At 55.4% G+C, this 129,712-nt stretch overlaps 5 protein-coding genes across 9 annotated transcripts in view; 4 read left to right on the forward strand and 1 right to left on the reverse strand.

Annotated features, from left to right (window-relative positions):
* The first annotated feature begins 1,038 nt into the window (after positions 1-1,038).
* On the forward strand, positions 1,039-17,381 carry ANXA4 (annexin A4). Of its 2 annotated transcripts, XM_044417444.1 has the most exons (14): positions 4,601-4,687; positions 5,182-5,221; positions 6,823-6,871; positions 8,446-8,524; positions 9,090-9,184; positions 10,066-10,179; positions 11,029-11,119; positions 11,884-11,963; positions 12,359-12,415; positions 12,910-13,003; positions 14,030-14,125; positions 14,732-14,790; positions 15,695-15,817; positions 16,068-17,381. In XM_044417444.1, exons 3-14 carry the CDS (start codon positions 6,869-6,871, stop codon positions 16,125-16,127), a joined length of 951 nt encoding a protein of 316 aa, XP_044273379.1. In that variant the 5' UTR covers positions 4,601-4,687; positions 5,182-5,221; positions 6,823-6,868; the 3' UTR covers positions 16,128-17,381. The 2 variants fall into 2 exon arrangements, with proteins under 2 accessions (XP_044273378.1, XP_044273379.1); XM_044417443.1 differs by lacking the exons at positions 4,601-4,687; positions 5,182-5,221 and adding an exon at positions 1,039-2,143.
* Positions 17,382-18,405: 1,024 nt separating this feature from the next.
* On the reverse strand, positions 18,406-27,334 carry TSR1 (TSR1 ribosome maturation factor). Its single transcript, XM_044417455.1, has 15 exons — positions 27,198-27,334; positions 25,403-25,506; positions 25,095-25,311; positions 24,880-25,014; positions 24,093-24,514; positions 23,811-23,970; positions 23,070-23,221; positions 22,206-22,402; positions 21,788-21,950; positions 20,578-20,691; positions 20,183-20,315; positions 19,647-19,763; positions 18,996-19,136; positions 18,760-18,834; positions 18,406-18,674 (listed from the first exon to the last, which is right to left on the reverse strand). The coding sequence occupies exons 1-15, from the start codon at positions 27,301-27,303 to the stop codon at positions 18,499-18,501; spliced, it is 2,412 nt and encodes an 803-aa protein (XP_044273390.1). The 5' UTR covers positions 27,304-27,334; the 3' UTR covers positions 18,406-18,498.
* Positions 27,335-27,757: 423 nt separating this feature from the next.
* Positions 27,758-43,451, forward strand: GMCL1 (germ cell-less 1, spermatogenesis associated). Of its 3 annotated transcripts, none has more exons than XM_044417409.1 (14): positions 27,758-27,880; positions 28,886-29,009; positions 32,740-32,836; positions 33,956-34,053; positions 34,425-34,537; positions 35,315-35,380; positions 35,509-35,593; positions 35,816-35,906; positions 36,289-36,429; positions 38,773-38,842; positions 39,561-39,636; positions 39,950-40,095; positions 40,604-40,691; positions 41,935-43,451. In XM_044417409.1, the coding sequence occupies exons 3-14, from the start codon at positions 32,758-32,760 to the stop codon at positions 42,049-42,051; spliced, it is 1,170 nt and encodes a 389-aa protein (XP_044273344.1). In that variant the 5' UTR covers positions 27,758-27,880; positions 28,886-29,009; positions 32,740-32,757; the 3' UTR covers positions 42,052-43,451. The 3 variants fall into 3 exon arrangements, with proteins under 3 accessions (XP_044273344.1, XP_044273342.1, XP_044273343.1); XM_044417407.1 differs by lacking the exon at positions 27,758-27,880 and adding an exon at positions 31,747-31,889 and having other exon boundaries at positions 28,931-29,009; positions 35,816-35,933; XM_044417408.1 differs by lacking the exon at positions 27,758-27,880 and adding an exon at positions 31,747-31,889 and having other exon boundaries at positions 28,931-29,009.
* A 10,176-nt stretch (positions 43,452-53,627) lies between these two features.
* Positions 53,628-80,723, forward strand: TGFA (transforming growth factor alpha). Of its 2 annotated transcripts, XM_044417469.1 has the most exons (6): positions 53,628-53,674; positions 64,516-64,569; positions 73,507-73,624; positions 74,871-75,020; positions 77,206-77,315; positions 77,900-80,723. In XM_044417469.1, exons 1-6 carry the CDS (start codon positions 53,638-53,640, stop codon positions 77,905-77,907), a joined length of 477 nt encoding a protein of 158 aa, XP_044273404.1. In that variant the 5' UTR covers positions 53,628-53,637; the 3' UTR covers positions 77,908-80,723. The 2 variants fall into 2 exon arrangements, with proteins under 2 accessions (XP_044273404.1, XP_044273405.1); XM_044417470.1 differs by lacking the exon at positions 77,900-80,723 and having other exon boundaries at positions 77,206-77,323.
* Positions 80,724-129,452: 48,729 nt separating this feature from the next.
* FAM136A (family with sequence similarity 136 member A) overlaps positions 129,453-129,712 on the forward strand; it is a 3,402-nt gene continuing 3,142 nt past the window's right edge. The window contains exon 1 of the mRNA XM_044417496.1: positions 129,453-129,467. The gene's annotated coding sequence lies outside the window, so the exon portion shown is untranslated. The remainder of the gene's footprint in view (positions 129,468-129,712) is intronic.

Raw genomic sequence — 129,712 nt, forward strand, 5'->3', positions numbered from 1 at the left:
GGGCAGGCCGAAGGGGCAGCCTGCCCGCGAGCCGAGCTCCTCGCGGGGTCGGCTTTGCCGTGCTGCGCCCGGTGGCCGCGTGGGCGCCGTCGCCGGGCTGCGGCTTCCTCCGGCGCAGCTCCGGGAGGTTGCGCGGGGCTTGTCGCGGGTCCGGGGCAGGCGGGCAGTCCGCCCCCGCGGCCGAGGCACAGCTCCCGGCGCCCCGGCGGAGGGCCGCGCGGGGGGGCGCCTGCGAGAGGAGGGGGCCGCCGGCTGCCTGCCGGGCCCGCTGCTGCCCCCGGGGTCTGCGGGGGGCGGGGGTGGCCGGCAGGCTTCGCCCACGCCCGGGCTGCTGGCCCCTGGAAGAGCGACGGCTCGTAGGAAGGGCAAGAAGGGCCTGAGCGACTTCGCCTTTAAAAATTGCCCCGTGCTTTCGGTGGACTGCTGCTTTTCCTCTTCGCGGTTTATTGTTTAAAATTGTCCTGCACCGCCTTGAGGGCTCTTTAGTAAATAACGTAGTATGTTGCCAGTCGCGAAGTCGCGTCCGACCCATCGCGACCCCATGGACAACACTCCTCCAGGCCTTCCCGCCCTCCACCATCCCCGGAGTTCACTCAAGCTCACACCCACTGCCCCAGTGACCCCATCCAGCCACCTCATCCTCTGCCGTCCCCTCCTCCGTTTGCCATCCATTGTTCCCAGCACTGGGCTCTTCTCCAGGGAGTCCTCATTCGGTGGCCAAAGTACTTGAGCTTCATCTTCAGGATCTGGCCTTCTAAAGAGCAGTCAGGGTTGATCTCCTCTAGGACTGACCGGTTTGATCGCCTCGCGGTCCAAGGGACTTGCAGGAGTCTCCTCCAGCACCACAATTCAAAGGCCTCATTCCTTTTGCGCTCAGCCTTCCTTATAGTCCAGCTTTCACAGCCATACCTTGCAACTGGGAAAACCATAGCCTTGACTATACGCACTTTTGTTGGCAGGGTGATGTCTCTGCTTTTTTTTTTTTTTTTTGTAGTATATAAATGCTTTTTTTTTTTTTTAAAGAGCAATTTTCCTTCACTACCTGAAATTCTGCTCCTTTTCAGGGACAAGATGCCATGGGGTGCCATATAATGGCAGTGGTTTGTGTGTGTTTGGGAGCATGTCAGTTTTTGTTGGTGGCCCGAAAATTGCCTCCCAGCAGCTCCCTTTGCACGGGCAGTTAAAGTGCAGTCCTACACATGTTAACCCTTTTTAAAAAGCTCAGCAATACCTGCCCTTCAGGGGCTGTTACGGCTGGCTGGAAGTTGTAGGACCTCTTCTGGTCCAAACGTGTAGGATTTCACACTAAGGAAGCCATATTTCCTCTTCTCACATCATTCTTCTTAACCAGGATGTTTAAAATGCTGTTCTGATTTCCATTCACTTACTGCTCTGTTAGGATTTAGTAGTGCTGTAGAATATGGTACTGTTGTAAAAAGTGTCTTGTAAAACTTGCCTAATTTCATGTTTGCTGCGCTAGGGTATACTCATAAGTAAGAGTGCAGATCTCCATATGAAAAACAGCACAGGAACCCCCGTCAAAAAACCTTTTATACGGAACCAGAGTTTTGTCAGCTAGTTATCAAAGCTCTGTGATCTGCTGAAAGAGGTGGGGTTACTGCACTTTTCCACCTCCTTGAGCACCTGGAGTCCTGTGAATAGGTGGAAAAGTTAGGGGCCCTGGGACCTGCCAAGGCAGCCCAAACCGCCTGGGAGGCTTCATGTCCCTTTACCCTTCTTCACCAAGGGGAACAGTAAGCAACACGTTTACGCGTGTGTGGGATCTAACAAGAATAGCAGTGCGATCGTAAACTACGTTTAATCAAAAGCAAATCCTATTGAATTCAGTGGATTGTAGTCCCCATAAAGGCACAGTCCTGGGCGTACTTAGAAAAAAGAGTGTTAAACTGAAGGATATGATTAAATGTGAGCTGGGCTTGGAAAAAACCACTTCCAGCAGTGGGGTGTGGTGCTCGTTGTCTAGAAAGCAATCCCCACCCGCCTTCCACGCATAACCAAATTGGCATGCAAATGTTCAACAAACAGGCGAAGGACTGGTCTACTCCTAGGAGGCCATTTCTTGCTAGCAACTGCTCCTCTCCTGTGTGCCTAGCATCCTTGGGAGTTAAATTTGTTTTGAGAGGTAAGAGGTTTCGTTTGTTATACAACCCTCACTGTTTAAGGGTTAGTTTTAGACATGCAATTATAATAAATACTCCACCTAATGAGCTACATAAACCAGTTGGACCAGTGCAGCAACTTCTGTTCTCTGTGTAAGATCCAGGAGGTTAGTTTTTCCTAAGCTGTTCTAGCCTGTACTTTGCAAATTTTCTGGTGTGCTTGATGTTTGTAGTATCTCCTTCTGAGCCAGAGTTGTCTATTCCATTCTAAAAACTGTGAGGAGGCAAGTGGGTTTCTCTGATCTGCGTAAACCACGTCAATCAACAAAATGTGCAGGATTCCTTAGAACAGCAGCTCCTATTATGTTGCATAATTTATTTTGGTTCTGGTAATTATATGCAGGAATAAGAAACGGCATTGCTCCCACTCAGCGTCTTATCAGAAGCATCTTTGGCTTCTCAGAGTTAACCGGGCTTCTTGTGCACATCTTGTAAAACCATAAGAGCTAGAAACTTGCCCGAGAAGGAAGAATGTTTCAGCCAGCATTTCTAATCTGTGGCGTTTCTGCACACTTGCCATTGCCTGGCCTCTAAGGCCTTTCTGGAGGATGTTCATATTGTGCATTACATGGCCCACATGTTGATTGGTCACTGCATTGGATCTTGGTGCGTCTGTCACACACAGTGAGGGTTGAAGAAGCGCTGCACCAGAATGTTGAAAGGGCAGTGCTGTGAATGACTCAAACGCGCGAGGCAAGCAGTGTGTGGCTGCAGAAAGTAAAAAGCTTTCTTTCTACTTAGGAAACACTTTTTCCTACCCCGAGCTGGAGAGCCAGTATCTTTCCACTGGGCAAGGCAGTGCAAACCAGGGTTTGTTCCACTCTAAACGCAGCTTTGAAAATGAGTATCATCCAAAGCAGAGAACTGCAGGATTTGGTGAATTAATGAGCACATGCAAAGGTGGGATGCAAAGCAGGAGAGACCTTTTGAAATGACGCAAAGATTTAATTGTGGGCACTGCTGTGATTAACTGGAGATTGCTTGGGTTGCGTTTTGAGCCTTGTCTAGTCATGAAATGCATCCCACAAAGGGCCTGTTTGCACAAGCAAGTGACTTCCCGGGAGGTGGGCATGAGTTCACTGTTCTGTTTCCAAATGCATGTGGTACCCCAGTGTGCCCTCGAAGAACGGATGCATCTTCCACTGCAGCCCTCGGAGTGGGGGGGCAGGGAAAGAGTGTAGCATGGGCCCCCTCCTCCTGTCAGCATGTGGGCAGTAACACTGCCAAAGGAATACAGGATGCGCCAGGCAACATTGCAGCTGGAAATGCCTACTTCAATGCAGTCCGCAAAGTAGACTGGCTTTATTTATTAAATATACCCTGCATGTGTTCCTGAGGCAGCATTTGAGGTGAGGGTAACTCATGGAAGTCCAGCAGGAAGCACCTGACCTGACATACCTCGGGAGGGTTGCTTTGCCGAGGTCTTAGCTGGCCCCTGGGCTTTGCCTTTAGCAGCAACTTGATGCACAAAGTTGCCGATTTCTGCAGATCAAGCTCATGTGCAGTGCGCAGAAAGCGTTTGGGCAGCTGCCCCTGCTGACACTTCGATGCTGCAACCGTCTCCCACTGAGATGGATGTTAAGAGGACTCGATGACTCGATCGAGGCAGCTGGCCCTGCTTCCCCACTGGAACCTCCACTCCAGGCTTGCTTGTGATTCTGAAAAGTGGGAAGTAGAGATTTGAACGAATAAACCCCGTCATTCTGGCAGCCGGCTAATGGAAAGCGACCACTCCAGGAGAGCAGCTGACGCGCTCTTTCCGTGCAAGGCAGACAGGAAATATGGGCAGAACAGCAAACAAGCATTCAGTGTTATGTTTTGCATCGCTTTCCGTTCTGCTGTTGCAAAGCCCATGCCTTGGCCAGGGCGACTTATTTTATATTGTTAATTCATTTTATATTTTTAGTGTATTATATTTTAATTGATGTTTTGTGAGCCGCCCCAAGGCTTCGGCGAATGGGGCGGCATAGAAATTTTCTGAATAAATAAATAAATAAATAAATAAAGCGATGGAAAGAACAGCAAATGAAGATGCTTTGCAGCTGGAATGGATTAGGGTTATTTGAATATGTGGCAGGGCAGAGAAGGCAAGAGTAAATTGTCACATTTGCATCTGAACTTAAGTTGAGCTGTGTGGGATCAGGCCAAAGACCTGTCCAGGCCAGCATGGCGGACCGGATGCCCACACGTGGGCGTCAGTTACCCTCTCCTGCGGTAACTGGTAGAAGCCGCTACTGATATGGAAGGTACCACCGAACCAGCAGCCGCATGAGCTTCGTTGCTCATGAATATGTCTAAGCCCTTTTAAAGCCATCAAAATTGGTGGCTGTCACATCCTGGATGTCACCAGGGCATCACTCCAGTCTGTTATGTAACAGAATCCACAGCAGAAGGGAGCTGAACCTGTTCTCCCCGCTTTCCGTTTCCTTTGGCTCTTCTCTGTGGGACGAGGGACAGCAAGGTACACGGTGGAGCCTGGGGGCAGCTGGGTTCCGTTCCCCCTACCTGTGGGTGGAATGCCTTGGTAAAATGCAGGCACACCCCCCTTCTAGACACGCATCGAGTTCTTTCTTGTAAATCCGAGCAGCCAGTTCAGCCCTAGAAGGTCCAGGAGGAAACGAGGGGGAGGGCTGGTGGCGGTTTGTGGCAGTGGTGGCTTCAGGCCCCTCACGGAGGCTTCCTGGTAAGTGGCTTGACCCATGGAAAGGAGAACATTGCAAGAACCATTCTTGCTTAATAGGTTTCCTGTCCTGGACAAGGCAAAACCACAAAGAACAAGTTGGGAAATGTTTGTAGAACTGTTCAAGGAAAAAGAAGGCCTCATCTGATATGAATACATATGAAGAGGCTGGTTGGGAGAGAGCAGTGGCCGATCAGGGCAGTGAGCCATCGCGTACCGAGCTTACGTGTGCAGCTCTAAGAGTGAAGGGAAAGAACATTCCGAGACACTTTTAGTGGATGGCCTGTAAAAGCTTTACGACATAAATAAAAGTGCTTGCAGGTGGACGTGCCCCCGACAGCCAGAAGTCACTATGGGCAAGGTATGTGCTGTGCTTTGTCTTGCTTCTTCGCTGGTTGTAGACCATGGCGGTGAGCTCTTTCCATGCGAGAGTCTAGGATGCTCTGGGGGACATGAGATGCTCCGTAAACCCAGCTCTGAGGCCAGGGACAGAGCTCCTCACTTGCAGCCGAAGTCCCCTTTCGGATCCCCATCCCTTGCAGAAAGTGCTGCACGGGCTGCCGCTCTGAGGTCGGCAACTTGACCTGGCGGAGGGGCAGAGGAGGCTGCGAAGCCGGGCTGAGAACTGGCATGTTTCCTGCACCTGCTGAAGGGCCTCAGTGACCCAAAGCACGTGTCTAGCAAAGGGGCTGCGCAGAAGAGCAAGGAGGAAAAGATCCCTCGGAGTCTGGGGTCTTACATTGAGGGTGCAGCCCATAGGATCAGCTGCACCCTAACTGACTTGAATACCTTTGCTTGAGGTTAATAAATGCTTCAAACGCAATCCCTGACAATCCCCAAGAGGACGAAGCAACCGAGGCACCTGCAGCTCTGTGGGCGAGGGAGGGAGCCCGGCCCCATTGCAAACACCCGCACCTGCTGTGGGTCGGCAGAGGGGTGGAGCCGGGGCTCAGCGTGCAGCCTTGTGCCCCCCAGAGTGGAAGAAGTGTCCAAGCAGGGCTTGAGTCTTCCCTTCTGTGGGGATCTGCCCTCAAGGAGCTCTCCTTGAAGGCAATTAGGAGGGTGACTGCCTGGAGAAGGGCCTTCTCTGTGGTGGCGCCACGACTGTGGAACACACGCCCCAGAGAGGTTCGCCTGGCACTCACTTTATTCTTTCTGGCACCAGGCTAAATCCTTTTTCTTTTCCCAATGGTTTAAGATTTGATTGTTTTAATAAGGTTTTATTGTTGATAGGAAAATTTTCATTAGGATGCTGTGTTCTGTTTTATTTTGACATATTGTTAAACCATCCCAAGAGACAAGGGACAGTCGAGAAAAGTTTTGAAAGAGAGAGAGAGAGAGAGAGAGAGAGAGAGAGAGAGAGAGAGAGAGAGAGGACAAACAAATGGCACAGGTCAACTTCTAAGCCAGGATGCGAATGCCATCACCAGAGCAGTACATGTTAACCGTCACATTTCAAAATGACACTTCACATTTTATCCCCTATTGCCAGGTCTTGAGCACTTGATGTTGATGAACAAACCGTCATGACTTGTAGGATTTCTTTTCTCCCTAAATGTTCGTGGGACTGCACCTTAATGGTTGCAACAGAATATGATGTACTCAGCCTTTCAGCCAAAGCTGGCTTCTGAAGCAGTGTGTGCTGAAAATGACCCCACAGGGTTGCCAGATGCGTGTGTGCGCGTGCCCCGCACTTCCTGCGGACATAGCTTGGGTTCAAGGCAGGCAGCGCATCAAGGGGCCAAATTCTGCTCCTGACAGCACATTGCATTCATGCGTTAGCTAGCAAGCCCAGCCCGGGTGCTTTTCAGAATCCTCTCATTGTGTTGCCTGATTGCTCTGTGGGGGGCCGCAACTCCCCAGGGGCAGGGCGTTTGCGGAAGCATCAACTCGGGAGGTGGTGCGGGGCTTGGTTAAATATTATCTCTCACAATCCGCTTCCTTGTTCCTCCGCTGCTGCAGAGAACCTTCTCGGGGGATTCCATACTGGGGCAGAGAGTCCATTGCCATGGTGAGTAGTTTACCGGCCAGGCAGGGCGCATGTGGCACCTGGCACTTCCCGGGCCCAATGAACGGGTTCAGTGTTCCGTGGCGCTGGCTGGGTGTGGGGGACATCAGGAAGCGTTCCCGGATCATGTTTATCAGATATCGCTGCAGGAGGATATGATCTTGTACAAACAGAACTGGCGGCAGTGGGGCCAAAAAACCCATGGCCGTTCATGGTGCTTGTTCGCCCCCTAGCTTAGAGGGTGATTCTCGGCTGCCTGCAAGAACTTCCCACCCAGTGTTGCCCCTGCAAGATAAGACTTTGTTGTGCAAAAGCACCCAGGGCACTTGAGGTCCCTTCCCCCTGGCCAGCGGTCGCTCCGGGGGCCAGCTTTACGCCCTTCGGCTGGCGGTGGCATTCATAGCATCCCAAGCAGGAGCCGTCCTCCGTTTGGCAGCTGGGCCGCTTTCTTTAAATGAGGGCTGATCCGTGGACTTTCCACACGGAAGGTGCAGACTTTAGCACTGAGCTGCAAGGAGAGTTCAGAGGTACCTCGGCTCACTGACTTAACCTGTCCCACAACTCTGGTCGTGGCCCAAATTGGTTGTGAGCCAAGTCAAATTTCCCCATAAGGTTCAGTGTAAATAAGGTTAATCCGTTCTGTAACTATTTTTTTTTACAGAAAAATTTGAAATAAAGTGACAAAGAACAACAAAGTACTGCACCGTACAGTGGAGAACACTAACCTGGGGGGGGGGGAGGTTATTGTTTGGAGGGAGAGGCCCCCTCCATGAGGACACTGGGGGGATCTCTTTCAGGGGTCTCCTCTCTCCTTTGTCTCTTAGCTGCAGGGTCAGTTTTGGGGAAAAATCTGCCCAGAGTCACTCGTTTTTTGTATAGTCACTCGGGGGTGGGGACACGGCCGCGGTCGTGCTGGTTGGGGGCAGTGGCAAGACCACGCACGCCTTCCCGGCACGAGCGCGACTGCGGCCGTGGCCATCTCCCCACTCGGGGGCGTGGGGAGATGGCTGCGATCTTGACCGCCACCCAGTGCGGAGCTCGCGGCCCACCTCAAAGTTTTCATGGAATTTTTGTTCACGACCCGATTCGGTCGTGAACCGAGGTGTTCGTGCGCCGAGACACCACTGCACGTCCCTCGAATCGGAGGTGCGGCAAAAGTCTGGCTCGCTTTGCCGCCACAAACCAGCTTGTGGGCAGGGAAGTTTCACCGGAGCACCGTCGTCCGGAGGCTGCAGGGACGCTTTTCCGAGTGCTGCTGGCTGGGTGGGCGGACTTGCTCAGAGTCCAGTTGCTTCCAGCCTGCCCCCTTGTCTCCAGCGGCTGTGGTGTTTGAGCAGTTCCCTTCTTGCAAGCTCAGGGGGTGTCCCATGGTTCTAGGACCAGGCATCCCTGCTTGTGTACCGGAACCTGGTGCTCACCCGCCAGATGTTGAACTATGGAGCCCAGTGCCTAGTTAGGGGTGCTGGGAGCTGTAGCCCCACGCATCTGGGGTGCCTCAGGTAGGGAGGGCTGCCATCAACACGCCTGCGCCATCGTGCGTGTCCCAGCCTTTGACTGCTGAAATTCTGTGGCTTTAGGCGGGAACCGTGAAGGGAGCTTCCAACTTCAACGCTGATGCAGATGCCCAGAAACTCCGCCAGGCCATGAAAGGACTGGGTACGTAGGTCTCTTCCTTCCATGCGACCCCGAATCTGTCCCCACGGTCCCGCGTGCTCCCAGGGAACGACTGCATGCTGCACAGGGCAGACTCTCAGTTCTGCATCGATGGGCCACGGAAGCGCAGCGGGATTTGCTTTGATACATTGATATATTAGGGAAATTAACCACAGCGGATGCCAGGAACTGAACGCACGAAGCATCTCCCTTGTGTTGGTTTGATGGCCCAGCCATCCTGGCATTGTCAAGTGGGGACTAGACCCCAGCTCCCCCCAGCCCCAAATTCTGACTGCCTCCAGCATCATGCTGTGGCTGCAGTGACTGTGTGAACCAGGCATGCAGGGAATTGTAAAATGTGCCTACCGGGGACCAGGCTGGGAAAAACTGGCACATGAAAGCTTCTGAAGGGTGATGTTTGGCCGCAAGGGTGGTTTTAAGTCCCGGCCTTGCCTTTTGGCTTCCCAGCAGTTGTTTCATAGTATGATAAACGGAGGCGCTTTTTTCCCTGCACCTTTGTCTTGCTCCCTGGATTTCAAACAAATCCCTTGCTTTTCTTTTGCACCAGGCACAGATGAAGATGCCATCATTGAGGTCTTGGTCAACAGGAACTTGGCCCAGCGGCAGGAAATAAAAATAAGATACAAGTCCACAATTGGCCGGGTAGGTGGCATTCAGTGCTGCTGTGCTGAGGCCCGCCGAGGCTGATGCCGTCGCCGCCGCCTCCATGGGGCACGTGGGCAGGCTGGCCCAGGGAGACCTTTGTAAATTAAAATGTGCAGGCCCTTAGAACGGAGCTGTGCACAGTTCCCAGAAGCACCGATGTTTCCTGTATGTGTATCACACTTCTTCCACCTGTAAAATTCTCTGGTGCATAATGCAATTCTCTTTTGTCTTGCTTGGCTCATGGCAGGCTGCTTGGTTAAAAGTTAATGAATAGCACGCCTGGTTATTCTTTTCCCACCTCACGGCATTTCTCTTGCACCAAGTAGAGACGCTTCAACCTTGGACTTCCTGCCTTTCCTAACCAAAGGCTTCTCTTTGGCTGAGAGCATGTTCACTGGATCGCTTGGCACATAATGCTTCGTGTAATGCACGGGTCCTCAAACTACAGCCTGCGGGCTGGATACGACCCGCCATGGTCATTTACCCGGCCCACCTCAGAGCTTTTGGACTCACTTGGAGAAAACGATCTCTCGCTCAGAGACTAGCAGAGAGCTTTTGGACTCACTCAGAGACTAGCAGAGAGCCGGCGCACGTGCAGTTGAAGGGAGCTGTCACAATTTAGCACGTGCGCCGGCTCTTCCCCCTATTGCACGCATGTGTTGCCTTGGAATACAGAGCGGGAATACGGAGCAGAAATACAGAAGAGAGGAGGGTGGTGGGAAGAGAGAGAGATGAAGACATATGAATTCATATTTTTTTCAAACTATAGTCCACGCCCCCAACAGTCTCAGGGACAGTGAACTGCCCCTCTGTTTACAAAGTTTGAGCACCCCTGGTGTCAAGTGATGTTCGCATCCCAAGCACATCTTTCCCCACAGGATTTGATCAGTGACTTGAAATCTGAGCTGAGTGGCAACTTTGAGAAGGTGATTATTGGACTGATGACCCCTGTCACCCTGTATGATGTGGAGGAGCTACACAGAGCCATCAAGGTTTGCCAAATCTTGGAGAGTACCGGGGAACTCTGAATAATAAGCTGGTGTCTTGGAGAAATCTCAGAGGGAGGGGTTTGATACGCAGCTAGATTCTGCCGCTGGAATGCATCACGAGCACCTCCCACGTGCAGTTTCAGGCTACCAAGGCAAGCTTGACGGGGGGGTCGGTGGGGGCTCCCCAGATGTTCCGGGCTTTGATTCCCAGCCCCCCTCCAGCGTGGCCAGCGGTCTGGAATGCTGGCTGTTGTCATGCCTCCAGGTGGGGAGGACTGGCAGAGAGGGGATAGAACGCCCCCAACTGCAGCAGCGTTGGGTTGGTTTGCATTAAAGCAAGCAGTCCTGCCGTGGCACCTTGAAAGCAACAAGCGTGCTGCCGCAAAAGCCCTCGTGGATTAGAGTCGACTTCAGCAGACGCCGAGTCTGGGACTGGGGGGCCAGTGGGCGTTGGGAGCCAACTTGGGAAATGGGCACGTGGCAAGGAAAAAGTAGGCTGGAGAGCACTCTCTTGACACTGACGCAGGTGTGTGGCCCCGAGGCGTCTTCCTCTGTCCTTCTAAGTTCTTCCCTGCCTTCATGAGGACTAGAAACAGACGCGGTTGTGCGCCTCTGTTTGTGGGCAGAGCAAGCCAACACAGCGCTTGTTCTACCTTAAAGGGTAGAAGTGTGCCAAGAAGCTGAAGGCAGCAGCAGCACTTTTAGCTGTTTTGAGGTTCCTGGGGTCCTTGTTTCTGTCCCGGGGTTTGCGATGGTTCCCTAACAGACGGGGGAGTTCCCTGCAAGTCCTGCCTGCTTCGAGGTCAGCCTTCCCTCTCTCTCCAGCAATGTTTCTCGCTCTGTGTTACGTAGGGTGCTGGCACCGATGAGGGCTGCCTGATAGAAATCCTCGCTTCTCGCACCAATGAGGAAATCCGACGGATTAACGAAACCTACCGGCAACGTAGGTATTTGGAGATGCTTCTCTGCTGGCAGGGGGCTTTTTTGGTGTATGTGTTTTGTGGTACCTCCTGTGTAACCCCCAATTCCTTCCACACACCCAATCAACATCAAGGGGGTTTATACGGAAGCGCTTTGCAGTGGATTGGGCCCAAGCTGGGTTGCCTTCCCTTAGTAACTTCCAGCCGTGACCACCTGGGAACTCACTGCCTTGCGGGGGGCCAGGGGCGGGTCGTGTGGGGGGGCTGCGGGCATGCTAGTCTAGCTACATTCCTTGCCTTTCACGGAACGTCCCGCGTCTTTTGTTCTGCCATTTCCAGAACATTCTATCATCCTATCAACAAAATCCTATCATTTTGTTGATAGAATTAGGGGTGGGGGAGTAAACCAAATTCCGCTCTCTTTGTGCTCATTTGCAACTGGGAGTTTGCACGGCTGCGCCCCTTGGAGGCCTGCCAGCCAGACAGTGCGCAGCAGTGCCACGTGCCTTCCCAAGCGAGAAGCCAGCCAGCGAGTCGAGGGGGCCCGCGCGGCTCGTCCAGGGGCGCAGGGGTCCAGCGAAAACCCACGGCGGGTTTGCGGGGCAGGGTGGGCCGCTGCGGCACGGCCCCAGTGGCTCCGCAAGGCATCTTGCCGGCTGCTGGGTGCGGGGAGGAGAGTCGCGCATCGCCTCTTCCTTGAGGAGGGTGAGGCGCCCGCTCTGCTAGAGCTCAGCCCGACACGACCGCGTGGCCCGGGCTGATGGCGGCGGCGGCTCCTTCCGGGCAGAGTATGGCAGCAGCCTCGAGGACGACATCGTCTCGGACACCTCCTCCATGTTCCGGAGAGTCCTGGTCTCCCTGTCGACAGTAAGTAGCCCTAAGTCCCGCAGAAACGAAATGAGCCATAGGATCACCCGCCTCCGCAGGGGAGGCGGTGGAATTTGGGGGTACGGGGGCGGGTCGCTTAAATCATCCCCCTGAAGCATGATGGCTTTGAATCCGAATCGGGACTGCTGGGTGCTCACATATGCAGTAAACGAGCCAAGATGGGCTCTGAGCTGTCCAGCAAATAAAACTCAAGATGTCTTTTGACAGGACCTCCGTAGTGCCGGCTGGGCTATCTGACCGTGCCCTGGAGAAGCCAGTCAGCAGCAGCTCCCTCCTTCACTCCCTCCTGAGCACGCCTCCTCGTGCGGCCTGTTTGCTGAGCTTCCCGAGACGGACTGCGCGGAGTCTAATGCTTGTGTCTCTCCCTTCAACAGGGCAACCGCGATGAGAGCCACCATGTGAATGAGGGCCAGGTTCAGCAGGACGCTCAGGTCTGTAGGCCTTTGTGCCACGCCAATGGATGCTCAGAACAAGACTTCCCAGGGGCGCTTGCAGAAGAGTCGGTCTGCCGATCCCAGGCTGCCTCTCCACCTGCAGCGCTTTAAATGATGCAGAACTTAGCTTTTGTTTCGAATCTGCTGGGTTCCATGTAGGTTAACGCGGACACAGGCTCCACTCCGGCCTGGTTTGGATCCAGCAGCTAGGGAAATGAGAGCCAGTGCCAGGCAGTGGCTAGAGCTGGGCTGGGGAGACTGCGTGGAGGCCCCCCTTGGCAACGGAGCGCACTGTGATGTTGGGTTTGTTGGTGTAACCTACTTCACAGGACTGTTGTGAAGATAAAATGGAGAGGAGGGCCCCATGCAATCCGTCCTTTCTAGCCACCGAGGGCTGAGCCTGGGCGTGCCCCCGCCCCGCTCTGCCACGCTTATCCTTCTGTCAAGGCCCCTTCAGAACTGATGCTTCTTACCTGTGCCCTTTATTTTAGGCCCTGTATGAAGCCGGGGAGAAGAGATGGGGGACGGACGAGGCCCAGTTCATGGGCATCCTGTGCACAAGGAACAGGCACCACCTACTAAGGGGTACGGCTGTGAACCTGCTGGGTGATTCTCACAAAAAGACGAAGCTCTGAGTGGGCTCTGTATGAATGCAAAGGACGGGCCCTTTCTCTACCTCTGTGCAAACTCCAAGACACAGAATTTCAGGTGTTTCTCTACCATATTGACAAGTAGGGAGTTTCCTCCTTAACCATGAGGATTAGGGGTATTCCAGCATTGCAGATGCTTCTTGTCCAAGCCAGGGCAAGGTGGCACGATTCCCGAGACTGACCTGCCCGGGCAGGCCTGCTTCTGGTGCCCTGTGCAGGGCAGTCCCGACATAATTTCTTTCTCCCATGGAGGAATGTGCATGAGAAGATATGCCAGGTTGCATTCTGCCATATCTCCCTCCATTCATGCCTGCAGAGCAAAAGAGAGAGAGCTTGTCTTGAACTAAACCTTCAGAACCTCATGGGTAAGCCTTGAATCATCTTAGTGGCTTCTTGGGACGGGGTCCATCCTTTCTTAGAATAATATTTGGGTTCCCCAACCAATTTATTGAATGTGGTCTGCTGTCACTTGAGTCAGTGATGCTTGTCATACATGCTGTGGGTTTTTACATCCTCACCCTTTTTAAGAACCCCGCAGAGACATGACAACAACAGTTTCTCCCATTGCTCTTGCTGGGAAACAAGTGCGTTTCTTGCTCAGTCCTTGCTTAGACCATGCATTTGAAAATCGTCAGCTGGCAAGCCTGTTCGTTTGCATTTTGAGAACTCTGCATCCGCCCAATTCAGGTGGCTATCATTTTTTCCAATTAAAAACTAGATGCAAACATTGGGCACACAGAAATTGCGCCACTGGTGCGGGGTGCAAGCAGATTCATAAGGAGAGTTTCAGAAAGTAATTGCCAAATTGGAGTCAACAAATACTCTGTGCCTGCTCAGAGTTGTGACCTGTGCGGCTTGCCCTGGAGGCGGCAAAGAACATTTTAAGGAAAGCTGACTGTGGCTGGTGTTCGTTCGAGGCAGAACCTTGGCTCACGACAAAAGTCTTTCTTCTCCTTCACAGTCTTTGATGAGTACAAGAGCATCAGTGGCAAGGACATTATGGAGAGCATTAAATCAGAGATGTCAGGAGATCTGGAGGATGCTTTGCTGGCCATAGGTGAGTCTCCTGCTGAACTGCAGAAGCACACCCTCTTGCGCTGGTCTTGCTGCCCCAAGAACCGCAGGGGGTGCCTCCGGCTCCAGAGCCGTGCAGTGAGCTTATGGCGGGGCGTCTGAAGTGCTTCTGCTCTCGCGAAAGCCAGCCGTGCCCTCAGGCCAGCGTCCAGGATCTTCCCCACCCCGTGGCTGCTTGTGCAGGAGGCACATCGTTTACCGCTGAGGCGTCTCGACTGAGCTGCGTGCGATGGCCCTCCACCTGCCGTCGGCCGTTCTGTTCTTCGGCTTTCCCGATTTTACGCATTTCTTTTGCAATGTAGCCTTCACTGGGACGATTGCAGTGTGATGCGTGATACCTAATACCGCATTCCTGGCTGGCCGGGCGCTGGAACCCAGCCTCCTGGGCCCGATGGGAGCCTTGACCTAGGGACGGGTGGAGGCCAAGGACCCTGCCTTGTGGCCACGTGGTGCAGAAAACGCCTGCTGGAGTAGCGCAGCCTCTCCCTGGTCTGCTGGGGAGAGCATATTCCTGGATCGGGCGCTGGCCCGGTCAGAGCTGTCCCCTCCCATTTAGCTAACCCTGGCTGTCTTTGTTTCCTCCTCACAGTAAAATGCATGAGAAGTAAGAGCGGCTACTTTGCTGAAAGACTGTACAAATCCATGAAGGTAAAAAGATGGCGCTGTCGGCTTTCCTTTTTTAAAAAATGCATGCCCATGCTCACACTTTCAAATATCCTGCTCTTGACATTTCTAAATTAAGCCAGGGAGGCCTGAGGGGGCTGAGGGGGGCCCTGGAGCGCCCCCAGATTTTCCCTGGCTCTGGTCCTCCATGTCACACTCTCGTCTGTTCTTTGACTGACCCTCCTTTGCCACTGCACACCTGCAGCGCCCTGGAGGAGCGGTGGGCTTTTAAGGACACGCTGGCAATTCTCTGCTCTGATTGCATTCTCAACCCAGCACATGACAAATCAATGCCAAGGTGCTAATGGCTTCCCGCACGCACCAGCCTGCCGTCACGCAGTATCGAGGCAGACACACCTGAGGCAGGAAGCTGCCCGCCAGTTCTTTTAACAGCAACTCAGTCCCATCAGCATTTACATCACGGCACCCTTGAAGAGGAGATTCCCTGCACATGCTAAGTCACATGCTCAGCGTTTCCTGGGAGGGTGCAAGCTCAGTGGCAGAGGGCACAGGTGAGGGCCAGGGTCGGCGCTCGGCCCCATCTGGTTGAAAAGAGCGGAGGACAAGCGATGGGACGAGCCGCCGGGGAACTGTGGAGAGGTTTGCGAGGGCCTGCTGGGCTACACAGGCCGTAGCCAAGCTGCTCCCTCTGCGTAAGGGAAAAGGGCCACAGCCACCTGGACAGAGTAGGACAGAACCAAGCTCAATCTCCCCCATCGCCATATGGGGCTAGAAGAACTTCCACCCAAGCCCTGGAGGCCCTGCCTTGTTCGCCTCCGCAACGAAGAGGATGCGGGGCTGGCCTCTGTGTACAGCAAGCCCGGCTTGAAGGCTGCAGTGTGGAAATAGTTTTGTCATGAGTTTTCTCCCTGCTCCGCCATATGCCCAGGGCTTCGGGACAGATGACGCCACACTGATTCGAATCATGGTGTCACGCTGTGAAATCGACATGATCGATATTAAGGCAGAGTTCAAGCGGATGTATGGAAAATCCCTCTATTCCTTCATCAAGGTGAGCTGAATAGATGGCACTTTGTCTTGGCTTTCTTGTGGGACTTGAGCACAAAGTTGCTTGCGGCCACAGGTCTGCGGGGTAGAAGTGGGTTCGGCAGCCCATTTAGGGCCGGGGCTTGGGCTGGGCCAGGCCCAAAGAATTCCGAGGTCAACGCTGCTATGAGCAGCTTTCTAACCACACGAGGCAGGACTGAACCCGGCCTTCCTGAGCAAAGTTGGAAGCTTCACCGGTGTTCTTTCTTCTTCAGGGCGACACCTCCGGGGACTACAGGAAGGTTCTCCTGGTGTTGTGTGGTGGCGAAGACTAACAGCCAGCAGGCCCCTTCCCTGGCTGTCTCACTAGGCAGGGCTTCTGGCCCCCCCGAGAGCAATATCCAAATATCTGCAGCCTGCCACAGCAATGCTTTTCTTGAAATGCCAGCTTTGCATCATGCTAACACTGGTTTTGCCTGCTGGAATATATATATATATTCAAATAGGCTTGGGGAGTATTTTTCCCTGCTTGGTAGCATGTAGCTAATATGCTGTAGAGGATGAATGGCAGAAATCTGTATTTTCTCTATCCTGGCTTCAGTCAGTCCCGTAAAATGTTTTTGTGTCACAAACTGAAGGGCTTTACCTCTCCTAGTTGGTTACTTTTCAGTCTTGATGAGTTTTCACAGAGTGTCCTTTACTGCAGGACCTTGCGTAAAGCCCGCAAATGCTTTGTGTTGGGCGACATGCCAAGTGCCTGAAATGCTACATCAGAGTGCCTTTAGAGTACTGGTTTAACCCTCAACCTTAATGGAGTTGTTCTATGTTGTATTTTGTAAACACAGAGACACAGTTCCTTCACCCAGATCCCTACATAAAATCCAGCCCTAGGGGCAAAAGAGTAAGACAGTTAACCGAGGCTCCAATCCTGCACATGCAACAGGGAGTAAGCCCCGCAGAAGACTGGAGCACTTACTTCTGAGTTGACCTAGGGTTGCTACTTACCTACTTCTCGGAGAGAATACTAGCTTAGTACATCTAGATTTACCTAGCCTTAACTTGTGCTTCAGGTGCATTAATGGGTTGGTACTAATACCCATTTATGAATGATTTCAGTTCAACCTGGACATCCTTCCATTCAAATCGTAGGCTACGCATTTTAGAATTCCTCCTCTCCGTGATGCGAGGAATTTGCACACTGAACGGCTTCCTTGGAGTTGCAAACGGGCCCATTCTGGGCCTTACAGGCGCAGCTGGGCCCTGAACAAGTGCCTTGCCAGCGGGCCTCCTTAGCAAAGAGGCTGTTTCTCACAATTGCCCTCTAAAGCTGCTGCTGGCCATCAGGGGAAAAGGCGCAGGCACAGACCGTGCCCCATTAGAAGCAAAGGTCGGACAGCCCCGCACGGGCAGTTGAGTTTCCCAACTGGTTAGGCAGAACCACGAAGGAACACAGAATCACAGCAAAAGTCAGGGATGCAAACGAAGGCCAGTCACCTGGTCCAACAGGTGTGAATCAGTGCTCTGCTCCTCCCGGAATTTAACATGCGCATGCTTTGCACGTCAATAAAGGGAAGGGCTACTGCTCTGTGCTTAATTGTCAGTCTCTTTCTGTAACATGTTACTACAAGGACGAAAGACAACTGCGGCAGCCACCAGTTGGCCCTGCAGGTGCCTGGGATGGCTGGCAGGCTGGAGCAGGTGACATCTCCACCCATAAAGAGCTCAGCCCGGTTCCCACTCAGAGGATCCCCCTTGCAAGGGAAATGCGGCAACCAAGGATAAGGAGCCAGGGGTTGCCAAAGGAACCCCTGCATGCCTCCAGCTGCAGCTGCTGCTTTGGAATCTCAGAATCCTGGAAGAGTAGAGCTGGGGAGGCCGTGAAGGCTGCTGCGGAATGCCATGCAGCAGCACCCCACCCCACACAGACGGCCTCGTGCCGTTTCTGCGGCTTTGTCAAAGCCTTCCTGCTCAGCATGGCCTCCGCGGGCATCTGCCCGTGCCCTCGAGGCCACTTCCTTCTGCTGCCCCCTCCTCGGGCTCAGGGGTGGGTCTCCGTCTGGCCCTCCCAGGGTCTAACAGCACCATGCCCCCTTCCCTAACTACCCCTCCCTCGCTGATTTCCTGGCCTCGGTGCAAGTCCACTGTCCCATTCGGAGGCCGAAATGCGTGTGGGCTGCGGAGGACTCCCTGCTGCTGCTCGAACAGCAACGCAGAAGCCACTGTTGTTGCCACAGCCCCGAATCGGTGCAAGGGAAAAGCAACGAGGGAGTGAGGACCAGGAGATGTGAGACGGGAATCAGCCCGGGCGAAAATGGTTCTGTGTGGAAATGGCCATGGATTTTCTTGCACAGAGCTGATTTTCACCCCTGCGATTCACTGGGGCACCGCCACAGTGGGGGCAGCCGCTCAGGAACCAGGCTGGCAAGCTGCCGGGCCCCGCCTGTGCCACGCCAAGGAGAGCAAAGATTTCCGGCAAAACCCACACGCCGCCTACAGCTTTCCAAGGGCAGTAGCCCTCCTGGGATGAGCGAGCTCCTAGCAGCCTCTTCCGCTCTCACAAGACACCTCTGGCTTTGGACGGTCAAGAACTAAATAAACCACCAGAGGGCAAGCTGTCTCTTGAAAATCGTATTTTTCTCTGATACATAGAGATACAAGAGAGCCCGGCCATGAGCAGCACTGGGCAAGCCATGCAGCCGCTGAGCGCTAGTCCATGGCTTCCTCCTCCTGGCCGGGAAGGCGGCTTTCTCCCCTCGCAGGCGGCTCCGGCACGTGCGGGTCGAACGTCCACTTGGGAAAGACCCGCTTGTAGAGGGTCATCAGAACCGTGTCCTGGGACTTCAGCTGCCCATCAAACTGGCATTTCATGTGGCCGTGAGTGCCTGGCGGTGAAGCAGAGACGGGGAGTTTGGGACCGGAGCGCACGGCGAGGGGAGGCCCAGCGCCTGCTTGCCCGTGGCCACTTACCCAGGGGCTCCTTGATGTGCCCCCGCCGGCCCCACTTGCTCCGCAGCTCCACGGGCCTGAACCACAGCACGTCCTCTGCAGGATGAGAACGAGGAAAGCCCGCGCGTGGCTTGCAGGATCCGGAAGGGGGCTCCCAGGCCCCAGGCGGGCAGAGGCTGCTCCGGCCACTGCCCCGATGAGAGGGTTCACCGTGGCAGGATGCCGGCGCCCCCAGAGTGCCTCCCCCCGCCCCATACCTCTGCTGAAGAACATGTAGCGCACGACCGCCGTCTTGCGGTGGATCTTGAAGGGGTGGCCGCTCAGCACCACCCGCTTGATGACGATCCGGCTGGGGTCGACGCTGAGCAGTGAGCCCGTGGCCACGAGGCTGTGCGCTCCTGCATGCAGGGGATCACGGGGCGTCCTGCGTCACACTGGGTGGGCCACAGGGCTCGGCTCCCCGCCCCACACGGGCATGGCAAAGGTGAGGCTTGGGCCACCCCTCCGAGGGAATTGCCCCGAGTGGCAAGGGCAGCCGGGTAATCGGCTGCAAGGAGCAGCAGGGGCTGAAAGGCATGTGGAATGGAGGCCAGGCAAGCGACGTGCTCCGGGTGCGGCAGCCACACGGCGCTCCGGGCGGCCTCGACACGCTCCTGCACTGCCCCCCGCAAGTGCCGAGCGGGCCGGGGGGGGCAGCCCGGGAGACCACCTGGAGGCTCCCTGAGGAGGGGCTGTGGCACTCACGCCTGCCCCCTTGTCCTCGCTCGCTTCCTCGTTCCAGGGGAGCCGGAAGGGGTGGGAGTGGCGAGCAGAGAGGCTGTTCCCAGCAGCCCCCTGCCCGGGCCTTCTGCTGTGGATGATGGCGGTGGGGTGCGGCCCCCAGGGGCCCCTCCCGGCCCTGGACTCACCACTGCTCTTCTGCTGGAACAGCAGCACGGACACAGGTGGGAAGGTGATGGGCGCATAGACCGTGGCCACAGTGGCGGTGTCGGCCTGGAGGAACTGCTCCAGCTTGTGCTTGTTCCCTGCCGGTGGGGAGAGGCCTGTTGACCCACGCCGCCCCCGCCACCCGCCGGACAGACTATCCCACACGCTCGGCCGCCAGCCGTGGCTCCCACAGGTTAGAGGAAGCTCCCATGCTCAGCTGCGTAGCTCTGAATGGCAGCAGCTTTCCACAGAGTTGAGCCAGCGGACCATCAGAACTGGGGAGGAGAGAGAATCCCGTCGGGATCCTCCGCCCCACAGGGAAACCCCTCTGAAGCAGCTGACCCCCTAAGTCAGTCCACGGATGCCACTCCTCCCTGGTTCTCTCCCCAGAGGCATCCGGAGCGAGCTGCCCTGTTCTGGGGCCTTGGGCAGGGCCCCTTCCTAGCCCTGCGGGATGCGGGGCACTGCACAGCCCCCCCACCGCACCCATCCGGGGCTGCCAGCAGGGCTCGCCCACCTGAGCTGTGCTGCGAGTAGAGAGGAGAGGCTCGGAAGCGGCGGAAGCCACAGTGGATGGCCAGCTCCTCCCCGGACCGGATGGGCTCACTGTTGCCTGCGTGGCGTCTCACCAGGAGGTTCAGCACAGACATCTGCAGCCGCGAAGGGGAGAGGAGGACGGGAGCGTGAGGCGAGCCCGCCGCAGGCGCTGACCCCACACCGGTCACGAGGCCCTCGGCTGCCGAGCGCACACCCGGCAACGTCCCCACTGGCCGCCCAGCCCTGCCCTGCCCTGCCCTGCCCTGCCCTGCCGAGGCGGGCCGCGGGCCCCAACCAAGCAGGCTGCCCCAGACGCGCCTCCCAGAGACAGTCCTCCCCAGAGGCGGGGCGTTTGCCCAGCTGGCTGCCGTTCACCTTCTGCTCATGGGGAAGCAACGTGAAGAGCACCAGGGGCGTGCGCTGTCGCTGGAAGCTCTCCATGACGGAGACTGGGACACTGCAGATGTGAAGCGTGACGTAGCATCCGACCTGGGGAAAGGGAGGCGAGAGGATGGCAGAGGTCCTGGCAGCCTGGAGCCAAGTGGGGGGCAACAGCTGCCCTCGGCCAAGGGAGATGGCGGCGAGGCAGGCAGTACCGGGAGACACTCTGCCTTCAGGCTGCTGAGGGTCAGCCCTGGAAAATGGCTGCAGCGCTCAGAGGAAGGGAGGTCTGATCTCTCTCCTCAGACAAGTGCCCAAGCAACTCATCTCCGGGAACGAGATTTCCTCCCTGCTTTCCTAAGCCTCTGAAAGAAGGATCCCAACTGTGGAGTTACGCAAGCTGAGCGCATCAAGAACCAGTGCCGGTTGCATGCTCAGCGCCACCGGTCAAGCTCGTACAGCAAGCCCGAGATCCACGACCTGCACCCCTTGAGCCAGCGGGATTTCGCAAGTACAGCACAGCTGCCTTCCGCCTCTTGCCAAGCTGGACCACCAGCCCATCCAGCTCAAGAGGGGCTGCAGTCAGGCCCGCTCTTTTGGCACCTTCCAGTTCCCATCCGCCCCAGCATGGCAATGGCCTGAAATACTGGAGTTTGTAGTTCAAAATATGTGGAAGGCACCAGCTCGGGGGAAGCTGCTGGGAAACGGCTGGCCTCGTGCCTGCAGCATCGTTTCCCCAACTCTGCAGTGCAAGGCGGTCGTGAAAGGCCCTGCGACGGGCCCTGCTCCCCCAGAGGTCACGCCCGGCCCCCACGTGGCGTCGAAGGTTTCAGCAGGCCCCGCCCGGCATTTTCAGGCCTCTCTCTGAGCTGTAAGACCAGCAAGGGGCTTGCCAGGAAGCCGGGCCGCCAGGCAGCAGGACCTGGCCCAAATTCTGTGCTTTCTGCATTCACAGAACTGGGATTCATGCAGCCCTGCTCAAAGGCCTGGACAGGAAGGAATTTGCTCCTCTCCGATCAGCAGGTGAGCTCTTGGCCTTCCATTGCCCCACAGACCAGCTAAGAGTCCCACAGAGGTCTCTTCCCACACACCCAGTGGCCCCCGCTCACTCCTGTTTGCCCGGTAGTTGCTTAGGAGAAGCCGGGTGCGCACACCTCCATCTCCGTGGGTCCCCCGACAAATCAAGCCTGGAAAAAGGGCCCACCTCGGCTCCGTCACTCTCCTCTTGCTCCAGCTGCCGGAAGACATGCTTCCTTGTCCGGGAGAAGTCCTGGAACTGGAAGATCCGGGCATAGTCCCGGGGCAGGTTCTCCTGGGGATCCCAGGGAGACGTCCGGAAGCTTTTCAGACCCCTGTACTTCTGGAACCTGAGGGCCAGAGGGGGGTCGAGCTCTCAAGCTCCCATCTCGGTGCCCTGCCCTCACCCACACTGCTCCCAGGCCCGGGGCCCAGCTGTGGCAGCAGGCAAGGGGCAGTCCAGCCAAGGAGGCTCCCTGGAGCAGCACCAAGCTCAGCCTCGCTCCAGCCGCTGGGCCGGCAGGGCAGAACATGGTGAGCCGGGGGCACCGCTGCGCCCTGCCAGCCAGCCCTGGCTCCCCGGCCAGCACGCAGCGGGCCTTTACCGGGTCCGGGCCGGCACATCCCGGGGCGTGTCCACCTCATCCGGAAACATCTCCTGCTGCCGCTCCTGCCTGTACTTCTCCAGCATGGCCTCGTCTTCCATCCTCTCATCCTCCTGCTCAGTTTCCGAAAGTGGCACAGCCTCCTCCTCCTCCTCCTCCTCCTCCTCGGCCATGTCCTCTGCACTGCTGCCCCCATCCTAGCACACAGAAGTGTTCTGAATAACGGAGAGCGGGGGACAGCTGGAAGGGATGGCGAAGAGCCCCCCCTGCAGAAAACCCCCGCCATTGCTGCAAGAACACACCCCATCCCGAGATCCCGCACGTGCTCGACGTGGAGAAAGGCGAGAAGGCGGCCCCCTTGCACTCTTGTCCTGCCCCCAGGCCACGCACTGGAGGCCATGCTTGTGCCACCAGCAGGCTTGTGGGAGGCTGGGGGCCAGCCCTGCCTGGCTGACCAGCCGACCAGCCAGCCAGCCCGCCCGCCCACCCAGCCCACATTTGAGGGCCCTGGTGTATCGCCCCCCTTTCCTTCCCCACAGCCTTTCACGGACCGCCACCGCGCTTGTCTCCCGCCTGCAACTCCCGTGTCCCCACCTGCCCTCATCCACTGCACTGACGCCTGGAGAGGAGGCCAGCCGCGCACCGACCAGCAACGGCGGCCTGCCACGTCCCGCACAGCAGCCCTCTGCACCTTCGCCCCCCCATGTACTTGAGACGGCAGCTGCCAGCATTCCTGATCACTGGGGAGGCTGGCAGGGGCTGATGGGAGCTGAAGTTCCCCAGCTCTGCAAGGTGCCAGGCTGAGGGAAGGCTATTATCCAGCCTGTGAGCAAGCTACCGAGAAAAGAGCGCAGGTTCCGTTACCTGGGAAGCGGCACCTTCGAAAGAATCCTCCTCTTCCTCCTCCTCCTCGCTGCCAGTTCCCTGCTCTTCTTCGTCCAGGATCCAGGCGGCCTGGTAGGCAGACGTGCCTTTGGGGACCCTCTTGGCCACCTTCTGGCGCTGCTCAAGGGACTCTGCAAGCACGTGTGTTGGGGAAGGTTACTGAGCACCCAGAGGGCCCTTCCACCCACACAGGGCAGCTTCCCCAGGAACTGGAGCCAAGCAACGGCAGGCACAGAGCCGGCGCAGTGCAGTTCAACTGAGGCTGTCAAACAGACGTTCTGGCACCCCAAAGCTATGAAATGAAGGGTGGCCAATTTGGCAGCACTTATAAGAAAGGGATAAAAAATCTCTCCGACTTATTTTGGATGTTGATATGCCACCAGTTCACCAGCTGGACAGGCACATGGTGGGCATGTCATGAGAGCCGGCTGGAGCCAGAGGTCAGACTAGATGGCCCGGGAGACCCCTTCTGACTTGCACTGTTTTCTATGTTTCTATATAAATTTAAACTATATCTATTATATTTTAATAAATTAGGTCCATAAACAAAAACAACTATAATAACAAGAACTGTGTTGCACTTTCACAGAAAAATCAGAGGCAGTAAAAGAAAGCCCTGGCTTGACCAGCTTAACCAGCCTGGGCAGGCAGGCAAGCAGGCAATCCGGGCAGGGGAGAGAAGGGGCGGGACGTCCCGCCTCTGCGCCATTTCAGACTGACCCTCTGCCTCTCTCAGCTCCTCCTCAGTGGGCCAGGTCTGCTCTCCATCCATGGGATCAGGGACGGCTTCTGACTGCAAGGACTCCTGCTTGCTGGGATTGGCCGTGCTGAGCACCTTCCCATCTTCCTCCATCTCCTCCGCTGCACAGACAAGGGCACCCTGCGGGAAGACACCGTGCAGCAGTGCTGCCTAGGCCAGCGGGAGCCCCCTCCCCACAGCAGGCGCTGCCCGTGGCATCTCTCCTCCGAGCCCTCAGAGGCCACGGAGGGGACAGAACTCACCTGCACCTCCACGCTCCTTTCCTGCCCTTTCGTGACTCGGGGGCTCAGCACAAAGGGCTCTCGGGGGGCATCCACTTGACTCATCTGAAAATCCCCATGTCCCACAATGTGCACCAAACTGTTCACATTCAGCTGCCGGCCCCTCACGTAGCCGGACACCTTCAGGGTCCCTACGGAGGCGTTTTCCGCACTAGGCACAAACTCGGCCGCATCGGCCAGCAGGTGGGCCCGCCGGTCTCGGAAGGCCAGGTGCCGCTGCTTCTGGCTGGCCAGGTGGTGCAGCAGCAGTGCGGACTCCTGTGGGGTGTTGAGAGGGAACAGCCGGGCCTCGGGGAACCTCTTCACAAGGGCTTTGCTCAGCTTTTTCCGGCAGTCAGCTTGCTTCTGCGGGGGCTGGTCAGCGGGGCCTCGAACAGCGAGGCCTACATGTGGCAAGGAAACAGACAGCTGAGCGTGGCTGGGGCCAAGGGTCCCACACAGCAGAAAAGCAGCAGAAAAGCACGCAGGCAGGCAGGCAGGGTGAAAGCACAGGATGCCGCCGGGCCACAATGGCCTTGGGACTCCGACTGGAAGCTCACAGCCTTGCCTGCACCGTCCCCGGCATGAGATGACCCATGTTTTGCCTATTCCTGGCCATCAGGGAGTTGGTTCTGCAGGCATCCGCCCAGCTCCAGAGACTGGCCCTAGCCCTGTTCCTGGCCGTGAGGCAGCACATGGTTTTGCTCCGAGGAATTCAGCGAAGCGCCAGCTTCCCCATCGGCACAGCTGCATTTCGTGCCACACTCACCGTAGCTAGGGAGCCCCTGTGCAAAGATGCAGGAGAGGCAGTTGTCGCCCACAGCATCCCAGCCTTCGAGGGGATCGAGTACGAAAAGGAGCGTATCGGCGACCTTGGCAAGATCCAGTACAGCGTGGAGGTTCCCTGGATGAAGAGAGTCGGCCAGCTGAGGAGGGGGCCTGCCCTCCCGCGAGACTGTTGCTGCTACACGAAGTGAGCCTCACCTGCATCAGCCACCGCAAAACGCCACCGCAGCTTGGACGAGGGGCTCAGCAAGGTGAACCCCTGTGGGCCCATCTCAGTCGGAAAGACAGCAGAGACCTTGTCACTCCGCAAGAGGCTCAGGGCACCCTGGACAGCAACGTGCGCATGCAGGGGAACCACCACCACCAAGTGCGGTGGCCCATCCTTGCGCCCCAGGCTCCTCTTCTCTTCCAGGACCTGTGACCGCAGAGAGCAGCGGTGAGTCCTTTCCCCTGCTGAGCGACAGCAGGCAAGGCTGGCCCCGTTGCCCGGCCTCACACAGACTCACCACACCCCTGTGCTGCCTGCGGAGCTGCCAGGCCCGGTGTTTGCGGTCCAACTTGGCCAAGCTGCGGTGCTGCTGGCGGCTGAGAGTCTTGACAGGGATCCGGCCTGGGGAAGAAAACGGTGCTTGATGTGCACCCTGCTAGACGCATGTGGCACAACCAGTGGATTTCAATCACAGAATAACACAGAAAAATGCTTCTTTCACTCTGAAGTAGACTATGGAGACAGAAAACTTGGGAGGAGGCAAGTTTTAACCCCATATAACCCCAGTTCTCCGTCAGCTTCACTGGCTCCCCACTCAAGTCCGGGCCCAATTCAAGGAGGTTATCACCTATAAAGCCCTCAACGGCTTGGGCCCTGGTTATCTAAAGGAGCGCCTGCGTCCATATATGCCCTCCCGCCTCGAGATCGGCGGGGAAGGCCCTTTTCCGGGAGCCCTCTGTGAAGGACATTAGGAGGATGAGTACCCGGAGGAGGGCCTTCTCTGCGGTGGCGCCCCACCTATGGAATGCGCTCCCCAGAGAGGTCCGCCTGGCACCGTCATTATTTGTTTTTCGGCGCCAGGCCAAGACCTTTTCATTTAAAAGTTATTTTAATTGTTAATTTATGGACTGTACTTATTGGGTTTTTATGTACGTGCTGAGATGTTTCTGGGTTTTTTAAGTCTAATTATATAACTGTTTATTTATGTTTATTTATTAATGTTGTAAGCCGCCCCGAGGCTTTTTGCAAATGGGGCGGCATAGAAATGGTTTAAATAAATAAGGAAGGAAGGAAGGGGGAGGCAAGGACGAGCAATGGCTACTGGACTATTTCCACATGCAGAGGCACTTTGCATCTCTATCCCAGGTTCTGGAGAGCACCACTGGGCAGGTACTTTTGCACTGACTTGAACATGGGAACAGCTGGTTGAAAATAGGAACAGAATGCTGGATTATAAGGACCAGCCTTCCCCAGCCTGGAGGCCTTCAGGGCATTTGGACTGCAACTCCCAGAATTCCTATCCAGCAGGGCCACTGACCTGGTCTTCCAAATGTGTCTGCAAGGCACAAGGTGGTGGAAAGCCGATATGGACCCTTGGTCTGATGCAGCACATCCTTGCTTATACCCTTATTTACACAGTTTTATGATGCTTTTGAAGTGCAATCCTGAGCCTTCCCATCCAGAAACAAATTCCATGAAATTCAATGGGGCTTACTCCCAACTAAGTGCAGACAGAACAACTGCTCTTGCCTGCAATGTCCATGTTTTAAATGTGGGCTCAAGCCAAGGTTCCTTCTCCTCCGTCATCTAATTTCCAGCCACAACCAGTTAGGTGGCTCTGGGAAGCTCAGAAGGCATGAAAACAATGCCTCCGCTCTTCCCTGCCCTACAGGGCCTTTGCACACACATGCCCTGTGCAACAAATTACCATCATCACAGAATTACCTGTTATTAGATATTTTTTGCAATAAAAATGTTTACCACTAAATGCTATTATTACGTCAAACACCATCATTAATCCCCAGCGGTTTGCCACGTCCTCCACGAGTTGCTCTGCTCTCTACATCTACTCTTGCCTTCCCCAGGCTAGGCCACACTTGCTCATTGGGAGTAAAACTCCCAGCATCCCCCAGCCATGCTAGCCGGGGGATGCTGGGAGCTGTAATCCCAATCAAGAGAGACCACCGGTTTACTATAAAAGCCACACCAGAGAAAAAGGATGAATCGGGGAGGGAAAGAAAAAGTCAGAGAGCCTCAATTTGAATAGATCTGCATAACATGCCCAGCATGCAGCGCGACCGGCCTCGCCTCACCGCCCTGCCTCCGCGCGTTGCTCCCGCCGTGCTTTCCGGCCTTGTGCGGCTTGTTCTGCTGCTTTAGGGCCCCGGGCCGATGGGCGCCCGCCGCCCGTTTCGCCATGGCTCCGCACTGCACCGACCCACGCTTGGCCCTCCTTCCGTTTCCGGCCGCCGCGCCGGAAGTGACGCGCCCGGCTTGCCCAGCGGGCGGGGCGAAGGAAAGGAACGCCTCCGGACGAGGGGAGAGGCAATAGGGATTTACCTCAGAGGCTCTTGGGCGCCGGGCAGCGCGTGCCTCTTTCCCTTTCCGCCTCTAGGGTCCTTCGCTCGGGCGTGCGTCTCCCTTGCGGAGGCGCCTGCGCCTGCGCGTTGAGTCGCCCCAGGCCGCGCCTGCGCAGTGAGCCACTGGTCCATGGCGGCAGCCGTTGGGCTCCGCTGACTCCGCGGCGGCTCGCGGCCCCCCTCGCGCCCCCATGAGGAGGCGGCGGCGGCGGCGGCCGAGCGGCCATGGGCTTGCTGAGCAGCCGGGCGTGGGGCACGCGGGCGGCGGCGGAGCGGGCGGCGGCGGAGGGGGCGGCGGGGCCCAGGCGCGGCGGGCCCGAGAAGCGGAAGCGCGGCGGGCCGGGCGAGGGCCTGGGCGACAGCGAGAGCGACGGCGAGAGCGAGCGCGAGGAGCGGCTGCTCAGCACGCCCCGCAGGTGAGGCGCCCGGCCCTGCGTTCCTGTGGGCTCCGGGCTCGTGCGGGAAGCAGGGCCGCGAGGCACCGCCGCCCCGGGGCAGCGGCAGCGGCGGCAGCTCCAGGGACTTCGGCCAGCCTGGGAGCCCCCCGGTGCCGGGGGCTCGGCCTCCTTCGGCCCCGGCCGGAGAGCCCGATCGCGGTGGGCTGCAGCCCTCATGCGCAGGGCCGGATGGCTCTCCCCGGGGGCTTCCTGTGGAGAGCTCGGGTCGTGTCGGCTGGTCTGAACCCGGCTTGTGGGCGCTTCCAGGTTGGCCTGTTAGCTTCCATCCCCGGGCCCTGCACCTTTTCCTTGGGCCCAGCTCGGAAAGTGGGAGAGCGCTTACTTTCATTGTGCAACAGGTTGGGGAAAGGGCTTTTTTCCAGGGGGATGCAGGCTGCAACACAGAAATATAGAAAAGCAAGTCAGAAGGCGCCTCCCTGGCCATCTAATCTGACCCCTGGCTCCAGCCAGTTCTGCTCATGTAGTCTCCAAAATAACTCGTTTCATTACTCCAGCACTGCCAGCCATGGGGCAGAGAAAGGGCAGCTTGGAGATGAGTCTTTTCTCTTAGTTCTGCTACCAGTGCTGGGATGGAGCTCTCTTCCTGCTTTAGCTGTTCTGCATGAAGTAAGGCCTGGGAAAGGGGGCTGTTTGAAAAGGGGGTGGTGATACTGGTGGTGGCATACCCATTGCTAATTCATCTCCTGGCATCTTAGTCTGAATTTGAGTTGACCATTGGGCTGGTTTAGTCTCATAAAGAAGCATGTAGCTGATGTAACTCTGGTCTTCCTTAAATAAAGTGGAGTGGAAAGTCAACTTTGAACTTGTGGAAGCCTGGCAAGAGTGGAGGTAAAAGCAGTGATGAAGTTCAACAAGATGCTTGCCACAAAGAGTAATACATCCAACCCATTGTCAAGATGCTATACTTAATATTGTGTGGCAGAATTCAACACTTGGGTTTGCTTTTTTTTTTTTTTAAACCAGGAAAAAACTAAAGAGTACTTCCAAGTATATTTATCAGACTCTGTTTCTGAATGGTGAAAACAGCGATATTAAGATTTGTGCTCTGGGAGAAGAATGGAGCTTACACAAGATATATTTATGCCAGGTAAGAACAAACTATTTTTTCTGGTGAATCTTAGACATTTTTGAGCATGTATTCATATACAGAGTGGGAGTAAGTGGACTTCAGACTTGTGCCATCTATTTAGCGATCCTGCTGAATATATTTATTTAAAACTAAATCATTCTGAGTCAAGGAACTTGGTTTGAGTACCAAAAACCGAGTAAGATTTGCAGTCTTTTCACACAGAAATCTTATTCTGGTTACTTCAAGTTTTCTTCATTTCAACAGTATAATTTAGCACATTGTTTTTTGCTGCTACGGTTAAATAATCCTTACTAATCTACTAAAAATTGCTAGCAGTGATATGATGGATTATAGTGTTGGGCTGGCAGATCAAGGAAATCCATCTTCTGGTCCCTACTAGACCATGAAGCTCATTGGAGACTTTGGGCCAGTCATTCTCAGCCCAACTGGCCCTACAGAGCTACTGTTGTGAGAATAAAATGGAACTAGCTAAGCTCCCTCACATTTACAGAAGAAGGAAAAAAGCAGGCTATAAATATAATAGTAAATGCAGTGCAATGTTAGTAGAGCAGTTCCACTTTCTGCCCTGATACGTCCCATGCTGTCGTGCCTGATGGCTCGACAGAGAGGTCGACTCGCGAGAAAGAGCCAAACGTTCACAGTGAGAGTCAGGCATTGGACTTATACTTGGGGACCAGTGCCCAAACGGCCCCTCTGCTGAGCAAATTTATTTATTTATTTGGAATTCTTATATGCTGCCCCCTTCACATATACCTCAGGGCAGCTTCCAACAGATAAATAAATACCAATACAAATACATGAAAACTGGAAACATCCTGGCATATATTATAAAATCAGCCATTAAAATAATATTTAAATAAAAAGGTCTTGATCTGGTGCCGAAAAGCAAATAACAACGGCGCCAGGCGGACCTCTCTGGGAAGCGCATTCCACAGATGGGGTGCCACCATAGAGAAGGCCCTCCTCTGGGTACTCACCCTCCTAATATCTTTCACGGAGGGCTCCCGGAGAAGGGCCTCTGCTGCCGATCTCGGGGGGCGGGAGGACAGATATAGATGCAGATGCTCCTTTAGATAGAGCCCCCCCCCCGGACTCTGAAGCTGCTGGGCAGAGTTCAGGAGAACAAGAAGACATAACAGTAAATCTAGCGAACGCCCAACTTAGGCGGAGTTTAAGGCGTCTGGATCAATTGCGTTTGGGCCAATTGCGACGACAGGACAGAGGGTGGTCCCACCCATAAACGGAGGGACGTGACAGAAGATAAAATCCCACATGAACTTCTCAGATAGTTCAGAAAGGAGGGGGCAACTGTGTTGCAAGGAGCTCACCTATTGGTTGCATGGTAACTCTTGTAGAAAGTAGCAATAAAAGTCTTTAGTTTTATGGCCGGCTGCTGGGTGAGTTAATTGGAGACGTGAGGTACGGCCTCATGGCACATGCCCTCCTTCAGCCTGTGGAGTGACTACAGGACTCTTTCTGCATGAATAAAAGTTGAGAACCTCATTGGCTGCATTCGGACCCTCCTGATTATTTGTCACTTGATCGCTAGCCTCTTCTTGCCAAGGGGCCATTCTCATGGCAATGGACTGCTCGAACATGTTTACCTGTGGGGTTCAGCACAGATCCTTCTGTCATAACCAAATGGCCTTTCAGTGCTAAGATGCTGTTTGAATCTAAAGCATGCTTGCCTCCAAGCTTTGAATTCAACCCCAGAGTGAATTCATTTTCTAGGCGGAGGGGAGGTGTGGCAGTGAAGTACCCCCAGATCTTCCCATGCAGGAAACAGGAACTCTTTGCTGACAGCCTGGCACTCGGGGGCACAAGCACCTTGATTCATAGCGTGAGTTCTCCATTTGCATAATGTCCGTGAGAAATTCACTGAGCACTGACCTAGCAAAAGGGTTGTATAAACAGGTGTCTTCCGTTCTTTCCTCCCCAGTGGTTGGGTGCTCTGTGCCGTGTGTGGGAGGGGAGTCTCCTCTAGTGCTGGGACAAGGGATCACAACATTCCGAAGAGCGTAGTGCACGTGTTTATTTCTCAGTCTCTGAGAGCTGGTGCACGGTTTGTGTGCTGGCGTGGGAGGTCTGCGTTCTAGTCCCCGCTCGCTGACTTGGGGCCAGTCACTCACTCTCATCTTAACCTAGCTCACAGAGTTGTTGAGAGGATAAAACAGAGCTATTTAAGCTGCCTTGGGTTCCTCACAGGGGAAGAAAGGTGGACTATAAATACCGTGTAGTAATAATAATGACTCTGCTGCAAGAGGAGACTCAGTGTGAAATATGTTGATAGTGAATGTGAACCAGGCATTATTGTGCAAATTAGCAAGCTGCAGTGGTCTGGCTGCTTAAGGGAACTAGACAGCGCTTTCAAGAAAAGGAGAGGGCAGGATCTTAATTTTTATTGGTGCTCATTCATCAGAACAGAGCTTGGGAATTCTTGTTTTGTGCTGAGCAGCTGAAGTGCTCTATGAGAAATAGCTCGCGCACGGTGAAGCCTGCCATAGGCAAAGAGTGAGTGTGAAGCGTGCCAGTCGGAGGACAGGTGTGACACAAATCACCATCTGCCTGCGATCATTATACACTCTTATTACAGCAGCAAAGAGGTGTACTTTAATGGTTGATCACTTATGCTTTGGGTTAAAGAAATTATAATTTATAAATAATAATCTGCAGTTGGATAATGGTGCAGGGAATGAACCACTGTACAAAGAGACTTTATTTTTTAATCTCTCAGGTAAACTTCACTGAGTGATAGCGTCTCATAAAGGGGTCCCCCTCCTGCTGTGATGGAAAGTTCTAGTAAAGCAGTATTTTTCACCTCATTGGATGGAAAACTAGCTATATCTAGTTTTATATGAATTACACTTTTTAAAAAAGGTATATCTAAATGGTGTGTGTGTGTGTATAATTTACCTACTCCTACCTGTATGTGTGCTTAGAGCAATGTATCTGTACCTGTAGTTACGAGACCACACTCGTAAATTTGTATGTCTTGCATGCACTGACTTCTCGAGTTTGCCTAGAATTCATTCCTGCAGGAGTTTTTGTCCAACTTTTAGCCAACATTATATATTCCAGATGCTCATTATTTTTTATTTACACTTAGTACTGCTTAGATGATTTCATTCCAGGTTCATGAACTGGTTGAAGAAGCCAGGAAGGGGCACCAACCCAGATGCACTTCCTTTACGCTGCCTTTCATGTATGCTTAATTCCTGATTTAAGCAAACCGCAGTATATCCATAATAAGCAACTGTGGTGCAGTGTTGATTTAGTAACTAGGATCTGCAACCACAATCTGATCTTGATTTCTTTAAAGAGGGCAATTTCCCATTTCATAAGCAACTTGACACAGCTTTATGTTAACCAGGATCAGAGTGCTGGAGCTGTGGGGAAGCAAGGAGTACCTAAGCTTGGTGCTAGGTCTCAACTTAAGAAACCATAGTTTATAGAGTCAAGATTGTTGTGCCCAAAACTGCCCTTTAGGGTTCACAAATACAGGGTACATGATAAACCTAAATTGGCTTCAAATCTAAGTTAACTATTTCCACACCAGAAGGAATTATGATATGTTTCTTCCTTATATAAGTAGCAGTGTTTTCCGCCATAGTCCCCTATGATGTGTAAGTATGTCAAAATTAGTTTGTACCTTGTTAGCATATTTAATAATTTAATTGTTTTGCTTTAAAAAGTAAATTAATTAAATGCATGCGCCTTCTTTTTGTAGTCTGGCTACTTTTCAAGTATGTTCAGTGGTTCCTGGAGGGAATCAGGGATGGATACAATAGAATTGGAAATTCCTGATCAGAATATTGATGTAGAAGGTAAGAAAAAGACCATTATTCGTACTTTCGTATCTGTACAGGTTATGTGTGTATATGCAATGCATGTGTGCTCATCTGTCCGGTCCTAAGACCTTCCTGAGTCAATTAAGTGACTAGTAGCTTGCTAAAATCTGGCTGCTCTACACCAGTAATGACAAATCCCCGTTTAGTTTCATAACAAGTTGTTCTAGGGTACTGTAGGCCTTATTGGACTGCTACCAAATCTCTCATCACAGCTGCTTGAGGTTTGATGATTTCTGCCCAAAGACTGTATTAATTGTAATAATTGGCAGCAAAGGGTCTGCCTGGAGGTGGCAGGCCTGGTCTGGGACCCTTTGCTTGCTGATTCAGTGCTCTGCTGGCGGCCTGGGGCCTTTCTACCCATCTGTGAGAGGAGATGCACTTTCCCTTACACAGCAGGACCTCGGCTCACAAACTTAATCCATCCCACGACTCTGGTTGTGGCCCAAATTGGTTGTGACCCAAGTCAAATTTCCCCATAAGGTTCAATGTAAATAAGGGTTAATCCGTTCTGTGACCAATTTTTTTTAAATCACAAAAATTTGAAACAAAGTGATGAAGAACAACAAAGATTGCGGCTGTCTCCCCCCCCCCCAGGCACAACCGCAGTCGTGCCCGTGCAGGGAAGACGGGTGCGATTGCGATTGTCACCCAATGCAGAGTGTGCGATCAGAGGCAAAATTTTTCTGAAATTTCTGTTTGTGACCTGAGGCGTTCATGAGCCGAGGTACCACTGTAATTAAGTTGCTGTGTTGTTTAAAACATTCAGAATTAAAATCTCCAGGAGGAAAAGTAGAAAGTGTGTGCAGTTTTTGTGTGAAGTGAAAACTAAGTTTGTTGGTGGGTTCACCTGACAGAGAACAGCTGAGAAAAGTCTTATTGTGTATATAACTTTTCCAACTCAGAATGAGTCTCTTTTGATGACAAACATTTAGAGTGCTTTGGTGGTATTGAAATGCAATACATAACATGAGTTGCTAAGCTATGGATATTTGTTTATCAAACTGTTAAAAGTAACCATGATGGCAGTTAATTCTGAGCATGGGCACCCCGGAGCCCAGCCCTCAAGTTCTGAGGTTTGGTTTGGTTTTCCCTTAGCTTTACAGGTGGCATTTGGTTCACTGTATCGAGATGAAGTGTTAATAAACCCAAATCGAGTCATTGCTCTCCTAGCTGCGGCCAGCATGCTCCAGCTGGTAAGTGCACATGGCTTTCTTCCGTGTTGTGCCCTTGCTCCACTGCCCTTCGGTCTGCGTGCTGGCAGTATGGTCACCGTTGCATTATCAAAGGGGACGCTATTTTAAAAGCCTCACGGCTGTCTTTTGAAATATCTACATCCTTTTCTGCCATTTTTCTACATTGAAGCACATAGAAAGGTGCATTCACGTGCTTGCACATATGTTCCCAGGTTCATTTCCTCTATGGGTAAGTCTAATATTTTTCAAACAAGTCACAATGACCTGTAGGTGGTACCTTAGCTCAATGTCTTGCCAGTCAGACTTCGGAGAGAGGATGGTGCACAGCATTTAGGCTTGTCTTTTACGATTTCTTCGATGTGTATTTACAGGATGGCTTAATACAGCAGTGTGGTGAGACAATGAAGGAAACAATTAATGTGAAAACTGTGTGCAGTTATTATAATTCTGCAGGAACGTATGGATTAGATTCTTTGAAGAAAAAGTAAGTATCCTCGTTTAGCATATGTACTGAAATAGCCTTTAGGGAGAAGACACTTTTAGGATTTGTGAGACTCCCCCACTGAAAACTGTGGGCATGAAAGCAGCTTTCTGCACCCTAGAACCCTGCAGATACGTTGGGCTGTTTCAATAGCATGAAGAACACCAGGAAGTCTGCGCAAATTTTAGCAGTCCAAACCGTTGTGCATGATATGCCAAGAACAATTCGCCTGTTCCAGAGCTGTTCAAGCTGTCTTTCCTGATGTTGTTGGACCACCTTCTGGTTTCACTGACATGGCTTATTAGTTCCCTTTCACACCGAGACACAGAAGTATCTTCTCACATGGCTGCTGGGGATAATCACCAGCAAAACATTACTTACAGCTCTGTAACTGCCAACATTGCCTAAGAACATCCGTGCAATTGCCATCCATCCACTTTTACTGAGGGACTTGTGGAACTGACCATTTGCTGCAGAAAACAGAACATTTGCTGGGAAATTTTCTGCCCTGTATCACTGGAAGGATGTCATGGGAGAGGTCCAAAGAGTCATCTGAAAGATACACTTCTTAATGTGGGATGTAAGGAGAAGGAGGTCCATTATGGGAGCGGGTGTTGTAGCGGCCTCGGCATGCATTGGAGTGTCATCAGCTTGATAGTGGGATGCGGAGAACCAAGAAGCTTTTAAAAACACCTGCGTTATATGCCGGATTGCTTGGATAAAATATGATTAGAGCATCTTTCTGAGCTCTGTGAAAATAGTTGTGTATTTTTAATCTAGGTCCCTTGAATGGCTCTTGAACAATCTGATGACACACCAGAGTGTGGAACTCTTCAAAGAACTCAGGTATAGAGATTTCGGCTACTCTGGGTTAACGGCAGTCCTGTGCAATAATCTTTACTTAACAGAACGCAAGGCAAGCACTTACGCTGGGCCATCGTCAGTTCATTGCACATGCCGTGTTTTTGTTTCAGCATAAACCTCATGAGGCAGCTGATCAGTTCTTCTAACCTCTTTGTCATGCAAGTGGAGATGGACGTGTACACTGCTCTCAAGAAGGTACTAGCTCAAGGCTTCCAAAGGGTTGACCTGCAAGGAGCCAGGCTTAATCAGCTCCTGGTATGATGCCTTTTTGCCCAAATGCATGCCTGTTCAGTCATAAACTCCCTCTGTTTCTTCTGTTTCCAGTTGAAAGTGCACATGTCTGTTTGCTGTAAAAGCTTGACATTTCCAATCAAGAATTTGTGCTTACAGCAGTTTGTTTGGTTTTGTTTTATGCAGTGGATGTTCCTTCAGCTTGTGCCTTCTTGGAACGGATCTCTGAAACAGCTCCTAAGTGAAGCCGATGCCTGGTTTTCTAAGCGCAAAAATGGTATTGGTGAAGCTCTGGGGTTCGTTCGTAAGCAACCTGAAAATGTAAAGTTCTTCCTGTAGGCACAATGCCCATTGATCAGTAAGCTGTCCCACATGGGCTTTGGTGCTTTCCTAGTTTACTTCTTGTTTTAGCCCATAATTCCCAAACTCAGTTTCAGCTTCTCATTTGTTTCTGAGTGGATGTGGCCATGAACCCTTAACGCTTAAGCATAAAGCATATTGGATGAACATACATTTCCCTTCAAATTGGAACAACTTTGAGATCAGTTAGCTATGCTTGCAGAATGCAAAGCCTTCTACTTACTGAACAATGCGTAGTTTGTGTAATATGTGTTACCACAGTGTTTCTGAACTGACGACGATTTACTGTGGCATTGCAGATTTTGAAGATGGCATCTCGTTCTTGGAATCTGAGCAAGGAAGTGCATTTCTGGCTGTGTTCAGACATCTCAGGCTGCAGTACATAGTCAGTGATCTTGCATCAGCAAGAATTGTAGAGAGAGATGGCCTGATACCCGCAGGTACGAATGAAGTGGCTTGCTGTCAAGGGCAGTGTTAGAGGGGGGTCGGGCCTCTGGTTGCAGGATTTAGGAGCTCTGCCATGCAGATGCGCAAGCTTGATTCCCCTTCGCTTGTCCCTGCTTCTGAGGAGCAGCAGTCTAGGCAGAATGCTGGCCCGGGATCTGGGAAGCTTGGGCTCTGATATCCTGCACCATGACTGTCCTCAGTGAAAGATGGCGTTGGTTGTAGTAAATTCTGTGTCTGGGTTTTGTGTGTGTGTTTGGAGCACAGCAATGTGCTTATTACCATAGAGCTTATGACTCCATTTAATTTAATTCTTAATAGGTCATTTGAAATTAGTCTAGTTTCAGTCAAAGACCAAACATTGGCTTGCCGATACAGTGTGTTTGCCTTCTATAAAATTTGGTGTTCCGAACATTCAATGATCTCTCCCACTCATCGTGTATCTGGTGCTGTCCGGGTGCCCAGAGGGCTGCTGCAGTGCAATGGTTAAGATTGTGGGCCTGGGACTCAGGAGACCTGGGTGCTAGTCGTCCGCCCTGCCTTCAGCCGTGGAGCCCACTGGGTGGCTTTGGGCCAGGCACAGGCTCTCGGCCAGACCTGTCTCCCCGGGTGGTGGTTGTGGGGATAAGACTGAGAGCAGGTGGTAGAGGAGAATTAAGAAAGCCGCCTAGAGTTTCTTGAAAGGAAAAAAGAATATACATATAATAAATAAGCAAAGGTTTGGGGTTTCAACTTTGCCACCATGGCCAACGATTGAAGATGGTGGTGTCCTGATCCAAAAAATCTAGACGGCATCAGGCTGGAGAAGACGGGGCTGTCCTTTTATCACCGTTGGAATCAGTCCCAGCTCTAGATCCGTGTCTTCCTCTTAAGCCTAATACTAGCCGTTGATGGTTTGTCCTAGTTCAGGTCTTTATGCAGCCTCTTTCTATTTGTTACTTGTCTGTAGAAAGCCAGTCCTGGGGCTTGGTGTCCAACCTCTTCTAGAGAGGCTGCCAGTCCTTTGAGGGATCAAGGGTTACGTTGTGGGTGCTTGTCTTATTCTGCCCAGCCCCTGGGTGGTGGCAGTGGCAACAGGTGTGTTTGCATGGCTGTGTTTGCTGCACCTTTCCTGAGTCTGACTTGACGGCAAGTGCCAGTGCTTGGTTGCATCCCGTTGGGACTGGAGCAGCGCACTCTCTGCAGAGCTACTTTGGAAGGGTATCTAAAAGCTTCAGTCACTACAGGCACGTGCTGCCCGGATCACGTTACAGTGGTTGTCACCTGCAGTGTTTGCTGGCTTTTAGGTCCTTGAACGGCTCAGGGCCTGGCCATTCAAAGGAGCACCTTTTCTTGCGTGAACCTGTCTGGTGATTGAGATCTGCGGAGAGGGTTTTCTGAGGCTGTCATTACCTGTGGGGGACATTTTGCCAGGTATGCGGGAAAGAGCCTTTTCTTGTGTCATTCCCACATACTGAAATACATTTTCTCAGGAATGGCAGTTGACTTCCCACAATAGATTCAAAGAAGTCATTGTCCTGTGCAGCCCTGATGGCTCTTTAGGAAATAGGAAGGCATAGGCATGCTAATGAAAACAAACCTGTCAGTTCAGTTGTATAATTTTGTGTGAAAACTTCTTGCCGGAGTGTTATGGCACACAACACATTTCATCTTTCCCCATTAAGTTTCTCCAAGTGCCGGACAGTTCCCTCTATTTAAGCTGTGGGTGGGTGTTCCTTCCCTGTTGCTTCTCAAACAGCGAGTCCTTTCTTTCTTTTCAGACAGTGTCATAGAAGTCACTAATGATCAGTATGTATGCATTAGAAATTAGAGGGTTTTACGTGCTGTGTAACATAGCCCATCTGCCAATTGAAGTCCAGGCCTAGTTTAAGATGCTGGTAATGACCTATAAGGCCCTAAACGGCTTGGGTCCTGGATAGCTGAAAGAGAGCCTTCTTTCCCATGTGCCTGCCCGCCCCTTGAGATCTGAGGCAGAGGCCCTTCTCCGGGAGCCCTCCTTGAAGGAAATTAGGAGGGTGGCTACCTGGAGAAGGGCCTTTTCAGTACAGGCGCCACGACTGTGGAACACACACCCCAGAGAGGTTTGCCCGGTGCCGTCGCTTTATTGTTTTTGGCACCAGGCGAAGACCTTCTTATTTTCCCATTATTTTAACAGTTAATTGGCTTGATCCTTGATTTTATCATCATTTACTGGATGCTGTGTGTTGTCTGTTGTATATGGTTGCTTTGCTTTTTTTGTTTTTTGTATGCCATCCAGAGGCTTTTAGTATTGGGGTGGGATATAAAAACTTTAAATAAATAAATCTGCAAGCTGCCCGTCTTGTTCTTTGTACATTCAGGCTGGCTGTCCTCGGTTTACAAGCAGCAGTGGTTTGCCATGCTCCGCGCAGAACAAGACAACGATATTGGGTGTGTATTGCATGCCCCCTCCCCTCTCAGGTGATCTTTACCTTTCCCTGGAAAAGCATCTCAGAATCCCTATGTGGGAAAGAAAGAAGGGAAGTGCAGGAGCCCCAGCCTTTAGGGACATTTGTACACACAGATTCAGGAATTTTGGCTTGATATACTCACCAGCCTGTGGTCCAACTTGTTTGTGTGTACACATAATTTTGGAGAAGGGAAGTGCTGAGAGGGGTACCTGCTACTCTTTTTCTGTTTCCTGGGAGTTGTACAGAGGACCAGACTTTTGGCTGAATGCTGCTGGGGCTTCCATTAACCAGCAGAAATGCCTTTTCTTTTTTCTCTTCGCTGGTGTAACTTCACACCAGTGCCTGGGCCAGGAACAAGCCCTGAGCCTGAAGGGCATTCTGGGGAACCTGGTTTTTTCCCTGCCACAGCATCACCTGGATTCAGTGTCCTCCCATGCACAGACCGTGTCCTGCACAGCGCGGCTCTGCTGGTTATCCTGCAGCAGCATAAGGAGAATGAGTTGGTGCTTCTGGGCTCGTTTGATTCAGCTGGCTGAGTAAAGAGCTGTCATCCTACTAGCAAGCAGAAGGTGTTGCCTGCCAGAGCATCATGCCACCTCCTTTTTTTGGATACCTGTGCACACTGTTTAACAAGTTGCTTTGCTTGCCCAGTCTTGACAAAATGCCATTTTGTATCAACGGCTTTTTGTATGTTGAAGGCCTCAAGAAATAAATAAGGAGGAACTTGAACTGAACAGTATGCGGTGTGGCAGAAAACTTGCCAAGGATGGTGATGTAAGCACAAATATTTAAGTACTTGTGACATCCTTTTGCAAATGTGTGACTTTTTCACTCTTTTCATAAGCTATATAGTAAAAAGTGAGGTATAAAAGTGTTTTCATGAGTAGATTAGGTCACTAAAAATATTGTGCGTTTGGGAAATGGGAGATGTCAGCCTGCCATTTAATTGCTAGTCGTGGAACATTTTTAAGCAATAACATTAAACTGAAACCATTGATCGCGTCCTTGCAATGTATTGTGTAAAAATAGTCCAGCATTGTTCTGCATGTACGATGTGGGGCCCAGTTACTGTCTGTATTTCTTCAAGTATTGCTGGCGATGGACAGGCTTCAACTTCGGCTTTGATCTGCTGGTCACATACACCAATCGCTACATCATCTTCAAACGGAACACTCTGAACCAGCCCTGCAGCGGCTCCGTCAGTCTGCAGCCCCGCAGGAGCATCGCGTTCAGGTCAGTCTTGCCGTGAGTCAGCCAGCATCGCCCTTTCACGACAGTTTTTCCCGTGGTCCCACCCTGGGGTCCCTCTCTTGATCCTGCTTTGCAGCTGCAGGAGAGATCAGCTGTGCTCACAACTTTTGCGGACCACAGGAGGCGAAGAAAGCACATGGGACAGGAGAGCCTCTCTTTGGAAGGGCAGGCCCGCCGGGATTTTCAGGGGAAAGGGGCAGGGGGTGTTGAATTGCCTCACTGCACGGGCACTGGCGCCGGTTCTACAGGCATGCTTCCCTGAGGCCACCACAATATTCTGGCAGCAGAGGAAGGGAGGCAGGGCTGGCTATTGGCCCAGAACTGGCCCCAGAAGGTGCAGGCTCCCAAAGGCCCCTTCCTTCCCCCAAGCAGGGTTAGGCTGGCCATCATAAACCAGTTTCCGAGCAAGGGGCTCCAAACCCACCTAGCACTCTACATCTTTAAAGAAACACTTGGCAAGAGGAGAAACCTGACTCTTTTCTGACTTCAGGTTGCGTCTGGTGTCCTTTGATGGGAATGGAAAGCTCATTTGTAGCAGGACTGCTGGATATCAGATCTTAACCCTTGAGAAAGACCAGGTATGTGTTTTGAAATGCCTTTGATGCATCTGAGATCTCAGTCCTTGAAAAGTGAGTGTTCTTCCTTTGAAAAGTTGGTTTCTTTTGTAAATACTGAAATGCATAAAAGCAGGGCAAAGGGTTGACTTTCACCCTGGATCTCATAAAATGATTTGGTCCAGTGCTGAAGGGCATTCACATACAGTGGGACCTCGGCTCACGAACTTAATCTGTTCCAGGACTCTGGTCGTGACCCAAATTGGTCGTGAGCCAAGTTAAAATTCCCCATAAGGTTCAGTGTAATTAAGGTTAATCCATTCTGTAACTATATTTTTAAACCAGAAAAATGTCAAGCAGAGTGACAAAGAACAACAGAGATCGCGGCCATCTCCCCGCCCCTCCGCCTGACCACGATCTGCCCATCATCCCTGCACGCGCCCATCATCCTGGCGTGCTGGTGGGGGAGAGACGGGCACAATCATGCGGGGGTGGGAGATGGCCGAGATTGTGGTTGTGCTCCTGCAGGAAAGGGGCGCAATTACAGGCACGCTTGGGCAGGAAAGACGGGCGCGATCTCTGCCATCTATCGCGGCCATCTATCGCGGCCATCTCCCTACTCGGGGGGAGGGGGGGATATGGCCGTGATCGCGGTCACTACCCAATGCGGAGTTCATGAGCTGAGTCAAAATTTTTATGAAATTTTTGTTTGCAACCCGATTTGGTTGTGAACTGAGGTACCAGTGCGCCAAGGTACCATTGTATTTGCAGGTGGGGAATTGCTTAATTCTGTCATGTCCATGGTACTAATCTTCCTGGTCCAAAGAACCACACTAAGCACTGGAATTTTAGTGTTGAGTGTCTAGTATTTGTAGAGGATAATTTAACAGATTTACGTTACTGTCCATCTGAGCATCATGCGCGTGGTGCTGTAGCATGCACATTTCATGCAGCTGAGGGCATGTATCTTTGTCCACCCCCAAGTATCTTGCATTGACCAGAGCATCACTCCTGATTTTGCATGCTTCCTGTGGCAGCTGTCAGTTTTTCTTTCCTCTACAAATGGTAGAAATGTGACACTAAAATTTTGATGAATTTGTGACTGAGCAGGATGTCCCAAACTGAATGCTTTGTTAAAATAAACAAAATTGCTTACTTTTAATAATTCCAGTTCTATTTTCCTAGACCCTCTAAAAACATCCTGACTCACGAGAGGAAAAGCAACTTTCCCTCAAGTAAAAGAAATTGTGCTATGTTTCTTTTCCAGGAGCAGGTAGTGATGAACTTGGAGAGCCGCCTGCTGGTCTTCCCCCTGTATATTTCCTGCAACTTCCTGTATACATCCTCAGAAAAGAGGAGAGAGAATGATGCACGGCTAGAGTAGTGGACAACGCGAGAGCCACATCCGGAACTTGTTACAGAGGCTGCTTTAATTGGCATGTCCTTGAGGCACACAGATAAGTAATAAAAATCCTTGCCTTCTGCAGCAGATAAAATCCAATTTCCACACTTTATCAGTATGTTCCTAAAAACATCTTAACACTTTTGAGCAAAGTGGATTTTCAAAGAGTCACAGGGGCTGCAAAGCCTAAGAATTTATTTTTACCAATTCTTTGATAGTTACAGACAACAGAAACACAACTTGCCAAAATGGACCTGTCAGTTCAACGGGACTAGCATATTAGTAAAGTCTATGATAAGTGCTAACCTGAAGGTTTGTTTTTGCAGCTGTTAAGGGTTTGTTTCTGCCTTGCAAAATCCCACTGACTTCAGTAGTTACAAACAAGGGTTCAACTTACCCTTTTTATTCATGGTATTTTTTTATTCATGAAATATTTTGGGTTTAAAAAGATTTCTGGATGAGTTGAATCTTTTATATAGTATCCTATTTTGTTTTAGATATCTATTTTTTAAATGTCGAGTGCAGTTTTAATTCATTTTGTGGAATGCACAAAAGAAGAGTTGGATTGGGCTGCTCTCGTTCTGCTGTTTCCATGAGAGCTCCAGAGCTCCGATTCACCACAGGTCTCTGCTCAAGTAGCTACCTTGAGATCAGCTTGTTCATATATCATCCGTCTCTGTCAGGTTGCCAGCTTTGGGCACGAAGAGCTTTCTTGCCTAAGAGTTGAACTGACCACTGACTTTCTGCAAAGCATGGCCTCTTGGATCACTTCAGCTCAGTGGTGTGATGAGCCTTCCAAGGGCACCAGAGGCCTCTCAGGTTCTGGGCCTCCCCATTCACTCTCGGAGATTGTGTGTCTGCCAGCATTAAATGGTGTCATGGCAAAAGGCTGGGGGATCTATGCAGAGGTGTGGTAATCCTTAAAGGCTGCATGTTGCCCACAGGTTTCATCTCTGTTGCAGCCAAAGAGGTACCAACATTTTAAAAGTATGCTTCGTTTCATGAGCCCATTGGGAGTATGCATCCTGACTACACTCAGGGACCTGTGACCTTTTGAGTGCCTTTTGAGTGTTATGTGCATTTGCTTGCTTTGTTTACATCTGTTAATTCCAAGTTCCAAAGGCAGGAACCGAAATCAAGTTTCCTGTTTTGAGTTGGTGTTGAAAACAAAGTGGTCCACTAAATGTGAGGTTTAAACTAGGAGTCTGTACACAACTTTGTGGGGTTTGCTGTTGAATTTCTACCGTTCCATTTTTGTTGATAGCCTACTTTGTAATATTTAATTTAAAATATACTGTTTCTATGCTATAAAGAGAAAACAACTTGTTCAGCTAACGGAAACAAATGCCAATGCGAATAAATGACATACAGTTCAGAATTCATAGTATTGTGCCTTTGGGAATTGTGCTTGATGGAAGGATTCTCCTGCTCTTGGTTTCTTCTATTGCCACAAATCTCAGGAGAGGTAACTCTGAACATGCTTAATCTTTGGGTAGGCAGATCATTTGCAGCTCTGTGTACTGACTTGATTCTGTGGAAGTAGAGAAAAATGGTTGAGTGCGGGGCTGGTTATCTAAAGAAGCTCCCAGAGATGTTCAGAACAACTTTCTGAAAGGAAATTCCTACCCCCGTGGGCTGCAAAGATACCCTTGCAGTTGTCTGTGTGGTGCCACACAGTTGAAATCCTGGAAGCCAGAGAAGGGACTGCATAAGCTTTCCAGCATTGCTGTTGGCAGAGATCTTATAATTAGCGGGATCTGGGTAAGCGACAAAAGCTGCGCAGTGCTGAGTCTCAATGCAGACTTCTGCATGGCTGTCTCCAGTAGCAACATCCGGGTGCAGTGTGCTTGTGGACGCCATTCCGACATTCCGCTAAGCAGGCCAGGCTCATGGCGGATCAGCACATCGGGCGCACCAGGTGCCCCTCGGCTGCGAACCGCTCCCGTTGTCGCAACAGTGAATCCCACAGCCTGCCACTGGGGTGCTCTGTCCAGGGTCCTGAAAGGCGAGGGTCCCAAGATCCTGGAGCTCTCCGGTGTCCTGAGTCCCTGCAACTGCCAGGATGCCCCAAGAACAGAGCCCCCCCCCCCCCCCGCCAGGCTGGCACTTGGGAGCAGCTGTTCCAGCCCTGTTTGTGTCAGCGTTCAGCTCAGCTGCCGCAGGTTTCTTCCCATGCCACCAAGCATGGCATTTCTCAGTACACTGTGTCTGACTGAAACACAAAGCAAAGGCTCCTTTTTAAGCCAGGAAGAAGATTTTCAACGGGATCTAAAACTTGCTACTGGGAGATGCAGCTGCCCTACAGAAGATGCTCTGAATACGGGAGCAGCTGTAACAGCTCCCATTATTCCCTTTCCTTCCAAGAGTGCATCACCCCCCTTGGCATTGTGCAGAACTTGGGGCGTCTTCCTTGGTCCACAACAGCTGTCTGGAGAAGGACTCCAAAAATGTTTAGGCTTTAAGGAGCTACCTCGTAAGCTAAGCTTCCAGTCATGTAATCTCTGCTGGGTGATGATATCTTACATGTCACCACAAGGTTTAGAAAGACAACATGATCTAAGAAAAAGAATGGAAAGTAAAGCACACATTACAAAACCCTACCAAAATGATATGTTTTTCCATTTAAGTAGAACTAAAAACCAAACCCTCAAGTCCAGGAACTAGAAACTTAAGCACCACATTAATCAACCTTAGAATAAACTTGAGCTCTTGGGTATGTAAAGGAAGAAACTTCCGAGAGAACACAAGTATGCATGGTACTCTTCTGTGCCACAATTTCTCTTCAAGATTTATCTCCTAATTTTCAGATCTCTTCTCCCTAAAGCAAGTAGTACTGATACAGGTTTAATGGCAATCTCCAATCATGACCTATAACGTGTTAGTGAAAAGAGTCTTTTTGGTCCTGCTCACCTCTACCTTTTGTCAGAAATAGTGCATGGCTGCAGCTGGACATTATCTTAAAATTCTCTGCACTTCCTCCCAAACTGTAGATATTCCTACATAACTAAAATAACGATCTCAAGAACAAAATGTAGCTTTTCTGGCACAACTCAACAGTCTACTATGACACTTCTCTCATTTTCAACATTTTACAAATGAGCTTTATTTATTGATTTGGGGTGCAGTCTTATTCAAACTCAGGCTTCCGTGCTTCTTATGGCCCCAAATCCTGGCCCCAAACATAAACTGCAGAGATTAATGCTAGCTGAAGGAATGAGTACAGCCACAAATAAAACAGAGAGAACCAAAGAATAAAACCAGCTCAGCACAGAAACCAAATTGAAAGCAGCAGCAGAATAAAATACCTGTAGTTCTTAAAAGGCCAGGAAAAGCAAAGAGGTGGTCACTGTGTGCCAGAAAGATCCCTGGAAAGCCTCCCAGGAGAAAGTGTCCCACAAATGGCAAAGGCTCCCCCTTTTCCAACCTTGCCTGATTTCACGAGGGCACCTGAAGGGGGGCCTCAGACAGTTCTTAATGCCCAGTTAGGAAACATGGGAGGAGACCCTCAGATGGTTTCCTTTGCTTCCAGCTTTCAAGGAAGGTAACAGATGTCTGTTAACAGGCAATACCCATGGAAGCCAGAAGGTGGAGACCTGCTCCCACAATCTGCGTGGCCACCTGCAGCGCGGCAGGGCACTGCACTGCTGCCTGGGTTTGAAAACACTCCACAGATGTTTTACCTGTCAGGTACATACTGGTGTGCCGTCCGTGACTGGCATGGAGATGTGCTTTCCTCCAGGAAGCTCTCAGGTTGTTTATAGTTGTCATCTGGAAAAGCTCAGCAGATCTTGTTCCCAAATGTGTTTCTTCTGCAATTAATTGAAGTTCTGGAACACGTATTTGCCAATATTCAGTGTTGATCCCTGGGTTTCAACATTCTCAGGTGACGTGTGGCTATGCAGGCTCCTCAGAGTTGACCATCGTATCACAGCCTGTCTTAAACATACGGTCAAACCCCCCTGGCACCTGCTGTTGCTGGAGTGCCATCAAATCACCTCCAGCTTACGGTGACCCGGCGAATGAGGCCCTCCGATGTCCTGTCCTTCATAACCCCGCCCTGCTCTTGTCAACCCAGGGCTGCAGCTTCCTTGGTGGAGCCGAGCCATCTCATGTTTGGTCTTCCCCTTCATTTTCTGCCTTCGATTTTCCCGAGCATAATTGTCTTTTCCAGCGAGTCTGGCCTTCTCGTGATGTGCTAAACATGCAACAGCTTCCATTTTGTCAGTGTTGCTTCCAGGGAAAGCTCTGGCTTGATTTGATACTGGACCCACTTGTTCGCCTTTCTGCCGCTACAGGGTACTTGCAAGGCTCTCCTCCAGCACCACGTTTCAAGGCCATCCTTTTCTTTCCTGCCAGGTTTCTTTACCTGCCTGCTTTCACACCCAGTCCGAGTAGCATCATCTGCTACTCAGCCCTGAAAGAGGTAGTGCTGAGAACTGAACCTGGGACTTTCTGCACAGAATCAAATGCTCTGCCACAGAGCAAGGGCCTTACAATTTGCAGGCAGAGGGCTTTGCGTTCACTCACGCCCTTGGGCCTTTAATGTCTTGCCGTCGTATTCACTGGCAGGGAGGGCCAGAGACACAGGCAGGATTTTTTCAGAGGAAATATGTTAACCTGCTTCACATAGTACATACCTTTGCGGGGCAGGTGGTGAAATGCACAGCAGAGGGGGGCAACTTTAGGGGCTGTTTGAGTGTCTCCCTGGGATTTTTACAAAAAATGAAAATCGTCCATTTTTGCTGCTGAAATCCTGTTGGCCGGCCACTCGATAGCGCAGCAGGCGGGGCCCTTCGATGTTCTGTAAAGAACCAACGTGCTCCGTAGCCACTGTGGACATTTTTATTCCCATCTGTGAGCCATCTATTGCCCATTGCTGCTCTGGGGCCACCTCCACCCCACATCGGATGCAGAAATGTACGGAAGAGGCAATGGGTGCATCGTGTATGAAAAGTGGGCCCTTAAGTGGGAATTTAACATGCTTTTTGAATTTGCAAAGAAGGGTGAATACCAAGTGCCATTCATGCAGGGCTTGCTTTCTCCTGTCGCCGAGAAGTCCAGCAGTCCCTCGGTCAGCCCTTTCAGGCGTTCTCGCAGGTGCCGCAAGATGCTTGCTGTCTCCCCCAAAGAAATGCACACTCCCTCACACCTATTAGTGTGGGCCTGAAGAGCCCAACCTTGACTCCTACTTCTTATCAAAGCATTTTACTATGATTACTAATCTGTATTTGCGAATTAATTCGGCAATACTCAATCTGAAAAGTAGCTCTTATCTTAAAGAAACGGATCAGACTGACTAACAGTAAGTATTTACTTATCTATTTATATCCTGCCTTCTTTAAAGAACTCAAGGCAGCTTACATCCTTCTCCTCCTCCATCTTATCCCCACAACAACCACCCTGTGAGGCAGGCTGGGCAGAGAGTCTGTGACTGGCCAAAGTCACCCAGTGGGCTCCATGGCTGAGCGGGGACCTGAACCCGGATCACTGGCCTGTGCTCTTCGCCACGGCACCCCACGGCTCACTGGGCCTTTGGAGGTGTACACTGGGGACCCACTGCTACTCACTCGCTCAGCTGCCCCTTGCTTTGGCCGTGATCACAGACGTGGTGGGAGGGAGGAGCGGCCGAGGCCGTGGCCGTGGCCAGCTGGCGCGCTGGCTCTCTCCGGCAAGCCAGCCAGAGGGCAGAGTCGAGAGGCAGGAGCCAGGGCACCTGGCGACAGGAAAGGTGAAAAGCTGGGCGGCGGAGGGTGGCGATCCGTCTCAGGCGGCCTTTCCAGGGGCCTGCAGAAGCGGAGAGCGGGTCTGCACTTGTGCTCAGAGGCCCTTCAGGAAACGGAGGAAAATGAGTGGCCCAAAGAACTAAATGGGTGTGGTTTGGGTCCCTGTGAAAGGAAAATGAACGAAACTCAGAGGGAGAAACATAGAAACAGAACAAAACCTCCTGGAAAAAAAAAAGGGGGGGGGAGACTCTTCGCCAACATCTTTATACAGATTTAATCAGTTTGTGCCATTCACGCAGGTTGCAGAATTCTTTTCGGGCGGGGGGAGAATGTGCTGTGTCCAGTGCAGATGCTTTCCGCTTTACCTACTCCCCGTGGTGGGGAAAAGCCGGCCGAGCCGTGTGCCATGCAGCCTCCCTTGACACACCCCCCCCCGCGGATGGTTTTTCCACCACACGCGGTTCTCACTGCCCCGGGCTCCTGGCTGGCGGCCGGCTGGGACTTTTACCCAGCCATTCAAAGGCCGTTCTTGTTCTGTCCACTGCCTCCTGGAAAACCCCGAAAGAAGGCCTCCTTTCAGCAGACTGCTTTTCCAAGGCAGAAAACTGTCCTTTTTCAAGTACAAGGCGCACTTCTCCTTCGCTGCCTCGGACTGCATTGCATATTGACTTCGGGCCCTTTCGTGCCTCGCCCCCTTCTCCAGGAGTGCTTTGTGCTCTTTTCAGTGGGTTGTACTGACTAATTCACAAAGAGCACTCGGTAGGGGAGGGGGTGCCGCAGTCCCTCGACTCGCCTGGAAAAGGAGGCCAGGCTGAAGGCACAGGCCGTGTTGGTGCCTGAGGCAGAAAGGCCAAGGGGCACGCCCCTGCTCCCGAATTCACACGGGGCATACTGAGGAGGGGTGAGAAATTAGCCCGGTTTGCACCGCAGTGAGAGTCACCAAGTGCACACTCCTGAACCCAAACCTCAACACGCACTGGAACAGAGTTAGTCAGAACCTGTCCTTTCCCAAAGTTTGTGCTGTGGCTGGCAAAGGGAAAGCCGCTTTGGGAAAAGGGTGTGCATGACTCCAAATAGAAAGAAAAACCCTTTGGTCTCGACCCCTTTGCCACCATGTTGCTCCCCAGAACCAGTAGGGCCCCCATCATCCAGGCTAGCCTGCACTACCGCATAAGCCAGCCATCCTGAAGCCAGTTGCCTTCCAGAAACAGCTCCCACCATCCCCAGCCAGCATGGCCATTATCCTACAGGAGCTGTTCTCCAACACCTCTGGAAGGCACCAGCTGGGGGAAAGCAGCAAGAAACCCATGGGGTGGCCTGAACAGAGCCAGCAGCCCGGCAGCTGGGGCAAGGAGGGGCTGCCCTCCTACTCCCTCCCGCCTGCCAATCCAACAATGCCCGTGCCGTCAAAAAGCCTGGAGGAGCAATGGCCTTGGTCATCAGGCTGGTGCTTCCATGACACCCAGTGAATTTTGACTGGAAGGGGATAAATCACATCCAGAGCACTGACTCGAGCGGAGATGCGACAGACAGCCTCCTCTGGAAGGTGGCCTGAGCTCATCCTCATGAAATGCTGCCACGTTCCTCGCGACTTACACCCTAGGAATTAATGTCTCGGGAATAATGCAAGTCCCCCGTGGATTTGGAAACCCAACCTAAGCATGTTTGCTCAGAAGCAAGCCCAACTGGTTTCAGGGAGGCCGCTTCCCTGCAGACTAGTGCATCACCTGCTCGTACAGCACAAGTCCCTTTTGCCAGGGCTGCCACGGCATCTCACCTTCTTTCTGGCCACGGCACTCCAAGAGGGGCCTCCAATTTGAGATTTTTAATGGCCACACTTGGAATAAACATCCACTTTGGGACGGGCTTCCTTCCAAGTAAATGCCTTTACGATCAGAGTGCTCCTCTGTTAGATCAACTGATCTGGAGTTGAAAATTTCCATGCACAGGTTGTTTTGACCGCCCTTGAGCAGAATTGCCGCAGTGTGTTGGAGTTACACAAACTCTCAAGTGAGTGGCTGCATTTCCCCTCCAGCCAACTCCAGCGCCTCGTTTCCCCCAAACCCAGTCCTCCCAGTGCCGTTGGCCCCGAGTGCCAGTTCTCCTTCAGGAGATCTCATGCAGCATTCTCACAACCGGCACATTTTCCTGCATCCTGCAAGCGTCACAGTGAACACAGAGCTCTCCTTTCTCAAAGCAAACACTTTGCTGAGGTCTCCACAGGGCACGCTTCATTAATTCGCAAGCAGAAACATTCCTTGCACTGCTTCCTTTTCACTGAGCTACTAAGTGCTTACGGAGGGAGATCTCCTCACACTTACCTGAAGCTGCACCGCAGGATTGCAGGGGGCAATTGTGACCCTCAAACAACAACACAAAAAGGAAAGAAGAGCCTGCTCATTTGCATAAAACTCAGCACACTAATTTTGATAGAGGCAAACCTGGAAATAATTGTTGCAACTGTAAATGCGGAGCTGCCCCCCCAGGGCCCTCCTCCGTCAGGTGCTGTTGATGGGCAGCCACCGAGTTCTTCCTTCGGGTCTGTTGTTGGTGAACTAGACTTGGCCAGTTGGGCCCTTCAGAGAGGCCTTCTGCAAAGCAGGGGCAGGCTTGGGATGCAGGGCCAGGAGCATCATTGCTCCCTGAGAAAGCCGGCCCGCTCCTCCGTTCTCACAACAGTTTGGAGTTGCTTTCTAGGGAGGGACTCGGTGCATGCTCTGAGGTGCCCTTGTTTTTACCAGGTGCACACCTAAAATTGATCCCCAGCCTCTTCCCTTGCCCCTAGCACAATGGCAAAGACAATCCTGACACAGACTGGCCTTTAAAACTGCACCCAAGTTGCCGATTAACTGTGGAGAGTGAAATCCACCGGCGCCTTGCAAAGCAAGACGGCCTTTGGAACAGTCTCTGCGTTCCAGGGCCAGGCGCTCGCTGACCAGAACTCCACCCACCCATCCCAAGGACCAGCACTACAGGCAGGTAGTTGGCAAGACACATACCTGGCATTCCTAGGAGGCTAAGTCACACCTGGCCTTCTGGGCGGAGACTTCCCAGGACCTGCTAATTTGCACTCCCTCGACTTTACCTTTTTACTCAGAGGCTGGAGGGCAGTGATTAATTTCTGCAGGAAATTACTAGGTTGTTTCTTTTAATCTCTGAAGAAGGGGGAGCAGGGGGAGGAGGAGGGGAGGAGGAGGAGGAGGAGGCAGTAGTTGTCGTGTTTTGCTTCCCACGTTCTCAGAACGTTTCACTCCTGTTTTTTTTCTAGGTCAGTAGTAAACGCACACACAAATGACAAACACATTTATCTGTTAAGGGCAATGTATTAACATTTTATGGCTGTGAAACTTGTTTTGTTACTGTGGCACTGGAAACACTAGACTGGGGATGGGCAGCTTGGGTCCCCTCCAAAGTTTTGGCAAACTCCCCTCACCCTTCCCAGTCATAACCTTCTGGGATCCATAAGAAGCCAGTACAGGTGGAGAGGGGGAGCCGAAGGGGAGTGGGGGGACCTCCAAAGCAGGTCTTCCTGCCCCGCCCATCCAGAGAGGGAAATGCCTCTGGCATTTCCTTGCTGCAAAGAGGAGATGCTGGTGAGGGAAGAGGTCCGAGGAGGGCGGTTTCTTGTTTCACGGGTCCCGCACCCCAACCTTGTGAATGTGGAAGGCCAACTGTACACAATCCAACTTAAATGCAAATTCGACTTAAAAGACGAAGTTCCATTTTTTTAGGAATGGGACTCATTCATAATCTGGGGACTGACTATATCTTTAAAAAAAAGAAATTAGCTCCTGCAATTAACATAAATAGCTGCTATTGCGTTTACAGAAATGGAGGTGCAAGGAGAAACTATAGCAAGCATGGACAGAAAAAGGCTGAAAGCTCAGCAGTGCTGGCTGGCCTGTCCAACTTTGCGCAGGATTGGCCCTCCAGGAACTGGAGAATTCTGCATGAGGAAAGCCCCGCAGCCGTGCGTGGTGCAGGCAGCACCAACTCCCTCCTCGCGCGACGGCCTCCTCAGCCAAAGCAGATTTGCCAAGGCACAAGGCAGCATTAACTGCTCAAAGCTGTCAATGCCAGCGAGTCTGCCTTTGGCTTTGTGTAGCAATCATCTTTTTTCCCATAATTGCATCTGATTGTCAAGCAAGGCCCCCCCCCGCCACCCCGTCTTGGCTCAGAATCAGCCCCCGTCTCTCCCTCTCCAAGGTGTATTTCCAGCTTTGGAGAAGCAGCCCGCAGAGCGCTTCCCGTGACTGCTGGGATGCTGACAGGAAGCAGAATGGGGGGCTGAGATGGAGTGGGAAGTCTGGCTCTGGCCTCAGATCTGGGAACCCGAAGCCTCCATAGCATAGGATCGCTCTCACGGGTGCCCCAACTCAGGAGCAGGTTGGAAGATGGGCAGCTCTCGCTCGGGACGCAGCCAGTGGATCGTGGCTCACTTTCATGGGTACCACGACCGGTTCTTCCGGTGCACCTTGCTCCTGCCAGCAGCATTCTCCACTCAGAGAGCTGGTTTGTTTTGGCTGAAGCAGCAAGCAAGGATCGCGGGAACTGGCCAAGGCTCCCCGACAATGAAGGATTCCAAAAAGGGTTGTGCATCCATCCCAGTGACGTTGTTTATTCTACCCCTGCAATGTGGGGATGGAGTGGCCCTTCGCATATCGTGGCCTAAAATACCATCATCCCTCATTGCTGGCTGGGGCTGATGGGCATTGTGGGCCCAAAACATTGGGCCGCCCCTGCTAGTGACTTCAACAGCAGTCCTATCACTTGGATTGTGCGGGGTTGCAGATTATGTCCCAGAATGTTGTTGGGCTTCGACTCCCAGGAACTCCAGCTGCAATGCCCAGGGATGATGGGAGTTACAATCTCGACATTTGGAGGGCCACGGGCTTTTGCACAAACACTTCCCCCTTCCTCTGGGCAGGCGCACTTTACTTAGGAGGAGGCGAGGATGGGAGGCGCGCGGCGCACAAAATGGCTGCCTTGGCCGGGACCGGCTCCGGGACCGACGTGGCCCGCAGCCTGGCTTTGCAGCACTGCACCGAGCCGCGGGACCTGATGCCATGGCGGAGGGGCCTGCCATTTTGCCGCTCACGTAGGAAGCGGCAGGATCCAGAGCACGGGTTGCGCAAGCCGCTTACCCGCCGCCGCCGCCGCCGCCGCCGCCGGACGAGGGCCGGGGCAAGCGTTACAAAGGCCTTACCGGCGCCAGGGGGAGCGCACAGGGCCCTCGGGGCGCGCGGAGCAGTCCACGTGGGCGAGGCCGGAGTGCCCGCGGGGCTCCGGGTGGCACGGCGGGCGCCCCGGAGCGCGGCCTCCCCGCCCAGGCCGGCTGGAGCTCTGCGCAGGTTCGGCTTAGCGCTCTCGGCGTCTCGGAACCTCCCGCGCCCCTCCGCCGGAGGGTCGGGCCCCGGCGCGCCCCCTCCGCGCAGCAACGGCGCAGAGCCAGTGGGGGGCCGTTCCGCCGGCGCGCCTCCGCGCCCGCCCAGCCCGCGGCGCGGCGCCTCCCTCCCTCTCTCGCCCGCCCGCCCGGCCGGCCAGCCAGCCAACCAGCCCGGGGGGCGTGGGAGAAAGGCGGGAGGCGGCGCGTTCCCCCGCCTCGGCCACTCCGGGCCGCGCGGCGCACCTGGCAGCACCCGGCCGACCGCGCCGCCGAGCAGGAGACGCGCTGCCCTCCGCGCCGCTCTGCCTCCGCCGCGCACTTGCCGGCCCCGGGACGCCGCAGGCGAACGGCCGCGCTGCTCTGCGCCCCGGGCGGGCGGGCGTGCTCGGCGTCGCCCGGCGGGCCAAGGCAGGAGGAGCGGAGCCCGTCCCGCCAGCAGCGCTCCCGCCGGCGGGGAAGATGGTCAGCGCCGCCGAAGCCGCGCTGCTCGCGTTCGGTAAGTGCCCGGCGACTTCCGCGCCCCCTTCGGTGCCCGCCTTCCGTCCGCGCCCCGCTTGCCCCCGGCGCGGAGCCCCAGCGGGGAGCCCCCGATGCCGCGTCCCGCAGCACCGCCGGAGAGGTGCGCCTCAGGCTGCGCGGTCCGCCGGGCTCGCACCGTCCGTGGCGCGTCTCCTCGCGAGTCGGCGGAGCCCCTCGCGCCCTGCCCTGCCCTGCCCTGCCCGAGATCGGGGCTTCCCGGCAAGCGCCCGCCTGGCGCGTCCGGGCCGGGCAAGCGCAACTTCTCGGCGCGTGGGCAACGCTGCGCCGCCTTTGCGCCTCTCGCGACCCCGCGCTTGCCGGGCGGCAGCTGCGGCGCAACTTTGCCCCCGCCGAGCCCTCCCGGCCCCTTCAGCGGCGGAGGCGAGGAAAAGAGGCCGAAATAGCCGAGGGGGAGCGCGCTGAGCCCAGACAAACACAATGGAGGGGGGTGGAGGGGGAGGCGATATCCTCCCGGCTGGGAGGCAGATGGTGCTCGCCGGGGTCGCCTGCTTTGGAGGGGCGCGGGGGGGGCATCTTCCCAGGCGTATCAGGGACGGAGAGGGGGCGCTCGCCCCCCCCCCGCATCCCTCTGTGCTGTCGCCACCCGGCTCCCTAGCGCCCTGCTTTTGGAGTGTGCGCTGCCTCCCCCCCCCCGCCCGCCCCCTTCTGCTTTGCATGTGGCTTGCTTTGGTGAGCGAACAATGGATGCGTCCCTTGCCCCCTGTGATCTTTTGTGTGCGTCTTGTAAACAGATGTTTTTCAAAAGGCAAATGACTTTGTGTCCTTTTAATTACGCGGCCGGAAGGACCCTTTGAGCATATGCTAAGAACCAGGGCTATTTTTGCGCGGGGTAATTAGAAGCAGCTTTTTTCCTTCTTTTTTGGGGGGAGGGGAGGGAATGTGCAATCGCTGGGTAATTGCAGGGCTGTTACTTTAGGGAATTTAGCAAATAAGTGAGGCTCCGGCGAGGAGTCACGCTGTGCCGGTTCGCAGGCGTGAGATTGTGCTGCTGTGGCAGAACGAGTCTGACCAGTGCCAGCTCTTGCATGGACATAAGATTATAACCTGCAAATCAGACTGAGCAAATGATATTCTGTCCTCTCCCGGCCGAGGCTGGCGTTCTCCCTGGACTGTGTTCTTTCTCAGTTGATCTGGACTGCATCCTCTTAAGAGCCAGTGGCAGAAATGACAGACTGAGAAGAGCTGGGCAAAAGATGGAGGAGAGGGGAGCTTAGTCTGGGTGGTCCTTCCCCAGGAAAGGTGGCACTTGTGATTCAAGGGGTGTGAGAGTGCAAGAGGGTTTTATGAAAGGATTAAAAGCTTGGGAAAAGTGTATTATCTCCCAGGCTAGAAGCACGCTGGTGTTAAATGCTTAGCTGCCATATCTAGAAACTCCCTAGCTGCCAGGGACCGAAGCTTGGGCAGATTTCTCTGGTGAGACCTCAGTTGCAAGAGAATTCCTGGATATAAGGGCAGGACACTTTCGTGTTGTGGCTAAAAGGGAATGGAAGAATGAAAGAAAGCTCTCTTCCCCTCCTGAGAATGCCCTTCATCCTTCAAATTCTTCAACGCCCAATTCCTGTTCTTAAGCTCTAGCAGTTTTGCTAATTAATGAGGGCAGAGGCCAAAATATCTGAGGAAGTGATCTTTGTATAGAGAGCAACAAGCTGCCTAACTCCCCACTTTCCAGCATGCTTAGCTGATCTAATCATCTTGCAATGTTCTTCCTCTTATCAATCTTGCTGCCTACCTGTCTGCCTTTTAAGGAGCCCCGTCCTCGTCCTTAAAGCAGCAGTTGGCCCGATCTTTCCCTCTCCTGGGAGCCTGGATGGGGCCCTGCAGATGTGTCTGTGCTGGCACATGAGCATTCAAGGCCACGCGTCCGTCCATCCCTTGGCCCTTCTCTCAACCTTTCATGGTTCAGGGTTGGCAGGTTGTCCTGCTGCCACCTCCCCAGGAGCTCCACCAGCTGGGGCCCTGGGCCAGCTTGCAAGCCGAAATGATGGAGGGCCCGGCTTAGCATTTGTTCTCGAATTTGTCCCGGGAGGCAAGAGCAAGTTGGCTGGGAAAGTGTGGAAGAGGGAAGGCGTTTGCTTTCCCTGACACAGCGCTCTGCTGGCGCTGAAGAATGTAGAATGGCTTGGCATGTTGGAACTCAGCCATCCCTCTGCCCCAGGCTGAGCTTTCGGGCAGGTTGTTGCCCTTTGTGGGTAGCCACCCCTCCCACGGCAGCCATTTTGTGGTGGTGCCATGCACGGCTTGTCCAGCGGCCAGAAGTACGCAGCTGGTCAAGCCCGTGGCGTCCCTGCGTTGCTGTGCAGCAGCCTTTGCCTTGCAAAGTCCCACCGGTTGTCACTGCATCTGGGAGGGTTGCCCTGTGGGGACGGAGCGTGCCCTCTGCGTCGCATCCAGCGGGACGTGACGGGCAGTGCCATCTTCTGGGGCTCTTTCCCTGCCATTACACACCTTGTGAGTTCCCTGGCATAGATTTAGCAAGCTGCTGCCTTAAAGAAGAAGGAATGTGGAGGTGAAAAGCACATCCTTGCTCATCTGAGAGCAACAGGATTACGAAATGGCCAGGCCTTTCCTCAAGGCGCTTCCGTTGAGTTAGAACATGCGCCTGCCGATAATGGCACTGTCAAGACTGTGGCACTGTCCGGAAGAGGCATGTTCCAGGGTCAGGTTGCGAATGCTTGGTGTGTGGCTGTTTTGGTCCTGCTGTGTGGCCCAAGTGTAGAGAAAACAAATGGCAGTTTGTGTTCTTCTGGATGTTGTTGACTGTGAGTCCCATTCGCCCTGCTGGCTGGGGCAGGTGGGATTTGTAGCTCCATAACATCCAGAGGCCTGCAAGCCTCCCACCTCTGATGCAGCGTCTGTATTCTCGACACACCAAATCCAGAGTCAGGCTGTTTAATCTGGTGCTCGGTGAGGACAGTGTCGAGTGTTTACTGGCATGTGTGAATGTGCCATCACAGGCCAAGTGCTGCAGACAGAATTTTCACAGTGCCTTGCATCACGCCAGGCAGAGTTTTCCAAGGAGCTGGTTCACATATTGCAGACAAAATTAAGGAGCATAAACAAGTCCTACACAATTTCTTACATGCACAAAGCAGGAGTAAACCTTGCGGGTACACTCTTTTCTGGCTGGAAAATATCTGCTTTCCGCAGCTCCCCCGACACGCACTCTTTGCCACGGAGCTATTTTGGCAACTGGATGAAGAGGAGTCGGCAGCTTGAGCTTCTTCCATGTCTGGCCCCAACCTCCCACAATTCCTTACCAGTGATTATGCCAGCTGGGGCTGATGGGAACTGGAGGGCTGCACTCTCGAGCCCAGCAGGACATTCTCTGGTTCTGAAACCAGCCCGTGCCTGGAGTGTCCCCCGTCTCGGACAGACTCCACTTGCGGCATCAGATGCGTCATCCTCTGGAAGGGCCACAAGAGGCATAACAAAGGGGCCCTGATTTTTGGCACCAAGGTCATGGGGCTGATTGGGCGGGCAAGCAGGCGGTGGGTGGCTGGATGCCTGTCTCCTCTGAGGCCGGCATAAGCCCAGCGACAGGCCCGGCACTCCCTGCCGCACTCACGCCTCCCACCTAGAGGAGCGCCCTAGAAGCGCCCCGAACTTGGCAGGCTGAGACTCGGTGTGCACTGTACGTACTCTGAGAAAGACCCAGGCTTGTTCTGACCCGAGCGTGTGTGAACGGCCTCCTTCAGCATTCCGGCGCCCTCCAGATATTTTGGGCTTCAGATCCCATCAGCCCCAGCCAGCACAGCATAGGGTCAGGGATTCTGAGAGTTGGAGTCAAATGCTTCTGGAGGTCACCAGCCTGGGGAAGCCCGGTGTGTGGTGTGTTTGGAGGGGCCCCCTTGAGGGCTAGGTCCCCCCCACAACAGCACCTGTGATGAAGGTTGCTTGCTGGTCTTGCGCACGGGCTCTTGTTTTGCTCAGGAATGCATGTGAAAGGTAGCGGGTGTAGGTGTTAAAAATCCTGTGGGGCAGTGTCACAAAGACCGGGCGTTTTTGTCCTGGCTGATTCCCTAAAATGTGTTGGAGACAAAAGTCAGGAAGGCTCCTGGTCTCTGCCCAGCGAGGGATGTGCCAATCCCGTTACCGAGACATGGATCGCTCCGCAGGTGCGTCGCTCAGGCTATTCAGCCCCTCGTGTTAGATGTTCAGGCCTGTGAATAGGTTCCAAGCACACCTGCCAGGAAAGGGGAGGACTCCAGGGAAGACTTGATCAAAGACCTTGCATGAAAGCAAGTTTCCCTGCTGGGTTGGAGCTGCAAATTTCCCAGGAAATCGGCAGTCATGAGGTCTAAGACATCCTATGCTTAGGTTTATCTGGCAAAATAAAAAAAATTTTGCATGTAGAAATGGTGCTGTGGTTGAAGTTTCACAATAGGGTGGTTCATTTCACTAAAAGTTGAAAGAGGCATGCATGTTGGCCCATGAGTTTGGATGAGAATGCCAGTGACGGAGCAGTTACGCACCCATGTCTTCAAAACATCTGCTGAAAGTTCTTGGTCTCGTTCACAGCCTCTTTATCCGGGTTGTCGGATGAGAAGAGGCTCCCTGGGCAGCTTGCAGCGATTGTAACAGGATATGGTCTTGCGTCAGGCTTATGATCTAAAAGAGAAGGAACACGGGAAAGGAAAGGGGGCCGAGGGGCAGCCACAACTCGCGGTGGCACCTCCAGAGGCGTGAAAGCAAGAGCGAGCTGCTGGCAGAGCTCAGCCTCTCTTCCCGGCCGGCTGCTGCTCCCGCGTAGGTGTGGCAGAGGTCTGGGTGTGCTGGCGGCATCCCGGCAGGGCGGACGGTGCGGACGGTGGCTGCTGCGCCGCATCCATGTGGGGAGGGTGCTGCAGCTGGGGGGCGAGGAGCCCCCCTGGCCACGGCTTTGTGCACCCTTGCCCTGCCCCGTTGCCCTCCCCTCACTGCCGCTTCTCCCCCTTTGTAAATCATCTGAAACTTGTCAGCCGGGTTTCCCTTCCTCCTCTTGGGAGTCTTCGTAGCTCTGCTCAGTCCCCATCGCTGCTCTTTCCAACTTCCCCTGTTGCGTTTGGAGGACCGCTGGGTACACCTTTTTGTCGAATGCCAGTGCCGGGTTTAAGCCCCAGTGCCTGGGTTCAGCAGTGGGGAGGCCACCTGGGTTGGTCTCTCCCAAGCACCAGACCAGCCCCTCACCCCCCCACCCGGTCCTCTAGACTGGCTTCCCCGCCCCTGGCCACGCCACCGGGATCCCGGGCATCACACTCTGCCGGAGAAGGCTGCGCCGGGCTTTGGGGTCAAGCAGCCAGGCCCAGCCTTTATCTTGTGCCGTCCTCTGCCTGAAGCCTCACACAGCTTCACACAGAGGGGAGCCGCAGCGGTTGCAGGCCACGAGGAAGTGTGGAGAGGCCGGCCGGCTGGCCGGCCGAGAGCAGGCCTTCAGCACCTCTGCAGGCGTTGGGGCAGATGCTGAGGCAAGCTCCCCTTCTGGCTGCCGTCCGCACCGGCTGGGAAGGACGAACGATGCCCTGGATGGCCGTCAGCAGTGGGGCCCCAAATGTCACCCCAAACAGCAGGAGGTGAGGAAAGGGCCGAGGGAAGCTCAGGTGAAATAGCTGGGTGGTGGACCTGAGCAGGCCTTTCCCAGTGCTCGCTCTCCTGCTACCTGCTCCCGCACCTGGCACCCTCTTAGTGTCCAGGCACACACGGAGGCCCAACTCCAGGCCAGGCAACGCGGAGGCCCAACTCAGCCGCCCACCTGGGTGTGTTCTGGGGCTTCCAGCGAGGTAAGAACCGGCCTGGGACACGTGCCTTGGAGCTTTTTGCAGGCATGCGACTGGTACGGCTGCTGGACACCTCCATCGCACAGACCCCCCGCCAGGATCGCTCTCCCTTCCCTTACCCTCGCCACGGTCCTGCGAGGCTGGGGCAGTCACGAAGCCGGGGCGGCGTCCACAGCCCGGTCTTCACAGCTGGGGCCAGGAGCCCCCGTCTGCAAAGGGACCGGCCAGGCCAGGCCTGGCGAGCCTTGGCTGGTGCCGCCCGTTGCTTGGACCCAGGATGCAGGCCGCTCACCCGAACAATGCAGGGTGGCGTGCTAGTTCCGCCGTAAAGCGGTGGAAACGCGCGGTGGGGTGCGGGCAGGCAGGGGGGTGGGGGAAGCAGCTCGCTTCAGGGAGGGGACGGGGGGGTGTGCAGCCATGGAAGAATGTGAGAAGCTTCCAAAGGCATTAAGCTGGCTGTGCCAAGCGGAGGAAATCTAAATGAGCAAGAGGCAGAGGCGCTCAAGATCCTTTTTTCCTTTAAGAATGAAACTCCTCGATGTATTTTAGATGTGCAGCTGAGGAACAGTCCCTCTCTCTCTGTTTTTTCTTCACTTTTTAACCACTGCTTGTAAAAAAAAATGCCCTGAAGAATCAGGAGTGATTCCTGCCGTGAATGCCCTGCTGGGAGGAGCACTTGGAGCTCAAAAACATTTTTCTGATAACTTCCGAGGCAAAAGGGAAGCCAAGATAATGCGGAATGTTTTACATTTTCCTCTTGCTCGCCCTGCCGATCCCGAATCTGCTCCGCCCTTTGTCCTTGGGCTTCTCCTGGCATGAAATGCTTCCATGCTGCCGAAACTTGCCAGTTTCCTCATTGAGTAAAGAGGCTCCGGGGCATTTGAGGATGTGGCGGCAATGAGCCAAAGGGGAGGCGCAGCCAGGTTTGTGCAACACCCAGGGCTTCCCTTGTGTGCGGTCCCCTGTTTGGAGCAACAGGGCGTAGGGGACGGCCCGGCCCGGCCCGGCCCGGCCCGGCCCTTCCAGGGGGCTGGGACCTGGGCAAGTGTTTGCATCCCAAAGAGCAGGCTGTTTCAGGGAGGTGCGGCTTTGACTCCTCTAAAATAAAAAGGGGGAAATGGGCATTGCTGCTGCCCTTCCGCATTCCTCTGATTTCTCCGAGCCGAGCCGAGCCGGTTGACTCAGAGCGCAAACATTTCAGGTTGCCCTCTGGTCCATCTGAGCAAATCCCGGCCTTTCTTTTGGTGTGTGAACGGCAGCATGCATCCCGGCCTTCTGAATTCAGATTCTCTGGCCTCAGGTTGTCCGGGACCTCCAGGAAGAGATTCCTCACGTTTGTTTCCTGCTCTGGCTCTCACACCAAATTGTTTTCTGCATCGTAAATGCTAGAAGTGTTTTAATGGATTAGAAGAGTTGGATGCCCAGCTGCATCCTTTTTCCAGCCCTGACTAGCTGCTGCCTGCCTCCATTCATGGTTTTCCCTGCTCGGATCCATCAAGTTGTGTGAAGGCTCCTGCCACCTTTTCTCCTCTACACGAGAGCTCTGAGTCTCAGTTCCCGGACTCCCAGACATGTCCCAGGCAGCGCTACCAGGTTCCCGAGGCCCCTGGATATGGTAGGCCAGAAGGAACAGCTTTGGCGCCAGTTCAGCGCCATCTGCTCAACCCAGCCGTCATCGGGCGGTGAAGGATGCTGAGGCAAAGTGCTCTTAAGAGGTTTAATGTGGGTTGACTCAGCCGCTGTCATGCTTTGGGCAAGCTGCGGCCAAAGGGTGTGCTCCCTTTTCGCAGCTCTGCGAGGAAAAAGAGGAACATCATGTTTTGTTCCGTAAGTAGCTCTGGGGAGGCAGAGTGTGAGCCATGCGCAGGAGCTGCTTGCAGGACGAGGTTCTGGGGGCACACCTGCTCAGGAATTTTGGAAATGTGCCAGCGGAAGCGGCTGCTGCACTGGAGCGACCTGGGGCTGCTGCTTTCTTCGAGGGAACTGGTTGGCAGGGGTTTCTCAGCCGCCAGGACACCCAGATGGGGTGGCTCATCCTTGCTGGAGCGCCGGGAACCCCTCTGCCTGGGCGCAGCTGGCGCAAGCTTCCTCCGCAGCGAGCTGGGCCCAGGAGCCCCCATGCGCCCGGCCCCCTCCTCTTTGGTGCTGCTGCTGCCGGGCCTCCTCTCGTGCAGTTCTGCGCCTTGTGGCCTCGCTCCCCACCCCCAGAGGCACGGCCGCTTCGCATTACCTTCCTTGCGTGTGGGACAGCAGCGCTTCCTCGGCCGGCTGCTGTGCAGACGGGTCCCCCACCACTCCCGGCTCAGCGTGTGGCAGCGCGCCGGCACGACCCGCGCGGCATGTGAACCAGATCCGCAGTGCTCTCACAGACCCTCCATCTGGTCCAGCGAACGAAGAGCATTGCCCGGACGCGGGCTTCTGTCCCCGAGCCCGCCGTGCGAGCCCCCTTGTTGCGGAGTCACTGCACTGGGTCAGCAGCTGCTTCCACCTGGCCCCAGCCCGCTCAGCTGCTCCACCGCCCGCAGGTCGTCCGTGGCGAGTCCCTCTGAGGTCGGGGTGCAGGCTCCCTTTGCCGTTCGCAGCAAGGCGGTTGCAGGCCGGCTGCCCGAGCGGTGACTGCAGGGAGGTGTCCCGGGCAGGCCCCCTCTCCCGAGGCTGCCAGAGTCTGCTCCCCGCCTTTGTGGGCATCTTCTTTGTGGGATGCATCTGGGCCCAAAGCCCGAAGCGCGGGGTAGGAATGGCAGCACGGTGGAAAGGTGGGTGGTCGCTTCCCTGCCCCATAACCGTATGGTTGGTCCGCCCAGATCCATCCGGAGGCCGAATGAGCCACCTTAGTGCAGAATAAATGCCTTGCCGGAGTTCTGCGCTGGAAGTTTGGTGGAAGCCCGTGGGCGGTGCGTGTCCTCGCAGTCAGCAGCAGCAGACGGAGGCATGCCCTTCTCTTGCGCATTCCCAGGAGCAGAGGGTTTTCTGTGCACCCACGCGGCGGGTGAAGGGGGAGCGGGGAGCCCTTGAGAGCCTCATAACTGGGCCTGCTGCAGCATGGATGGTGACCCCATTTCTGTCCTGCTGACCCAGGGGAAATTTGCCTGGCAGTGCTCTGGCACCCTGCAAGCTTTTATTCTAGGCTCCAAGAATATTTGTGCTTTTAAGAAGCTCAGATAGGGGGAAAATATATGCCAGCGGAGCCATGCTGGGAATTATATTCATGCTTTTTGTCTACTGTTGTGCAGCGCTGTGCCACACCTGTAACACACACACACGCACACACACACGGCAGTCCTAGCATTTACGGCCGTGTGAGGGTTAATCTGTGCTGGTATTCCTCTTGGCTCCATGCTGAATGGTTGTTTCTGTGACTTTACTGTTGCATCACCCAACTCTCAGGTAAATTATTTTATGGGCCTTTGGTAAATAAAGTAGCTCTCTGTGCCAGAGATTTGGGAATGGCACGCACTGCAGGCCGGAGGAGCTGTGTGAATTTCTTTGCGTGCTGAAACGGCTCCCCGCTCTTTCTCCAGGATGCAGGTAGCATGTGAAAGAGCCCTTTTGTGGTTCCAGGTATCTGAGTCTCCTCCGGAAGTTCGCGCCAGACGTATCTGTGCTGTACCAGGCCCCAAAGACCATGCCTTGCACGGAGTGGGCTGGGACTTTTGGTAACTCAGGATTCCTGACTGAGCTCATGCGTTCTGTGTTTTTCTCCTGTGAGTGCAAAACTTGGGCTGAGCCTCTGCGGAGGGGATGCTGCGATCCGTGCTTGCTTCACAGTGGGCACTCGTCCCGAGGATGAGGTCGCCGAAAGTATTTTCGAAGCTTTCCCGTCACGCCTGGAGATGCTGTTGGCATATTTATGGGCCTGCACTTGGCGCGGCCTGGGCTGCCTCACAGCGGCCGGGCTCCGAGGCACCCTTGTCCTGAGCGCCGTTCTGAGCCATTCCCGCGATCAGGCGAGCCCCGTCCCACCCGCCTGCAGCGGGCACCTCAGGCAGGAGCCTTTCTGGCTAGCGCAGCGCTCTGCCGGGCACAGCCAGCCGCTCCTTGCACTGGGCGGGGGCTTCTGTGGCCCCGGCCCCCCCAGCTCCCGGGTTCCGCTGATGAAGCGAGCCATCCGAGACTGCCGCCGTGAGCTAGCCGGCTTTCTTGCTGGCAAAGCCCCACACGGTGATGGCTGAAGCAGTGGTGCTGGGTTGGAACAAGCGGGGAAGGCGCGGCCCCCGTGTACGGAAGAACCCCAAAACCAGACCAGGCCTCGCCGTTTCTTCTCCTGCGTTTTGCTTTTCCCTCCAAGACAGCTTGCCGGTCCCGTGGTTGCTTCATAAAGGAATGTGGCCGAGGGCAAGGTTGGCGGAGGAAAAGCGGGGGCCAAGAGCAGAGGGTACGTCCCTCGTGTTGGGGTCACAGAGCCACGTTCCTGTTCTAAACGTGGTCTGGAAAAGTGGCTGCAGGGGAAGGGTCGAGCACCTCTTTCGTCCTCATGATTCTGCCCTGCTGAAGCGAAGGCCGGGCTCCTTGTGGCAACGGCTTTTATTGGTGGAGAAATGGATCGCGCTTTCATCCTGTGACTGCAGTGTTAGAAACCAGCTCATGAAAGCCCCAGGCTTTGGACTGGGGTAGACTTGATCGTGGGCACCATTTCTGTGTAACTAATCTCCCAGCACTTGAAAGAAGGAAACATGCTGATCCAAAACAGCCTTCCCCAAGCCTGGCTAGAGAATGATGGGTGTTGTCATCCAACCAATCCGGAGGGTGCCATATGGGGGAGGGTTGCTCCAGGAGGTGCATGCATTGAGTCACAGAGCGCTATGTTTGATCTTTCCGACCTCTCTCAGCTACCCAAGCATGAAACTGGGATTATAGTTGCTGAGTCAAGTATTTTATGTGCTGGTTTGGCGTTGTAAGCGTGCATGAATAATAGCTTTAAAACATGCTCAGGGACATGGGAGAAGTCGCCACAGTGGGCCCCTGAAGCAGCCTGAGGTTTTGCATCACCTGCTGCAACGCGGGCAGCTAACATGGTTTCTTATGTGGATTTTTTCCCCTCCAGGAATGTTATCGGCAGTGTGCCAAGCCTTGGAGAACACGACGTCTGTCTTCAGTGGTGAGTTGATCCAGTTGTGACATGTGACATCCCGAGATGCTGCCGGCCACGTGTTCTGGCCTTGCGTGTGGCCAAGTATAAATAATGCCGCCTCTGTGTGACCCAGTTGGACCTTGACACCTCAATGTCGAGGCCCAGGGGTCTGAAGGAGGTCTTGCCACTCACCCACCCAGGACCGCCAGGAAAGGCCCTCTTCTGGGCTGCCACAAAGCACAAGGACAAGAGCTTGCTTAGTGGCGCTTCCGACCCAGGGCGGATGCGTCAGAGGGACCCTTTCTGGGCCTCTGTTGACGGAAACGCTAGAGGAATAGCTCCTGTTAGTTGGGTGATGTTTTCGTAGGTGGTTATGCGGAACGGAAGTGTATTTGTGTGTGTTTAAGGTTTGGAAGTGGCTGTAAAGCAGGGTCTGTTCAAGGGTGGGGACCAGGAGGCAAAATATCCCAAGGAGCAGAGACCCTGCCTTGGGGGGTCACTGGAAAGCATTCACCTTCCTCGAGGGCTTCCCGTCAGTTGCATCCTGAAGCCGATGCCAAATTCTTGGGAAGGTCTGCTCTCTTCCTTAAAATTAATTCTAAAAGATTCAGCACTCGCCTTTGGGGAACTCTGTCCCTGCAGCACTTGCGGCCTGAGAAATACCTGCTGCCAAGGGATTGGGCATCTGTGTGTTGGAGCTGAGGTGCCGGACATGGCGCGCCCTCCGTCGAGTCCAGCCGATCGTCCTGCTGGAGGATGTGCCACCGATAGGGCGCCCTGGGGGGCTTTTGTCTGTGGGCCTCCACGAGTTGGGAGCAACTGAGGGGCACGTGACAGCAGTGTCTGGAGCAAGGGGCTTTTCCCCGTGAACTGAGCCCCTTCTTGTCCGAAGTGTTTGGTGCTGGGCATTGCTGCCAGATCACCGTGCGGGCAGAATCGTGCTTTCGTGTCGGTCCGTAAAGCAGAAGCCAGTGCAAAGCCTTCCTGGACAGCCGTGTTTAGGCCACCGGTGGGGTGGAAACATTCCCTTGCCTCGTCTCCTGCCGTGCTGAGGGTGTTGTCCCACTCTTTCTAGTTGGACCAGTGTCCTACAGACTCGGCGGGGTTTCCGGAGAAGCACGCGTGCAAACTCAACGCCTGCGGCTCATTCCAGGAAACATCTCCACATTTACCTGCTGACCATCAAAACTGGTTCTCACCTGCTGGGCAGCTCAGCCCGGTGTCCCAGAAGTCATCGGCGAGCCAGACAAAACGGGTGCCTTGGGACTCCCCTTTCATCGTTGCTTGGAATAACTCAGATCCCAAGGAATAGCTCGCCACGGGTGCAGGCGAGGGCTTAACCAGAGCAAAACCAGGGAGGCTCTGTGCTTTTGCTGGATACCATGTGGGATGAGTAAGGGGCCTTTCCATGGCCGATCCCAAAAACATTGTGCTCCTCTTCCAGGAAGGCGATACGTCCTCTGTGCGTTGGTAAGAAACGTCTTTAATATCTGGGATTCACCAATAGATCAGCCCCTCAAATAAAGAGCTTCCTTCGGTCCGTTGAAACGGCAGCCCTCATTGAATGGAGTCGCTCCCGGAACTGGAGCCCACCCCACGCTGCTTTGGGAGGCTCCGGTCTGCCTTTGCGGTGCGCGGTGCATTCCGCATGTCACTGGGGAAGGCAAGTGCTGGCGAGATCAAAAAGCAGTTCTGACTTTCCAGAAGGCAGGAACTCTGCGAGGATGGATCCGCCTGTTCCTCATTAGGAGGCGGGCGGGATGTTCTGCAGCTGCTGTGGAGCCCAGCAGAGCAGGGGGAGGCTGCCTGTCGGTCACCCCCACAGTTTGCACTCGCAGGCACCCCTCCCCGCAGAGGGGAGGGCTGCAGCACCCCGCGCAGGGCGCAGAGCTTTGGTGGCAGCACGCGCTTCACCCCTCCCAGCCTGGCACCTTCCCGTCGGGATGGGCCCCGTAGTCTGGAGGGCCTGGGCTGGGCCGGCTCGAGGCCCACGCTCAGCTGGCGGGCTTCACTGCAGGAAAGTCCAGAGCGCCGGAAGGCCAGCAGTGGGGGGCACTTGCCCCCTTGGGGGCGAACCTGTGCTGGCTCCTCTGCCTTGCACGGCCTTGAAGTCCTCTCAGCAGGCTGTTGCCAGCAGGCCTGCTCCCTCCCGGCCTGCACCTGCGTCTTCCTCCTCCAGAGCAGACCCTCGGGGACCGGGCCTCCCGGGGACGCAAGCCGAGGCACCCTGCTTGCGGTGCCCCACATCTTCCGTGGGGCTGTGGCCTGAAGAGGAGCCCGCGCCCCCCTCCTGCCCTGCGCCTCAGGGACCCTCAGCCTTGCGGTGGAGAGGCCTGGGGGACACGCCTCGCGCTCCGTGTCAGCCGTCCTGGGCAGGTGCTCGGCAGGCCGGCCGGCCGGCCGGATGTGGTCCCGTGGGTCTTCCCTTGAGAAGAAGGGTCAGGCCACACGCCTCCCCGGCACCGTCTGCGGCTGCCTAGGTGGGACGGAGAACGGGGCGAGTCGGGGCTACGCTGGGAGAACCTTTTCTTCCTTGGGAGCCACGAATGCCCCTAAGTAAGCGAGAGCGCCCCCGAGCTCCCGGCTTCCCGTGCATGGGAATTCTGGCTCTTGCCAAATTTCGGGGCAGTGTGCAAGGTGTGTGGGGCTGCCCTGGCTGCTGGATGCCGGAAGTACGCCCAGTGCGATGCCGTTCCTGCCTGGCTGGCTGCGAACGGGGTGGGCAGCTTGTGGGCAGCTGCGTTTTGCGCGGCATCGCTTGGCCGGGAGGCCTTCTGGGCAAGGCTGGAGATTCCCAAGTGGATTCCCAGCATTCTCCGTGCTTCTTTCCGCCGTTTCCATTCCCACCGTTTCATAGCCGTTAAGTAACCGTGATTGAGAGCTCATTTAGATGATGGCCTCGTGTTACACACTGCCTAATGCTGTGTGACCCCTCCCCTCCCCCCAAGGCCCCGCCTGTGAAGGGGACACACCGGAAGCTTATTTTCTACTGGATTTTGAGCCCCCCTTCATTTTATGGCTAATTTCTGGGGATTTGTGGCTGGGGGTCCGGTAACGTGTCGGCAGGGCTTCCCAGAACTCCTCGTGTCCTTCAGGCGGCCTGTCTCCAAGCAGGGCCCCAGGAGGCCTGTGCAGCCCGCGAGCTCCTCCGGAAGAGCGAAGGGGACGGTGCCCTAAAAGGTTGAGCTTGGCTCCGCCGGCTCCAGACTCGCTCCTCTTTCCGTTGCAGGTGGTTTCCTTACTCATTCAGTCTTGCAACATGGTTCCAGTGAGTTGCATCAACTCTGTACAGTTGCTTCCGCCCTCCGTTATTTTCGTACAGCCCCATGGCTTTTCAGGGCTTTTCTAATGCGACGGCTGAATAGAAGAGGTCACCCTTAAGGGGGATGAGGCCGCAAACCTGTCAGCACTTTCTTTGCTGGCAGGACCTGGAACTGCGGCAGCCCGGCGAGCGTGGGGCAGTTGTGTGCGTTTCATCTTGCGGGACCCCCGGAATGAGCTGTAAAAGGCCGGATGCCGGGAGGTGCCATGTGTGCGTCTCCTTCTCCAGGCCTCGCCTCAGTTCAAAGGGAAATGGCGCTCGGGGTTTGTAAGGGGCCGATTCATTCCTCGCTGATTATTTACCCGGCGCCCTGTTGAAAGGCATTTTGTGTCTCTTGGAAGGTCTGTTTGTAAATATCACTCCTGGCAGCCGGATAAAACCTCCTTTTTCTGCTGATGGTCGGTTGGACTTCAAAATGGCAAGCACAATGTTCTTGAGGCTCGCCATCTCTGCCGGGGAGCTGGGGGGGGGGTTCCTCTTTTCGGAAGACCCGGTGCCTTTCCCTTCTGTTTGGGACAGACATGAGCAAAGCTAAAGAGGCGTGACTCAATTTAGAATTCTGCTAAGAGACCCCACACGACACCAGGAGGTGGGGATGTGCTTCTTCCCCAGTAGAAAAGGGCAATTCCAAGACCTTTTAGACCCTAACCCGTTCCTGGGGAAGCTGCTGGGGCATGAAAAAGGGGGGGGGGACTGAGCCGGAGGCCTGATTTGTGCCCCCTAGCCAGTGGCAGGTCATACAAGCCACGAGGCCCCGGGCGCAGCTGCTCCGCTTCCACACACGGCCGGCTGCGAGGATTATGCGGAGCAGCCTGGCGGGCCAGGTCCACACCAGAATCCAGTCTGAACGGTGAGCGTGAGTGAGGCGTCTCGCTCAGCAGACGGTGCGCAGGCTGCAGAGCGGGCCTTTGCTTGGCGCGGGATTTGCAAACTGCCAGGCAGCTGGTTCTGTCCGTTTCCACAGAGAGTGCCCACAGTGGTTCCGTGACTAGGCAGCCCTTCACGGCCTGTTTCCTTCCCGCTTCTTGGTCTCTATGATTCATTGCCAGCCATGATGAGGACTAGTCTCTTGTGTGGTTTTAAACCTGCAGGTTTGATTAAGATCTCATTCTCTTGGGCAGGGCTTTTCAGGTTTTGGCATGTTTTCTACTTTATTTTTCTGTTTAAATGTGCATAGGATCGTACACTTACGCTCTCATAATACTACTCTGTTAGAGTAAAGTAATATATGGATTCCATTGGGGGCATCACCTTTTTCTCATTTATTTTACACCTTACTCCTGAAACAGAATGACTCGTATTCCATATGCTCAGACATCTTCTAATAATGGCCAATATTTTGCTACATCAGCAAAGCCTGGCCTGCTTCCCATCTGCTTTGCTGCTGGTCCGTTGTGCTGGTATTTCCTGCAACTGCATCTTCTGTAAGACACCCCACAGCAGCTTTGCCTGCACCCCATTGCTCTCTCCGCTCCTACTGGGCAAGGCATCTCATCGCATTCCCCTCACTTCTGCCCCCCCATCCAGCATTTCAGGTGTGCGGTTTCTCATTCCAGGCAGCTTCAAGGCAAGTGGGCACTTGGGCTTGGCGATCTGCCGCCCGAAAGGTGGAAATGCAGCGATCCCAGGCCGCCAGGGGTGGGGGGTTGGTTTAGGATAGAGATGGGAGAACCAAAAGAGGACTTGCCCCTTGTCCTTCCCTGTGGACCTCGGGCTGCAGGCCAGTTGCATTCACAACTGTCTCCTCCTCCCGGTGCGGCGTGAGGGTTGCGCCCCCTGCAGTGGGTGAGTGAGCTGTGGAAAGTGACTCCCTTTCCTGGCCAGAAGCTTGCCTGGTTGCACATCTCCACAGATGGTCTCCCATTTTGGAGGCCTGCTCAGGAGGGGCCTCCAGTCTTCCTGAGCAGGGACTTCCTTTCTTTCGGTGGGTTTCATGGGCAGATGTTCCAGCCTTCCTTTTGCAAAGCGAACCCTGTCATTAAAACAGGCCGAAAATTCTGTTTGCCTCTACTTCCTTCCTTGGCCTGGAGCTTATTTTTTCTTTCCAAAATAACCCCAATTATGTCTTCCCCTCCTGTTTAGGTTGATTAAATCCACGTCCAATAAACAGCACACTTAAAAACTCCAGGGAAGCTAATGCAGTGCTTTGCTCTCACATGGCTTTTTCCAACAATCCTGCACGGGCAGTGAGGTGCTGACAGAGCACTCCCCTCCAGGGAAATTCCCAGTGATTTTCACAGCAGAGGGGGATTCAAGCAGGGGTCTCTTCCGTTCTGATGCAGTGTGCGGCTAGGGAAGGCTGCCAAGGGGTTAATAGAGTGTGGATCCCCTCTTTGGGGGCGATTTGAGCCTCTGTCCAGGCAGTGGCGCAAAAAGCTCCCGTGAGAGCCTCCAAAGGACCAGAAACTTAGCCAAGAGATGAAGTGCAAGGGTAAGTGAGGTTGGAGCGAAACAGCCCGCGGTTTTCTGTGCCGAGGGGCATGTGCATCGTAGAACCAAAGCTCGTTTCCTCTGCTCCACCAGCCACTCTCCCTTTCTCGCGCTCTCGCCCAGAGACTTTCACTTTCTCGTGCCCGCAAGCAGCCAGTGCATCCCTCGTGCCCGCCTCACTGTCTCCCTCCAAACGCAGCAAGACCCTCGCTCGGCCGTCTCCAGGCTCTCCCCCAACGCCCAGCCCCACAGAGTCCTTCCCTGCCCCTTGAACGCCTCCATTCAGACAACTCTGCCAGAGCCAGGCTCCCTCCAGCTGGTCTTCTCCAGCCTGGCAGTTCTCTGTTGCCCCGTTGCCAAGCTTGCAGACCGACGGACCCTTGTCGGTGCCTCCCCTCTTTTTTGGGGGGCTGGCCATGCTGCTCTGAGGTCATCTTCCATCTTGTTTCTGTACGAACATGTGGCCCGGGGTGTCCATGGAAAGTGGAGACGGCCGTGTCTGGAAGCCGGGGGTCAGAAGTGCGTGCAGGGTGTCTGGAGCAGAGGCTGGTACCTCCCCTCTCCCCATTTCCCCTGCAAAAACGGGTCGCATGCTGCTGTTTTCAAAAAACCTCATAAATGCAACTGCTTTGAAGCAGGTGGGATTCCTTACGGACATGAGCTTTCCATTGTCCAGGTAGGATGTTTGAGATTGCCTGGAAACGGCATTTCCCAGGCGCTCCGAAGTGCAAATAGGAACTACGGAGTGTTGGTCCTGCTTTTGCATCTGTTTAGGCATTGGAGCAGAGCCGGCCTCTGCTTGGGAGTATGTTTGGCTTTAATTGCACGACCATTTTCAAAGACATTTAATTTCTTCCAGGGTTCCCCTGAATGATCTCAGAGGTGTGGCTTTCATTAGCTCTGCTGCCGTTAACTCGTTGAAACAGGAACTTGCGGGGCTTTGAAAGGGAGCTCAGGCGGGTGCTAACCCAGGGCGCTTGCAACTGGAAGCAGCCACGGAAGTGCCGCTGGCCCTTGAGAAGGTGGGCGGGGAGGGGTGGCCCCCAGCCCCGCTCATGGGGAAGCGGCTTGAATGGGAGAGCGCAGTCCGGCCCAGTGGCTCCTTCGGTGGACTCCGTGGTGGCGGGATGGACGCGGCCTCGGTTTGGGCAAGCTACCTTCCTTGATACCACGCTGCGGGGTGCTTTCTCTGGCCCGTGGGTGTTGCCACGGTGTTCTCGTTCCTCTTCTGGGTGAAACGCCGGGACACCAGGATGCCCTCTACCTGCTGAAGAGCTCCGTGGAGGCGGCCACTTTGGGGCACGTGTGCCGCCTCACCACCGGCAGCGCGGATTCCGCCGTACCTGGAGGAGGGGCAGATGCCGCACAAATGCCAAGAACTTCACCCTGCCGGACACCGAGGGAGAAGCTTCTCCATGGCCTTGGGATGCGAGCACACGCCCCCCTTGCCCCGTTCACTTCTGCCGTGGCTCGGGGGGAGCGGGGATCCCGCTGAATTCAGTGGGACTTGGGCTGAGAGAACCCGCCTGTGCTCGTGCTGCAGGCAGCACACAGCAAGGGCCTCTCCGAGGGCTTGCCATGCCCGGGTGCATGCCTTCATTTTGCAGGTGAACTCGCGTGTTCTTCCGGCACAGCGAGCTTTGGAAAAGCCGAAGCTCGGGACTGGAACTTCTGGAACGGGCCGCTATCCGCTGCCTTTGGGTATGACTGCAGCAGCCCTCTGTCTCGCTGTGCCCGTTCCAGCCCCCTGGGCAGCTCGAGAAAGCGTCAGACTTGACCCGGTGTTTGCCGTGGGAGCAGGACGGGACCCGCCGCAGCCGCCAGCGTGAGACTGGCCAGGCAGCAGTGCCCCTGCACGCTGGGCATCGCTTGTGTCGCTCCGCACCGCCCACTGGGCCGGGGCTGCCCTGCCCTGCCCTGCCCTGCCCTGCAGGCGTCTCTCTCCCGCCCTGGAGATTTTCTCTAGGTGTCTGCAGATGCATTTAAGCTATGCTAAGAACAGCCAGCATAGAATCCTTCCGGGCCAGGAAGCCTTCTTTTCCCAGAAGCACCCCGAACGTGGCTTTGAGCCTCTGCCTGCGTCGGCCGCCCAGCTGCAGCTTTTCCGAGAACAGGGCAGGCATGCCAGAGAGTTTTGCAAGGAGGTTTAGCGGCCGCTCACTCTCCGGGCTTCATTCTTCCCGTGCGAGGCCGTGCGCAGGGTAGCGCTGGGGGTTGTGGAACGTCTCCTGGGGCGCTCCAGACTTCCTCCCGCAGCTTGCAGCTCCCCTGCCAATTTCTGTGGCGACTGGGGGTGCTGAGCATCGCAGCCCAACATGGGCAGAGGGTGGCAGGTTGGGGAAAGAGGCATTAAGTGTGTTGCGTCCCCCCCCCCCATGATTTCCCCTGCGTTTAGGAACTGAGGAATATGGCTGCAGCGCTTCATAATGTAGAAAGTCTTTAATCATCGTCACGATCCCAGGGCCACAGCTTCTGAAGCTTTGGGTGGTGTCACCGTTGGCGGCTCGCAGCCTGTGAATGCTGTTGGCACAGCACCTTTTTCCTCGCGCCACTTGCCCTACACAGGGACGTGTGACACCCCTTTGCACGGCTGCTGCTCGCATTGCCACGCTCGCTGTGCCACATTACAGGAGGTGGAAGCGTGAGCACTGCTCTGATTTGGTCCCCGGAAGCTTGGTGTGGGCGAGAGACAACTGCTTGGCGAAGCAAAGATGTATTCCGAGAGCGGCAGGTGCCTTTTCTTCTGTCCAGAAAGCTTGTGGTGCATTGCTAAAAATCTCCTGTTTGAGCCTTCTTGCTTTAGCGTCATCATGCCTTAACTTTGGGGAATTCCCATTCAACAAGAAGGTCAAGCTCTTTTGCAGAGCCTCATTTTCTGATTGCGGAATAAGCTTGTTTTGTTTCTCTTCTGGTACAGCCTGCAGCATGTTTTAAATGTTAAGCTGTCTTGGAGAAGATTACAAGGGCAGAATTGCTCCTGATACTGGCTCAGCTCTGTGTCCCTCGTGAATTCAGAGAGTGGCTGGTGACACCTCCCAGGATAGCGTGGAGGTGAATTTAAGAGAAAAATCTTAGGTGCTTTACAAGTGCTACGAACGACCAAAGTGAGCTGGTTCAAGGGGCATCGAATGGAACATAATCGGAGTGCCGTGGGCCCCCAGACCTGTTGACTAACCCATTCTTTCTGAATCCCCCACCCCATTCTTTTTCAGCTCCCCCAGTGGCTGCGGCTGTAAGGTCTCATTTTGACAAATGTCCAGATGGCCATGCTAAGTTTTGCTTCCATGGCACCTGCAGATACTTGGTACAGGAAGAAAAACCCACCTGCGTGTAAGTCATCTGTACCTTTCCCTTTGAAATTTCCCATGGTGGCTGTTCTGTAGGAGCACTGCAAGAGAAAGTAGCCTTCGTTCAGTTCCTCCCCCCATCGAGCGAGGGTAGCCATCCTGCGAGCACACTGGGCCGATTGGAGATGCCCTCCTGAGCACCACCACAAAATGGCTGCTGTTGGAAGGCTAGCCAAAGACAAGTAGCCAGTTCTCAAGGTTGCGTACCAGTTAGAGGTGAGGCCTACGTCCCAGCACGTGGAATATTTCCTTTGGACCCAGTTTTCAGCTGCAACAGAAACCCCTCTCCGAACAAACTCAAAACATCTGGTTTCCGCCCTGTTTGAGTAGGAGGGGATTTGGCATCATGGGGGGAGAAGGAAAGAGGTCTGGGGGGGATCTGCCGCCTGAGGCACCGCAAAGCTGCCCACTACCCCAGGGGGTCCTTGCCACGGACACGGAGAGGCTCCTCTCGGGTGTGGGTCAGCCGTCCGCTTTCTTCACATGCGACGTGTCGCGTCCTGCAGTAATGAGGAGAGCCAGTCCTCGGCTAGCTTCGGCCACCCGCCTTGGGTTCGGCAGGACAGAATCGCGTGTCGCCCGGCAGCGGCGTGCATGGCAGGTGGCCGTGCCCTTTCCGAGCTTGCCCTTCCCACAGACTCGCTCCTGCACACATGTGCAGACTTGCCCCTGGGAAGCGGCCTGTGGAAGAGGACTGCAGTGTGGTCAGAACACGGCCACACGTCGGGGCAGGGGCAGATGCTCCGAGGTCGTTAAAAAACCGTATTTCAGGAATCGAAGGTCCTCTCTAATAGATGCCAGGAAAGGCAGCCAAATCTTCATGAACCTGCCCCTGGTTCTCGTTTTCTGTGTTTAATATGTGGATTCTTCTGCTGCACCTTGCCCACCCATCCCTTTGCCCATTTCCAGAGCATGTGGCCTTTTCAAAGGGGGTTTATGCTGCATCGGCTCCTGGAGCCCTCAAACAGTGTGGAGTTGGGAACGTGCAGGGGGTGGGGGAGGCCCGACCAGCCGGACTGGGACTCCAGCTGAGCTCTGTCTGGGCAGCTGTCCTGGACCCCCGCCGTCAGCCTGCTCCTTTCTGGCCCGAGGCACCTTCCACATGTGGGATTAGATAAAAACCCATTTTAATTCTGGACAAGAACCGGCTCAGATCAGCTCTTTGAGGAATCTCTCTGTGCTTCTTGTGCTTAACACCTTGCTCCCGGTTCTCTTTCCTCTCGCCACAGTTGCTATTCGGGGTTTGTCGGGTCGCGCTGTGAGCACGTGGACCTCCTCGCCGTGGTCGCGGCCAACCACAAGAAGCAGACGCTAACCTTGGTGGTGGTGGTCTCCGTGATCGCGTCTGTGGCACTTATCGTGGTCTGCGTCCTCATATTGTAAGTATGGCTCCACGCCACCGAGCCCGCTGGAGTCACGGTTCTGCTGGCGTGGCCTCCACCAAGCGGGCAAACTCTCGCTCCTGGCCGGAGCGCAGAAATTGGTGCCCAGAAACTGCCGCTCCGTTCAGCATCATCCTGGCCTCCTCCGTTACGGTGCCCTCCAGATGGGGTGGACTGTGTAGCCCCTAACCCCATGCTGGGTGGGGGTGCTGGGAACTGTAGTCCAAGGCTACTGTTAGGATTAGGCTCTTGCCGGCCAGTGTTTGTTCAGGCAGAGCACAGAACGCATTTCTTTTCTGCACTGGAGGAAGGCGGGAGAATCAGAGGATCCCTTTTTCCTCGACAGCCAGCGGCTCTTTGCTTGGCTCCCTGGCCGAAGGGGCGGCCGATGGGACGCGGCTGTTCCCTAGCCAGTGCCCGTTTTGGAGAGCCTCCGGCATCTCAGCAGCGAGAGACAGCCCGCAGCCCTAGCAAGGATCCTGCTGACGAGCACAGCCGGTCTGTCCCCAGGATAGCGGTTTGGGAGCGAGGGAGACGCCTCGGAGGGCTAGCCCCGGGGTGCCTTTACAGCGCTTGCAGGTGCAGCCGCTTTGCCGACGACGCGGCAGCACCGGCCGCTTCCTCCGGCTTCTTCGCTGCCGCAGTCCTCTCGTGCGCAACGATGGTAGCGGCCCGTGGAAAGGCCGGCAAGCGCACTGGGGCCTCAGCGGCCTCCTCGCCCGAGCGAGGGCATGTGTGAGCCCTGCCGCCCGCCGGGCTTGGCCCGGGCTGGCCCCACTGCGTGGCGTCCCGTGTCACGGGGCGCCTGCGTCCTCGGGATGAGGACGGTGGCCGACATGTTGCAGCTGGGCCGCGTCTCTGCAGCTGACGGAGGCCTTCGCCGTGGAGCGGCTGCCGGGGCACTGCGGCTGGTTTCCCAACCCCAGCGGTTTGCCTGCCGCGGTCGCTTGCCTCGTGCTTCCGTGGCAAGCCCCGCTGCTCTTGCGGCCCCGCTTGCGGCACACGCTTCACCGGCGAGGGGACGGGGAGGAGCAACCCGGCCGGGAGGGTCGCACCGAGGCGCCCCTCGGCCAGGCCCTGCCGGGCATGCGCCAGGGATCGTCTGCTCAGTGCTTCAGGTACCACAGCTGGTCACAGGGTTTCACTTACGTTTTAAAGATTTGGATTGCAGGCACTTAAGGGAGGTAGCAGAGGGCATGAGCGGCAGGGGAGGGGGTGCCGGGCGGTTTTGGGCGTCCTGTTTGTTCTCTTGCTTATCATTTGCCCATCCCTCATGTAGGGACAATCCAGGAAAATTCTTTTTTTCTTTCTTTCTCTGCGGTGGCGCCCAATCTATGGATTGCGCTCCCCAGAGAGGTCCGCCTGGCGCCGTCGTTATTTGTTTTTCGGCGCCAGGTGAAGACCTTTTTATTCAAATGTTATTTTAATTGTTAATATTATTCATTTTATTCTTTGGCCAGGGCGACTTAATTTATATTGTTAATTTATATTGTTTTATTGAATTCTATTTATTTATGGTTTGTGAGCTGCCCCGAGGCTTCGGCGAATGGGGCGGCATAGAAGTCCCCTAAATAAATAAATAAATGAATGAATGAATGAATGAATGAATGAATGAATGAAAGAAAGAAAGAAAGAAAGAAAGAAAGAAAGAAAGAAAGAAAGAAAAGAAAAGAAAAGAAAAGAAAAGAAAAGAAAAGAAAAAAGAAAATTCAACTGGAATCGGCAACGCTGCTGATGGCACTGTGCTCAGTTCTGCTTTTGCGTGTTTTAAAAATTTTGTTTAACAGCAAAACGCCTGATTTTCTGGATTCAGCTATGGATTCTCTAGAATTTTAGCTAGCAGCCAGTGTCTCGATCTTTATCACGAGGAGTGCAGCGTCCGTTTCCTTAAATCGGATTTCAGCCACTTGGACCGTGGTCCACTCAGAACATTTTGGGCGCACCGGAGTCTTTCCTTAGCATGTGCTTTGGAGAATGTGGGACCTGGCACAGCACCTGGCCTCCCACCTGGGCAGGGGATCTGCAGCTGACCCAGCGCTCGCACACGGCCCACGCAAGCCCAGCCACAGGGCAGTCCCAAGGGCGAAGCGCTTTTCCATGGGCCCTGCCCCCCCCCCCCCGCACCCCATGCCTCTCCAAGCCCCATTCCCGGCGCTTGACCTTCTCACGCCGTCTTTTGCAGCTGCTGTGGCACAAGGCAACATTGTGAGTGGTGCAGAACCATCCCTTGCAGACAGGAAAAGCCCAACGGGCTCCTGAAGGGGGGGACCTCCTGCTGCAGCTCGGAAACAGGTCTGTAAACTGCTGGAGAAGCAGCTCCGCGGGGAAGGGGGGGGGCGCGAGCCGGGCCTGTCCTCCTGCGGCCGGAGTGCCCCTGTGGGCAGCCTCCGGATCTCGCCCGTCACACTGCCCCTGCCTGTGCAGATGAGCAGACGCAAGAGGGCAGGGCAAGGGGCCTCTCGAGCTTGCCAAAATTCATGGTCCTGACTCAGGTCCGAAGCGCGGGCGTGGCCGTCCGTCCGTCCGGCTTCGTCTGACCCATGAGCAGGGAGGTCCCCTTGCAGCTTTTAGGGATGGGAGGCGGGGCCAGAGAAGACCTTTCGACTGGGCGCATTCCTAAAACAGTCGGGAGACGGCTTTCTCGAGTGGACTCCGTGCACCCAGAGGGTTTCTCTTCTGTGGATCGGCAAACCCAGTGGGGAGTGGGAGCTCTTCCGGGTCACGGATCCTTGCAGCTTCAGGGTGCCCCGCACCGCACGCAGCCACTTCTCTTGTGACGAGTTGTTTGGGATGGGACTGTGTGCTGTACGCCGGTCACTGCGAGGCCCTTCCCTTCCATAGCTGCTTAACGCCATTTTGACACGTGTTCTTTGCAGTTGTCTGACCGAGGCCAAATCCGCCGAGATACGTAAGCTGCACGCCCAGGGGCCCCCTGCAGCAGAGGCCTGGAACATCCGAGGAAGACGTAGCACAGACTGAGACGCGGCACGTGGCCATTTTGACAAGCGGAGGCACGCCACGCCGTTCTGGGTATTCGGTGATATCCTCCGTTTATACATTGAGCTTCTGGAACCTCGCCAAAGGGAAGGCAATGGCTACTTGGCTTAATCTATCTACGGAAATCAGGAGAACCGAGAAATTGCAAAGGCCTCATGCAGTAAAATAAAAATTTGAAAAGTGCATATGGGACAGCTTCGTGTTTACGTAACTACAAGAAACGGACGTAGAAGGGGTGGTGTGCACAAGGAAAGGAATAATTGTGCCGTTCAGGCGGAACTTGTCTTGTTTCCCCCAAATCTTCCTTGTTGCTTGAGGCTTCATAATGTCTCCTAAAGGGCAGACCTTCGGTTCGTGCATTAGTTGCAGTCCCGGCTCCAAAGGAAGGACGCGTGGTGCCCATCATTCAGGGAGAAGAAAGCCCTCCGTTGGTCTGCAAGATCTTCTGTTTGCTTCCCAAGACATGAAGATGAAGTTGCCCAAGGACCCCCACGGAACTACCAAAATTTAACATTTCGGTGTCTTCAGTACTCCGAAGTACTTCAGTACTTCTCTTAGAAAAAGAGAATTCAGCAGGACTAGAACAGTGAGGACAGCAAAATAACTTAGCACCGTTTCTCTTCATGAGTCCCCACTTGTGCATGCAAATTAAAAATTTCCTTAGACATCCTTTTTTTCTCCCTCTTCAGTTTTGGGTGACTGGGTGAAAAAGTAACTCCATTGTTTCATTTTCCCAAAGGATTATTATTAAGAGGGATTTTGGTGCAGGTACCACTGTGTTTGCTTTCTTTTGGGCACCTGGCTTGAAAACCCCCTGAAGTAAACAGGTCTCCTTCTTAAATTAGTCTGAGATGGGATTCTCCAGTGTCGTCCTTCCGTGACTCAAGTGCTTTTAGGGTTTTCCAAACAGGCTGCGAGGACTTAATGTACCTAGTTGTGCCGTGATCATCCCTTCTCATATGATAAGTTAGGACACTGGCGTGCTTTTATCAGGCACTTGTGTGTCTGGAAGCTAAGACCCAGAATGGTGGCACAAGTGCACAGATCTTTCTCTGGCGAAGGTTTTGCAATCCTGAGGCAGGTTTCCAAAGACGGGAGTTACCTGTGGAAGGACTGTTGTGTTCCTGTACTTGTGGTGTGAGACGAGGATGGAAGCCTGGGCGTTTTGGATCCGCTGAGCCCTGGAATGGGAAGGGCAGAATGCAACGCAACGTCTTGGGTGCCGGTGGGCTGCCGCGTGTGCAACCGCTGGTGTGCGGAGAGGAGGACACTGGCGTTTTCGGCTGAACTTGATGTTGGCCATTGTTGGTGTTGTCTAAGCCACGATCTCCTGCGCTACGTGGACGAACACACTCGGCTCTTAATGTAAAAGTAGCTAATAGTGCGATTGTCGAGAAATCCTAAATTCTTTGTTCAAAAGCCACTCTGCTCTTTCTCAATTGGCGCATGGTTGTACCTCAAGTCTAAACCTCTGTTATGAAAGGTTGGCTTCTCCTGCCCTTCCTTTGGGGATGGAAGAAAGAAAATGCCGTCTGTTTCCCCTTAAAATCCATAGAATTCCACGTTTGGCCCCTTTATGAGCTGCATTTCCCTGCTATATCTTGCTCAGCACATTGGCTGAAGCTCAGCTTAAGTCATGAATCCTGCATGACGTGGGGTTTTTTAAAGGCCAGATTTGGCTTGAATTGGGCCGTCCTCCTCGGGAGTCCTCGCGCCACTTTTGACGTGCAGTCCCTTCTGTTTCTTCGCCTCTGACTTTCTTCAGGAGGAAAACTGTTCTCCCGGGGAAAAAAGCAAACCGGATTTTTGATCTTGCTCCCTGCCCTCGTTTTCTGCCCTAGCAGTGATTTTTAAACTGGGTCCTCCAGCTTGGCCATGGCAGCCCCCCCCCCCCGCCCCCATTTCCGCCCTGTTCTCTTAAGGAGCTGCCCGTGCCATTAAGCAGCCACAGCCCTCCGCCAGGTGCTCCAAACTGCACAGGCCTGAGGAATGTGCTGCCCTGAGCGGCTTGTGGTCCATGCCGGGTAGTATTAAAGCATCGGGATGCTGAACTGGCCGTTGCAGGATGGGACCCCGTTGTTGCCTTTTATGTGGAGAGGGGAGGGAGGGACAGGCAGGCTGCGGCATCGCCAGAGTGTTGGCTTGCAAGTTATAAAGAGGGCCAGATTCGCTTTTCTTGGAATTCTGCCCCCGAAGGCTCTGGGGACACTGGGCACGGCCGTCCAAGCATTTGCTGCCTGGTCTCATATCACCTGCGTCCCCCCAGCAGTTTGGGTTCTTCGCTTGCAACCGACTCGAGCAATAGAGGATTTAAAAAAACCAACACGCGGGTCTGTGTGAAACGGCCAGTGACACGCTTCTGATGTGACTCTCGTGGGCTGTGCCAATGTTCCACACTAGACACCTCTTTGATTGGTATAAAATAAACTTCACTCCTCGATGCCCCTCCCAGCTCTTGAGGACTTCGCCTTGCATTGCTAACAGTCTTTCCCTGTTTTTTCATAGTTCAGTTTACTGTTCATAACCAACCTGAAGTTCAGTTTTAGTCAAAGCTACACTTGTTTCTTCTGTATATGTTGCACTGAAGGTTAATATTTAATGTTTTAATTTATTGTGTGGTTAAATTAATTTGATTTATAAAAATGTTTATGTGATTGACTGTTATTACTTCCTTAATGAGTGAAATACACTTTTTCATAATACTCTGCTGTACTTGGGGTTTTTTTAACAGGGTAAAGGGATTTAAATTAAATGCAGATCTTTCTACACCACGTTTTAGCAGAAAGTACCTCTGCTTCTGACTGGGCATTACGTGGCATGGTGTGCTTGCTCAAGGCAGCCTTTCTCTTTGCAAAAATGCGTGCCTTCGCAAAACAGTAACCGAGGGAATGCAGGGCTTTCCGGGGCAGGCGAATGACTGTGTAAGCCTCCTGGTCTGCTTGATGTAGCCCATCGCATGCTGATGGCTCCAGGCAGGTAACACACGCAATGCTGTCCTCTGCCGTTTCCTTCCCACCCAATCCAAAGGCATCGTGGGCTCACATCAGTCGTCACTTTTCGTTTTCTACCCGTCGCCTTTTTAAACTCAGACTGGATAACTGTGGTATGGACTCAGTTCAAAACTACTGAAACTTCTGAAACTCAAACACCTTAAAACAGCACAGTTAAGAAAGATGCAGTGGGAGAAACGGAAGCTAAATCCCAGAAGCTTGGAATAAAGAAAGATTTGGCGTGTGTTCTAAATTACCGAGGTTTTCCAGGTGGAGATTTTTTAAGGGGAGCCGAATTAGCAGAGCTGGCAATTCCTGTGTCAGCCCAAAAGGGCACTCACACAGGTAACCCATCCACAGTCTCCAAATCCAGGAACGTTCATGAGTCTGTACCCGTGTTTTAACAGAACTTTTTTTCTAGCTATTTTTTGCCACTTATGGACCGTCCTTTCCAACCTGTTAAGTTTTTAAAGTGATACAGAACATTGCAAAGCAGCTGTATGTATTTGCATACATATTGTAAGACGTGTGTTTTTCTATGTGCTGGTGCCGGAGGTCAGACTAGAAGGCTGGGGAGGCCCCTTCTGACTCGCTCTGTTTTCTATGTTTCTATGCAGTTTACCTGTGACAGAGTTTGCAAGCAGTTTTTCCTAATGCTATATATTCTTGAACATCATTTTACTAAAAATTTGAATTTTGTGTGAACTTTTGATCAGAGAATCCCACTGAAATATTCAGAGAAGTTTAAATGTCAAAGAGATAAAATTGTATTAGTTTGAAAGTGCAAAATAAATACAAATAGAATGAATTTCTCCACATCCCCCTTCACACCGGTGCCAAAGATGGAGGGCGGGAGTCTCAAATCTGCTCCCCTCCAGATGACTCAGACTGTGCTTTCCAGGACCTTGGCACCTGGATATCTTGGCTGGGCTGATGGGAGTTGAAGTCCAAAATACCTGGATAGCAGCAGCTTGGGTGAGGCGGTTCTAATGCCCGCCTTGGACTTGCTCTACCCAGCGGGACCATAGACCAAAGTTTATGGAGGTGCTTTGTGCTGGGAATTGGGAGCAGCTACCTGGATGCATCTGCCTGAGTTGGGAGGACGCAGTTGGGATGACCTTTGCCCGCCCGCCCGCTCTGTCCTGATGTATACCCAGTCGCTTCCTATATAATACCTTTCTGCAACTTTGTGAGCTGCACTGATACGGGTGCAATCTAACGAGAGAAGGTGGAGATAGATAGGAGAATCGGGTTGTTTTCCCAAGGAGCTGCAGAAAGAGAGAAGGGAAACAGACCTGTTCCAGCTGGTGCAATAGCAGGACTGCCTTTCTGTGCTGACACGAAGGAGCCAAAGCCAGCAATTACAGTGAACTCCAGTCTGTCCCCAGAAGACCCTTGCCCTGACTCACGGACCGCACACAGCCGGCGCTGCCCCCTCCAACTGGTGGGATTCCCGGGAGTGCCCTCGGAGGCGCGTCCTCGCCTTGCTTTCCATTCTGCACTTGCAGGATGCCTCCCCAGTGGGCAGGAGAGTCTGGACAGGGCCGCGGCTGGGCGTACGAGGCGAGCTCGTGGCCGTGGCGAGGTGACTGACGACCTTTTCTGCCTCCGGGCCTCAAACCTTCGGTGCAAAAGGTTGTGCGGTGTTCTTTGGTGCTGGATCAGGAGTGACGCTCGTGCCGAGCCTCCTGCAGAATTAGCACTCGGCTGGTTCAAACAATGTGGTGGTCCATTCAAATTCGGTGAAAACAGAATCACAGTGGGGAAATTTTAAAATCGCGAATAAAAGCAGCTGCCAGCCCTGCTACAGACACCTGGGAAAGCACCACTGGCCCGCCAGGGAAAGGACGGCAGAGGCAGCGGAGGGGAACGTAATGAGTGGGAGCCGTGTGGGTTTTCCTCCTCACGGCAGGCCACCCTTGCAGGAGTCCGAAGGCGAGAGCAGAGCTGCAGCAAGGATGGAAACCGTTCTGACTTGCATGCAAGGAGGACGATGGGCTCCATGACCCTGTTTGCACAAGCAGTTAGAAACGTGGGTCATCTAGTCTCCTGGGCCATCTAGTCTGACCCCCGACTCCAGCCAGCCACCATGTGGACGTCCAGCCTGTCTTTGAACACCCTCACCAATGGGGCCTCAGCCACCTCTCGTGGAAGCCCGTTCCACACCCTCGGGGTCCCAACCGTCAGGAAGGGCTTCCTGGCATCCAAATGGAACCTGGGTTCCCTGAGCTTGGCTCCGTCGGAGCGTGTCCTGCCTTCCTCCGCAGGGGAGGACAGGTCTCTGCCCCCCTCCGTGTGACACCCCCTCACATACCTGTATGTCGCCAACAGATCCCCTTGGAGTCTTCCCCAGGCTGAAGAGACCCAGTTCCCTCAGTCTCGCCTCATACGGCATCCCCTGCGAACCGGCCACCAACCCTGTGGCCCTACGCTGCACTGACTCCAACCTGGCTGTATCCTTCCTGTAACGAGGGGCCCAAAACTGAACACAATACTCCAGTTGCGGGCGCACCAGACTCATATAGAGTGGTAGTAACACCTCTCCCGATCTAGAAGCCACACTTCTGGCTATGCAGCCAAGGGTGGCGTTTACCCTCTTGACCACCGCATCACACGGCTGGCTCATGTTCAGCCTGCAGTCGACCAGCACCCCGAGGTCCCTTTCACAAGGGCTGCTCTCCAGCCACTTGTCCCCTAACCTGTACTTGTGACACCCATTCCTATGCCCCAAGGGCAAGACCTTGCACTTATCCGCACTGAACGCCATCCTGTTGTCTCCTGCCCACTTCCATCGTCTGTCCAGGTCCTTTTGGATCTGGAGTACCTGCTCCTCAGTTGTGGCCACGGCCCCGGTTTTAGTGAATGCAGTGCTCACTCTCCCAAGCAGAGTCCACAACTGTGGCTGCTGGAGGATCCATATCAGCAAGCCAGTCCCAGCAGGTTTCCTCTCTCCCTGGAGCAGGACTTTTGCAGTTCTTAGTTGCCCATGCAAGACCAAGTTAAGCAATTTGCATGCCGAGAGGGGAAAATGGAGTGTTGTAGAGATGCAGTTTAAAGAAGGGGGTCAGTTTAAGCGTTGAGGTTGTCTCCTGTTGTTACAGGACGACACTTGTGGCTAACTTGGCTCTCCACATCTTGGCCTGCAATGCCTTCAGCTTTAGCCAGCAGAGCCAAGGGGTGTCCAGAGCTGTGTGTATCTGGGGGGCCACCGGTTGCCCACGCCTGGGCTGAGGACAATTCACAAGCAAGCCCTTCCTTCGTGCTGATTAAAATTCACTCCACTCCAGTTACCTGCAAAAACTTCAGTAGATCAGCCTACCTGCTAAACCAGTCCAGCCCGCAATTCTGTTCACAGTTACTGTAGGGTGATTTGCGCTGGAAAACGGCTGGGTTTTTTGTGTAACTCTTGCACTGCAACTCCTTTCCGTTCTTCTGTAAATGAGGTTGTGAAGGGAAAGAGTGGAGCCAGACTGGCTAGGCAATTGTGAAGAAAAAACAAGACCAGGCCTGTCAGATGTTCTGCCTGTTAAAAAACCCAAATAGCTCAAGTTCATTCAAAATAGATAGTGACTAATGGTAGGCCGATATTAGACCTGCATCTGATAAAACCACCCGTCTCTGGGTGATGTGCTCCAAGCTTCCTTCCTTGCTGACTTTATTTTTCCCTTGGAAGCTGTTCCCTGTGTTGCGGGGATGCTGTTCACCCGCCCACCTCCAGGTGGGCTCGCAATGTTGCAACTTGCAGCCCTTTGCACTCCTGGGCAAGAGAGACTGTGGCGAGACTATGAGGGATTAGAAGAACACCTGCCAGAAAAGTTCTCCTGCCCAGAAATCCAGGAGTTGCAGTCAAATGCACCCATGGGAATTCCTCTGGCCACAGACGCTCCCTGGCCTGGTGTTCGCGCATGGAGGAGAGGCAGCAAACTTCGCCCGGGCTGCATCTCTCCCTGCTGCTAGTGGAGACACCTCAGCCGACCCTCCAACAAGCGACCCTCCACAAAGGCGCATGGCAGGGCAAACCGCTGAGCTAGCGCCCGTCTCCCTGCCTCCGAGGTGTGTGCACAAGGGGGGCGTTCGGTCTGCCAGCCCCACCTGCGAGCAAGGATCAACTCCCCCTGGCAGCAAGCTCAGCTGTAGCCCTCCCCTTTCCCAGGGCACCGGTGCACGGGCCTTCCTGGTGGTGGCCCCTCCACTCCAAAGATTCTCCCTAACAAGCTGCAATTTTACCTGTGCCAGGTCAAGGCCTTCCTATTTCTAGAAGAAATTGCGGTTTTTTTTCTATCTCCTTTACAAAAACGGAGCATGAACTTGCAGCTCCACCTGCACCCTGCTCCCTGGCCGTGCTCCGCTCCTCAGCTGCTTGTTGCAGTCCATCAGCGTCTTCTCCTGTTCTCATCACACTGGCTTTCCATGTTTGCATTAATAGTCGCGTCCACAGAACACCCTCTGAACCCCGTCCCCGTTTTCTTTAGCACCCGTATGAAGTCACTGGGAGCCATCATCAGGTTTGGGGCTCATTGCCACGCCAGGCAGAGGACCGCCCGCCCCATTTCTCGGCAAGATCCAACCCAGGAGAGGCTCTGCACATCCTGAGCTGGTGCTGGATGCTTGGAAACGCAGAACCAGAGCGAGTCAGAAGGGGTCTCCGAAGCCATCAAGCCTGACCACCGGCTCCAGCCGGCTCCACTCATGCAATCCCAACAAGTGCTGCCCAATCTTCCCTTGAGCACTTGCTGATGGGGCCGGGTGTCCGCTGCCTGGCGTGACGGGGCTGCAGTCACAGTTTGCACATGGGCTCAGAATCGGAATCGGGGGAGCCAGAGACCCCACAGATCGGTGGTTCCCAGGTGCAGGACCTGGCTGCTTTTCCGCTCCGGATGTATTGCCCTCTGAAAAAGCAGGAATGCCGCCTGCACGTGCCCCTGGATCCTTGAGACTCAGGTGATTGCAGGGACCGGTTGCCCATGGCCAACCTTTGCTGGTGCGCCAGTTCCCGGATAGGGGGATCCGAGCGCCAGTCGCTTCGCAGGTTGGCTACGGAGGTGGCCGGGACGTTCCTCGGGACACTCGGCCACGCACACAGAAGACGTGCGCCAGAGCAGCAGCACCGGCTGCTCCTGAGCCCCCAAGCCACATTCAGGGTTCCGTTCTTGCCACACACAGCCCTGAACAACTTGGGCCAGGAGAGGCGGCAGGCACAGCTGGGTCCGGCCGAACGCAAAATCCTCAGAGGAGGCTTGACTGGTCCTTCCAAACCACCTGTAAGTTGCCATGTCGTACCTTGACGGTGAACCTCGGCAGCAGTACCCACCGCTTGCGAAACACCTTTGCATGCCATTATGGGGGCAGAAAATATGGGATATTCCACACACTTCCTGAAAACACGCTTCTTCCCCTCGGCCTTCCCGGGCTTCCAGCCATGCCACCTCCACCTGGCTGCTCTGAGCACTGCTTTGTACCATGATTGTCACCTGCTCCATGTTTTTGTTTTGTTTAGTTGCGAAGTCGTGTCTGACCCATCGCAACCCCATGGACAACACTCCTCCAGGCCTTCCCGCCCTCCACCATCCCCGGAGTTCACTCAAGCTCACACCCACTGCCCCAGTGACCCCATCCAGCCACCTCATCCTCTGCCGTCCCCTCCTCCGTTTGCCATCCATTGTTCCCAGCATTGGGCTCTTCTCCAGGGAGTCCTCATTCGGTGGCCAAAGTACTTGAGCTTCATCTTCAGGATCTGGCCTTCTAAAGAGCAGCCAGGGTTCATTTCCTTACCTTTTCAATGTTGTATTTTAAATCTGATTTAAATATTTAAATGAGAGGAAGGCACCATGCTGTGTAAGTTTAGGCAGTAGCTAGGCCTGCTGTCTGCCCCAGCTCCCATACGTAGCATCAACGCCTTTGGGGGTTTTATTACAGTAAGCGGCACAGGAGTGGCACAGCACAAGCACCACTTCATCGGATCGTCCTGGAGTCCTTTTGGTGAAGGTCACGGAAGGAATATTCTGGGCAAACGGGCAGGAAACAAAATAACGGAGGCTTCTTGTTTCTCAGCCTTTCAGAGCTGCAGCATAACAACCAAAGCATTCGCTGCACAGGGCCACCAAGATTAGCACGCCAGTATTTTACAATTTAATAATAAATTGTATTATTTTAGCAGCCCTGGGCATGCGGACAGTGTTTCTCTCTGTGCTCTGAAGAGATTAGTTTGCTGAATTCCCGACATCAAGCTTCTCTTAAAGGGACAAGAGCAGGGAAGACAAAAGCTTTCCTGGTCAGATGGCAACATCCAGTGCTCCGTCATAAGACTCTATTCTTAAAGGGCCCTAAGAGGATTACCTTGTTGCTTCAAAAGATTTTTCCACAATTGTTCCAACGACTGAAGGCTTTAATGTGTTTATTTTTTAAAGCTAAAAATAAACATTTCCAAAAATTGACAACAGACTCTTTACAAAGGTCAGGAAAATTTAAATTTGTGCCATTAATTACTAAGCTGTACAAGGCACAAAAACAAAAACTAAACACTGTTTTGAACTGCTAAAGCCCAATATTAAAAACGGATTAGGCGTTCCAAACACAGAAATGGAAATGCGCATTGAAAGGCCACAGAAGAACAGCACTGCAACCATCTCCTCCTCCTCGTTCTCCCAGGTGGCCTGGCAAAATTGGCCAGTCCAACAACTGGACCTGCCAGTTGCCCAATACACGCTCTTTGCTGAAGACCAGAGCTCTGTTTCTGGGCAAGAAACTGAAGGGAGGCCCCCATGGGAAATTGTGCGGGGTCCCCGTCTCACCTTCTGTCCCTAGGAATGGGTGGGACATAAATCCATGTAATACTGCCCTGCCCTCTGCTCCTGCCCCCGCAGTTCGACGGGCGGCCAGACTGCCTGGGCATCGCTGCCCTTTCCCAGCAGCCCCAGCGTCCTGCCTCTGCCAGCTTTCCCTTCCGTGCCAGAGAGGTGAGCCGGCCTTTGCAGCTCCCTGCTTCGCCCTCCGACACTCCGCAGGTCCCTGCTCTCCCCGCGTCCCGCACTCGTTGCCCCGTCGGGCAGGGGCTGCGTCCCAGCTGTTCTGGGCAAGGAAAGCCCCGCCTGCACACACTGTGCGCCCGGTGCTCAGGCCCGCTGCAGCCCGGGAGGGCGCCTGTCTCCCCTGGGTCGGCGGGAGGAAGGCCCGGTGAGGCAGCGGGAGCAGTGGGCTTTCCAAGCGCCACCGCTCCTTGGATTCCTCACTCTTTCCCACTCGCTTCACCTCCCCCGTGACAGATGCCGCTCTCCTTTTCCACCCGTCCTCTGGAGAGCTGCCGGAGTGCAGAGGAGGAAGACTGCAGCCCGGAGATGGCAGCATCTGCCTTGAGGAATGTCACGTGTGTGCGGTGCTCCAGGATTCTCCACTTCAAAAGGGAAGTCTCTAGTTCTCATGGTTTTCGATGAACAGCTCAGCCCAGCTGACCACTCGCTGATGATTACACACCAGGAAGGCCCTTGCAAGGGTTTGTGTTGTGTATTCCTTAACTGAATTTTATCGAGGTCCTTAAATGTGGAGCAGAAGGGCAGTTGCTTGTAGGCTGAGAAGAAGTGTCTATTTTGATCCATTTTGTGCACTGGTTTCTTCTGAGTTAGTTTATAGTGCAATCATGCAATGCCTTGCCCCCCCCCCCCGACTCCACATTTTGCCCCAGTCCAGGGGGGGTGGACAAGTGGGGGAGTGAAATTGGCTGGTAGATGTCAAATCCCCGTGTTACTTACTCCTCTGCAGAGCAAGAGGTTTGCTTTTAATACTTAATTGAGAAATCAGTAACAGAAGCGGACATTGGGACAACTTGGCTATTCCAGACCAATTAATGAACTGCTTGTTCAGCGGCAATTCACTAGCCCTCCCCACCCCCACCCCCAATAGGTGACATATACATCAACATATACCTGGAAATGGCTGAAAGCAATCCGCGTTCACGTTCACTTGGGAGTGGACTGCACTGAGCCCTCTTGGCCGGGGGATGGCATTGCAGCAAGAGCCCCCCCCCCCCCCCCCCGTTTTCATTCCCCTTCCCGCTAGTTGCCCAAATGGACAGTGCAGCTGTGGAAAGGCCCTTCACGGGCCTGGAAAGCTGAAGCCCCTTCCTGATGGGCAACCGCCCTCGAACCCTTGCCTGGAGCCTCGTCCGGGCTGTTTACCGGGACCTCTGCAGCATTGTCCGTGTTCGTCAAGAGGGAGCGGGTGGAGCCGTTTGAGGCTTCTCCTGGCGGAACTGAAGCCATTCCCCGGTCCTGGTCCTCTTGTGTAGGCATTGGCACCCAGCCAGCTTGCACCTGGCATTTGTAACCCGCGTGCCACCTGCTTGCACAGGGGACTCAGACTTCAGAGGGTATCTAGCAACTGCCCAAGCAGGGCTATCGCAGGGGAGAGATTACTGCGTGCATAAAATGTGTGTGGAGGAAACCGTTGGCCTGGAATGTGCCGTGCTTCGGATCGTCTGCAGAGCAGGTCCCAGCCATGTCCTTAGAAGAATCCGGGCTGGGAGCCTCTTGAGCCCCTGTTTGCCTGCTTGGTGGGGCGGCAGCTGATCCCGAAGCCGGGCAGCCTGCCAGGTCTCATGGCAATAATCGTGTGCATTATTCATAAGCATCCTCTTAAGGGCCTCACAAACCAGATGCTGCCAAGTGCGGCGCATACGACCTGATAACAGATGAAATGAAGAGAGGGAAGGGCAGGGCAGGGGGGGCACGAACGGGGCGGAGCGTCAGCACTTTCCGTTTGGAATAAAAATCGGGCATTTCAGTGGCAGCCCCATGGCTGCCCTAGACAGCGGTCTTACGTCTCTGTTGGCACCAGGGAGAGCTCAGGCCAGGAGGGCGGGAGGAGCAGAGCAAGGCCCGCGCTGAGCTCCACCGGTCTGGGGCCGTGTGCTGCGAAACGGCGGGCGCTCAGCGGTGCCACTCCAGGCTTCAGGGCTGGCCATTAACTGGGAGCAGAATTCGGTCCTAGTCCTACTTCTCAGGGCTGCGGGCCTTTTAACGAGCAATTTCCTCTTTCCGCAGACCCATTAGTGGTCCTTTAATTAGTCATTTTCTGTAATCTCCTGGGGGCAATCTATACTTGGCATTTTTATTGGCATTGTCATGTCCTCGGGGGCGTGTCACTCACCTGAAACCAACCTCCTCCAGCAATTTCTGCCAGTATATCCCAGATTTCTTTACAATTTTATATGTTGTGTGTGCCCCCCCCCCCCCGCAGTCTCTCTCTCTCTCACTCACAAGCTGGTCTCATGGGAAGCTAACTTGGGAAGCGGCTTGGATTTGGCCACGTGCCCTTGGGCAGAGGGGAATGGGGGTGCTGCCCCCCGTGGCCCCACCCCAAGGGCCTGGGGGGTAGGCCCAGCAGTGCTGCCGTATGCTAGCAGAGAGGTCCCACCGTCTGTGAGCAGGCCTTGAGGAGGCATTGTGACCTCTCCGAAGGGGGGGCTAGACAGAAGACTGCGAAGCCGTCTACAGCGCAAGCACAGGGACCCAGGCTTCGGGTGCCGAGGCCGTGGATCGCTTGGCAAGTGGCTGGGGAAGGTGCCGCAGGACGCGTGGCCTGGAGCTGGGCTGGGGCTGAGCGCGGGTGCCAGGACTTCACCTGCTACTCAGGTTCTGCAGCAGAGGGGCTGGCCCTCCGCCCGAGGGGCCCGGCTCTTTCAGGACCAGCACCCAGGCCAAGCTGCTCCCCCTCCACCCCTGCCCGCCAGACCCCTCCGCCTGGCCAGAAGCCTCTTCCGCCTCCGCAGGGCAGCCTCGGGGTGCTTTGCTCCTTGGGCCTTGCAGGCCATCCCCTCTGGTCCCCTTGCTTGCCCCCTGCCTCAGGCACGGAAGCCCCCGGAACACCCCGAAGCTGCCCCACACCCTCCTTTTCTCTCTTAGAGGAGGGCGGCCGGGGGCAGTTCCGTGGTGCTTTCACCCACCCAGACAAGTGCGCCTGGTAAGCGGGGAAAGGAAGGTTGGATCGACTCTGGCAGGAAAGAAATTGAGCTGGAAAACTGGATCAGTTCCTCTTGGGTTAGGAAACGGCACCTCAGCATAAGCGAGGGGCAGCTGGCCCAAAGCGGGAAGCATGCTTGTAAGGATGCGCCAGTGGTGCTCGCATCGGGAGTGCCCCTTGAGGGGCTGGCAGAAGAGTCGGTGTGCCTTCCGCACAACTGGGCGGGACTGGCTACTGGATGAGTTAACAGGCCATCCGCCCTTGAGCTGGCGCAGGTGTCCGGCCCGGCCAGCCCGTGGCAGCTTGCTTGTGACAGATGGCCAGTGAGCTCCTAAGCCTTACTGAAGATCTTGGAGACAATGTGTGGCATTAATTGGCCCCAAGCAATGCTCCCGGCTTACCCAGCGGCTCTGCCTTCCTTTATCTGCTTACAGGGAGCATTTGCCACTGTAAACCGATGGAGGGCCCCCGACTCCCCTGTCGCGTGGCAGGTGGGTTCTTGCTACGCAAGAGAGCATGGAACCCCTGCGTGCCGGAGGGCGAGACGCCACCCGGTCTGCCCGCAGCCTCTCAGCTGTGGCAGGCGACGTTTCTCCGTGCTGGGACATGGAGAAGTGGAAGCGCTGTCCATCGTCTTCCGGAAGCCCCGGCCCAGTGGTGCGGCGGCATGGGATGGAGAAATCTCTTGGCTTGGGCCAGCGGAGACCAGGTTCTGAATAAGCACTGCATTGGTGCCCAGCTGCATGAGCAGCCATGCTCGGATGCCTGCAGAGGGACCCAGTGCAAGTGGAGGCCACAGCAAGGGGGCCCCCCTGTCCTGGAGTGGCACCTCCTCTCCTGCGACCGCCTCTCCCTGGGGCAGACAAGAGGCGAGGAGAGGGAGCCGGAGATGCCACGGCCTCTGGCTCCCCCTCCAGCAGGCGAGGGCCGGCGTGATGAGGAAGGCGCTGGGGAACAAACGCTGCTGGGCAGGGAAGAGACTTGGCCAACGGGGGCCTGTGGAGGGGGTCTTGCCCGTGCAAGTCTCTCCAGGATGGGAGCTGGCACTGGGGGAGCAGGGGAGATGTGTGCCTGGACGCGGCAAGAGGCCAGGCGGCACCGGGGGCGGCACTTGGGACGCATTCCAAATCTGCCACATTCCCAGGACTTCCAGCTGGCGCTCAAACCGGGGGGCCCTGCAGCAGGCCCACGAGGCCAGCAAGATTGCTTGTGGTCGGTGGCGAGGGAATGGGTGAGGCGGAGCCGGGGGCTCCCCTGATTTCCATCCTGGGCGGAGTTTCTCTCGTTCCCTTTTTCAATGGAATGGGAAAAGTGTGTCCCTGGGAGCACGTTTTTAAGAACTCACCCAAATGCATCTGTTCTCCTCCTGGACTAAACCATTGTTCCCCAAACGCGCACGTCTCAACCGCACATTTTCCAAGTGAATGCATCGTTCCTACTCAGTGGAGGACTGTACCACCTTTCATGTTTGGGGCTGCTAACTGGAGCAAGTTCTGGGGCCTCATGAGCCGAGCCCAAATTCTCACACTCCCCTCCTGGTGGGGACAGGGCAGGGGGAGAAAGAGCATCTGGCCAGGGGCTCCCCCCACTGCAAGGAAGACTGTTGGCTTGGGATGGTGACCATGGAAGCCCCCCGTCCTTCCCCCCAGCCCACACGCGGCTCCTGCCAGCCCTACCCTGCCAGTCGGCCCGCGGCTGTGAGGAGCGGCTGTGCTTTCCTCGTGTGAAATCTTGCTTAACTGCCTGCGACTGAGAGGCTTCCAAGGTGATGTAGAAAGGTGTGAGAGGAGTTGACATGTGCACTTGGAAATGCAGGGTATTAAAAACAAAGAGCAAGGTACGGTGGCCGATTAAGCAGCATACAAACAGACTGAGCCCCGCAGTGGGCGAGATGTTTTGGCCCCCAGCTCCCAGCTCATCCCTGGCTTGGCCACTGCTGCCAAGGCAACTCGGAGAAATCTTGCCTCTGGCCCCAGCAGCTCATGCAGCCATCCAGATGTGTAGCCAGAGGCTGCGCTGGATTCTCTGCATCGCCGGACCCCCTTTCAGGGGACCGGAGCTGGGCAGCACGACCGCCTCCTGCGGCGCAGGTGCCCTTGGGCAGCGAAGGACGGGGTGCGTCTTCCTTCCCCGCAGCTGCTGCCTCCTACCTGCCGGACAATCGAGCCCGTTCTTCTCCTAATCTGCCAGGAACTTGCACCTCACGGAGGGCGACCTGCCAACAGCAACGCTTCATCGAGAAAAACCGAGCCAGTGTTTCCTCACCGCTTCTCTGGGGCAGGAGAGCCCGGAAACTCAAAAGCACATTGCACTTCCAGCTGAGTCGCACATAAGGCCCTCTTCGTTCCTGGGATGTTGATTTTCTCTGCAAGGAGGAGGGCCTTTGTCCCAAGGTGTGTGCTCTTTCTTGGCTGGGCGTTTAGCACAAATAGGCCAGCATTCAGCAAAAGTCTCTCATCTGTAGCGACTGCTTCCTGCGGGGAGCAGAGCGGCTGCGTGGGGAAGGTCCTCTGCTTCACGGCCACTCCCAGTCTTGCTTAGATGGTGTCTCCCAAGACTTGGGGAAGAGTCACCATGCTGCATCGGAAGGAGGGACCCAACTTCAGGGGTCTCCAGCCGGATGCTACTGGAACTGCCCTCCCCATAGCCGGCCCCCCCAAGATCTGGCATCCTGCATTCTGCATGGGGATTTCACGGAGGGACTGCTGAGCTGACCTTCTGGCACAGCTTCTTGGAAGAACCAGCATGCCTTCCCATCAGTTTTTCCTTTAATGGATCTTTCCAGATGAGGAAATGACAGGAGAAGCAGCAGAAGGAGGAGGGGAGGCATAGGAGGGCTTCTCCCATGGAAGACGGCGGTGGCTCCTGGGCCCCTACAATTCCATGCCTGGGAGAGGAAGTGGCCCAGTGAAGGCCTCATCTGCAACTCTGCTAGCGTGTGCGGGGCTGGGCCAAGTGCGAGATCCCTGGGGAGGGTCTCTGGGGCTGGTGGGGTTTGCACGCTCTCGGACAGCAGTCCAGGGAGAGAGGAGGTGGGCCTGAAGCGTGGGAGAGCCCTGGCCAGCCGGAGGCTCGGGTGGAAAATGGAAGGGCAGCTGTTTTGCTCGGCTCCAGGACTCTGCCCGGCATGCCACCGTGACCGCCGTGCCGCCTGTCCCTTGGAGAGAGTGCTGGCTGGACGTGTGGAGGTGTGTCGGGCTAATCCCAAGGAATTCAGGAAACGGGACTCGGGCTCCCAGCCTGCCGTCTCGCCTGCTCGACGCATGCTGCAGGGATGGGGGTCCTCTGGGGCAGAGGAGGGCGGGGAAGCAGCACTGTTTCCTTTGATGAGCCATCACTGCTCAAAAGAGTCGTGCAGTAGCGTGTTTCTGCAGTTGGAAGATGCCGAGAGAGGCTGCTGTGCTCCGAGAGACATGGAGAGCGCAGGCCTGTGGAAGCATCCGCACGCTGCGCCTGATGGAGCGGCCTGCTGGCAGCATCTGCCACTTCGGGGTCCAGCCCCCCCTTGCAGCGCAGCAGGCCAGCAGCGCCGTGCAAGCGGGAGTCCGCCGGCTCATTCGCCCCGGCCGAGTCGCCGCGAAGCTGCTTCGCCTGCGTGTTGCGAAGTGAAACCAGCCAGACCAGCTCCCTGCGGCTTCCCTGTCCCAGTCCCGCTGGAGCCTGTTGGGCCTCCGGAGGAGGCTCCGCTGGGTGGTTGGGGGGCAAGCCCTCCGGCAGATGGGTGTCTGCCCAGGTGCAGAGGCCCCACGGAAGTGGGGCAGGCCAGAGGCAGGGGTGGGCAGACCCGGGCTGCGGGTTGGGCCAACGGCCTCGTTCGGACGGGTTGGCTGCATGTCGCTCCTGGGTTTGGCCTGCCCCCCGGAGAGACAGCGCTGTGGGGCAGGCGCAGGATCCTGGCTGCTGCTGAGGCCACACTCGGGCGCTTCCTTTCAGGCGCTGCTGCACGCGATGCCTACTCGACTGTTCAGACGTGCACCTGTCATCTTTTTTGCGTTTACTCAAGAGATCAAACAGCAGTGGGGCCATGAACTGGGCACGCTTCTACCCCGGATCAAGGCCCCACAGCAGTTTTCTCCCTGAAAGGGTCTGGGGTAGAAGAGTTGTTAGGTAGGGAGCACTTTTCAGCATGAGCTGCCAGCTGCCCTGCAGCAAACGCTTCCCCGATTGGAGCAACCGAGTTAAACACGCTTGCTTAAACATGTGACTCAGCCATTGTGCAAATGCCCTTTGAGTGTTGCTAGACACAGCTGAGCTTGCTCTGCTCCCCTTCCTCAGATGTGTGGGGCTCTGGATTATGGGGGCCCTGTGGGTCAGTGCCCTCCAGAATGGCCCTTGTAAGCGCCCGACTGGGCCACCCTTGCGGAGTCAGTCCGTCTCTTGCTTAGTCTTCCTCTTCTGCCGTTGACGTTCCGCAGTTCGAGGGTCTTCTGTGGTCAGACTTGGTGCGTCTGCAGTATGACAGCTTCCATTTTTGTCAGTTTTGCTTCCAGGACAAGCTCTTGCTTAATTTGATGTAGGACCTCTTGTTTGGTTGCTCCAGGGTGGTCCAAAAATGCTCTTGTTGGGAGTATGACAATAGAAACATAGAAACAGAGTGAGTCAGAAGGGGTCTCCTGGGCCATCTAGTCTGACCCCCAGCTCCAGCCGGCTCCACTCACGACATACCCACCATGTGCATGTCCAGCCCATCTTTGAACACCCTCACCAATGGGGCCTCACCCACCTCCCGGGGAAGCCCATTCCACCCCCTCGGGGTGCTAACCGTCAGGAAGGGCTTCCTGGCATCCAAATGGAGCCTGGGTTCCCTGAGCTTGGCTCCCTTGGAGCACGTCCTGCCTTCCTCCGCAGGGGAGAACAGGTCTCTGCCCCCCTCCATGTGACACCCCCTCACATGCCTGTATGTCGCCAACAGATCCCCTCCGAGTCTCCTCCAGGCTGAAGAGACCCAGTTCCCTCAGTCTCGCCTCATACCCCAACCCCTGCAAACCGGCCACCAACCTTGTGGCCCTACGCTGCACCGACTCCAACCTGGCTATATCCCTCCTGTAACGAGGGGCCCAAGGCTGAGCACAATTCAGTGGTTGCCAGGAAGGCCAGGATGCTACAGTGGTGGCGTGGCTCCGACACTGAAAGGGCAGAAGCATTGTAAGTGATGGGGTGGCAATGGATGGGGGAGAAGAGAAGAGACCGCTGTGCGCGTCACCCAGGGCTCTCGAAAGGAGGGGTCCGTAAGATCATTCGTTCTGCAAGACTCATGCTGGGATAAATGGGCTGGTCTTCCATGTGCAGAGCATGTTGACTGGGCCCCCACGTGATTCCGCGCACTCGGGGTTTGGGAACAGGTTGCTGCTGGTCAGGGGGTCGCTGCTGAAACATGGGGTGCTCGTGCTGTCTGAGCGCAGTGGTGCTGACGAGGCCTGGCTTGGTCCTCCGGAGCAAGCCCTTTGCTGCTGGGTTCCAGACTCAAAGGCACTCGGCGTGGCGTGTCCCCTCGGCCGGTTCAGGCAGCGCGATCGCCGCATTGCAGGAGCAGGCGCACCCCAGTGGCGAGTCGTGCGCTGCCCCTTGTGAGGGGCCCTGCAGCCCCCCCAGCCCCCCCACTTCAACCACAGGGCTCCCGCGGAGCTGTCCAGGGTCCTGCCTGAGGATGGACGGGCCTGTGGTGACACTGTGGGCCCCCTGGCCGGGGGGTGCCAGTTGGCCCCACTGCACCAGCGCCGCCGGCCCCAAGAGCACCTCGCGTGCCCGTGGAGGGGGCGTGATCCCAGGGAGGCGTGGGCAGCTCCAGGGTGGTCGAGCTGTGCCGCCCCCGCCTGTGGCCCCCCCCCGCGGCAGGGCCAAGGGGAGCCGCAGTCCTGCCAGGCCACTCGCCCTGGGCCAGCCCCGCACGGACAGCCTGGAAAGTAAAGCCACCAGCGCAGCTCGGGGAACGGAGGCCGTGCAGCACGCCTGGCAGTCGCAAAAGGCACCCGGTTCCTGTTGTTCCTCCAGGTCCAAGAACGTGGAGGTTTATTTGGAACCAGAGGACGGAGGAGAGGAGAGCCCAGCCCAGCCCAGCCCTAACCCTCGACACACACGCTGAGCAGAATAGGCTGCTTCCCGGCCCCAGGCCGTCTTTCTCCCCAGGATTTCCGTGGAATGTCTGGCTGGGGCACGGCACCACAAAGTGTGGCACTCCATGGAGAGGACGACATTCCTGGAAGGGAGTCCACACAGATGGGGCCATCCGTGGAGAGTCCAGAATGGTGTGTGGGCACGCTTGGGCAGAGGCAAGAGAGAGCATCAGGTTTCGAGTACACGCAAAGGAAGCAGAAGCCGAGAAATGCTCAGAGCCCCTTTCCGTGACTTCTGCTGCGCGTGGAAGATCTCCCACAGGCTTCCAGATGGAAGGGCACCGCCAGCCCCCTTCGCCTGGGGCACGGCGCGTGGGGATCCTCTCGCCTGGCCAAAATGGCGAGGAGCTGCGCGAGGGGGTAGCTGGGAAGGAAGGAGGCCGTGCTGGGGAACAGCCCCCTGCATTGTGCGTGGCAAGGGAACCAACAGCTGCCCTTGTGCTAAAACAGGTCAGGATTCTTCTTAGTAGCTTTTGGAGCCCCAAGAGGATGTTTTAAAATTAAAAACAGCATTTTAATGGGGAAATTGTGTTCCCTCCCCCTTGAATGTCTTTACTTGTTTTCCTCCTTTCATTTAAGGTTTTTTTTTCCTGTTTCCCCATCTCACCACATCCTATTTCTTTACACTGGAAATCTGGACGAGGCTTGGAAAGTTAGCTTTTCAAAGCATTTCATGTGGGTTTCACCCCACACACCCCATCCAAGTAATCCAATCTGGGGAGAATGTTTTCCAGCAGAGAATCACTAGCATTTTTGTTCTGCCTTGGGAAACATGGCAAGCAGTCTCCGTGAAGGCCGTGAATTTGTGGATTCCTCTCCGGATCCCATCCACAGTTGCTTAAGAGCGCAGAAGGTTTCTGGCCAGGTGGGCTGCGGCTGATGTCTGTTTTCTGAGCCACAGACTTTCTTAAAAGCAGCCAATCCTATGTGCCCCAGGCAGAGAGCGTGCACGTGCGTGCAACCGTGCCCGGTATTAGAGCTTCTGCCCTTTCTTGCGTCCTGTTAGGATCAGCTGGAAATCCCCGGGATTTGCAGTGGCAACTGCAAGCAACTCAGCTGGCTGGACTGCCCCTGAAGCCAGCTGGCCCCCGGGAACCAGCCGTGTGCCCCTGCCACCCCCGTCTGTCCTCTGCTCTGCTTCTTTTCAAATAGAAGGCTGTCTGCTGGTGGAGAAGAAATGGAACAACATCCTCGCAGGAGACCTGCCGGTCATCCGCTGCAAGGTGCAGGGGATGGGGGAGGAGGAGGAGGAGGAGGATGAAGCAGAACCCACTGATGTGGCAAGGGAGCCCGTGTGGCCACGAGCCCCATGGTGGGTGGCCTGCAGTGGCACAGGAGCAGGACTGGGTGTGTGGGCGAGGCTGAGAGAGAGAGCGAGCGCGGCACACGGACCTGCCCTGAGAGATTGCGCGGGATGGGGCAGGGTCCCCACAGAGGTGTGGGAAAGACCCACCTGCCCCAGAGACCAAGGGACCCCCGCAGGGCTTGCTTGGACCACCCCAGAGAGCCCAGGAGGGCCTTCAGCCGAGGGAGCTTGCAGCCGTGCCCCTGCCCAGTGGGGAGGCCCCCACAGTCCAGGACGGGTCGGCAACCCGCGGCTCCGGAGCCACCCGCGGCTCTTGAACCCCCCCGCTGCGGCTCCATCGCTCAAAACGTGCACCGGCACAGCCGCCGGTCTGCTCCAGGCTCCACTCGGGAAGGCAGCCAGCGCTAGCGGATCCCTGCATCCCCCTGCTGTCTGCAGGGAAGGAGTGGAACAAGCTTCCTGCAGGCTCTCACGTTACACGAAACAAACTGCTGCAAAGACTCTCTTTGTCCCAGTGTCATCTCCTTCCTCGGAATGATAAAAGCCGCTCTTGGGACCCGTCACAATTCACAGCCAGCGCTTGTCTGTTGATCTGCTAATCAGTCACTGAGCACACCTGTACCTGCGACTGACTTCCCCTGTGACAACCCGGGGCAGAGCGGGGCTGTCCTTGGGGTGCGCCTGTTCCTGCCATGTGGTGATCGCGTTGCCTGAACCATGGTAGGCCAACCATGGATAAATCGAAGAAAAGAAAAGTTTCTGAAGAAAACCAAACGTTTAATGGCACGTGGGTAGATCCATTTGCTTTTACTGCCGACGAACTTACGGGGTTTGCTGTTTAATGCATGCAGCCCTTTAGCAGTGACTTTGACTCTGCAGGAAGCTGTTCTCCTATTCAAAACATATGAAAGGAGTCCTACTAGTTTAAAATGTAAGATTAAAAATAACCCTTTTTAGTGACTGAACAAGAGCTGCAGCGAACTCATAATGCAGAGACACACAGCATTAAGGTAAAAGGCGATATACGCAGTCCTGTCTTCACTGCAGGTGTCAAGAGGGGTTTGCGGCTCCCGGTGCTTTCTTTTGTGTGGGTCCCAAGGGCTCTTTGAGTGCTGAAGGTTGCCGGCCCCTGGCCCAGGAAGTGGCCCCGGCAGTGGTGCCTGGAGCCCAAGCGCTTCTGCCCACAATGCTGGGAGGGGCCCTGCTGTGCCCTCCCCCCCCGCCTGGGTGACTTGCTCCCAGCCTGGCTTTCGAGTGCGTCGGGGGGGGCAGTCTGGCAGTGCAAATAAGCCCTGCTTCACCTGGCCCAGGTGGAAAGCTGCTGGACAAGCAGGTCAGCCTCCTCTCGCTTTTTCTGGGAAGACATCAAAAGATCATTGTCGGGCTGCTGGCGCCGATTGACCCCTGCCGGGCAGCGGGTATGCCGCCCTGTCGCCGCTGCCATGCACCGTTCCCTCCTGACCTGCTGCATCCCAGTTGCCTCAACGAACTGGACTGAAATTAAGCTCGCCTCCGAGACACCGGGGACATTCCCCCCCGGCCTCCCCGTCTGACCTGAGTGCCCAGCTGTGAAGATGGCACTGCCCGCAGAGAACGCGCTTGGGTTGATCCACCCATCGCTCTGTCGATCGAGCATGTGCGGAGTGGTATGCAGCCTCTCCAGGCAAGGAGGGCTTTGGGGCGCTGCGCAGCCGCCAGAAGAGGTGCAGCTTCTCCGGGGAATGGAAGAGGGACCTGGTTTGGCAATGGTCTCGCTACCAGTGGGAGGTTTTTAAAGCTTGCATTAAAAACGATGCCTAAAATCTGCCCTCTTAGGCCATCAGCCCCCGAAAGCCTCGCCAGGCTTTGGAAAGATGCCGGAGTGGCTGAGGCCACTCGGAACCTGCCTGGCCGAACCAACGTCTTTTTGCGGGTCCCTGCTGGGGAGACATGGCATCCTGCAGCTGGGTTCAGGGGGGGTGCAGGCCCCCCGCAAGCGCCAACGGGAGGCATTTTTCTAAGCAAGTAACCGTGGGGGGAGTGGAGTCCCGGGGCAGGTCCATGCCCGTGTTGCTCCCTGCCTGCTGGCGGGTGGCCAGGCCACCAGGGGCGGGAGAAGCTTCCTTGTCCTAGAGAGCGTGACGTGACGGCGAGCAGCCAGGGGGGTGGGCTGGCCTGGCTTTGCACCCTTCTTGAGTGGCGGCTTTCCCTGCAGGGAAGGAGTCCGGGAGATTTCCATGTGGCAAAGGGGCCACGGATTCTCCCCGAGCCCGGGGCGGCAGTCTGATTCCAGGCTGATGGCTGCCACGCAGGGGGCAAACCAAGACTGCCCCCCCCTTGCAATTCTTCTGCTCAACAAGCAGGGGCCTTGCACTGGGCCTACAGGCCCCCCTCTTAGCTCTGTGCCCCCCAGCAGCGTCAGGAGCCCGGAAAAAGCCTTCTGCCCACGTTCCCGGCCACGCATTCCAGCGCTTCGCCCTGCTGGGTGCGTGAGGAGGCGCCTCGGCGGGCAAGTTCCCTTTCCACCAGCTCATCCTGGGCTCCTGTACGGCTGCCTCCAGATGCACGCTGATCCCCAGAGCTCGCCCCCATCACAGTGAGGGCGGCGGGATTATGGGTCATGTCCTCCCCGCATTCCCAGGTAACTGTTCACCTGCCCTGGGCGGCCCAGCACATGCCCTGGACTGACTCTGCCGCAGAGCTCAGCCCTCCGGAATGCAGTGTGTGCGTTTGCTCGGCGGCCGAGCCGCTTGTCCGGCCACCTGCAGAGGCATTTCCTGGGGCTGCTGGTGCCCGGATTCCCAGGAGGGCCGCTGCCTCCTGAAAGAGCTGCCCGGCCACTTGGGTGGTGCTGGGACGAAACTGACCCCCGGCTGGGGCAGAGCCCCCACAAAAATGTTGCAGGGGCCCTCCCCCCACCCGTTCCCCCTGAATGTGTTGGAGTGCCCCTTCCCTCTTCCCCAGCCAGCGTGGCCTCTGTTGGCTGGGGATGATGGGCACTGGAGCCCAGGACGCCCAAAGTGCGCTAGCGGGGGACGGCTCCTCCTGGCAACTCTGGCAGGGCAGCCCAGCAGTGGTGCCCGGCCTTGGCAGGGCAGGTCCACGAGCAGGCGCAGTGTGCCTCCAGGTGCCGGGCGCAGAGCACGGGGCGGCCACTGCCCTGGCCGCTCGCTGTGTTGGGGGCGCGGGGACTTCTCGGTGGCTGCCGCCCGTGCCGGCTGAGGCGGACCTTGCTCTGAGTGCCAGGGCAACGAAGTGAGTCACCGGAGCTGCTCCCCCCGCAAAGAGCCTTGGAGGCCGTGCATGGTGGGGCCACGGCGCCTTCCGCAATGGGCACGACGGCTTTGCTGGAGGGCGCACAGCCTGCCGGCCGCCCGGGAGTTCATGCGTCAGCTGACAAGCAGCGGCCGAGCAGCCGCACCGTGGGCCCCCTCCCTTGCCACCCAGCCCCACTTGGCACCGTCTGCAGGGCTCGGAGAGCGACTGCGTGGGGCCAGAGCAGCACCTGCAGCTGTGCCCGGCCCCGAGGTGTGGCCCGCCGGGTAAACAAGCAAACGGGTGTGTTGCCCCAGGCTCCCTCCCCAGCATTCCTGCTGCCTGACAAACCGGCTCGAGCAGGAGCCGCCCTCCCGTCCCGCGCAGGCTCAGCCCTTGCAGGCAGCTGGCTGGCCCGGATGGGGGAGGCGGCCCAGAGCCCGGGTCAGGCAGGACGCAAGGTCCAGGGATGCTGTCCGATGCCCGGAACCAGGGGAACGTGGGCCCATGCACATCCTTCGGAAGCAGCTTGGCAAGCGCATGCCCAGGCGAACCCCTCTGGGGAGCGTGTCCCACAGTCGGGGCGCCACCGCAGAGCAGGCCCTCCTCCGAGCAGCCACCCTCCCGATCTCCGTCAGGGAGGGCTCCCGAAGAGGGACCTGCGCCTCAGAGCTCAAGGGGCAGAAGGGCACCTAGGGGAGGAGGCGCTCCTTCGGGTGTCCCGGACCCAAGCCGTTGAGGGCTTCATGGGTCACCACCAGCACCGTAAATTGGGCCCGACTCCAAGTGGCGGCCAGTGCAAACGGTAGAGGGCCGGCGCTACATGTGCACACCTGCGGGTCCCCATTAGTATCCTGGCAGCGCTGTTCTGAACCAGCTGCAGTATCTGGACCGCCCTCAAGGGCAGCCCCACGTAGAGCACGTTGCAACGGTCCAGCCAGGTATCCCCACGTGGGGGAGGCAGCGGGCCTCCGGCATGTTGTGATGGGCAGCCCGGGGCTTGTGAACCCCCCGCAAGAGATCTGTCATGAGCTGCCTCTGTTTTCTGCTGTGGGAGCACAGCTGCCTGCCTCCCTCCGCACAAAACACACAACCGGGAGCCACTTCCCACTCATGCCATTCCTGGCAGAGTGCCCCCCCGCCCCAATGCACCCCTGAAAAGAAGGCGCTGCACCACTGGCGTGTGCGAAACCGCGCACGGGAGCACCTCATCGCTCTGCAAGACATGGCCCCGTGAGCCCCGCGATGGCGGTCCGGCTGCAGGGTGTCTTAGTTTCCATGGGCTCGCGACCCAGTAGAGCAGGGGGCTCCAACCTTTCGGCTTCTCTGGGCCACACTGGAAGAAGAAAAATGGTCTTGGGCCACACATTAGGTACACGAACACTAACAAAAGCTGATGAGCAAACAAAAAAAAGTCGGTGCATAATTGTTGTGATATCTGCCACCACCACGTGTTCAAATAACGAGAGCATGTGTACATTTATTTTTTGTGGCATTGCAGCACAACGTTGTCATCTACAAGTTCACGCTTGAGAGCTGCACGATCGAGTTACCCAAAAAAACTCAGTGTTTTCAGTAAGTTTACAATGTAATGTTGGGCTGCAGTCATAGTCTTCCTGGGCCACATGTGGCCCGCAGGCTGTGGGTTGGGCTCCCCCGCGTTAGAGGGAAGGGAAGCCCCGTGGCACGCAGCTGCGAGTCCTGAACATAACTCTCACGACTTACGCGCAACAAAATACTTGGAATGGTTTCCTCAGCATCTGCACCACAGGCTGCAGCCGGGACGGTCACTCACTAGACACACGGAGTGCCTGCAGCTGAGCATCCCTGAAGCACGTGTGTGAACTGATGGCCTGAAGGTGTTTCCAGCTTGCGCTTTCTCTCCACGAGGTCACCCGCGTTCCCCAACCTGGCGCCCTGTGCATTGTCGGACTGTGGCTCCCGTTGTCTCGACTGAATGTGCCGTCCATCGCACAGGGAGCAGCAGATTCATCTCATCAGTCGTTGACGTCGAGCTTGGCACGCAAAGGACACAGCCAAGCGCAGCCGGCTGGGCTTGGGGGAGGGGGGCTTGTGCGCCGTGCAGAGGCACCCAGAGTGAGTCCAGCGGAAGCCTCCCTGGGGAGGTCTGCCCAGCTGGGCTTGCGGGGGACCACGGCGGCGGGGCGGCCGTCTCATCCCCACAAGCCGGCTGGCCGGGACATCGGAGAGGCCTCGGGGACGGGCTCCGGGGGCGGACACGCTGGTGTCAGGAGGAGCTGCCCTCTCCGGGGACCCGGCTCTCGGGCACAGGAGAGCTCGGGCGCGAACGCTGGGGGGGCTGCCGGAATCGCAGCCTTAAACGGGTCAAGCGGCTCTGTTTGGAACGGACGATATAACACGGCGCAGGGCCATGCGGGGCTGGAGGGCCACCAGCTTCCCACGCCCGCCTGGGAAAAGACAGCGCTGCCCCCTCTCTACTGATGGGGGGGGGGTTAAATAGATGGTTTTTGTGCCTGCAGGTAGTAAAGGGAGTGCGGGGCCTGAGCACAAGCCTGCCCAGCGGATTGGCATTTGCGGAATGGGCCCTGTTAGCCCTAGAAGCAGCCCTGCAGAGTAGGCGAGGTGGAGAGACAGCGACCTCCATGCCTCGGCCGGGATCCGGAGCCGGTTCCACCCGCCCAGCGATGCTGCGCTCTGCCTCTCCACCGCACAGCTTCGCGGCAGGGCTCTTGCTACATCGGTGTGGTGAGGCAGCCTTCCCTGGCACGATGCCCCTCAAATGCCCTGGACTACAGTGCCCATCAGCCCCAGCTGTCAGGGCCCATGTTTGAGGGTCTTGCCCAAAGTCTCTGGAGGGCCCCACGGTGGGGAAGGCTGCCCCTGAATGTAAAGGGCGTGCTAGAAACCGGGCGCAGGGCAGACGTGCGGCAGGGAGCAGGGGGTGGTTGGGGCTTCTTGCCCGGGGCAGGGCTGTGGCCAGACGGGGAACCTTTTCCCTCTGCGGCCAGATTTGATTTTGGAGGGGCGGCGGGCCGGTTGAGCAGAGCACCTTCTTTCCTGCAGCCCCAGCCAAGCGTGCGAGCACCAGCAAGCCCCCAGGGGCAGGGGGCATCAGAAAGGGGGCGCCGTTTGCGCGGCTTGACACGGCGGGGGCCTCTGGAAGCACCCTGGCGCTCCGGGGCTCAGGTGAGTGACGTGTCAGGCAGGGCTGGGCAGCCATCACCCCCCAGAGCTGGGGGGTCAGGCAGCCCCTCCCCTGAGCAGCCCTGGGCGCATGACGGGACTTCTGTCCATCACTGATTCATGCATCCAAATGGGTTTAACTCGCTCTCCCGCCTCGCAGGCAGGGAAAGGAATAATATGAAGACAAACACCGTGGCGCCATTTTGAGTCATCCAGGAGGCCCTGGATGGATGAAGCCGGAGGATCAAACCCACCAAACCCTGAGCATGAGAACGAAGAAGGCTCTCTCCCTTTTGGCACAAACTACTGGAAGAACTAGGAGCACTTGACTGATATATTCAAAGCACTCAGAGACCTTGGTGTCCCCTGATGATTTTGAAATACAGGCAGGCTGATAGGGGGTCGAGAGTGCCTGGAGGTGGCTGAGTCCCAAGCTGCTGGGGGCTGCCGCAGGAAAGCGATCTACCCCACTGTGCCAGCCTCGCTCTGGCTGCCCCCCAAGCGCCAGCCAGGGCTTCTGGGCCCCCGTTGGGCAGCCCTGTATGTAACGTGTCAGGAGGCTGCCTGAGCTTGGCACAGGTCTCCGCCGTGGCCACGCGGGAACTGTAGAGCCATAGGACACAGAGAGCAGAGTTGGAAGGGGCCACTATAGCCATGGGGGCCAGCCCCTCGCTCAAGTTCTGGCATCCTTCGCTTGGCTGTCCCGCTGCATCTGGAATGCCTCCCGTGTGGGGGAGCCCCTCCCCCAGGGTTATTGGCCCCGCTGCCGCCCTGCTCCGGCAGCCAGGACGTTTTTCCCGATGTCCAGCCAGAACCCGGCTTCCTGCAACCCGAGCCTGTTATTCCATGCCCTGCACTCTGGGAAGATGGAGGAGAGACCCTGTCCTTCCTCACTGTGGCAACCTTTCTAGTGCCATGCCGTTCAAAGGCCATCCCCGCCCCTGTGGACGGTGGCCCTCCAGTGAGTCGGGGTGGCCCTGCATTGTTTTCGGGCTGGAGCGTGGCCTGGCTCAGCTGCTGGAACAGGCCTCAAAGTGGCACCAAGGAAGCATTGCTTTAAATCTGCTGGTGTGCAGGCACTCGGCTTTGCCAGCTGCTTCAGTGCATTCTGGACAGCGAGAGGCAGCAGAATCTTCCGACTGCAGCCAGAGTGCAATGAGCAGCAAAAACTCCTGTCGCCAGGCCCTGGCTTGCAAAAGCCAGGCGGTGAGTGAAAGGTGGAAATGAGATGGGGCGGGAGGCGGGCTGTGGAGCCCGAGACTGAGGCTGGCCCCCCATGAGGCACCGAGGGGCCGCTGCCCCGGGTGGCGGATGCGTGGGGCCGCAGCGCGATGCTGGAGGCGCCTGTGGCGTGCGGCTGCTCTTGCGTCGAGCAGGGCTGGATCGCGCTCGGGACCGGAGTGGTGGCTCACGCAAGAGGGACCCGGGGCGGGAGGTCACTCTGGGATGCCTTACGGCAGCGCCGGGATTCGGCCTCGACTGGCTGCAGCGCACGCGTCCTCCGAGCGTGTGTGTCCTGGGCTGGCTTCGCCGCCTCTGCTGCAGTGGCAGGGCCCCGTGTGGCTTTTCGGGCTTCCATCCTTCCCCGGATTTGAGGTTTCGCTGCAGGAGGTTCTTCGCCCACCGCATTAGCAAGGCTTCTGCCTTCACGTTCTTCGCAGGATCGAGATCGGCTCCTTTCACATGAGTTTTTTCCGGGCATTTCCTTACCCTGCTTTTATGTACATATTCCATTACATCACCACAAAGTCTGGCATAGCAGAATTTCGAAAACACCCCAGTTTCTCATTCTGGTTCATCCCAGCCTTGGAAAATGACCACAGCCCTTCCTCCGCCTCAGAGAAGCCATGGAAACGGGGACCCGGAAGCGGGGAGGGGTGACCTCATGCAAAGCTTCCACCCGCCACCAGGGGGGAGGAGTCGGGAGAGTGTAGTACGTCGCAGAGCCCCCTGGCTCCCTGGCCCGATTTCGTGCGGAGGAAGAGGAAGAGGTCCTGCCTCTGGTGGGCAAGAGCAGAGCCGTGCTTGGCGGCAGCTAGTGAAAACGGCCGCGGTGGCACCGAGCGCGTGACTCACCCGATCGCCTCATGCCGTGGATCCGCTTCCTTTTGCAAGCCGGCTCCTTCGGGCACTTGTGCCGTGACTCAGGAGCCCTGCCGATGATGCCGGCGGAAACCCTGGCTCTGCGTGGGTCGCGCCCTGGCACTGGTGCCTGTGGGCATTGGGCTGGTGCCTGAATCCGCCCGGCCGGACTGGAGGCAGGGAGGGCCTGCCAGGGAAGGAGCACCGGGGCTGCTTCACTCTGGAGCACGGCACAGTTCTGGAGTTCACCACGTTTGCCCAACCCGGCACGTGCGTTTTGGACACTGGGATTCTCGATCGGGGCAACTTTTAGAAAGGGAAGCGTCTGCCTCAAAATCTGAAATAAGACAAGAGCCTCCAGCTCCCACCCCACAAAAAGTAGAGCCCTGGGGCTTTGAGCAAGTGCGGCTCAACGCAAATGATATTTGAATAGCATTCTATGCCCACCTATCGAACCCCGAGATCAAGTCTCCTAAGTATCCGTGCAGGAGATCTGACAGATCAAACTTTGCGAGGAAGAATATTTGCATTGCAATATGTTCCGGCTCTGACTTCCTCCCCTCCCCTTCCCCGTCTCGCTCAGTCTGACTTGTCAGGGCGCTTATTCACAGGAAAGCTTGGCGAAAACACAAGCGTGCTTTTCCCACGGGCAGTGGCTTTGAGCTAAGCCTAACAAAGACACGGTGCTTCCGTGCTTGGCTCTCGCCTGAGTCCTGCAGCTGCTTCGCTGGAGATGCGGACAAGAGGATCCCCTGGGCTGGGGGCGAAAGAGGCCAGGGATGTGCCCCCAGAGCAGTGCGACCCACTCCCAGCCAGCTCCCCTTTCCTGGCTTCCCGGGACTTGCCGTCTTCCAAAGCAGGCGTCAGTCTGGCACCAGGACGAGGGCTGGCCCTTTGCGGGTTTTGACTGCCCGCTTGTGCCTCGGCTCTCGTTCCGAGGGGATCTCAGGCTGGCCTCACCAAGTGCCGTGCACGGAGATGCTACGGGGACAAACAAAGGGGAACTAAGTGGAATGATGGAGTTATGTGATTTTTCACTGGTTAAAGAGTACTTCAGTGGCTTGTGCCCTCTGTTTAATGCTAACTTTTCCAGGGAGGCTGATGTAAGAAACAAACCATCATTTTTCAATTACTTCAATTGGCTCAAACAAGAGTTGCCAGGCTGCTGACGGGAACTGGGCATTATGTTCACATGACTCCAGTCCTCCGTCAGCTTCACTGGCTTCCCACTGAAGCCCAGGCCCAATTCAAGGTGTTGATTATGGCCTATAAAGCCCTAAACGGCTTGGGTCCTGGTTACCTGAAGGAGCGCTTACATCCATATATGCCCGGCCACCCCTTGAGACCTGCGGGAGAGGCCCTTCTCCGGGAACCCTCCGTGAAAGAAATCAGGAGGGTGGGTACTCGGAGGAGGGCTTTCTCTGCGGTGGCGCCCAATCTATGGAATTCACTTCCCAAAGAGGTCCGCCTGGTGCCGTCGTTATTTGTTTTTCGGCGCCAGGTGAAGACCTTTTTATTTAAACGCCATTTTAATTGTTAATATTATTTGCTTATTTAATCTGGCCAGGGCGACTTATTTTATATTGTTAATTTGTTTTATATTTTTAATGTATTATATTTTAATTTATGTTGTGAGCCGCCCCGAGGCTTTGGCGAATGGGGCAGCATAGAAATGTTTTAAATACATAAATAATAAATTTAAAAAACCATTCTAAACAAACAGAAAAAAACAGCATAGATTAAACACATGCGTATTTTAGCAGATATCACAAACCAGAGCAGAATGGGTTGTTTGAGAACGTGCATTCATGAAGACAATTTTGCTGGTGCCCAATGATCACAGAGGAGATACTGGGCAAACATCGCTAGTGCTGCGAGGAGTTGCCTCTTCCTCTCGGAGGGCGACTTGCAAACCTTCCAGAGGTCAGAGAGAAATGCGGAGAAGGGTTTCTCCAGTGACAAGGTCCGTGATGAGCACAGTGCCACCGGGGGTCTCCAACATGGTCCTTCCCCCGCCTTCCCTCCTTACCTCTCTTTTCTTGTGTACTGTGAATTCTACATTGCCGGCTTCTAGGCAGGGATGGGGTTGTCCTCATTCACTTGATTATTTGCAAGGAAACTTTACGTTTGAGAAGCAGGGTAAAGGGGCTCCTCTGACCACCAGTGAGTCTGCAGATGTTTTTCTTGGCGTGCACAAGGCTCCCTGCCCTTCCTGACTTTTATTTAATTAAGAGTTTTCTAAAACTGGGAGACCAGCCTGCCTTCCAGCACCATCTTTCACTGGGATCCGAGGGGTGGTTCTGTATTTCTGCAAGCGGACCTCAGCCCTGCCTTGATGACGTCCTAGGAAAGTTCCATCCTTTTTGTATCACTAGTTTGCCATCCAAATACGCGTGTTTTGGCACTGACCACACCCAGAAATGCAGCCTTTCCACCAACAGGCAAGGAACCCAAGGCAGCCATTCTGGGAGAGTGTCTGCAGCTCTCTTTCGGAATTCCAAATGCGTCCACCAGCCCAAAACACTTGGGGACCCCAGGGCGGGCCTCAAAATGTGATCACCAATATTTCGATTTCTGCCTGACATCAGAGAGACTGCCGCTGAAGCGGTCGAAGCACTGGCAAGATGGGTATTAAATTATGGAAGCCACTCTGAGTTCTTTTATAAAGAAAAAGGTGAGAATCGATCGACCGATCGATCGATCTGTTCCTTCTGGCCGGTTACCTGGTCAGCAACCTGCCTGGGCTGTGCCGGGCCGCCATGTGAGTGCTTGGTTGCTCGGGCTCGTGTGCTTTCGGAAGGGAGAGCTGCTGCCAGCAGGTTCTCTCTGGATGGCCGTTCACGGGGGCATGGAATCACGAACGTCGCTCTGGCCGGTTTCTTCCTTTCCTTGCAGCCAGGCTTGCCTAAAGAGCTAGGCGTTGAAGCCAGCCCGAGCCGGACAGTCCGTTGCCTGCGCTGTGGGGCTGTCCGTGTGACCTCAGCTACGCCAGGAACGCTCGGAGTTTATTTTATGGGGCACCCTGAAATCCCAGCTTTCGGCTAGAAAGCAAGGGTCCAGTTGGAACGGCTTCAGCAGGGAGACAATGGCCGGTTCAGCCTGGTTAAGAGGCACCGGGCTGTGAGGCTGCGGCAGGAGCGGCGGCTGTTGTCCAGGCCCGGGCTGGGAAGGGCGCTCCGCCGAGCCGGCAGACACCGCGCTCCCACTTAGCGGCCGGGGGCAGATACTTTTGCCATGTCACACATTCTCCAGATGCTTCGGCTGCTTGTGCATTTCTGTGGGTTTTGGAGCCTGGTGGTTATTTCTTGTCACCCTCCTTTGTTATGAGCCTTAAGTTCCCCAAAATAGGTTATTTACTGCCGCAAAAACTATTATTAGCGTTACTATTGTTGTCATTGTCCCGCTAACATGTTTTCCAGCTTTATTTGCCTCGGCAACAGTCCTACGAGGTAGGACACGGTCCTCTAGTTACGGGTGAGGTGGCGGGAACAGTCCTTTGCCTTGCTTGTGCTCCAGAGGCCATCCCTGCCACGCGGCAGCTCTCAGCAGCACTGTCTGTGGTGTTTCTGCTGGCCCCCTTGGCAATCTCTGCCCCACGGCCAGAGTTTCTGCATGCAGGGGCCCAGGCCGGCCCCCCTGTGGCTTATGTGTCCCTGAAGCGCATGGCAGAGCTGTGCAAACACGAATGGCATCAGGGCCCAACCAGGCCGGCGCCCCAGCGGAACGGCTTGTTTATCCAAGGCGGGGCAGAAATGCAGCAGGGCCCTGAGAAGAGCCGCCGCGGAGCAGGGTTAGGGCTCGCTTATTTCACCTCTTGCGCAAGCGCGAATGTTACTCCCTGAGGTTGGCGTGCAGAGGAAGCCCTTGGGGAGAGGCCGAAGGGGTCGCTGTCACCCAGACATCCTGCTCATGTCACTCCTGCTGGACATGAGTCAGGCTGGTGCGCTGGCAAGCGGGCTTTTGTTCTGCAATGCGCTGAGCCGCCCACGAGCCACCGGCACTGTCGCACACCGGGGGTATTCCGGCATCTCCTGATGCGAGGCAAGGAGGCTTCACGCTCTCTTGGATCGTGTGGCAACATGTCACGGTGACGCAGCGTGCGTCTGTCTATGAATGTGAGCTGTCGCTCTGTAGGAGAGAGGCCAGGTGGGAAATCCAGCTCTTTGAGGTCGATGGATTTTGCCAGCTTTGGATCAATGACTGGAACTGGGCAAGGCTGGGTTCTTTCGCACACGTCCATTCTGAAGACCGCATGATTCACACGGGTTTGACATGCAAAGGAAATTTGCCCAAGTTACACTGATTGAGCAAACCAGGAGCTGAAAATGGCACAGCGCAATTTGCACACGCTTCATTAGTGTTTTAAAAATGCAAATTGGGGTCTATCTTGGAGACAGAAGTCCACCACAGCAATTCAGCACTAACTTGGGGCTGATGAGCCAGATTCTGGGGACGAAATTATGAAGATCCATTCCGAATTGGGGGTATGCTGTGATTCCAGCTGCTTGGTACTCGGGAATTGTTTCAGGGTTCATTTGCCCAGGGGCAGTTTTACCTGTAATGCAGAGGAAAATCTGGACTTACTGTGGTCAGTCGTGACTCCCCGGGGGTCTCGGTATGTTACTCATGTTTGCAAAATGCTTCAGTCGTGGTTTTCTGCACATCCACATCCGATCCTTTTCAATGTGCACCTTAGGCCGCCCAGGTGTGATTTCGGACTGCGCTGTCCCCAGCCAGCTGGCCGTGTGTGTCTTCGGAAACTTGCCTGCTTTTCCTGGGTGGCACTGATTGCAAGTGCTCCTGCGCCGGGCATGCTTGATTTTCTTCATTTGCAGATTTAGGAGCCCCCTGCGGCCAAGAATGTGCCTAAAATGTCTGGAATGGTTTGTTGAATGAGTCATTTGCCCGAGACAGAAGAGGAAAGGGACCGGGTCTCCTCTTCCAAGAGAGCCTGCTCCTCGCCATGAACTCCACACGCAGAACGCCAGGCAGGGTACGTGTTTGGCTACATGCTGATTTGGCCTCCCTTAGTATCAAGAGCACAGGCATTTGTGCGCCCAAGTTCCCATAACTTCCACTTTATCCACGAAAGTGTCCCTGCTGGCTAAATGCGAGCCAAGGAGAGTCATTCCTCCAGTTCCTGCCACAGCTTTCTGTACGAGGAAACGATCGGCAGAGCAAGTCAGACCCTTCGTGGCGCGCCCTCATCACGGGGACCTCGTGCCTCTGCAGAGCACGTCCCGTTGGCTTCCCAGACGGTCCATCCTTGTCTTCTCCTTGAGTGGTTGGTTGGAGACCTCAAGCACCGTCCTCCTTTCATTCCCTTCTCCACTTATTTTAATCCAAACACCCTTTCACAGGAGGACTAAACTTTTCCTCCTGTATTTCTATGCAGAGAGGTGTATCTAACTCACAGCATGATTTCACCTCCCTCTCTGCCTCTTCTGTTCTTCTTTTGAAAGACAAGATTTAAAACAAAGGTAAAAAGCTCTAATAGCTTATACAAGTTAAATCGTAAGAGCTGTTCAAGCAGTTAACACATGCCCCAATATAGCAGTAAACTCATTACATGCCACAGGGCAGGGGCAAGTGTTTCGATGGTGCTGAGAAGACAGCAAGTTGGCACCGGGTGAGTCTCCGTTCCACAACTGGCAGGCCACCATCGAAAGGCCCTCTCCGTGCTGCCGCCAGCAGTGCTCCCATTGGAGGTGGCAACCGGAGGCAAGCCCCAGTGCCCGGGTGGATCGTTGCCAGGAGAAGCACTCCCCCGGGCGAGGAGGAGCTCTCAAGCCATGCAGGGCTGCGTGGGCCGAAACCAGTACCTTGGATCGGAAGGCTTGGAAGGAGCGCGATGCCGATGCAAGCTGCCCAGCACCAGTGCCATATGCTCAGACTGTTTACGTATAAATATAGTTATAGAAATGTGATATATAGGTGAGTGCAGTGCTTTGTTTGTCATAGGACGCACCAGAATGGAGTTCCGGCACCTTTTTTCGACAGATTTTCCAAGTTTTAAAAGTAACTTTTGAAAATCTGATGTTTGGTCCGTGTGGATTTGGATCGCCCTGTCGAGCGTAGCAGGGCTGCGGCAAAATCATGAAAACGGTGCATGCGGGCTGCTTGTGTGTCGAGTCCGATGCGTGCGCACTTCGTCCGCGCTGGTTGTGATGGTGCTGCTCGGCTTGCGACTGGTCGTGTGGTCGCGCGCCGAGTGCTTACTGTGGGTGGCGACCGTTGTGTTTCGTTACACAACTGACGTGTGTGGGTGTGTGTACAGTGATGGACTACGTGCGAAAGGTAAATAATTTCATGAGTTTCGGCACCTTTTTTCTTACAAAAAAAGCACTGGGTGAGTGTATGTATTTAATCGCAATCACCGGCACCCGCATGAAGTCACATTGGTAGCTGGAACAGTCTCAGCAGAGAATGAGGCCAACGTAGGAGGCACCGACTGAAAATAAAATGGTTCAGGGATCCTGAAGTGGCAAACGGGCCTCGAAATGCCTGAGAGAATGACAGGCTCTGCCAGGGGCCCTGGGAAGGCGCCAGGCCATCTTCTCTGGGGCAGGCAGGGGTGCCACCACCGAGAAGACCCTGGCCCCGACCCGCCATGCGCCTTGCCCTGCTCAGTGAGGAGCCTTGGAAGAGGACTCCGGAGGAGGATGGCCTCCTGGGGAGGGAAGCCTGGAAGGAGCCCCTTCTGAGCCGGCAAGGCCCCTCGGGCTTTCAGGGCAGAGAGCGTGGTGGAGCAGGATCTGGCCCATTCCCTTGTGCGGGGGCACCGTGTGGACTTATTTGGGGCTAGGAGTGTGCTTGGGGCGGGGAAGGCTGCCACCTGCCTGCAGAAAGGCACTTCCAGCGGCTGGGGGGCCATGCCCCCTGGCCCAGGCTGGGAGTGACCCCCCGCTGTGCGGGAGTCAGGCCTGGCTGGCTGCCTGGACATCTGGGCAGCGCTGCCCTCCCACCTCACTCTGGCCACGTGTCCCGGGGAAAACACAAGCCGCCTGTCGCCTGGTGAGTTCATCCTGTGCACGGAGGCCAGGAATGTGACCCTGCTAATTGCGGAGCGTGAGCGCATGCGAGAGGCACCCTGCAGCCTCCCGGGGGCTTGCGGGCAGGAACCCCAGCAGGAAGGCTTCAGGGTGGCATGGAGAAAATAGCTCATCTCGGTGGGGGGGGCTGCCTCACCCGCTCTCCCGCCCCGGCACTGAACACGCTTTGGGGTGGGGAGCGCCACAGGCTCACACTTTGTGGGAACGGTTCCTATGCAGGCCCCGTGGAGCTGCGCAGAGCCTTGCAGAAGCCCCGATTTCAAGTACGCTGCAAGCGAACGAATGATCACAGGAAATCAATGTGATAATTTCAAAATGGCTCGGGAAGGCGGGGTGAATAGCAGATCGCTGGTGAGCGGGGCCGTCTGTGCGCCACCATGGCAATGCCCATTCCCGGGCGCATTCCCGTTGCTGTTAGAGCGGGGCAGCACTACACGGACGCCCCATTTTCCTGGGTGGGTCAAGCTGAGCTGGGAGAGAGAGCAGGTGCCTCTCCGGCTGCAGGCGGGATATGCCTGAGCCGAACGCTTCCTCCGGGAGAGCAGTGCCCGTCACGTGCCAGCGCAGCCTTGCGGGGGGAGGCCCGGCCGGGACCGGGGTCTCAGCTGACGCCCGGGCTGGGCTCGGCAGAGGGCCACGCTTGGTGAGGGAACCCCCGCGCCCGAGGTGCCACCGCCAGGCCAGTGCTGCTGCTTCCTGCATCGGTTGTGGGGACCAGAGCCGTGCCAGACCCCTTCGTGGCATTTCGGACGGGGTCCTTCAAAGCGACAGGGACGCACGTTGGGCCAGCAGTGGCAGTGGCGCGGAGTGTTCGGGGCGTCTCTCATCTCATCCTTGGGCAAAGAGCCTCGCAGTGGTCTGGCACGGCGGCTGGGCATGCAGATTCCCGGGCTGGGGGAGCCGCGAGTGGCCCGCCTCATACCGCTCAGGGGGCCTTCGTGCCAGAAGCGGGGTTCGGAGCAGGGGTTCCCGGCCTCTTTACCATGCTGCTGCTCTGGCTCTGAGCAAAACGCCACAGAACTGCGCTTGCTCCGGAGAAAGCTGCCTGGTGGCAGCACTTCCCTTCCTGCCACGAAGAGCTGCTTCCAGAGGAAGGGGCTGCAGGGGAGCGGTTCCGCACCTGCCTTTGCACTCGTCTCCATGCGCAAATCCCACGGAGTCAGTTGGCCAGCTGTGGCTGCTGCCGCCGGCAGAGGGAAAGGCTAGGAAGTCCGGCGTTTCTCCCCCACGTGAACTCCTCAGAAAGACACCTGCTATTTAACGAGGGCTGTTTATTCGCTTAAGCATGTTTGTGCCTGGTTGCCCTTTGAATGTCAGAACCCAAAGCCTCTCGTGGGTATTTTGATTTGGAAGCATTCAATTAGGGGGAAAACATCTTACTGAAAGGCGAGTAAACACTGGATCCAAACCACTGGTTTGCAGATTTTATGAATTTCTGTGAATCATCCCACATGCTAGCTTGGACTATTGGGTGATACAGAAAGGAAATTAAGAAGCATAATAACAAGAAGAGACGGAAAGGTAGTGTGGGCTTAAAAAATACACATTCTTTTAATTTAAGCATTATTTCACAACATTTTAATATGTTTAAAAATGATCTCTAGAAAAGCATTTTAGTAGTAATTCAGGGTGATAAAATAAATATATGCTGAATCCTACCCTATTAAAAAGCAGCAGAACAAACGCGTGGCAATCGTACAACTTTTCCATTCTGGGAAACATCAGACTCTCTCCGGTCTGAGGAAAAGGGGTGGGGGGACTGCAGGGAGCCCAAGGATGGGCCAGGACTGGTCCTGGGCATGTGCAGAGTGCACAGATGAGGCTTGTCTAAAGCTACCAGCTTGCCTCACTTGCCAAATGTTAGGGGGGTCAGTGAGGTCATCTGCCGCTTGTGGCACTGGTGAGCTTTCCCACGGCTCTGGCCTTGCTCCTCCGTGAAGGGACCGCTGCGCATGCCCGGAAGGCAGCCCGCCAAGCTCCGTGCGGGGCCCCGGTGGCCCGCGTGCCCTCCCTTCTTCCCCAGGCCCTGCTGCGGTTGCCTTGCCGGGACCAAAGGCTTTTGCCCAGGGCCAGGGCCGACGCCTCCCGGGGCCTTTCGCAAGCCTCCATTTGTGGTGGCCATGCCGCGTGTGACACAAATGGCGGCAACACGGAGAACCTCCTTGGGCGATGCAGTCGCCGCACCCAGAGGAGCTGAGCGCCAGCGCCACGTCCCCCGAGGGCTGGACGCTGCGCACACCCCGGTGGACTCGTTCCAGCTCCTGGCCATATAAGGCCGGCCAGTTTGGGCAGCTGTGCCCCCAGGGCCCCCCAGGCGTGTGGGTCCGCGCGCAGAGTAAATTCACAGGATGCTCGTGAAGTGACTTCACCGCCCTCAATTTAGACGGCTCCTCCTGCTGCCGAGCGGCTTGGCTCGTCACTGTCAGACGGGCTTGGCTGCGAGGAAGCGGGGGATGCGCTCCCCTCCCGAGGCCTCGGCAGAGGCCCTTTGGCCTCACGCCTGCCTGCTCGTGTCTGCAGAGCCACTGGCTCTCTGCTCACGGCTGTCATTTACCGCTGCCCGGAAAGTCAAGGGGTGCCCCCGTTCTGCACGAAGCATGGTGAGGCGACGGAATTGCTTTCCGAGTGTCCCGCCTCGCTTCTTTGAAAGTGGGTTTCCACACAGGGGAGAGAGATGCCCAGAACTGAAAAGAGATGCAGAGGGAAAAGAGATGCGTGATGTAGCCAAGGAGCCAGAGAGCATTCCAGGGATGAGGACTTCCACCTCGTGCATGATTCCCAAGCCCCTCTCCGGAATTTTGCAATGCAGGAGAACAGCCACTACTGAATAAATTGGGAAAACGGGTGTGTGTGCCATCGGCGCAGCCATGTCCGGAGGTACCCAAGGATGCTCCAGGCGGGGAATGCTGCTGGCCCCAGCTCCCAAGTGCCACTGTGTGCCTTTCAAATCCTGCTCTGCCCGCCCTTTTCCGCAGGAGCCCGCCGGAATGTGACTGTCCATCAGCAGCCCCCCTTTAGCCGCTCCCTGCCTGGAAAGGGCCTTCTCCACTGTGGCCCCTTCCTCGAAAATCTGCCTGGCATTCCGGCCCGAGCAAACGATGCTTTCACTTCCCCAGGCCTTGCAGCCAGTTCTCATCTCGCTGGCTTCAACATGACTGCAGATCACTCCTTCTGCTGGGTTTCGCCCAGTGTCCTTTTCTTCGCCTTTGTGCTTTTTTGCTTTGCGTATGGTTGTATACATGCATCGCCATTTAAACAAGCCGAGAAGGCATGTGCCAAGCGGGAATGCCCCCCAGCTGCCTTCCTGGATACTCTTTGCAAAGTGCTGGTCTCCTGCCCAGTTTGTGCTGCTGGCTGAGCCCCCCCCCCCCCGCCCCCGGCCAGCCTTAACTGCCACCCGTGTTTATTGTCTCCGAAGTTTAAAATAATGTTTATTGCAAAATGTATAAGCATAGCAATGGCATTTAGTGGCTTGGTTAAAAATAGTGATTATCCTGCATTGGCTTGGGCTGAGTGCTGAATGATACAATTAATAAATCCATCAGCACTGCCGCCCCCCCCCTCCCGCAAAGGGGAAAGCCGCCAGCCACTAATTGGGCTGGGTTAGGGGAGGCCACCCGTGTTGACTTTCCTTCCCTGGAGAGCTGGATAATAATACCCTTCTGCAGTGGCACTTCCATGCCTCTGCAGCCAGTGGTGAACCGATGCAACCCAGACCGGGGGGGGGCGGGGGGGGTTTTGCAGGGGGAATATTGCAGCTGCCCCAGAGGGAAGCTTCTGCGAGCTCTGCCCGCTTCTGAACAAGCTCTTCCTGGGCCCTTTGGCATGGGGAGGTTTTCCGGGGCCGGGCGGGAGGCGGGAGGCGCAGCTTGGCGCGCGGGGGGGGGGGGGGCGCCTCGTCCGGCCCGGGAGACCCGCGCACGATGCGCTGAATCTCGCGGGCTGGCAGCGGAGCGGGGGCGGCCTGGCAGGCCTGGCCAGCTGCGTCCTCCTCGCGGCTGCGTTGCTTGGAGCTTCAGCCGGAGCGCCCCCAGAGCCCCCCGGGACCCAGCCGCACCCACGGACCTCGCGGGGCAGATGCGTGGAACGGGGCCCGCGCGGAGAGCGGCCGCGGGGAAGGGATGGGCGCGGACTCCTCTTGCGCGGCACCCTCCTCCTGGCCAGCCGGGGCGCCGCATCGGGCGCGGATCGGGACCCTTCCCCGACGGGCCCGCCCGCCGGCGGCGGCTCTGCACGGCGGCTGGGCGCGGGGCGCCCCCTGCTGGCCGAAGGAAGGGCCGTCTCCTCCTGGCGGCGGGCGCAAGCCGCCGGGCGGCAGGTGGCCCAGCGGCCCCGGCAGAGCCGCCTCCCGGCCCGTCCTCGCCAGGCTCTGCGCTCTCTCGGGGAGCGAGGAGGAGTCGCCAGTGCTCCCTGAAGGACGCGGGGTGCTCGGCCGGCTTCGCAGGCGCTGCCCCCGCCCTGCGCGCCCAGCCCTGGCGCCCTGCGCAGGACGCCGCGCTTCGGGGCAGCCACGCAGCCCTCATCGCCTGACCGCCGGCCCACGTGCTCCCCATCCTGGCAGGCCCCTTGAGGAGGGCACTGCGCGCCGCCTCCGGAGGTCGGGGCTTGGCGCCTCTGCCCGGAGGCCCCCAAAGGGGTCGCTGCTGGCGGTGCCACGGAGGGATCCAGACTTCCCGGGGCAAGTCCCACCTCGGCTCTGCGGAAAGCGGCAGAATAATGCTGCCGGAAAGAGCCCGGCAGCCCTGAGCAAGGCGGGAACCCAGTAAGCCCCCCGGGAGGTCTGGGGCAGCCCCCTGCAGCCCGCTGGGGCGTGAAATGTGGGAGGGGGCACCAGCCTGCTTTTCGGGGAGAAGCCACTCGGCGGGGGCCGGTGCGCGCCCGGCTGCGGTTGCTCTGCCTGGGCGCGGCTTGCCTCCCCCGCCGGGCTCGTTGCAGTTGCTCAGCCGGGAGGCGTGGCGGACGGCTGCGCCTTCGGTGCAAGCGGGGCCTCGGCTCCGCCGCGGGCAGCCTTCCGCGGTGCCCGTGGCCGGCAGCCCCACCGTGGCCGGGCCCTCCTCTGCCCGCCCGTTTCCTCCTGGGCCAGACGTCCCTGCACCACCTGCCCGCTCCCGCTGATTCGAACCGTGCGGCTCCCCGAGCGCCATCACTGTGACCTGGCCTCCCAGGGCCCTTGCACACAGGTTCCCTCCCAGGAGGTGGCCGAGTGCCCTGCTTTGCAGTCCTCTATTTGAGAAGCGCGGGGGGGGGGGAGTCCTCTGTTTGACCATCATCCGCCCCAAGGGAAGAAAAGGAGGGAGGCCTGGGAGGAGCCCATCAGCTGCTGGCCAGGGGCCCCCAGGACACTGGACTCCCCAGTGTGGAGATGAGCTGCACACCTATTTAGATTCCAGGCATCATTTCCACGTTGGCATCTCTGCGCATAAATTAGCATACATGCATGATATGCTAATTGGGGGCTGAGTTTTATTTTCCTCTTTGGTGCCACATAAGTGGCCACTCCCAGCTCAGAACTTGGTCATTCTTTATCCACAGCCTTCCAGGCACATTTTTCTAGAAATGTCACTGGAAGTTCATCTCAAGTGAAATTGAAAGAAGCTCAGGAGTTTCAAGAGACTCCAAAAAGACCAGGCTTGCGAAATGTAACGAGGAGGAATCGGAATCGGAATCGGTCTGCTGGCATATCCATATCGCGCCCTCGCAGTCACATGATCAGCAGGGGGCCCTCCGCTCAGGCTAACCCCGCGTGGCACGATCAGTGGCCAAGTGGCGGAGCCGCCAGCGAAGGCATCCGGGAAGGGCACAGCGGGGTGGCGCCTGGCCCCCACCAGGCACAGCGGGGCGGGAGGGCCGTGGCTCGGGGCAGGCCAGGGGTCATGGGAGGCAAGTGCGGGTTGGCCCAGGCAGGCCAGCGGGGGCAGGTTTGCGGTCTTCCTGCCCCCTCAGCCGCGGCTCAGCTGCTGGCAGCGCAGGAGAATGCGCAGGCCATTCCTGTGCTCAACACCAAAACCACCTCTGCTACCTCTAGGAAGGTCCCGCCGTCCTAGAAGTAACACAGGGAGTTTTTCGAAGTGCTACGACTCCTCCATGGAACGCCAGATCCATTCCAGGTGAAGAACAGCAACAGAACCTGCTGGTGCAAAGTGGGGAATTTTCATACACGTTTGCGGATTTGCAGTTGTGGCAGATTTGCAGTGGCTCATAATTGTTCCCAGCCGGACAGCTCTGATGCCAAGAATTGATAGATTTGTCTGTTTCTCAGATGTGCCCATTGCAAACTCTGTTCTGCCCAATTTCTGCATTCTTCTGGACTGGTGAATTTAAAAAAAAATAAATACCGGGTGTAGAGTATTGTTCCTCTTTACTGAGTTTTACAAATTTTAGTGGCATTAAATATGTAATAATATCAAACATCTTGGGCCATAACAAAAAACTTTTTATCGTTCTTTTAACACTCTATACTGTTGTCAGAGTGCATATTTCTGCCGACCTCTGAAAACTCTCTAACCTTTGAAAAAGCCACCAACAATATAAACTGCATAGAGAGCGAGAAACTTGGTAGCTCAGATGATAGTGTTTTCCTGCCCAATAAGCAGAATCCTTACCCAGAATCACTTTTTCCGCTGTTTGCAGCACAAAGCAATTTCACATAATTTTGCGAAACGTGCTTTTCTTAAGGCATCGGCCTCCTGGTTAAGTCAAGGAGAGGCTGAGAGGGGGAGAGCAGGCCTTCTTCTCTGCATCCCGAGCTTGGGAACTGCGCGCCCCCTCAATGCGGCACTCCCTTAAGCTGCCTGCCCCTCTTGGGGAGCCCGTGGGTATCCAGCAGCACTGGGCAGCCCCAGCTCTCGCACTGACTTTTGCCTGGCCTGAACTCACGGCGGACACGGACGGCAACCGGGTGGCAGGCACTGAGGGCTCTTATACAGCGCCTGCTCACACTGTTCGTTCAGAAGATGGAGCTCCAGTGGAGCCTCCCAGGGCAAGGCTTTCAAAGAGAATCAACACAACTCTGCTCTCTGACTGCATTCTTGGCTTTCTCCAGCTCTTTCCAATGTGTAGCGTACTGTGTGCGCCTGGAGTCTCTTGAACTCTTTGGCCCCGGCTTCACACACTGCCGCCGTTCAGTGGAGGCTTTTCCATTCATTCCAAGCTGCAGCCCCCAATTTCATTCTGCCAGGATGGAAGTTTTGTGAGAATCATGGACGAGTTCACTCCTGCAAGACGGGCTTTAAAGATGTCATGTGTGTTTTTAGCAGCAAGTGGCTCGCATTAAACATGCAGATCCTTTGCTTGGGTGGTCACGGCTTTGCAAAGAGAAACATCTCTTTTGCTCTTGGTTGTATATTAATTCTGTGTAAACATTTGGCCATTAATTATATCAGTCATGCACTTCAGAGTTTCAGAGTGCTTCCCCTACCTTCCCTCATGGATCTTTACAAGAATCTGTAGAGGAGATCAGCAAAATTATCCCTGAGTTATCAGAAGGGCAATCCGAACCAACCACTTCTGGGTTTGCAGCTCAGCTTCTTTGATGCACTGCAACATTGGAGACACTTTCTTTCCTCTTTAGTCCACTTCTTCTGAATGAATGTTTGTTCCCTCCCTGCATCAGAACACTCCAGACACTACTGTCAGACTGAGCACGGCTGTTTCCTGTGTTTTCCCAGACCTGAGTCCTGGCTAGTTTTGTGCATGTTGTGTGTTTACTTTCCTGCAATCCACCGTTGCAGCCCAAGTCTGTTCAAGACAGGCAGGCAAAAGGCACCCTGGCTTGCCAGGGCTGCTGGAGTTTCATGGAAACTTTCTGTTCCCAGATCCTAACGTGTTTTCTTTCTCCGTGTTGATCACGGCTCCAGACTGCTTGACGGCACATCTGCCTCTTTTCCGGAGAAGGCAGGACCTTCATTTCGAGTTTCCGCTCATTACTTTTTCCTCGTAGTTTTTAATGCTACTAATTTTCTAGAAAGATGAAAAGAAAACATACATGCAACTTGAAAAGAAAGCACAAAATGGGCTCATGACTGCCGGATAGCATTGCAGCAAGATAATGTTGCTCCGAAACTATTTTTCATCCCAGGTAGAAAGTGTCGATGCTGCATCTGACTCATGGGACTCACAGCACAGTCGTCAGAGAATCTGGGGGTGGGTCCAGGGAATTCCTTGTTTGCTGAACGGGTTTCTGTTGTGAGCAAACATTATAAATGATTGTGACCATGGAGATATTTATTATTATAGGAATAATATTCCCCCGCCCTCCTGACCTGTTCCCAAGGTGACTTGGAAATGACAAAATACAACGGCATAATTAAACTCACCAAGCATGACTGAAATCAGCCATTCAAAGCAAGCAGCATTAAACAGTAACCAACCTAATTAAATTGAGATCTGTTAATAATACATTTAGCCCACCTTAGTTATGAAAAGAATTGCATCATTGAGCCCAATAAATAAAATGCCTTAGCACAAATGATACAAATAAAAATGATTCATTGACACGCACAGGAAATTTCATTAGAAAGAACATTTCACATCCGTGAGTGTGGGTAGGATGTGCCTTGGGGTGGCCAACTCAATCTGGTGGAGGGCTGGATGACCCTCCTGGCCCTCCATGGGCTGGAGGACCCGGGGGGGGGGCGGCTGTGCCTCCCCCACGGGAGACAGAATCCCCTTGCCATCTCCTTCTGGGCGGGGGAACCGGGGAATCCCTCGCCCCCTCCGATCACACATTCCTGCCCATGGGCTGCCTTGCCGCGCTGGTAGCCTGCAGGCTGCGGCCCTCCGCCAGGAGCCCCTTTCCTGCCGCTGCCTCGTTGCCTGCCTTGGCTAGCCCTTTTGCAAGGCAGGCCTCTGAGCCACGCCACCTCCCACGCTTGGCTCCAGAGCCGCTCCGGTGCCCTTGTCTCCCACCCTCCCACCAGCATGGCCCCGCTCCTTCCCACTGCCTTCCTCCCTTTCCTGGGACAGCTGCATATTCCTGCCCCACCCTTTCAACGGACCCTGTGAAACGGACCCTGGAGAAGCGAGTTGGAGAATCATGGTGTGATGGAGCCGCAAGGGGCAGAGAAGGCCACCCGGTTCACCCCCTGCCCAAGGTCGAGCACCCTTCTCCGACAGCTGCCCAGCTGCACCTTGAAGGCCTCCCGTGTGGGAGAGCCCTCCGTCTCCTGGGGTCCTGGGTTCCACTGCCACAGTGCTCTGACTGTTGGGAAGTCTTTCCTGACATCCAGCCAGAATCCGGCCCACAGTTCCATGTCCTGTGCTTTGGGATGATCGAGAAGAAACCCGGATGAAAAGCTTTCATGGACTTGGAGAGTGCTACCATCTCTCCCCCCAGCCTTCCCTTCTCCTCCCTTCTTTTCTTTTTTGGGGGCCACATTAAATAGTTTGTCATTTGCATTTCACAGGCACAGAGTAAAGAATGGATGCTTCCCCCCAGAGCCTCCGTGGACTTCACAGCCAAGTCACGATGCATTGGCGCTCCTGAAACGGCGTGGAGAAGGGTGATCCCGCGGCCGATCGGCACACCAGTAAACGGGGAGTCGCAGCCGCGCAGCCTGTTGAAAGGACGCGCTCTGTTTGGCCTTGCTATGCAGGGCCCTCATGTGGGCTTTGGGAGCAGCAGCAGCAGGTGGTCCATGAAGGAAGGGAGGGGAAACTGCTGGGAGAATTTGGAAGAGTCAGGAGTCAGAGGGAAGGAAGGAAGGAAGGAAGGAAGGAAGGAAGGAAGGAAGGAAGGAAGGAAGGAAGGAAGAGGGTGCAGGAAGTGATTCAGGGGTGCGTGGGCCTTCACCTCGAAGGTGTTCTGCCCTCCCCCAGACCGGGAGGAACTGAACCCTTTCCTAGAAAGAGGAAGAGCTTAGACTGATGATGAAACTCTCAAAACACAGTTAGGCAGAAACTGTGATGACAAACAGGGGCGATTTCCACATCATGTTTGTTTTGCCCACGCCTCGTGACGAAATGCAGTACGTCTCCCGCCTCGCATCAAGGCTTCACCACATCATGAAAATGCGTGTTCATTTCCTTCCGCCCTTCCTTCCGGCGCATCAGGCTCCTGTTACTGGGTCAGCCCGATAGCCTTTGATTTGATTTCTCTGTGCCTACTGCAATCTGATTTTTGGAGCAACCACCAAATCCCCGAGGCCACATTCCTAGCAGCTGGACAGGCACTTTGCATGAAAACATGGCAGCCGTGCAGAGTGACGGCGGAAGGGCAGAGTCCCTCCTCCACACCGGCGAACGAGGACACGGGAATCCAGCGCCAGGACAGCTGCCCCCAAACTGCCTCCGACACAAAACTGCCGCTGCCTCTTAAGACCAGGGCTCCTCAGACTTTGTAAACAGGGGGCCAGTTCACTGTCCCTCAGAGTGTTGTGGGGTCAGGCTATAGTTTGAAAAAAATATGAACGAATTTCTATGCACACTGCACATTAAAATTAAAATAAAGTTTAAAACATAACATTTAAAAAATTGATGTAAAAAATAAAAATGTTTGCTCCGTTACCTTGGCCTGCAGCAGAAGCCCAAGATGAGGTGGGGAAGGGCATGTCCATATTCAAGGGACAGAGCTAGAACACAACCAAGGCACGAAATACAGTATTTTGCACAATGCAGCTGAGGACTGCAACTGGCATTTACAAAGAATGAAGCAAACATGCTAAGGATGAATACTGTTAATGCCACGCTTAGTATTTGAAGCAAGTCAGCCCAGAACAATTCCCACAATACACAGTGGCTGCATTTGGATGCAGAGCTAATGACTACCATATTTAAGTGCAACCTTGCCAAAACTGGTACTGTCCAGATGAGTTGGACTACAACTTCCATTGGCCATGCTGGTTGGGCATAATGGAAATTATAGTCCTCGCCACGGCCCCGGTTCCAAGGGAGAGGCAAGCGCGGGGCAGTTCCCCCGGCCAGGAGAAGGCCGTGGCTGGCTGAGTGGGGCGCCTCCGCCTCTCCCCACCGCGGCCGCTCGATGGTGGCGGCTTGCCCATAGAAGGCCACGGCTGCCCCCGGGCTCGGCAAGGCAGCAGTGGCTTGGCTCGCGGCTAGGGGACGTGGCTTGCATACTTAAAAATGGATTGTAAAAGTTAGATTTTTCTTACCTTCAATACTTTTATAGTGTCTTCGTCTCTCTCTCTCTTCCACCCTCCTGTATTCTGTTTTCCACTCTGTATTCCCACTCTGTATATGCATGCAATGGGGGGAGGGGTGGGGGAGCCGGCGCACGCGCAGTTGAGCTGTTACTATTTGGTGTGTGTGCCGGCTCTGCTCAGTTTTAGAGAATGCCTGCACCAGCTCAGAGCTTTTTGACTCGCTTGGAGATCATTTTCTGAGGAGGACTGGATAAATGAGCATGGCGGGCCATAGTTTGAGGATCCATGCTGAAGACGAAGCCCCACAAGCAAAGATGAATTCTCTGCCCCCTGAAAATTATGCCAATTGCGGCCTTGACTTATGCAGACTGGATTTGCTGCAATCACGCTTCTATTTTACTGTCTTGCCTAGTCTGCTGTCTTTCATGGGGAACACGAAGGCAGCGTGGACACCCCCTCCCCGCTGGCCTACTAGAAATCATATTCATACAACAATCCTGGGATTTGGCAGCCTCACTTTCAAGATCATCCATGAGGGCTAGCAGTGTGTCTTTTTGTTTAAAAACAAGGAAGCAACCAAGCGGACATTCATGGAGAGCTCAGTTCTGAGCTCAGAGTAACATTCCGCTGGGAGCGGTTTATGGCAAGCACAGCCAGAGCAGAAAAGGACCAGAGAACGCAGCCGCTTTTCGGATCTGCAATGCTGGAAAATTTGTTCCATTGAAGATCAAAAGATTTTGACACCTTTCTGACACAATGTCTGAAAGTGGACTAGTCACGGATGGGAGGTGGTGTCTGCAAAAGTTCTCAAAATATTTTGGAGCTGACTCATTAGGTTCCAGTGTTGTTGTTTTGTTGCATTTCCCTCCGCGCAGTCTCCACAAGTACAAGCCAGTTTCATTTTATATTTAAAAAGAGAAGCATGAAAGCAGCAGCTTGCTGAACAGGCCTGGGGTCCATCAGCCCTTCGTATTGCACAAATGAAGGCAATACGATTTGCATTAAATTTGTGCACGTGGGTTTGTGCTGTTTTTCCTATTTTGTCCCATTCCCAGTGCTGTTACGCAGCCCGGGCCACTCATGGCGTTCCCTTGGGAAATACGCCCGGTCTCAATGGGACTGCAAAAAGTAGCCATCCCCTAAAGTGCTTCCAGAGAGAAAGGCCCACCTGGAATTTTCTAACATTGTTCGTTTCCAATGTGTGTTGTGTCAGGCTCCACGCTGCAATGTATGCAAACTTCCGGCTCTGTTTCACAACTTGTGCACATTTGCCCAGGTTTTTTTAATGTGTGAATTGTGACCTGTTTTTAAAAACACTGGTCTGTGTGCAGCCTCATGTGTGTCAGGTTGTGTTGGCGCCTGCACAGCGCTGACAGAATGGAATCTGTGAGGCTAAGTTAGGAAAGCTCTGATTTTAATCCTTCTTCACTCATCCCCAGCCCACCTCAGCTCTTGCGTCTCTTGCCTTCTAGTGGGCAAAGGGCGCCTTTACACCCTAATCCAATAGGTCCTGATCCAGTCCTCACTGCTGCTTCCTGACCCGCATGCAGGTTTCTCAAGAGACAAATAAGATGGTCTGGTACTCCTGTCTCTTTAAGAACGTGCCACAATTGGTTGTGATCCACACAATCAAAGGCTTTAGCATAGTCAATGAAGCAGAAGTAGATGTTTTTCTGGAACTCCCTAGCTTTCTCCATGATCCAGCGTATGTTGGCAACTTGATCTCTAGTTCCTCTGCCTCTTCGAAATCCTGCCTGTACTTCTGGTGGTTCTTGGTCCACATACTACTGGAGCCTGGCTTGAAGGATTCTGAGCATCACTTTGCTAGCATGTGAAATGAGTGCAATGGTGCGGTAGTTCGAACACTCTTTGGCATTGCCCTTGGGATCGGAATGTAAACTGACCTTTCCAATCTTGTGGCCACGGTTGCGTTTCCAAATTTGCTGGCATATTGAGTGTAGCACTTTTACAGCATGGTCTTTTAAGATTTTGAATAGCTCGGCTGTAATACCGTCGCCTCCACTAGCTTCGTTGTTGCTCAGACTTCCTAAGGCCCATTTGACTTCACATTCCAGGATATCTGGCTCGAGGTCAGTGACCACCTCATCGTGGTTATCAGGGACGTTAAGCTCTTTCTTGTATAGTTCCTCTGTGTAATCTTGCCACCGCTTCTTAATCTCTTCTGCCTCTGTTAGGTCCCTGCCATTTTGGTCCTTTATCATGCCCATCTTTGCTTGCTTGCTCATATCTCCAGTTTTCTTGAAGAGATCTCTGGTCCTCCCTATTCTGTTGTTTTCTTCTATTTCTTTGCACTGTTCATTTAAGAAGGCCTTCTTATCTCTTCCAGCTATTCTCTGGAATTCTGCATTCAATTGGGTGTATCTTTCTCTTCCTCCCTTGCCTTTCGCTTCCCTTCTTTCCTCAGCTATTTGCAAAGCTTCCTCAGACAGCCACTTGGCTTTCTTGCATTTCTTTTTCTTTGGCATGGTTTTAGTTGCTGCCTCTTGTACAATGTTGCGAACCTCCGTCCATAGTCCTTCAGGCACTCTGTCTATCAGATCTAATTCCTTAAATCTATTTGTCACCTCTACTGTATATTCATCAGGGATATGATTTAGGTCATTCCTGAGTGGCCTGGATACTTGCAAAGGAGCCCCCCTCCCCAGCCGCTTCCCACACACAGGCTGTCCCAAAGTGCAGGTTATAGCCTGGCCTGACCCAGGTAAGGCCATGGTCACACGGGGCAGCAGGTGTGCTGACGAACACCTGGAGGCGAAATGCCAGGCTGGTGCTGCGGCTCAGGCAAGCGAGCAGCGCCACCTGCTGGGCTGGCCGGGAAGGACGGGCTCCCGAGGGCCGGGTGCTTGCCCTCTGGTTGCGGAAGCAGCATCCCCACAGAGGCGCAGGGGGGCCGGAGGGGTGGAGCGGAAGCCGTGCAAACAGGAGCAGGCGCGCGGGATGTGCTGAGGACAGCAGCCAGTGTGGAGGCTTGATATGAGGAGTCCACTGGGGGTCCGCAACAAAATGTTGCAGCATGTACCCACTCATAACGGCTGCTGCTGTTCAAGCCACTGCCTCCCCGCAGGGCCCCACGGTCTCCCCCTTCAGCCCTTTTTCTCTTTGGCTGCTGCTCTTTTGCCCAAGGAGACAACGTGTGTTTGCGGGGCTGTGTTCGTGTTCCAGCTTTTGCCCTGTTTGCTTGCACTTTTCCTTGCATCTCTGGACCTGTTGCGCCATTAACGGGCCTCAGGATCGCCCCCGATCATCTTCCCTCCTGTTGCTTAATCTGGCTCTCTCCGTGTGCCCCCCCCCCACTGAGTTTGCAGTTGGCAGTGCCCCCCCTCCCCCAAGGATCTCTTGGACAGGTGGGTCTTGAGAAATGTAACCCAGCAAGGCGGATCCCGTGAGACCCTGTGCATATTTGGCCTTGGGCACCCGAGCAACATGGAGCCAGTCCACGCGGAACCAGTGCAGCGACCCGACTCTTCCCCGACCCCACAAGGCGCATCTCCAGGACGAACAAGGCAGAGACCTTTCCTTGCAGAGCCCGAACCCACGGGGGAAACGTGACAGCCCTCGCTTGGAGCACTGGGTCTGGACACCATCTCAGGCCCTGGCACATGGTGCTTGAAGCCCGGAGGCCATCCATCCCATAATAGCAGATGCTGAGAGGAACACTGAGGGCACGCCCCAGTTGGGGGCTTTCGGGTGCCTGGTTGGCCTCTCCGGGAAACACAGGGGTAGACTGGGCGAGTGGGCCCCCTTCCTTGCTTCGCCCCCCCCCCCAGCAGTGGACTGTGGGCATTATGCAAAGGCAGGGCAGGCGGCTCCTGAATTTGCCCTGCCTGGATCAGGATTCTTATGGCCGGGAGCGAGAGCTGGCGCTGCGGATCCCATGCGCCTCTGGGTGGGCGCTGCTTAGTGCAGATGCTTGTGCCTTTCCTGTGATTCTCCAAACCAGGGGTCCTCGAACTTTTTAAACAGGGGGCCAGTTCACTGTCCCTCAGACTGTTTGGAGGGGCGGACTATAGCTCGAAAAAAATGTGAACGGATTCCTATGCACACTGCACATATCTTATTTGTAGTGCAAAAAAGGAAAAACAATACAATATTTAAAATGAAGAACCATTTTAATCAACATAAACTTATTCCTATTTCAATGGGAAGTGTGGGCCTGCTTTTGGCTAGTGAGACGGTCGATGTCCGGTTCCATATTCGCTCCTCCCTTCTGCATTCAGAGCCAACACGTGTGTGCGATGGGGGGAAGAGCCGGCGTGTGCGCAATTCCCGCTGGCCAGCCCAGCCCAGCAGCAGGAGCTGGCAGAGGGAGCCGGCGCACAGGCCGCTGAAGGGAGCGGTGACACTTTGGTGCGCGCAGCGGCTCTCTGCTAGTCTCCGAAACCGGAAGAGTTTCAGCGTCTCTCCGAACGAGCCCAGCACCTCCGAGGCAGGGTAGGCCAATGGCCTTGGCGGGCCGCACCTGGCCCGTGGGCCGCCGTTTGAGGACCCCCGCTGCAGCTGCGCCAGGGCCGCCGCTGCTCCAGTCGGCTGGCTGAAAGGCGCAGGCGCCGCAGCCCCGTGCGGGTGGCGTGGGCCCGGCCGGGCAACGCCGCAGACGCCCTTCCGCGCCTCCGCCCGCGCGGGCGCCCTCGCCGCCCGCCGCCGCCCGCGGGCGGCTCTGCTGCGAGAGGCGCCCG

The sequence above is a fragment of the Varanus komodoensis genome, unplaced genomic scaffold, assembly GCF_004798865.1.
Source record: "Varanus komodoensis strain SLA01 unplaced genomic scaffold, ASM479886v1 scaffold88, whole genome shotgun sequence".
In the NCBI taxonomy this organism is placed as follows: domain Eukaryota; kingdom Metazoa; phylum Chordata; class Lepidosauria; order Squamata; family Varanidae; genus Varanus; species Varanus komodoensis.

Excerpts from the sequence above, each read along its gene's own strand:
- ANXA4 (XM_044417443.1), top strand. Across the intron at positions 11,964-12,358 it reads TCCTGGTCTCCCTGTCGACA|GGCAACCGCGATGAGAGCCA; the intron begins GTAAGTAGCCCT and ends TCCCTTCAACAG. Across the intron at positions 15,818-16,067 it reads CCCTCTATTCCTTCATCAAG|GGCGACACCTCCGGGGACTA; the intron begins GTGAGCTGAATA and ends TTTCTTCTTCAG.
- TSR1 (XM_044417455.1), bottom strand. The coding sequence starts at position 27,303 with ATGGCGAAACGGGCGGCGGGCGCCCATCGGCCCGGGGCCCTAAAGCAG. Across the intron at positions 23,222-23,810 it reads GGAGCTGAGAGAGGCAGAGG|AGTCCCTTGAGCAGCGCCAG; the intron begins GTCAGTCTGAAA and ends ACGTGCTTGCAG. Across the intron at positions 22,403-23,069 it reads TCGAAGGTGCCGCTTCCCAG|GATGGGGGCAGCAGTGCAGA; the intron begins GTAACGGAACCT and ends TCTGTGTGCTAG.
- GMCL1 (XM_044417407.1), top strand. The coding sequence starts at position 32,758 with ATGTTCAGTGGTTCCTGGAGGGAATCAGGGATGGATACAATAGAATTG. Across the intron at positions 35,381-35,508 it reads GAACTCTTCAAAGAACTCAG|CATAAACCTCATGAGGCAGC; the intron begins GTATAGAGATTT and ends TTTTTGTTTCAG. Across the intron at positions 40,692-41,934 it reads TAACCCTTGAGAAAGACCAG|GAGCAGGTAGTGATGAACTT; the intron begins GTATGTGTTTTG and ends TTTCTTTTCCAG.
- TGFA (XM_044417469.1), top strand. The coding sequence starts at position 53,638 with ATGGTCAGCGCCGCCGAAGCCGCGCTGCTCGCGTTCG. Across the intron at positions 64,570-73,506 it reads CACGACGTCTGTCTTCAGTG|CTCCCCCAGTGGCTGCGGCT; the intron begins GTGAGTTGATCC and ends ATTCTTTTTCAG. Across the intron at positions 73,625-74,870 it reads GAAGAAAAACCCACCTGCGT|TTGCTATTCGGGGTTTGTCG; the intron begins GTAAGTCATCTG and ends CTCTCGCCACAG.